General features: G+C 40.0%; 1 protein-coding gene and 1 pseudogene across 3 annotated transcripts; both read right to left on the bottom strand.

Annotated features, from left to right (window-relative positions):
• Positions 1-51314: 51314 nt before the first annotated feature.
• LOC136165813 (adhesion G protein-coupled receptor E2-like) lies at positions 51315-106515 on the bottom strand. Of its 3 annotated transcripts, XM_065932043.1 has the most exons (19): positions 106446-106515; positions 103224-103277; positions 102795-102914; positions 102099-102254; positions 98800-98931; positions 97078-97224; positions 96945-96991; positions 96754-96831; positions 96162-96339; positions 86525-86632; positions 86125-86342; positions 85392-85571; positions 83585-83782; positions 83075-83310; positions 65925-65991; positions 65569-65660; positions 64512-64680; positions 64312-64416; positions 51315-52696 (listed from the first exon to the last, which is right to left on the bottom strand). In XM_065932043.1, exons 1-19 carry the CDS (start codon positions 106474-106476, stop codon positions 52661-52663), a joined length of 2352 nt encoding a protein of 783 aa, XP_065788115.1. In that variant the 5' UTR covers positions 106477-106515; the 3' UTR covers positions 51315-52660. The 3 variants fall into 3 exon arrangements, 2 of the variants coding, with proteins under 2 accessions (XP_065788115.1, XP_065788116.1); XR_010662806.1 differs by lacking the exons at positions 51315-52696; positions 64312-64416; positions 65925-65991 and having other exon boundaries at positions 64660-64680; XM_065932044.1 differs by lacking the exons at positions 51315-52696; positions 64312-64416; positions 64512-64680; positions 65569-65660; positions 65925-65991 and adding an exon at positions 77778-77895.
• Positions 106516-107988: 1473 nt separating this feature from the next.
• On the bottom strand, positions 107989-108846 carry LOC136156156 (protein SET-like; annotated as a pseudogene).
• Between the last annotated feature and the right edge of the window lie 35333 nt (positions 108847-144179).

Genomic DNA, 144179 nt, shown 5'->3' with positions numbered 1-144179 from the left:
TTTCAAAAACCAGTTTTTAGCTTTGTTGATTTTTGCTATGGTCTCTTTTGTTTCTTTTGCATTTATTTCTGCCCTAATTCTTAAGATTTCTTTCCTTCTAACCCTGGGGTCTTCACTTCTTCCTTCTCTAGTTGCTTTAGGTGTAGAGTTAGGTTATTTATTTGACTTTTTTCTTGTTTCTTGAGGTAAGCCTGTCATGCTATGAAACTGTCATTACTTTAAGTATGTCCTGCCATTCCCTTCTGGCCTGAAGAGTTTCTATTGTTAGATCAGCTGTTATCCTTAAGGGAATCCCTTTGTATGTTTTTTGTTGTTTCTCCCTTGCGGCTTTTAATATATGTTGTTTGTGTTTGATCTTTGTTAATTTGATTAATATATGTCTTGGGGTGTTTGGCCTCGGGTTTATCCTGTTTCTTGGACCTCTTTGACTATTTCCTTCCCCATTTTAGGGAAGTTTTCAGCTATTATCTCTCGAGTATCTTCTCATGGCCTTTTTTTTTGGTCTTCTTCTGGGACTCCTATGGTTCGAATGTTGGGACATTTCACATTGTCCCAGAGGTCCCTGAGGTTATCCTAATTTCTTTTGATTCTTTTTTCTTTTTTCCTCTTTGCTTCATTTATTTCCACCATTTTATCTTCTAGCTCACTTATCCTATCTTCTGCCTGTGTTATTCTACTGTTGGTTCCCTCCAGACTGGTTTTGATCTCATTTGCTGCATTATTCATTTTAATTGACTCTTTTTTATTTCTTCTAGGTCCTTGTTAAACATTTCTTGCATCTTCTCAATCCTTGTCTCCAGGCTATTTATCTGTAACTCCATTTTGTTTTCAAGATTTTGGGTCATTGTTATTATCATTATTCTAAATTCTTTTTCAGGTAGATTCCCTATCTCTTCCTCTTTTGTTTGGCTTGGTGGGCATTTTTCATGTTACTTTACCTACTGGGTATTTCTCTACCTTTTCATCTTATTTAGATTGCTGTGTTTGGAGTGGCCTTCTGTATTCTGGTGGTCTGTGGTTCCTTTATATTGTGGAGGTTTCTCCCAGTGGATGGGTTTGGATGATTGGCTTGTCAAGGTTTCCTGGTTAGGGAAACTTGCATCGGTTCTCTATTGCATGGAACTGGATTTCTTCTCTCTCAAGTGCAATGGAGTGTCCAGTAGTGAGTTTTGAGATGGGTTTATGTGTTTGGTGTGACTTTGGGCAGCCTGTATATTGATGTTCAGGGCTATGTTCCTGTGTTGCTGGAGAATTTTTGTGGTATGTCTTGCTCTTGAACTTATTGGCTCTTGCGTGGTGGTTGGTTTCAGTGTAGGTATGGAGGCTTTTGGTGATCTCTTATTTCTTAATGTTCCCTGTAGTCAGGAGTTCTCTGGTGTTCTCAGGTTTTGGGCTTAAGTCTCCTGCCTCTGGATTCCAGTCTTATTCTTCCAGTAGCCTCAAGACTTCTCCAACTATACTGCACTGATAATAGAACTTCTAGTTTAATGGTGAAAAGATTCTCCACAGCGAGGGACACCCAGAGAGGTTCACAGAGTTACATGAAGAAGAGGAGAGGGAGGAAGGAGATAGTGATGAGCAGGAGGAGAGAAAAGGGGGACTCAAGAAGAGAGAGACAGATCTACCCAGTACTCTGTTCCTAAGTGTTCTCCATAACCCAGAGCACCCACAGAGAGTCACAGAATTGGATTTAGAAGAGAACGGGGAGGGAGTAAATAGAGGTGATCTGGGGGAGAAAAAGGAGAGTCAAAAGGAGGAGAGAATAATCATCATGCTCCTGAGTAAAAATGGGTACTGAATACTGGATTCTTAAATGTCCAAAATTGATATAAAAAACTGAAAAACAAAGGTTAAAAATCTAGAGTAGAGGTTAGACTCTTAAAAATATAACATTAAAAACAAAAGCACAAAAATTTTAAGAAATATATATGAAGTTCGCTTTTAAAATAGGGTCTTTTTTTTTTTTTTTTTTTTGGAAAGGTTATAGTGGAATGAAAATGAAAATTAAGGGGTAATAGAGGAGCAATCCAGTTGAGTTCAGTTCACTCACTCAGTCGTGTCCGACTCTTTGTGACCCCATCAATCAGCACGCCAGGCTGCCCTGTCCATCACCAACTCCGGGAGTTCACTCAAACTCATGCCCATCAAGTCGGTGATGCCATCCAGCCATCTCATCCTCTGTCATCCCCTTCTCCTCCTGCCCCCAATCCCTCCCATCATCAGGGTCTTTTCCAATGAGTCAGCCCATTGTAAAAGGTGGCCAAAGTATTGGAGTTTCAGCTTCAGCATCAGTCCACTCAATGAACAACCAGGACTGATTTCCTTCAGGATGGACTGGTTGGATCTCCTTGCAGTCCAAGGGACTCTCAAGAGTCTTCTCCAAAACCACAGTTCAAAAGCATCAATTTTTCGGCACTCAGCTTTCTTCACAGTCCAACTCTCACATTCATATATGACCTCTGGAAAAACCATACCCTTGACCAGACGGACCTTTGTTGGCAAAGTAATGTCTCTGCTTTTTAACATGCTATCTAGGTTGGTCATAACTTTCCTTCCAAGGAGTAAACGTCTTTTAATTTCATGGCTGCAGTCACCATCCGTAGTGATTTTGGAGCCCCCCCCAAAATAAAGTCTGACACTGTTTCCACTCTCACCATCTATTTCCCATGAGGTGATGGAACCAGATGCCATGATCTTAGTTTTCTGAATGCTAAGCTTTAAGCCAGCTTTTTCATTCTCTTCTTTCATTTTCATCAATAGAGGAGTAATAGCGGACTTTAAAAGAAAATAAAAAAAAGAGAAAAAAAATTTAATTAAAAGAAGAGTAAAAATATATGAAAATGAAAATGATAATTAAGGAGTATTAGAGGGATAATAGAGGACTTTAAAAGAAAATAAAAAAAGAAAAAAAGGAAAAAATTTTTAATAAAAAAAGTAAAAATATATGAAAATGAAAATTAAGGATTAATAGAGGAGGAATAGTGGACTTTAAAATAAAATAAAATGAAAATTAAGGAGTAATAGAGGAGTAATAGGGAATTTTTAAAGAAAATAGAAGAAAAAAATTAAAAAAAATAGTAAAAGTATATCTAGGAATTTCTCTGGAGCTTTTGTGGGCAGTGTGGTTTCGGTTCAGTTTCAGATAGCTCCTTGTTCCAGCTTACATTTCTCGATATCTATAGGCCTCTTCCAGTATCGTCGGTTTTAACTACAGGTATTTTAATCTGTTGCACCTATCAATTCTGAAGCAGTTTCCTTTGTTTATTTGGGTTCTGTTTGCAGGTCTCTTCAGTGTCTAATTTCTGCCCTGACACAGGAGGGCGGCGGTGGTCTCTTGTTTAGGTTCGCTTGTTCAGTCGTGCTGTGGGGAGGGAGGGCCACTGCAGACAAAAATCACTGGCCTGTGTAGGGAGCACTCGCAGAGTTCTGCCCATAATGGGTTTGCCCCCATTCCCGGTGTGTACTTTCCCCATCTACACTGCTCAGGCTCCAAGCTGCTCTATAGCGAGCGGGCCCTGAGTTGCGTGCGATTCCAGTTTTCGGGTACTCCACAAAAGCTCAGACTCGGTTGGGCCTGCGTTTTGTGCCTTCCCCAGACCCAGCAGCTCAGGCAGCCAGGAGTTTGCTGAGCACACTCTCTCGGGGTGCAGTGCGCCTTATCCCCTCCGCGGTCCCAGCCTCAGTTTCCACGTGCGCTGGTCTGGTGCGCCTTGTGTCTGTTCTGGGGAGCTGGTCTCTAGCTGCAACCCTCCCGGCGGATGTCAACCATCCAGAATCTCAGGAATCTTTGGTTCCAGACTGGAAACCTGTTTGCAGTCTGGTAGGGGATGCTGTCTCTGGGGCCGCGTTTGCCCCTTTCCCCTCCCCTCTGCCTCCTGCCTCCCGTGGGGGGTGGGCCTGTCCACAGCCGGCTAGCTCTTCTCTGGAATTGCTCAGTCTTTCCTTTGTTCCTAAGCAATGCCAACCGCTCCTCTCCATTCAGCCCCCACTTGCTGGTGGCGGATGCGAGTGTCTGGAGTACTTTTCTGCAGGGAATTGCTTTTGGGCAAGTAATCTATGGGTTTTATTTATTTTTCCTCCCAGTTAGGTTGCACTCTGAGATTTGAAAACTTCCCCCAGACCCACCAGTGAGAGGGTTTCCTGGTGTTTGGAAACTTCCTCTATTACAACTCCCTTCCCGGGATTGGTCTCTGTCCCTAACCCTTTTGTCTCTCTTTTTATCTTTTGTATTTTGCCCTACCTCCTTTCGAAGACAGAGGGCTGCTTTTCTGGGCACCTGATGTCCTCTGCTAGCGATCACAAGTTGTTTTGTGGGGCTTGCTCAGGGTTCAAATGTTCTTTCAATGAATTTGTAGGGGAGAAAGTTGTCTCCCTGTCCTATTCCTCTGCCATATTAGCTCCTTCACTTGTAGGGCATTTTAAATTTATTATATTATGATCATTTCCAGTCATTTTCCATTTGGCTTAAAGAGACACAAAGGGTTCAATGGGTGTTTGTAGGACATTTATTGTAGGTGAAATCTTTTGGTTTAGATCTTGCTTAGGTAACATTCTGAGAAAGAAGTAATTTGTTATATATGTAAGCAAAACAAAACTGTGCAGTAACAATATATAATTTTTTAATCCAGTTCAGTTTATAAAATGTAAGAATCATAGGTTCTGGTTTTACTCTGTTAAAGCATTTTATTTATCATGTAAACTCTGTGAAATTAGAATCTTAATCTCTCTTAATTTAGTGCAGTGCATGGTGAGTAGTAAAATATACTTTTCTAATGAAAATGTTAGTAATCTTTAAAAATAAAGAGTGAAGTTGAAGCATACATGTATAGAGACCAACTGCCCTCTGTTGCCTGTGACTCAAGTTTTTTTTAGGACGTAATCCAGAAAAATATCAGGAAATCATATCAGTTGTTTACCCTCCATGTAGGGTTTGACCTTATTTCCTATCTTACTGCATTTTAAGATAGACTTCTGAGGCTCAATTTCCTTGTCATATACCTTCAATTACAGGAACTTTGTAGGAAAAAAGATTGAAGCAAGTGATTTAATCCAAGGAAACTGGGGAATTGGGTCATGACTCCTTGACTATGCTGGGGGTGAAGTGAGCATACCATGTGGAGCAGAAAACTAAAATTCACCAGCAATCTGAATATCAGACATTCCCTTCATGCTTCCTTCCATAGTGGTTCCATGAAGAGTTACTTATAAAAGACATGGAAAAGTGTCTTTTTTTCCCCCACAAAGATGACAGTTCAGAATTTTCTCCATCATTCAGGACAGCAAATTATGTGGATTACTGGTTAATCCAATTCTGAGAAGTGTGAAAAATAATACATTGTTAGAAAGTAGTAGACTTTTTTTTTATTTATTTTTATTAGTTGGAGGCTAATTACTTTACAATATTGTAGTGGTTTTTGTCATACATTGACATGAATCAACACTATTGCTTTGCGTCTTCCCTGACTTCTTTTGATGATCTTTGGGAAGACGCAAAGCAATAGTGTTTATGGATCAGACGATAATACAATTGATATGGCAACATTCCACCAAATTGACCTATAGATTCAATACAGTCCTTATCAATATCTCAGTTAATTTTTCTCAGAAATTGACAGGCATATCTTTGAATTTACACAGGACTTCTTGAGATCCAAAATAGTTGAAAAATCTTGACAAGACCAAATTGGTAGAGTCTATTCTCCAAAGTCAAATTTACTAAAAAACAACATGAATCAAAATAGATGAGTGGAAGAGCCAAGAATTCAGGCATAAACACTTATTGATAGTAATTTATTTTAACAAGGATGTCAGTACAAGTCAGTGGGGAAAGAATAATCTTTTCAATAAGTGATGATGGGACAACTATATAAACATATGCCAAAGGTGGACTTCACAAAAAGTTATGAAACTCATACCATTAAAAAGTTAATTCCAGGGAGGTGGTCCTAAGATGGCAGAGGAATAGGATGGGGAGACCACTTTCTCCTCCACAAATTCATCCAAAGAACATTTGAATGCTGAGCACATTCCAAAAAACAACTTCTGAATGCTGGCAGAGGACATCAGGCACCCAGAAAGACAGCCCATTGTCTTTGAAAGGAGATAGAAATAAATATAAAAGATAAAAAGAGAGACAAAAGAAGTAGGGACAGAGATCTGTCTGGAAAGGGAGTCTTAAAAAAGAGAGAAGTTTCCAAACACCAGGAAACACTCTCACTGGCGAGTCTGTGGTGAGCCTTGAAACCTCAGGGGGCAACATAACCAGGAGGAAAAATAAATAAATAATTAAAAGTCATAGATTATGTACCTAATGGCAACTCCCAGAGGAGAAGCATTTCCGACGCTCGCATCGTATATCATTTGAATTTACAAATGATTGTAAGAGAACATTATAAGCAATTGTTCAACAACATGTTAGGAAACCAAGGTAAAATGGAGAAATTCCTAGAGACATGCTATACCAAAAAGTGACTTAATAAACTGGAAAATCAGAACAATCCAGCAGTAGGTAAGTACATTGGATCAGTATCCAAGCCTTTCCAAAATGAAAAGACCAGGACAGCTGGCTTCTATAGTGAATTTTCCTAGCCGCTCATGGAAGAATTAACACTAATTCTTTGTAAAGTCTTCCACAGAATAGAAGAGAAACAGCACTACCTAAATAATTCTATGAGATTATCATTACCAAAGAACAAAACAAGATAATATATCACAGAAATCTCAATAAGCCAATATCTATTGTGAACATAGATACACACATAGTCAACAAAATACAAGGAAAATTTTTTTTAACAAGGAAAATTTTTATTCAAGGAAATTCAAGATTTGTATGTTGAAAACTCCAAAAGACTTTTGAAAGAAATCAGAAACTCAAAATAAATCATAAGACACCCTATGTTTATGGATTGGAGCCATCATGTATCTCAAATATCCCCAAAATAATCTATAGATTTAATACAATCTGTATCAAAATTCTGACATCATTTAATTAATTTTTTGTTAGAAATGGAAAGTTCATCCTGTAATCTATAAAGGATTACAAGTGGCCTGGAAAAAATAAAGCAATCTCAAAAATGAAAAACAAATTTAGAGGAGTTACAATTTCTGATTCAAAATTTACTGCCAACCTACAGTATTCAAAACAGTGTGAAATTGCCATTTGAATACAGACCACTGAAACAGAATTGAGGATCCAGTAATAAATCCATTCATCTACGGTCAGCTGATTTTCAACAAGCAGTAACAAGACCCTTCAATGGCCAAAGAAAAATCTGTTCAACAATGATACTGAGACATTTGGCTTTTCATAAGCAAATGAAGGAATTCAGTGACCTACTTCACACAATAAATTTTTAAAAAATTAACTCAAAATATGTTGAAGACCTACATTTAAAAGTGAAAACTAGAACAAGTAGGATAAAAAAACACAGGGATAACTCTTCATGACTTTGGATTAAGAAATGGATTATTAGATATGAAAAAATATGCAGAATAGCAAAAGTGCCAATATATTATATGACCTTCATCAAAATGGAAACATCTATTCATTAAAGTGAAAAGATCACAATAAAATGAAAAGGCAATCTACAGAACATATTTGTTAAGACATATCTGATAGGATCTACTATTAGAATATATAAAGATCTCTTACAGCTTAAAAACCAAATGCCAAATAACTGAATTTGAAAAGAAAGAAAAAATACTTGAGTAGATGATCCTCCAATAAAAGATAGACAAATTCAACAACAACATGAAAAGGTGTTTGACAACTTTAGTTACAGGGACATGCAGATGAAGCCATGATGAGACAACACCTGACACACACTAGAATGGCTACAAGGAAATGAAAGCAAAATGGAAGTAACAAGTGTTGCTGAGGATGAGGAACTCGAAACCCTTGTGCATTTCTGTTGAATATATAAAATGGAGAAATAGCCACTTTGGGAAACTAGTTTGGTGTTTCCTCAAAAAGCTGAAAACAGAACTAGCACATCACTAAGCAATTTTAAACACTAGGATGTGCCCAAAAGAACTTTATTCAACAGTTATTCAAATCAAAACTTATACTACAGGGATTTTCTGAACTGGAATGAAGTGGTAAGACTCATCATCTGAGTGAGGCCAGCTTTGTGTGAGGGCTGGGTGGCCAAACAAGGGAGCAGGTGCTGATGGATGAGGAGAGGCTGGTGCTTCTGTCTTCTTGGCCCTGGGCATCCAACTAGGGAAGCAAACTTGTGGACTTTTTCTGCACAAGGCTCAAGTGGTCTGGGCCAATATGGGGCCTTTGTTGACCTAAATAGAGAGCTGGGCTAGGACAATGAAGCCCAATGACACTCTCTCTTTCCATCTGCTCCAGATGGGAGCCACTTTGAGTATGTGTGGTGTGGTTCATGTCATCTACCCATTCTGACATAACATCCTCCCAGGTCATTTGAGTTTCCCATAGGCCTGTGAATTGAAATTATTGGCCAGGGACATGGCGGATCCTTGAAAGGAGAAATAGACAAAGGCTGAGTGGCCAAGGAACTGGGTCAGGGCCAGATGTGGTTGCTGTCCAAGGACAGGGCTGGTGCGGAACGTGGGACCACCTTGAATATCCCCCTTCTGACATTTCTAGACAGAGTTCTTGGGTCCACCATCCCAGCAGAGTCTGAAAGGACCCCTGACTTACCCAAACCTGTATGGGATCCAGTGCAGGATGGTCTCATCTTGGCAATTAATGATGAAGAACACAGATAGTGCCCTGGGACTCATTGTACTGGAGGTCAACTCCTGAAATGTCTTCAATACCACCCCTCTGTTTGTTTTAAGAAAATGAGATGCCAAGTGTCAAGAGAACATTCCAAAATTGCAAAAATGACACTCTGTGAGAGGTTCTGACCCTTGGGGTTTGGAGAGAGAGGGGATACCAGTAGATGCTGAGAACAGACCTCTGTGTCTTGGAGTCAGTGGCCAAATCTTGTGAAAGAGGAAATGAAAGAATGGGTTCCTTCTTATCAGACCATGTCTCAGTACACTCATTCTCAAACACTTCTTGAGAAAGAGATCTGTCTCCTCTGCATTGACAGTAGCTCTTGTTCAAGTTTGGCAGTCTATATATATTCCACAGGACACTTTCCATGATGGTCCACACTTGTTGATGTCTGGAACACACCAGAATGAAAGGTCACCTCACAAAGGTGTGAATTCTGTTGTGAATTCACATGGCTCTGACCTCCATCCTTATCCTGACACAAGGACTGAACTGACTCAGCCTCTGAGTAGCTCTCTTAGAATTGGGCTGAGCTAGAACCAGCTGCTCCAGAAAGCTGGCTCATCTCTGCTCTCTGGCTGTATCTGAGTGTACCTCAATTCAGACACCCACATGGGGGCTGGAAGGAGGTCTGCATCCCCGCTGCAGGCCTTTTGGGCTAGACAGAGCCAATGACTCAGTTCCAGATCATCCTCTTGGTACTGTTCGCATCATCAGGGACCTGCATGTGACCTCAGGTCAGTCCTAAGTGTGAGTGACAGAGACATTGAAGGCTTTCTATGATGCCGAGGGAATGGAGGGAAGTCTTGGCTGGGGTATTATCCAGAGAGATAGTGATCATTTACAATTGAGGTTAGAGCTAGGTGGTCATGTTCCTACATATCACTCTCCTCAAAGTCTTGCTGTTGCCCCTCCTGGAGAAATTCCATTTTATCAGAGCCTGTTATGCATGGGAACTGAGGAAGCAGCAGGAAGCCACTCATAGCTGAGTCACTGCAAGTGTTTTCTGGCATCTTACCTCTTCCTGTTCCTAAACATAAGAAAAAAGATGTCCATGACACAGGTCTCCTTGAAGTAGGTCAGGAAACCATACAGAAAGTGTTAGATACCAATGCTGAGAACAACACCCCTTAGTTAAAATGCTGGAATAGGATGTTTGGGCCTTGTACATGTTTGAGCTCCTTCCAGTCAGGAGACTAAAGGCATTTAGAGCCTGGAAGGACTCACAGGGTCGTGACCAGTCAGAGAAAACAACTGGTCTTCCCCGGGTCAGAATTTCTTATCCAGACTCTTGACGTTCCCTTCTAAGGCCCCAAGTCCAGGTTGTGGGTAGTATTAACATAAGGATATGAATGAAAGGGATGGAAGAGGGAGGGATGCACAGCTAAGGAATTCCTGTTTGGCCCCCATCTGAGTACTGAGACTTCCTTCCTCAGTGGCGGAAGGAAAGAATGTAATTTAAGTGGAAGGAATATCTCCTTCCTCCACTTAAATGATGGCAATAGCTGGAGACCCGTATTAAAGGCTGAGGGATAGGAAGGAGTGAATGGGGTCATATGGGAATGAGTGCTGGAGGGGACGACATGAGGATGGGAGATTCCTCAACCTAACAAGTATGGTCCAAAGAAGGAGCAGCAGCCAGTTACAGAAGCAGTCAGATTTCCTCTCCATGTTCAAGAGTCTGCATATCTCTGTAAGACACAGACACATATTTTGTGTAAGTGCACAAAGGAATCTTTAGGATTCCTCCAGGGTCATGTAAGAGCTGTGCAGTAATCATGACATCTTTTTTTCTTCTTTGATAAAATTTACTTTCTTCCAAATTTTAAATAATACATGGATATTTAGAAAACAGAGAAAAAGTAAAAAAATGGAAAAAAAATCACTCAAAAGTCTAGTATCCTAGAATATTGTAGGATATTTTTTCTCATTGTCTCAAATATACTAGGAATAGTTTATTTTATTAACAATAATAAAGACTATTTTGAGTAGATGAAGAGTACTTCATGATGAAAAATCATATAATTTTCTTTTCCCCTCATTTTAAGAAAAATTGTGGTAAAATGCCCATAACAAAAGTTTTCATCTTAACATTTATGTTTAATAGTTTCCTTTTCTGATTCTATTTTGTTGAAGAATAAAAACTTCTTGGTTTTAAGCAGGGTCTGTTTCTACCACCTTATTAGTTATATAACTTTGTTTCAGTCACTCAATCTGTTTGAGCCTGAATTTGATAATGAGAAATCAAGACTATAATGAAATCATAAAATTCATTAAAAAAATCAAAATGTGTAAGGTCCTTGACACCAGTCTTGGCAATAGCTTTGTTTTTTCATTTGACAGCAAACGCAAAGACAACAGAAGCAAAAATAATGAGGTGGGACTCCATCAAACTACAAAGCTCTGTACAGCAAAGAAAAGTATCAAAAAATGGAAAGACAATCTACAATTTCAGAGAATAATTTACACATCATACATACACAAGCGGTTAGTATCCAAAATAGATAAAGAACTCATATTAATCAATGGCAAAACAAACAAACAAACAAAGTGATTGAGTAAAAAATGGGTAGATGACCTGAATAGACATTTTTCCAAAGAAGACTACCAAATGGCCCACAGGTACATGAAAAGGTGTTCAGCATCACCAATCATCAAAGAAAAGGAAATCAAAACCAGAATCAGATATCACCTCACTTTTTTTTAGAATAACTATTATCAAAAAAGACAAGAAAGAACAAGTGTTAGTGATGTTGTGGAGGAAAGGACTTTTTTGCATTGTTGATGTCAATTAAATTTGCAGCCCCTCTGGGACTGCCCACTTCTTTCATGCTTTCTTAAAGTGTCTCCTTTCTTATTCTCAACAAAGTGCTTCTGTGCTGCCTTCAGAGCTGAATGCTATAGCTGTACCACAGGGTCTCCCCAAATCTGTCTGAGCATTTCCACCACTCCAAGGCTCTGTACCATGGCAACTCTTCAAAGGGCTGGTGGAGCTGTCCTCAGATGCAGAACTGAATCCGGGAATTCAGCGGCAGGCATCGGTGTTGACGCATGGAGGATTTGGAGGGCGCCACCAAGCACAGGCTGTGAGGGAAGAAGCAGTGGGGATGGAAACTCAGCCAGAAGGTCAAGGAGGAACAAAGCCCGCTTCAAGCTGGTGGTCTAGTAGGAGAGGATATCAGCAGCACATCTTAGGAATTCCACCCTCTCCTAATGGGAGAGTGAAACTGTAGAGGAGAAAGTCCTTTAGATTGGTGCACCTAGCTTCTTTGTATTCTGGCAATGGCAGCAATCTGCTCTGAAGATTTCTCTTCAATCTCTCCTTAGGTTTAACATACATGACACAAGATGAGCATGGATAGTTGAAGTGAAACAGCCTTGAGTTTGAGCTCAAGCTCACAATTATGTCAGCAGGGCATGGAGCCCTGGAATCAGGAGACAGAGACTTGAGGACAAGTGAGAAGTAAGAACTAAGGCAATTTCTGAGGTAGAATAACTGAGGTATAGTCACTATCCCCTGGTTAAGTGGCTTCTCCACATATAGCACAAATGACTTCTGTGAAACTGAAGGAAAATGTTAGTCACTCAGTCATGTCTGACTCTTTGTGACCCCATGGACTGTAACCCACCAGGCTCCTCTGTCCATGGAATTCTCCAGGCAAGAATACTGGAGGGGGTAGCCATTCTTATTGATAGCTTATGGTAATGGTATCAGATTCATGATCTCCAAAGAAGAAGATTTAACTCTGGGACCAGGGACCAGCCTTGATCACTCAAGAACTTTTGTATAGCAGAGTTTTATTAAAGCATAAAAAGGGGCAGAGAAAGCTTCTGACATAGACATCAAAAGGGGGATGGAGAGTGCCCCCCCCCCCTGCTAGTTTTAGCAAGCTGTTTTATGTCTGTTAGAAAGCTATTAATCAGATAATAGAGACACCTCAAGGCTGAAGGAGTTTCACCAGGCCCCTCTCCCAGAGTATGCATTTTTGAGATAGGATGTCATGAAGTGTGTCATCTCCCAGCCATAAAACAATTGATATGAATACTGGTTTGTTGAGTTATTAATAGCCCAATATTTGAGAAAAGAAAAAAGTTAGTCTTAGGTGGAACCATTTTGAAGAAAGGCAAATTCCAAAACAAATGCATAGTTTCATTAACATAGCTTAAGAAAAACATTTCCATAGAGAAACATCCTTTTAATTTTGTATGGAGAAGGAAAAAAATCTGACACTTGTGGTTTGTTTCTTCCTGCCGCTTAAGGGAGACATGAAAAATGTCTGACACTTGCAACCTATTTCTTCCATTTGGACATCCCTGGCCTTCCTGCCTGTTACCCTCTCACTATCTCCAGGGGATCTTTCCAACCCAGGGATCAAACCCGGGTCTCCTACATTGCAAGTACATTCTTTACTATCCGAGCCACGAGAGATGTCCAATGACCTCCCTCGTTCTTTCCAAGTGAGCTCCTGGTCCTGTGCATCAGGGCACAGCCTTTTCCCTTGATCTCCCAGTTCAGTCTGAGAAAATGAGTTACTCATCAAGATTTCTGTTATGAAAACAACCCTTATATGTGGTATCTAAACAGAAATGATACAAATGAACTAACATATCAGAAAGTCTCATATAAATAGAGATGAACTTATGGTTTCCAGGGGGAAGGATGGAGGGAAGGGATTGTTAGGGAGTTGGGATGGGCATGTATGCATGGCCATATTTAATGTGTATAACCAGTGGACCTACTGCCGAGCACATGGAAATCTGCTCAATGTTATGTGGCATCCTGGATGGGAGGGAGTTTAGGGGAGAATGGATACATGTATATGTATGGCTGAGTCCCTTCACTGTTCACCTGAAACTATCACAACAATGTTAATTGGCTTTACTACAATACAAAATAAAAAGTTTAAAAAATAAATAAAAAGAAAACAACTATGGGTGCAAATATATAGAATTTATTCTTAGAGGCAATATGTGTACCACTTGGTAGAGTTTTTCGTCATATCCATATGAGCCAGTGAACCCTATGAAAATCTCTTATAATTTGTGAGTCTACACAGGATTTTCCCCAAATGTATCCAGCATTAGGGAATGTCATGTTCCACTTATCAGAAGATAAGAAATATGGCTACTCTCATAAAAACCAGGAAACAACTTACAGTCAAGGAGGACAATATGACTTACTAGGTAAAAGGAATTATTCTAAACAGTGAAGATGGTTGGATGGCATCACCGACACAACTGACATGGGTTTGGGTGGACTCCGGGAGTTGGTGATGGACAGGGAGGCCTGGCATGCTGCGGTTCATGGGATTGCAAAGAATCAGACACGACTGAGTGACTGAACTGAACTGAAGAAAATAAAGACATATCAGAATTAAGCTGACCTTACTGATACAGTTTTTTCACCAATTCACTGTTGAAAGTGTTAGTCTCTCAGTTGTGTCCGATTCTTTGCCTCCTCATGGGCTGTAGCCTGCTAGGCTCCTCTGTCCATGGAATTCTCCAGGCAAGAATACTGGACTGGTTTCCTTCAAATCATTCCATCCCACGTAAAGCCTATAGACGATGTAATCTTGCCCTTTCTTATTCCATTAGAATTTTCAAATAGTTTGGTTTCCTACTCTTGTGAAAAAAACAGATATTTTATCAGCTTGTCTCAGCCATAGTATCAGATGTTTGGTCAAACACTAGCCTAGATGTTGCTGTGAAGGTTTTTTTTTTTTTTTTTTTTTTTTTTTAATGAAATTAGCATTTAAATCAGGGCTTCCCAGGTCACTTAGCGGTAAAGAATCCACCTGCCAAGCAGGAGTTGTGGGTTCAATCCTTGGGCTTGAAAGATCCCCTCAAGAAGGAATTGACAACTTGCTGGAATATTCTTGCTTGGGAAATCTCATGGACAGAGAAGGCTGGAGGGCTACAGTCCACGGGGTCCCAAAGAGTCTGACAAAACTGAGGGACTGAGCATGCGTGCACACACACAATATTTAAATCAATAGACTTTGAGTAATGCAGATTACCCTCCATTATATAGTTGATCCTTTTTCCAAGCAGTTGAAAAACTTAGAGTGACGAGGCAGCAAAAGAGACACAGATATATAGAAACGTCTTTTGAACTCTGTGGGAGAGGGCAAGGGAGGGATGATATGGGAGAATGGCATTGAAACATGTAAATTATCTTATGTGAAACGAATCAGCAGTCCAGGTTCGATGCATGATACAGGGTGCTTGGGGCTGGTGCATTGGGTTGACCCAGGGGATGGGATGGGAAGGGAGGTGGGAGGGGGGTTCAAGTTGGGGAACACATATACACCCATGGTGGATTCATGTGAATGTTTGGCAAAACCAATACAGTATTGTAAAGTAAAAAATTAAATAAATAAAACTAAAAACAAAACAAAACAAAACAAAAAAACCTCAAAAACCCAAAAAACAAACCCCAAACCAAAACCAAAACCAAAAACTTAGAGTAAAAAGATTGACCTCACCGAGAACGATGGAATTCTTCCAGATTGCATTTGGACTTGAGAAGCAGCATCAGGTCATCCCTACCTCTCTGCTCATCCCAGCCTGCCTCTCTGCCCTGCAGATTTTCAACTTTCCAATCTCCACAATCCCACGAGCCAATCCCTTAAATAAGTCCCTTTCTGTCTTCCTCTCTATACACATTCTAGTGATATCTGTTTCTCAGGAGAACCTGGACTAATACTGGTGGTAAAATGAAGAATCTTTAAGTCCCCAATTTGCCTAGAATTAAGTTTCACCAGCTTTCTCCTTTGATACTTACTATACATGTGCTAATATTCTTTTTTAAAAATATATATACATGTGCTAATATTCTTAATATTTCTACTGTCTATTCCCTTATAGAGATAGTGGGAAAGCAAGTCAAATATCAAGAAAGAAAGGAAGAAGAGATAATATTCGCAGACTGGATAGGGAGTTCTCAGACAATTTTACTTGTCTATTCCCCGTGTGATAATTCTGCATACCTGGCAGCACCCTTATGCATCCATCTTTCGTGATGTAGAGACCAGCAAGTCCGGCCACGGAAGACTTTTAAGTCTAACTTGCACCCTGCAGGTGCTGACTTGGAAAAATGCTGATCTGGATTCTTTCTTCTCCCTGATCTCTCCTATGATTAGCTTCTTAGAAACCACAGTTCTATTTTTAAACTATTTGCATGGTGAAAGTGAAAGTCGCTCAGTCGTGTCCGACTCTTTGCGACCCTGTGGACTATACAGTCCATGGAATCCTCCAGGCCAGAATATTGGAGTGGGGAGATGCTCCCTTCTCCAGGGGATCTTCCTAGCCCAGGGATTTAACCCAGGTCTCCTGCATTGCAGGCGGATTCTTTACCAGTTGAGCACAAGGGAAGCCCAATCGCATGTATTTGTACTGAAATACTCATTGAAGGTGGTATAAGATACAAGAAAGTGTGATACCAAGTATAAGGAAATCTCCAACATGAATAATCAATACTGGTCTTTTTATCCCTATGAGGCCCTTAGGTCAGAGTGAGCAGTGAACACAGTGAAGTTTCTCAGTCTTGTCTGACTCTTTGCAATTCCATGGACTGTAGACTACCAGGTTCCTCCATCCATGGGATTTTCCAGGCAAGAGTATTGGAGTGGGTTGCCAGTGAGCAGAATGATGTATTTATTATTTATTAGTGGACATTTAAAAAACTGTGGTATAATGAACACACAACATGATACTAGTTTTGAGAGGGTAACAGGCAGGAAGGCCATGTGTCTCCAAACGGAGGAAATAGGCTGCAAGTGTCAGACATTTTTGTCTCTCTTAAGCGGCAGGAGGAAACAAACTGGCGATATATTATTTTTTTCTTCTCTGTACAAATTTAAAAGGAGGTTTCTCTTAAAATGCTGTGTTGCCATGACACCTGGTTTCACCTGAAGCTAACTATTCACAAAACCTTGAGTTAACCAATGTATTTTTCTTATGGAAATGTTTGTCTTAAGCTGTGTTAATGTGCTATGCACTTACTCCAGTCTCAGTAAGTTCCGCCAAATGGCTCAGAAGCTACTTGACTGACCAGTATGCTATACTCAGATATTGTTCCCCTAATCTAAGCAAATGAAACTATTTGTTTGGTAATCTGCCCTTCTACAAGATTCAAGTCAATCGTTTTATGGCCTGGGATGAATTATCTGGTCCCAAGACTACCACAAAATGCAACTTATGGATGCGGGGCCTGGTGCCATTCTGAGTTTTAAGACATTCCTTTCTTTTCACTAACAGACTGCTAGTGACTATATAACATCCAGCTGAAGACTAGCAGGGGGGGTAATTCTTTCTGCCCCCTTCTGATGCCTGTGTCAGAAGCTTTCTCTATCTCCTTTATACTTTAATAAAACTTTATTACACAAAAGCTCTGAGCGATCCAGCCTCATCTCTGGCCCCGAATTGAATTCATCTCCTCTGGAGATCAAGAATCCCGGCGTCTTATTGTTCAGCAACAACCTTTCAGTTTCAAATGTGGAACATGATTATTTTGTATTTATATGTTTTGCCAAGTAAGTCCAGTTAACATCCATCACCACGTATAGTTACAAATGTTTTTGCTTGTGATGGGAACATTTAAGATTTACTTTTTGGTAACCCAGTAACAAAACAGAGCTTATCTAAATTAGGCAGGTTAACTCACAGGCAGGTGTTCTTTGATGTCCCTCACATTTATTTTCTTAGTCCTCAGGGTCCAAGATCTCTAGTTACACACAACCACCACCATCACCTACACCATTTCTAAGGTACATTCTGTTTGACCATAAACAATTACGGTGTCTCATCCCCAGTCAGAGATTGGCTTCAGAATGGACTGGTGACTCATTCTTGCAATGAGGACAAAAATCCATGGGGCTTCTAATAAGATTCTGCCTTTCTAAAAAAACTTTGAGCCCCTCCCTTTCTAGACATGTCTACTTCTGGGTGCAATGCTGGAAAGACTTCATCCAGCAGCCTGAAGGTGGCGCCAGTTCAGTCAGAAAGGCAGAGCAGAAAAATGGACCTTAATGACACTGTTGACCAGCTAAATCACCCAGTGCTGAAGCTTGTTTGACCTCAGAACTTCCCCATATGTAAGATAATAAATTTCCCTTTTGCTTAAGCTGGAGAGTAGGGAGAGAGAGAGAGAGCCCATCACTGTGATTACTGTCCATAAACAAGAGTGATTTAGAAGAATCATTAAATCATTCCATTCTGAATGGAACATTAAAAAAATAAAGAGGTTTACTTTGTTAGAAATTTGCAATACAGTATTACTAACTATTGTCATTTCACTGCACATTATATGTGCATGACTTCTTGATCCCTAATTGTCCTTCTCTCCAACTTTTTAAGTCTTATTTACGTCTGATATATGAAATGTTTGTACATATTTTAGCTGTTTCTGTGTTTTAAAATAAAGTTTTTTAAGCTATGAACTTTGCCTTGAAGTTCCTTTGGTCAGCGATAGTTCTTGGGGAGTTATTCAATGTCATGGCATGTAAATCCAAATTTTTCTTTTTGGCTGCTGTTGCATATAACCAGATTATTAAATGTGAAGAAATTATATTTTTCTGTTCTTTATTTTTTGTGCCCATACAATAATACTGCAGTGAAGGTCTCAAAAGTACTATAAGGAGAACATTTGTTATTTTCCATAGAATAGACATTATGTAGTTGTAATTTTGGGTGGTTGAGTTCAGTTCAGTTGCTCAGTCATGTCCGACTCTTTGCGACCCCATGAACCGCAGCATGCCAGGCCTCCCTGCCCATCACCAACTCCCGGAGTCCACCCAAATCCATGTCCATTGTGTCGGTGATGCCATCCAACCATCTCATCCTCTGTCGTCCCCTTCTCCTCCTGCCCTCAATCTTTTCCAGCATCAGGGTCTTTTCAAATGAGTCAGCTCTTCACATCATGTGGCCAAAGTATTGGAGTTTCAACTTCAACATCAGTCCCTCCAATGAACACCCAGGACTGATCTCCTTTAGGATCGACTGGTTGGATCTCCTTGCAGTCCAAGGGACTCTCAAGAGCCTTCTCCAACACCAGAGTTCAAAAGAAGATTTTTTAAATGAAAAGATATGTATAAGTCGCAGTTGTATTTCCTCTGATTTCAGTTGTTCTCCTACTCATAGTAGGAGGCTGAAGAACAAAGGTATTAGTTTTCTCTTAATTTTGTTTTTTCCCGCCAATTTAGTTTTTAATTGAAAGATATTTGCTTTACAGAATTTTGTGTTTTTTTTGCCATACATCAACAAGAATCTGCCATAGGTACCATGTTCCCACCCTCCAAAGCCTCCCTTCCTTCTCCCTCCCCATCCCACCTTTCTAGATTGTCACAGAGCCCCTGTTTGAGTTCCCTGAGTCATATAGCAAATTTCCATTGGTTGTCTATTTTGCATATGGTATTATAAATTTCCACGTTACTGTCTCCATGGGTCTCAACCTCTTTCTTCTCCTCTCCCTCCGTGTCCTTAGGTCTGTTTTCTATGTCTGTTTCTCCTTTGCTTCCCTGAAAATAAATTCATCAGTACCATCTTTCTAGATCCCATGTATGTGTACCAGTATACGATATTTATGTTTCTATTTCTGACTTAATTCACTCTGTATAATAGGCTCTAGGTTTGTCCACCTCATTAGAACTGACTCATATGCTTTCTTTTTTATGGTTGAGTAGTATTTCATTGTACATATATACCACAGCCTCTTTATCCATTCATCTGTCTATGGACATCTAGGTTGCTTTCATGTTCTGGTTATTATAAATAGTGCTTCAATGAACATTGGGGTACATGTGTCTTTTTTCAGTTTTGGTTTCCTCAGGATATATGCCTAGTAGTGAAATTGCTGAGTCATATGCTAGTTTTATTCCTAGTTTTTTAAGGAATCTCCGTACCATTCATCATTCATAATGGCTGCATCAATTTACACCCCCACCAGCAATGCAAGAGGCTTTCCTTTTCTCCACACCTTTCCCAGTATTTACTGTTTGTAGACTTTTTGATAATGACCATTCTGACTGGTGTGAGGTGGTATCTCATTGTGGTTTTGATTTGCTTTTCTCTAATGATAAGCGATACTGAAATTGAGAGCTGTATTCCACATCCTGTGATAAACCATAATGGAAAAGAATAAGAAAAAGAATGTATATCTATGTATAACTGATCACTTTACTGTACAGTAAAAATCAGCACAACATTGTAAATCAACTATACATATACCAATAAAATAAATTTTAAAATAAATGGGATCCTACCAAAAAAAAAAAAAAAAAGAAAAAGTGATACCGAACATCTTTTCAAGAATTTGTTAACCATCTGTATGTCTTCTTTGTAGGAATATCTGTTTAGGTCTTGTCCCCACTTTTTGATTGGATTATTTGTTTTTCTGATATTAAGTTGTATGAGCTGCTTGTATATTTTGGAAATTAATTCTTTGTCAGTTGTTTCATTTGCTATTATTTTTCTCCCATTTTAAGGGTTGTCTTTTCACCTTGTTTGTAGTTTCCTTTGCTGTGCAAAAGCTTTTAAGTTTAATTAGGTCCCAGGTTTTTATTTTTGTTTTTATTTCCATTACACTAGGAGGCGTGTCATAGAAGATCTTGCTCTGATTTATGTCATTGAGTGTTCTGCCTATGAGTTTTATAGTTTCTGGTCTTACATCTAGGTGTTTAATCCATTTTGAGTTAATCTTTGTGTCTGGTGTTAGGAAGTGTTCTAATTTCATTCTTTTGCACACAGCTGTCCAGTTTTCCCAGCACCACTTATTGAAGAGGCTGTCTTTGCCCCATTGTATATTCTTGCCTCCTCTGTCAAAAATAAGGTACCTGTAGTTGCATGGGTTTATCTGTTGGCTCTCCATCTTATTCCATTGGTCTATATTTCTGTTTTTGTGCTAGTACCATACAGTCTTGATGGCTGTAGCTTTGGAGTACAGTCTGAAGTCAGGAGGGTTGATTCCTTCAGCTTCATTCTTCTTTCTCAAGACTGCTTTGGCTATTTGGGATCTTTTCTGTTTCCATATGAAATGTGAAATTTTTGAACAAAAGCATTATTAACCAGATACAATCAAGTCAACCCTTCTAAACTGGGATATGACTACTAATGTCCTGTCTAGCTGTCTCCAGGGATGGGAATCAGTTAGTACATTGTCAGGAAAGACAGATACTGAGGATGAACCAGTCAAAATTTGAATGCTGTCAATGGTTCCAAGATGATTTTCACACTCTGTTCATTGCACATTTTCTGACCTCTATGGACAGGAGTATCTGGGAATACCAGGCTCACTTGATGATGATGCATGCTCATGTTGATAGCAAACAGGGTAAATATCATTTCCATTACAATTGTAATAAGATGAAATTGGCAGTTATGTCATTGCAAACTTTTATTTTGGTCTAGTTTTTCAATTATTTACTATATGGATTTTGCTTTAGTCTTGCCAAGAACATTGTCCTTCATCTTCCAATGTTTATTTGGTAGGTTTTTAGTATCCCTGGAATTTGTTCAGTCAATAAGTTTTCCTGAATAAATAACCTGTTGCCTTGATGTGATTTATTAAAGAAATTATTGTGACTTTCCTGACTTCACATATAATTTTTCATAACATAGATTTAAAATACCATATCTACTGAACATTAAATTTCTATACATGATGTATTTGTGATTCTGTTTCATGAATCCATTTTTCCATTTCCAGACCAATATCATGCTTAAAATGCTTTAGTTTTGTTTTTATAGATGTTTTGAGGCAAATTTGTGAAATTACTGTATATCTGGTTGGATAAGAAGAGACTTTCATCAAGAAGTCTATTGCAATAGGGAGAATGCTCTGATCTCAGAAATCTGTGAGCATCTCAAAATCATACAGAAAAAAATTTTTTTCTTTTATAGGGTAAAGGAGGAAGTAGGCAAAAGTAAACTTAATTTTAGGGGGCTGGTGTACAAATAAGGGGAAATTATCCCTGGTTTGTGCCAGGAAATGTATCTTACTGTGGTCAGCCATTTTGCAGGAGAAGTTATAAATGAAGGCATGTTCCACTTTATTTTGGTGTTTACACAGGCTTGTGGATCAACTTAGTTCAGGGACCTTTAGGAAAGAGAAACACCTGTTTCAAGTTTGATCACTGGTAAAGCAGAGGGTAAGAAATACAGTTATGAACAATTAATCAATGTCATTCTTTATAACTGTGCTATTTACCCTTTCATGGTTTTCTTCTATAAACTTTAGTAAGTTTGATAAGTTCTGTAAAATGTTTTTTGGACTTTGATTTTGATTGAACTCGTTGTGTAGATTAATTTGAAGGCAACTGACTCCTTATAAAACTAAGATTTCCCAACACCACCAGTATAGCTCTCTATGTAGTTTATGATTTCTTTTAATTACACTTTATAGTTTTCTCCTAGAGAAATTACTGCATTTCAACAATGGAAGATTGTTCCTAGTTTTATTCTTAAATTTCTAACAATTTTCATATATTAAAATTGGATTTTCCCTTGATAGAAAAACCAGCAGACTTTCCATGTTTATCTTGGTATAGATGTAGAACTCTCTATAATTTTCAGGAAACTCTCTGAAGTTTCTTTGATAGACAAATATGCCTTCTGCAAATAGTGTCTATTTTGTGTCTTTCTTTCAAGTACTTGAACTTCTCTTTTTTTCATCGCACTTGTGTGCATTTTACAGTGGAATAAAGATTTGTAAGACAATTAGATTATTAGAGTTCAAAATATTTTGAGATGAGAATTTAACATATGGTCCATGAGGTTTCACCACAATAAATCCTGTTTCCTAACGATGGTAAAAGCTCAATTGCTACTGAGTTTGAAATTGTAATTTAAGAATATATATCAGATGTTTTGTATTCATAAGGAATTTCAAGAAGTTTTGCTGGTAGAGCACAAACAGAATATGTTTGTGCCTTAGAATATGTCATGACTTAGATGGTGCTTTTCAGTAACTATATTCTTGCCTTATCAATATTGAAAAAGTCATTTTTGATATCAACAACATGAATAAATATTATTGGTTGAAAAAAATATACCCAAAACACAAAATACATATGGTTGATTATTATCTTGACTTAGGCTTCCTTAAATAGTTATCACCTATTATCACAAAATTATAATTTGTTCTGGTAAACATAGAATCTTTATTTTACTCTTGAAAGTTATATAAGATTTCCTATAAATATTCAAGTATTAATAATATATACTTTTAGAATTATGAAGTATTTTACTGAAAAATCACCCAACAATCTGACCTCTCTTTATAGTGTGCATGAAAATTGTTCTGTGTCAACACAGGTAGAAATTATTGTCTTTGGGTCCATGGGCCAGTATTCCTTAAAACTGCGATGACTTTTCATTTTGCTATAATTTATTAATGGTTCATTTGAGTAGTTTGTGTTTTCTTCCTAAAGCTGCAATGAACCAATCTTCTCCATGAGCTCCCTAGTTTAGAAGTGTTGAGAGCAGAGATTTCCTATTGTCTGATAGACAAAAACGATCTTTTCTAAGATTTCACACCTGTTCTGCTGATTGCCAGAAACTGGTATTCTCAGGGATCTGGAAACCAGAAGTTTGTGAGTAGAGGACACTGGGAACCACATACTGCAACTTCCTGTAAAAGGAAATCTGAGACTAAGAGGAATTGAAATTGCAGCCTTGGGGCTCCAGGAATTCTGAAGCATAACTCAGGAATCTAAGGCTTGATCCTTGGGGATGTTGAAAACCCAAGAAATAGTTCTGCTCCTGGTGGATATGAAACACATATGTTCTTACATGTGAACACATTAAACTGAGAAGTGGAAGTCAGTCAGTCAGTTCAGTCGCTCAGTCATGTCCAACTCTTTGCGATCCCATGAACTGCAGCACGCCAGGCCTCCCTGTCCATCACCAACTGCCAGAGTTCACCCAAACCCATGTCCATTGAGTCGGTGATGCCATCCAACCATCTCATCCTCTGTCGTCCCCTTCTCCTCTTGCCCTCAATCTTTCCCAGCATCAGGGTCTTTTCAAATGAGTCAGCTCTCCGCATCAGGTAGCCAAAGTATTGGCGTTTCAGCTTCAACATCAGTCCTTCCAATAAACACCCAGGACTGATCTCTTTCAGGATGGACTGGTTGGATCTCCTTGCAGTCCAAGGGACTCTCAAGAGTCTTCTCCAACACCACAGTTCAAAAGCCACAGTTCACAATTCTTCAGCACTCACCTTCCTTTATAGTTCAACTCTCACATCCATACATGACCACTGGGAAGACCATGGCCTTGACTAGATGGGCCTTTGTTGGTAAAGTAATATCTCTGCTTTTTAATATGCTGTCTAGGTTGGTCATAACTTTTCTTCTAAGGAGTAAGCATCTTTTAATTTCATAGCTGTAGTCACCATCTGCAGTGATTTTGGAGCCCAGAAAAATAAAGTCAGCCACTCCAGTATTCTTACCTGAAAAATCCCATGGACAGAGGAAGCTGGTGGCTTACTGTCCATGGTGTCATCAAGAGTCACACATGACTATGCAACTAAGCACATTATAATTGAACTCTAATTTAACTCTGACTTGTTAGCAAATGTTTAGTTTTAAAGGAGATTTACAGATTTGAGGTAGATGCAGATTTGATATGTACATGGACATGATATCAGAGTGGAGGAGGGCGAAGACCCCATATCTGTCTGTGAAATCCTTGAGCTATTACCCAGATATGCAAAAACAAACAAACAAAAGAAAAAACAAAACCAAAAAACAACCAACCAACCAAACAAAAGAAACCATGAAAGTGTAGAATACAGGGCTTCGGTATTCAGTATCAGTATCAGTTCAGTCCTCAGTAGTGTCTGACTCTTTGTGACCCCTGAACCGCAGCGCTCCAGGCCTCCCTGCCCATCACCAACTCCCAGAGTTCACTCAAACCCATGTCCATCGAGTCGGTGATGCCATCCAACCATCTCATCCTCTGTCATCCACTTCTCCCCCTACCCCCAATCCATCCCAGCATCAGGGTCTTTTCAAATGAGTCAGCTCTTCGCATCAGGTGGCCAAAATATTGGAGTTTCAGCTTCAACATCAATTCTTCCAATGAACACCCAGGACTGATCTCCTTCAGGATGGACTTGTTGGATCTCCTTGTAGTCCAAGGGACTCTCAAGAGTCTTCTGCAACCACAGTTCAAAAGCATCAATTCTTCAGCACTCAGCTTTCTTTATAGTCCAGCACTCACATCCATACATGGCCACTGGAAAAACCATAGCCTTGACTAGATGGACCTTTGTTGACAAAGTAATGTCTCTGCTTTTTAATGTTGTCTAGGTTGGTCATAACTTTCTTTCCAAGGAGTAAGAGTCTTTTAATTTCATGGCTGCGGTCACCATCTGCAGTGATTTTGGAGCTCCCCAAAATAAAATCAGCCACTGCTTCCACTGTTTCCCCATCTATTTGCCATGAAGTGATGGGACCAGATGCCATGATCTTAGTTTTCTGAATGTATTGGGAGGTAGGAAAATTTGAATGGCTCAGGAGAGTATTCTCCTTAGGGAGCAGAGAGAGGGTGATCCTGTGGATACTCTTATTGAAACGTAGCAGGACCATATGGCCCTTGCCCCGTTCTTCCCCTCACCATGTCTTCTGACTTCCTTTGCCTGTGGAAGACTTCAGTCAAAGAATATGTTTAATCAGAGAAGTGAGAGATTCTGAAACAAAGCAAAACAGACAAATGACACTAAATTATAATAATGTAGTCATTAAGCATTATCAAGACAATTAGTTCCTTCTGAAGTGCTGTAGATAATATTCTGAGCCATATCTTGTGAGCTGTCTAAGAGATATTAAAACCTCAGGTGGAAAAGTTAACTACATGATGACAGATTCTATCCAGGACATGAGCTACCACAATTCCAGGAACTTACCACAAGAAGTGGGAACAAATGGACCCTGGAACTGAAGATGAACTGTACATAAAACATTCAAAAGGATGCTGGTAAGCAAGCAAACAAGCAAACAAACACAAACAAACAAAAAACTTATGCTGGTAAGACCACTGATGACCAAATTGAAGGTGACTGTTAGATATGATTGTGCTCTTTCTGTATGTACCCCACCCCCACAATCTGTCTATAAAAGCTCTCACTCCATGCTCTTCGGGGGGTGGGGAGGAGTCAGGCTTTGAACAGATGTTTGCCACCCTCCCCCCACCCATTTGCTGCATCTGAAAGAAAGCAAACTTTCCTTTCCACCCGTCTGGCCTGTTTATTGGCTTTCGAGTGGCGAACAGCCAGGGCTGCCCCACACACTCCTTTCAGCAACATTATCTTAAAGCTCCCCCTGCCCAGAGCATCACGACTCCCACACTTCAGTGAGTACTGTGTCTGTCTACAACCACAGAGATAAAACCTGGTACACCAGAGATGTCTGTGTTCCCAGTCTACTGCTCTTCCTTGTATATTTTAGCATTCTCATGTATATACATCTTTTGCTTTTCTCTTTGATCTTTGTGTCAAAACATCAGTAGTCATAGAGAATACTTGAATTATATATGCAAACACTCAGAAAATATTCCTTGTTCTTTATACTCTGTTTATTGTAAAGTACAACAGCACTAGGGCTTCCCTGGTGGCTCAGATTGTAAAGAATCTTCCTGCAATTCAGGAAACCCAGGTTCAGTTCCTGGTTTGGGAAGTTCCCCTACCTACTCCAGTATTCTTGTCCGGAGAATCCCTTGGATGGAGGAGCCTGTCAGGCTACATTCATGAAGTCATGAAGAGTTGGACATGACTGAGTGACTAACAGTTTCACTTCACACAGGCACTAACTGCTTATGTTGTAATTTTAAATAACTTACTAGAACTGAGAAATTTTTCCAGAATGATTCTTGAACACTGTCCCAGTCCCAGTACCTACAGAAGAATTTTTATCTTTTACAACTAGGATGTGTATTCTATCTTAGAAGCTCAAGACAAAATTTGTTGCTCTGTTGTTCAGTTGCTAACTTGTGTCTGACTCTGTGACCCCATGGACACCAGGATTCCCTGTCCTTCACTGTCTCCTGGAGTTTGCTCAGATTCATGTCCATAGAGTCAGTGATGCTATCTAACTAAGCCTCCTCTACAGCCCTCTTCTTTTGCCTTCAATCGTTCCCGGTGTCAGGGTCTTTTCCAAGGAGTCCGTTCTTTGCATCAGGCGGCAAAAATATTGGAGCTTTAGTTTCAGCATCAGATCATTCAATGAATATTAAGGGTTGATTTCTTTTAGGAGTGACTGGTTTGATCTCCTTGCTGTCCAAGGGATTCTCAAGAGTCTTGTCCAGCCCAACAATTCGAAGGCATCAGCTCTTCAGCACTCAGACCTCTTTATAGAGGACTTTCACATCTGTATGTAATTACTGGAAAAACCATAGCTTTGACTATTGGGACCTTTGTCAGCAAAGGGATGTCTCTACTTTTTAATACATAACCTGTTAATTACATTAGTAAAATTTATTCTTGCTGAAACATATCAGACATTACAAAAGTTAATGTGCCTCTAATCACTGTCCCAAACTTAGGCTCTTTACTTTGCACCTGTAAAAATAGAATATTTTACACTTTATAAAGAATTAACCCAGTAATACTGTGCACATTGTATTTCAAATTGCTCTATTTTAAACTCTCCTGGGTATATTGAAGATACTTTCTTGTCTTTATAGAAGCTTGTGGCAGATATATGCATTTTATTCAGTTTTGTTCATAGAGACATATCCCAATGTATTTTGGCATTTTTTAATGAATGGATGCTTGAATATATGAAACAAATTGAAAATTATTTTAGTTAAAAAAGTAAGAATCTAAGTAATTGGAAAGTACAATGAACTGTAAACAATTTTGATTTTTTACATTTGATAGAACATCCTTTTCTCCAAGCTATAGGAACTTCAATTATTAGTAAACATGTTACTGTGCAAGAACTCTCCAATCATATCAAGCATTGAGGTCGGATTTTTTTTTTTTTGAGACTACTAAATTTAGAGCCCTTAGAGAACTCCAGAAGACATTGTTTTCAATTTGGATGTATACCTAGATATTTACTTAAATATATAGATTATTTGCAATGCAGGTCAGGAAGCAACAGTTAGAACTGGACATGGAAAAACAGACTGTTTCCAAACAGGAAAAGGAGTACATGAAGGCTGTATATTGTCACCCTGCTTATTTAACTTATATGCAGAGTACATCATGAGAAACTCTGGGCTGGAGGAAGCACAAGCTGGCATCAAGATAGCTGGGAGAAATATCAATAACCTCAGATATGCGGATGACACCACCCTTATGGCAGAAAGCAAAGAAAAACTAAGAAGCCCCTTGATGAAAGTGAGGGAGGAGAGTGAAACAGTTGGCTTAAAGCTCAACATTCAGAAATCAAAGATCATGGCATCTGGTCCCATCACTTCATGGCAAATAGACGGGGAAACAGTGGAAACCTTGGGTGACTTTGTTTTTTTGGGTTCCAAAATCAGTGCAGATGGTGATTGCAGCCATGAAATTAAAAGACACTTACTCCTTGAAAGGAATGTTATATCAAACTAGACAGCATATTAAAAAGCAGAGACATTACTTTGTTAACAAAGGTCCGTCTAAAAAAAAAAGGTCCGTCTAGTCAAAGCTATGGTTTTCCCAGTGGTCATGTATGGACCTGAGAGTTGAACTATAGAGAAAGTTGAGTGCTGAAGAATTGATGCTTTTGAACTGTGGTTGCAGAAGACTCTTGAGAGTCCCTTGGACTGCAAGGAGATCCAACCAGTCCATCCTGAAGGAGATCAGTACTGGGTGTTCATTGGAAAGACTGATGTTGAAGCTGAAACTCCAATAATTTGGCCACCTCATTTGAAAAGACCCTGATGTTGGGAAGGATTGAAGGCAGGAGGAGAAGGGGATGACAGAGGATGAGATGGTTGGATGGCATCACCAACTCAATGGACATGAGTCTGGGTGAGCTCCGGGAGTTGAGGATGAACAGGGAGGCCTGGCATGCTGCGGTTCATGGGGTCGCAAAGAGTCGGAAAGGATTGAGCAACTGAACTGAACTGAACAGAAGTAAACTTAATTGCACTGATATAGACATTTAAAATCCAAGAAAAAGGCTTATTTTTTGGATTGGATTACAATCAGAAAGATTCACCCAGCCAACCAGTGATCTCAGAACAAAGAGTTGATAATGACCATATTGTGTTATAGTTTCAAGGACCCCTGAGAAGGACAATTGGAAAACTGCAAGAGGAAATTTGGGTGTCAGCCAAATTGCTCATTTTTGGACATCATTATTTAGATAATTTTTCATTCACAGAAAAATAGAGGAACATACAGAGATTTTCTCATATACCCCTTGCCTCCAGACATGTATAGCTTCTATTATCATATTATCAGTATCCCTCACCAGAGTGGCACATTTGTTACAAGTTATGAATCTATATTGATGCCATGATCAACTAAAGTCCATAGTTTACAATAGGATCAGTTGGTCCTTTAATGGACCGGAACCTGGTGATCCGGAGTCGACAATGAGAGAGTGAAAGAAGGAAAGAGGCTAATATTCCCTGGGATACGCCCCAGGCTTCTGCGCTCCAGGGAATCAGCCAGAAATAGAGAAATAGAGAAAGACAGAAAGAATAGAAAGAAAGAAAGACACGGGGACCAAAGTTCTGATGGAGCAAAGGTGTTTTAATCAACATGGTGTAGGCATATATATGTAGTTATTCTCAGCAAAGATGAGGATTAAAATTCCAGACTTACAAAATATAAGATGATCCCTATTAAAGAGAGAGCTGCAAACAATCACCTTTTACCGTATGGCTCATAAATAGGAAGAGGGTACTTATCACTGTAATGAAAAATGCCTGGATTCTTCAGCCCTGGGAAAGGCGTGCCTCTCATCTTAATTCCTGAATATTCAGGAATCAATAAGGGCCAGAGGGCTCCTGACAGATCCAAAACAGCACACAGGAAGCCTCTTGTTAAATGCTTCCTGACAAGGATTCACTCTTGGTGTACATTCTTTTGCTTGCCTACTTTCAATATTTCTTTCTTGTGAGTGTAATGCAAAAAACCTTCCTGTAAATATCTTTTATGATCATGGGAATGTTTCTTTATGTAGATTTTAAAAGTCGGATTGCTGAAGCATCACCCTCAATGGTGAAAAATTGAAAGCATTTCCTCTGAAATCAGGAACAAGACAAGGATGCCCACTCTCACCACTACTATTCAACATAGTGTTGGAAGTTTTGGCCACAGCAATCAGAGCAGAAAAAGACATAAAAGGAATCCAGATAGGAAAAGAAGAAGTGAAACTCTCGCTCTTTGCAGATGACATGATCCTCTACATAGAAAACCCTAAAGACTCTTCCAGAAAATTACTAGAGCTAATCAATGAATATAGTAAAGTTGCAGGATATAAAATTAACACACAGAAATCCCTTGCATTCCTATACACTAACAATGAAAAAACAGAAAGAGAAATTAAGGAAACAATACCATTCACCATTGCAACAAAAAGAATAAAATACTTAGGAGTATATCTACCTAAAGAAACAAAAGACCTATACATAGAAAACTATAAAACACTGATGAAAGAAATCAAAGAGGACACAAACAGATGGAGAAACATACCGTGTTCATGGATTGGAAGAATCAATATTGTCAAAATGGCTATTCTACCCAAAGCAATCTATAGATTCAATGCAATCCCTATCAAGCTACCAACGGTATTTTTCACAGAACTAGAACAAATAATTTCACAATTTGTATGGAAATACAAAAAACCTCGAATAGCCAAAGTAATCTTGAGAAAGAAGAAAGGAACTGGAGGAATCAACCTGCCTGACTTCAGACTCTACTACAAAGCCACAGTCATCAAGACAGTATGGTACTGGCACAAAGACAGAAATATAGATCAATGGAACAGAATAGAAAGCCCAGAGATAAATCCACGAACCTATGGACACCTCATCTTTGACAAAGGAGGCAAGGATATACAATGGAAAAAAGACAATCTCTTTAACAAGTGGTGCTGGGAAAACTGGTCAACCACTTGTAAAAGAATGAAACTAGAATACTTTCTAACACCATACACAAAAATAAACTCAAAATGGATTAAAGATCTAAATGTAAGACCAGAAACTATAAAACTCCTAGAGGAGAACATAGGCAAAACACTCTCCGACATAAATCACAGCAAGATCTTCTATGACCCACCTCCCAGAATATTGGAAATAAAAGCAAAAATAAACAAATGGGACCTAATGAAAATTAAAAGCTTTTGCACAACAAAGGAAACTATAAGTAAGGTGAAAAGACAGCCCTCAGATTGGGAGAAAATAATAACAAATGAGGAAACAGACAAAGGATTAATCTCAAAAATATACAAGCAACTCCTGAAGCTCAATTCCAGAAAAATAAACGACCCAATCAAAAAATGGGCCAAAGAACTAAACAGACATTTCTCCAAAGAAGACAGACAGATGGCTAACAAACACATGAAAAGATGCTCAACATCACTCATCATCAGAGAAATGCAAATCAAAACCACAATGAGGTACCATTACACGCCAGTCAGGATGGCTGCTATCCAAAAGTCTACAAGCAATAAATGCTGGAGAGGGTGTGGAGAAAAGGGAACCCTCTTACACTGTTGGTGGGAATGCAAACTAGTACAGCCACTATGGAAAACAGTGTGGAGATTTCTTAAAAAACTGGAAATAGAACTGCCATATGACCCAGCAATACCACTTCTAGGCATACACACTGAGGAATCCAGATCTGAAAGAGACACGTGCACCCCAATGTTCATCGCAGCACTGTTTATAATAGCCAGGACATGGAAGCAACCCAGATGCCCATCAACAGATGAATGGATAAGGAAGCTGTGGTACATATACACCATGGAATATTACTCAGCAGTTAAAAAGAATTCATTTGAATCAGTTCTAATGAGATGGATGAAACTGGATCCCATTATACAGAGTGAAGTAAGCCAGAAAGATAAAGAACATTACAGTATACTAACACATATATACGGAATTTAGATAGATGGTGGCGATAACCCTATGTGCAAAACAGAAAAAGAGACACAGAAGTACAGAACAGACTTTTGAACTCTGGGGGAGAACGTGAGGGTGGGATGTTTTGAAAGAACAGCATGTATACTATCTATGGTGAAACGGACCACCAGCCCAGGTGGGATGCATGAGTCAGGTGCTCGGGCCTGGTGCACTGGGAGGACCCTGAGGAGTCGGGTGGGGAGGGAGGTGGGAGGGGGGATCGGGATGGGGAATACGTGTAACTATATGGCTGATTCATGTCAATGTATGACAAAACCCACTGAAATGTTATAAAGTGATTGGCCTCCAACTAATAAAATAATATTAAAAAAAAAAAAAAAAAGTCGGATTGCTGAACCCTAGGATCTGTGCATCTTAAATTTTCATGGCTACTACCAAATTACTGAGTAAAGTGTCTATATAAACTTACCTTAGTACCATATAGAAATATCCATTTTACTCTGGTGTAACTGATATTGAATGTTACTCAGATCTATAGATTTTTCTAATCTAATGCATAACAACATTAACTCCTTGTATTAATTCCAATTTCCTTGATTACTAGGTATTTTTAAGCAATTTATTTTAATTTTTTGTTAATTGTTTATAAATCTCTCTTCTCCTTTATGTCTTTTTATTATTGAATTTTGTACTTATTAACACATTACACATATTGATATCTTACTAACATTGCAAATATTTTAACACCTCTTCATGCTTTATCAATAATGTCTTTAATTATTAGAAACATATTTGAATAGTAAAATTAGTCAATTTTTTTCTGACTGGATTTTTGTTAAAAGGATCGTGTTATAAAATTTAAACTGCTGGCTCTCAAAGTCTTTTGAAATGTCTCATGTGTTCATACATGATATACACTTTTGCCAGGAGAACGGGGTTTGTCAATCTTGGGGAAACAAAGAGAACAATGAATTTCCTATTAAAAGTTACTTTCTCTTTACCACTCATATGATTCTGTAGAAAACTTCCTACATCTAATGGCAAAAGGAAGACAGCTGAGTTTAGTATTTATAGAAACTAAGGGCAGAGTTTCTCAAGCTTGGCATTACTGACATTTGGGGGTAGCTGTATAATTCTTTGTGACTGGGACTGTCTCCTTTGCCTTGTAGAATGCTAAAGAGAATTTCTTATTTTGTTCACTAATGCCAATGTTGTCTGTGATGCCAAAGTTGTCTCCAGAAGTTGCCAAACGTTTCCTGAGGCCAAGTTGTTCCTTAGGTGAGCGCTACTGCTCTACAGCCTTTAATATATTATTCAGTTACTTTTAAAATTTCCTGTTAGTTTATCTTTAATTCTGGTTCTATTGATCTCATCATGGGTTGTTTTCTTTTTCTTGTTTTTGCTTGTGTTTCACAAGTTTTGATTGAATGTTTAACAATGTGTATAGACCAGTAGACACTGTAGACATAGTAGACACAATAGAGGAATAAATTATTTAGTACTAGAAATGCCTATTTATTGTAGTTATAGTCAATTTTGTTTATTTTTCCTGTTATTTTTCTGCCATGGGAGACTGATCCAAGAAAATATTGCTACAATTTATGTAAAAAACTGTTTTGCCTATGTCCTCTTCTTGAAGCTTTATGGTTTCCTGTCTTACATGTAGGTCTTTAAACTGTTTTGAGTTTATATTTGTATATGGTGTGAGTGAATGTTCTAATCTCATCATTTTACATGTGACTGCTTAGTTTTCCCAGCACCACTTGTTGAAGAGACTGCTTTCTCCACTGTGTATTCTTCCCCACTTTGTCATAGATTATTGGCCATAGGTGTGTGAGTTTATTTCTGGGGCTTCCATTCTGTTCCACTGATCTATGTGTCTGTTTTTGTGTCAGGACTATGCTCTTTTGATTAGTACAGCATTGTAGCATAGAGAAGTCTGGGAAAGTTATTATTTTTTCAGGACTGCTTTGAAAATTCAAAATCTTTTGTGGTTTCTTCCTTCTGCTAAATTCAGGCTTTGAGGTTTCTTCTTTTTCTAATTCTTTTGTGTGTACATCAGGTTATTTGAAATTTTGTTTCTTGAGATAGACCTGTATTATTTTGAATTTCCCTCTTAGAAATGCCTTTACTGCATCCGATAGATTTTGGAAAGTTGTGTATTCCTTTTTTGTTTGTTTGTTTCAAGGTTTTTCCTATTTATTCTCTTTAGTCTCCACAATGTTTATTCTTTTCTCATTAATTTTTTATGTACTTGACTTCTAATTTTATATCGCTGTGATAGGAAAAGATGTTTTATATACTTCCTATCCTCTTAAACTTATTCAGGCTTGTTCCGTGACACACTTTGTGGCCTGATCAAACTAACAAAGGTTAAACACAAAGAAAGAATATTAAAAGCAGCAAGGGAAAATCTTACAACCAAGATTACTCTACCTGGCAAGGATCTCATTCAAAATTGATGGAGAAATAAAAAACTTTATAAACATGTACAAGTTAAGAGAATTTAGTGCCGCCAAATCAGCTTTACAGGAAATGTTAAAGGGACTTACATATGCAGGAAACACAAGGGAAGAAAAAGAGCTACAAAACCAAACCAAACCTCAAACAGTTAAGAAAATGACAATAAGAACACATATATCAATAATAACTTTAAATGTAAATGGATTAAATGCTCCAACCAAAAGATGCACACTGGCTGAATGGAAACAAAATACAAAAACAAGTAAAACCCATATATATGCTGTCTATGAGAGACCCACTTCAGACCTAGAGACACATACAGGCTGAGAGTGAGAGGGTGAGAAAAGCTGTTCCATGCAAATGGAGATCAAAACAAAGCCAGAGTAACAGTCCTCATATCAGACAAAATAGACCTTAAAATAAGGAATATTGAAAGAGATAAGAAAGGATTCTACTTAATGATCAAGGGATCAATCCAAGAGGCAGACATAGCAATTGTAAATATTTATACACCCAACATAGGAGCACTTTCACACAAAAGACAAACACTAACAGACATAAAAGGAGAAATTGAAAGTAACACAATAATAGTAGGTCACTTTATCACCCCACTTACACCAATGGACAAATCATCAAAACAGAAAATTAATAAGAAAACAAGCCTTAAATAACACATTAGACCATATGGATATCACTGATATCTTCAGGACATTCCTTGCAAGTACAGAAGAATATACATTCTTTTCAAGTACACATGGAATATCTTCCAGGATATATCACATCTTGGGTCACATCAAACGTCAGTAAGTTTAAGAATATTGAAGTCGTATCAAGAATCTTTTCTGACCACAGTGCTATGAGACTAGATATCAATTACAGGAAACATCCTAGAAAACAAAAACACATGGAGGTTAAACAATATTTTTCTAAATAATCAACAGGTTACAGAAGAAATCCAAAGGGAAATAAAAAAAAATTCCTAGTAACAAATGACAATGAAAACGTGACAACTCAAAACCTATGGAATGCAGCAAAAATGGTTCTAAGAGGTAAGTTTATAGCAATACAATCCTACCTCAAGAAATAAGAAAAATATCAAATAGATAACCTAACTTTACACCCAAAACAACTGGAAAAAGAACAAAAAGCTCCCAAAGTTAGCAGAAAGAAAGAAATCATTATGATCAGACAGAACAGAAATAAATGGAAAAGAAATGAAAAAAGTAATAATAAAGATTAATAAAACTAAAATCTTGTTCTTTTTGAAGATAAAATTGACAAATCTCTAGCCAGACACATCAAAAAATAGAAGAGCATAAATAAACAAAATTAGAAATGAAAAAGGAAAAGTTACAGCAGATAATGCAGAAATACAAAGGATCATGAGACTGTTATGAGCAACTATATGTCAGTATATTAAATTATATAAATTTGAAGATGCTTGCTCCTTGGAAGAAGAACTGACACTTTTGAACTGTCGTATTGGAGAGGACTCTTGAGAGTTCCTTGGACTGCAAAGAGATCAAACCAGTCAATCCTAAAGGAAATCACTCCTGAATATTTGTTGGAAGGACTGCTATTGAAGCTGAAACTCCAATACTTTGGCCACCTGATGCAAAGAACTGACTCATTGAAAAAGACCCTAATGATGGGAAAGATTGAAGACAGGAGCAGAAGGGGACAACAGAGGATGAGATGCTTGGATGGCAAACCTGACTCGATGGCTATGAATTTGAGCAAGCTTTAGGAGTTGGTGATGGACAAGGAAGCTTGGCATGCTGCAGTCCATGGGGTCAGAAAGAGTCAGACAGAACTGAGCGACTGAGTTGAACTGATAAACCAATAAAATGGACAACCTGGAAGAAATAGACAGAGTCTTAGAAAAGTTTACTTTCTCAAGACTGAACCAGGGAGAAATAGAAATTATGAACAACCCAATTACAAGCACAGAAACAAAAACTGAGATCAAAAATCCCTCCCAAAACAAAAGCCCAATGTCAGATGGCTTCACAGGTGAATTCTATCTCACATTTAGGGAAAAGTTAATGCCTATATTTCTAAAATTCTTCTAAAAGTTTCAGAGGAAGGAACACTTCTAAACTCATTCTACAAGGCCACCATCACTCTGATACCAAAACCAATCAAAGACAACACACAGAAAAGAAAATTACAAGCCAATATCACCGATGAATATAGATGGAAAAATCCAGAACAAAATTTTAGCAAATGGAATTGAATACCACATTAAAAAGATCATATATCATGATCCAGCCTGATATATCCCAGGGATGCAAGGATTCATGAATATATGCAGATCAGTCCTTACGTTAAACCATATTAACAAATTGAAAAATAAAAATAATATGACACATGTGTGCCTGTGGCTGATTCATGTTGATGTATGGCAACCCACATCAGCATATTGTAAGGTAATCATCCTCCAGTTAAAATAAACTAATCAATTAAAGAATGATAATCTCAATAGGTGCAGAAAAAGTCTTTGATAAACCAGCACACAGTTATGATAAAAACTCTTCAAAATTGGATGTAGTAGGAGCCTAACTCAACATCGGTTCACTTCAGTTCAGTCTCTCGGTTGTGTCTGACTCTCTGTGACCTCATGGACTGCAGCACACCAGGTTTCCCTGTCCTTTACCATCTCCCAGAGCTTGCTCGAAATAGCAGAAAGCAGAGTCCTAGAACAGAGAAACATAAGGGAGACACATGAAGCAGTTGAGGAAATATTACAGGATATTCCTCAAAGATTGGGTATCAGTTATTGATTGCTGAATGATGAGCCATCACAAAATGTAATTGCTTTATTTATTTCATTTATTTATAATATTTATTTATTTAATTAATTTATTTTTCATTTATTTTTATTAATTGGAGGCTAATTACTTTACAAAAAATGTACTTGCTTTAAAAAACAATGTTCCCATCATCAAAAAGCTGCAAACAACAAATGCTGGAGAGGATGTGGAGAAAGGGAACTCTTTTACACTGTTGGTGGGAATTTAGATGGATGTAGCCACTATGGAGAACAGTATGGGGATTACTTTATTTATTTATTTTTTTTTTAAATATTATTTTATTAGTTGGAGGCCAATCACTTTACAACATTTCAGTGGGTTTTGTCATACATTGACATGAATCAGCCATATAGTTACACGTATTCCCCATCCCGATCCCCCCTCCCACCTCCCTCTCCACCCGACTCCTCTGGGTCCTCCCAGTGCACCAGGCCCGAGCACCTGACTCATGCATCCCACCTGGGCTGGTGGTCCGTTTCACCATAGATAGTATACATGCTGTTCTTTCAAAACATCCCACCCTCACGTTCTCCCCCAGAGTTCAAAAGTCTGTTCTGTACTTCTGTGTCTCTTTTTCTGTTTTGCATATAGGGTTATCGCCACCATCTATCTAAATTCCGTATATATGTGTTAGTATACTGTAATGTTCTTTATCTTTCTGGCTTACTTCACTCTGTATAATGGGATCCAGTTTCATCCATCTCATTAGAACTGATTCAAATGAATTCTTTTTAACTGCTGAGTAATATTCCATGGTGTATATGTACCACACTAGTAATAAATCTACCTTATGACCCAGCAATTCCACCCTGAGAAAAACCATAATTCAAAAAGTCACATATATACCATGTGTACACACACATACAATGCTCATTGTACCACTATTTACAAAAGCCAGGACATGGATTGGAATGAAAACTGACTTTTTCCAGTCCTGTGGCCACTGCTGAGTTTTCCAAATTTGCTGGCATATTGAGTGCAGCACTTTCACAGCATCATCTTTTAGGATTTGACATAGCTCAGCTGGAATTCCATCACCTCCACTAAGTTTGTTCATAATGATGCTTCCTAATACTCACTTGAATTCACACTCAGGATGTCTGGCTCTAGGTAAGTCTAGGTAAGGCTCTAGGTGAGATTACACCATCGTGGTTATCTGGGTCATTAAGATCTTTCTTGTATAACTCTTTTGTATATTCTTGCCACCTCTTCTTAATATCTTCTGCTTCTGTTAGGTCCATACTGTTTCTGTCCTTTATTGTGCCCATCTTTGCTTGAAGTATTCCCTTGGTATCTCTAATTTTCTTGAAGAGATCTCTAGTCTTTCCCATTCTATTGCTTTCCTCTATTTCTTTGCACTGATCACTGAGGAAGATTTTCTTATCTCCTATTGCTATTCTCTGGAACCCATAGTAAAGGCCATATGTTATAAACCCACAGCAAACATTATTCTCAATGGTGAAAAACTGAAAGCATTATCTCTAAGATCAGGATCAAGACAAGGGTGCCCACTCTCACCACTATTATTCAACATACTTTTGGAAGTCTGACCTATGGCTACCAGAGAACAAAATGAAATAAAAGTAATTCAAGTTGGAAAAGAAGAAGTAAAACTCTATTTTCAGATGACATGACATTATACATAGAAAATCTAAAGATACTATCAGAAAATTATTAGAGCTAATCAGTGAATTTCACAAAGCCACAGGATAGAAAATCAATACACAGAAATCATTTACATTACTATACACTAACAATGAAAAATCAGAAAGAGAAATTAAGGTATCAATCCCATTCACCACTGCAACAAAAAGAACAAAATGCCAAGGATAAACCTACCTAAGGAGACAAAATAGCTGTATACAGATAATTATAAGACACTGATGAAATAAATCAAAGATGACATAAACAGATGGAGATATATTCCATGTTTCTGGGTTGGAAGAATCAATACTGTGAAAACAACTATACTACCAAATGCGGTCTACAGATTCATTGTGATCCCTATGGCATTTTTCACAGAACTAGAACCAAAAGTTTCACAATTCATATGGAATCACAAAAGACCCTGAATAGTCAAAGAAATCTTGGGAAAGAAGAATGGAGCTGAAGGAATGAACCTTCCTGACTTTAGAGAATACTACAAAGTTACAGCCATCAAAAACAGAAATATAGATCAATGGGACAAGATGGAAAGTCCAGAGGAAACCCACACACTTATGTCTTCCTTATTTTTGAGAAAGGAGGCAAGAGTATACAAGGGGGCAAAGATAACCTCTTTAATATGTGGTGCTGTGAAAACTAGACAACTTCATGTAAAAGAATGAAATTAGAACACTTCCATCATTGGAGAAGAACGGAAAAGCAGTGAAATAAGAGGGAATATTGTTGAGGGAGAATGACCTTGTAATTGAAAACCAAGAGCAGAGAAGACAAAGTGAAGGTAAAAGATATTTAAGAATAACCATTATTTTCCTTTAGAATCACAGAAGGTAAGTTCTCAAGTAAGTTGATCTGATAGAGTGCCTGACGAACTATGGACGGAAGTTCGTGACATTGTACAGGAGACAGGGATTAAGACCATCCCCAAGAAAAAGAAATGCAAAAAAGCAAAATGGCTTTCTGAGGAGACCTTACAAATAGCTGTGAAAAGAAGAGAAACAAAAAGCAAAAAAGAAAAGGAAAGATATACCCATTTCAATGCAGAGTTCCAAAGAATAGCAAGGAGAGATAAGAAAGCCTTCCTCAGTGATCATTGCAAAGAAATAGAGGAAAACAATAGAATGGGAAAGACTAGAGATCTCTTCAAGAAAATTAGAGATACCAAGGGAGCATTTCATGCAAAGATGGGCTCAATAAAGGACAGAAATGGTAGAGACCTAACAGAAGCAGAAGATATTAAGAAGAGGTGGCAAGAATACACAGAAGAACTGTACAAAAATCTTCACGACCCAGATAATCACGATGGCATGATCACTAACCTAGAGCCAGACATCCTTGGATGGGAAGTCAAGTGGGCCTTAGGAAGCATCACTACGAACGAAGCTAGTGGACGTTGGAATTCCAGCTGAGCTATTTCAAATTCTGAAAGATGATGCTGTGAAAGTGCTGCACTCAATATACCAGCAAATTTGGAAAATTCAGCGGTGGCCACGGGACTGGAAAAGGTCAGTTTTCATTCCAATCCCAAAGAAAGGCAGTGCCAAAGAATGCTCAAATTACCGCACAATTGCACTCATCTCACACGCTAGTAAAGTAATGCTCAAAAGAGTTGGATATGACTTTCAGCACTAAACTACAACAAAAGTAAAAGGAGATCATTCGGGTGGGACACCTAATAGGACTTGTGTCCGTATGAGAAGAGAAAGAGATACCAGGAGTGTTCGTGTGTGTGCCTGGAGAAAGGGACGAATGAAAGCACGACAAGAAGGTGGCCATTTGCAAGCCAAAGTGAGAGCACTCAATCAGAAACCATCCTTGCTTTCACCTTAATCCTGAACTTCCAGACTATGAGAAAATAAATTTCTGTTTGGGCAACACTCTTGTCTCTGCTGTTTTGTGATAGCAGTCTTATCTGACTAACACACTATTCAGCTCACTTCACAGGTGATCTTCAGTTAGGGGGACTCACAGACTGAGTTAGTCACATGGTCACTCCACTCATTCTCTTCTTGTCACTGTATCCCACCGGGAACTCACCCCAACAGGGCAACCTCAGGGCCTTTGCACAGGCAGCTGAATCTGAGGAGGACTTTTATATCTGGTGAGATCTTTCCTTACCCAAGAGCTACATTTAGGCTTTGGTTAGAAAGGAAACTTTCTTGTTGTTATTGTTCAATGCAAAGTATATTTTTATCATGGATGTGCAGACAGATACCTCACTGCAGCTGGGGTCCTGGGCACCACTATGGTCATCAGTTAAAAAAATAAAAAAAGTCAGATTCACTTTGCTGTATACTGAAACTAACATAACACTGTAAGTCAACTATTGCTATTTTTTATTCACTTAGTCATGTCTGACTATTTCATGATCCCTTGCACTGTAGCCCCCCTGGCTCTTTCTAGCCACGGGGTTTCCTAGATAAGAATACTGGCTGCTGCTAAGTCACTTCAGTCGTGTCCGATTCTATGCGACCCCATAGATGGCAGCCCACCAGGCTCCTCTGTCCCTAGGATTCTCCAGGCAAGAATACTGGAGTGGGTTGCCATTTCCTTCTCCAATGCATGCATGCATGCATGCTAAGTTGCCTCAGTCATGTCTGACTCTGTGTGACCCTATGGACAGCAACCCACCAGGCTCCTCTGTCCAAGGGATTCTCTAGGCAAGAATACTGGAGTGAGTTGCTATTTCCTTCTCAAGAGTATCTTCCTGACACAAGAATCAAACCCACATCTCCTAAACTGGCAAGTGGGTTTTTTTTTTTTTTTTTTAACCTCTGAGCCACCAGGGAAACACGATCAAATATACCCCAATAAAAGTGATAAAAGATAAAAACCAAACTTGCCAAATGTACCCAAGGGGAAACGTGGGGAGAAGTAATAAATTAAGAGATTTAGACTGACATACACACTACTATATTTAAAATAGATAGCTAATAAGGGCATATAGAAGATAGCACAGGAATTCCACTCAATATTCTGTAATAACATATATGGGAAAAGAATCTGAAAAAGAAGAGATATATATCTTTATCTATATATGCACACAACTGAATAACTGATTCACTTTGCTTTACACCTGAAACTAACACAGCATCATAAATCTATTCAATCTATAAGTCTATATAATTTTTACTTCATAAAAATATAAAACATTTAATACACTTTTAAAGGTTACAGTCCATTTACAGTTATTACAAAATATTAGCTATATTACCCATTTGTACAATACATGGAAAGGATCATTTCTTAGATGGAGTTGGAGGCTCCTTGAGGCAGGAGCAGTGTAAGATAAGCCCTGGCCTTCCAACATTCAGGTATCAGAGGAGCACTGTCTGGTGTGGAGGGGAAGATAAGGCTGAGAAGATAATGTCAAGCCTCATCAAGGAGAATTCTCTCATGGGGTGTATTAGTTTTTAATGGCTTTATCACAAATTATCCCCCAAATTTACCAGCTTAAGAAAACACAAATTTATTATATGACTTTCTCTGTGTCAGGGATCTGGTAAGCTGGCTTAGCTGGGTTGGAAAAAAAGGTGAAAACAGCGACAGATTTTATTTTCTTTGGCTCCAAAGTCACTGTAGATGGTAATTGCAACCATGAAATTAAAAGACGTTTGTTCCTTGGAGTAAAAGCTATGACACAACTAGACATGTCAATGTATGACAAAAACCACTACAATATTGTAAAGTAATTAGCCTGCAACTAGTAAAAATAAATGGAAAAGAAGTACCTAAAAAAGAAAAAAAATTGATAGTGAATTAAAAGGCAGAGACATCACTTTGCCAACAAAAGTTTGTAGAGTTAAAGCTATAGTTTTTCCACGAGTCATGTCCAGATGTAAGAGTTCGACCATAAAGAAGGTTGAGTGCCAAAGAACTGATGTTTTTGAATTGTGGTGCTGGAGAGACTCTTGGGAGTCCCTTGGACTGCAAGGAGAGCAAGCCAGCCAATCCTAAAGGAGATCAGTCCTGAATAATCATTGGAAGGACTGGAGCTGAAGCTGAAGCTCCAGTACTTTGCCCACCTGATGCGAAGAGCTGACTCACTGGATAAGACCCTGATGCTGGGAAAGACTGAAGGCAGGAGAAGAAGGGGGCGAGAGAGAATAAGATGGTTAGATAATACCACCGACTCAATGGACATGAGTTTGAGCAGACTCTGGAGATAGTGAGGGAAGGGAAGCCAGGCGTGCTGCAGTCCATGGGGTCGTAAAGAGCAGAATGTGACTTAGTGACTGAACAACAAATATATGTGTGTGTATATATATATATAAACATCTATATTTTATATATATATATATATATATAATATATATTTTAGAAAACCTATAAATTTTTGCTTAGTTAAAAATATGACATTTTGGCTTCATACTTTGACTAAATATGAATAGAATGCTAGTTTTCTAACTTATATTCACCCAAACCTTTGCATAGTTCCATTTGTTCTGGCACCTAGTATTACTGCTAAAAATCTAGAAAGCTTATTATTTTAGTGGTTTTTTTTTTTTTTAAAGAAATTTGATGAAGCTTGCAATTTCTGATCTACTTTTGTGTATATAAAGAGATGCTATGCTGTAAAAAAAACCCAGGAAATTAACACGTGAAACAGTATTATTGACTAAAGTACAGATTTTGATCAAATTTCACTGTATTTTTTGCTAGTGTTGCATTCATTATTTTTTTTCATACCTCATTCAAGATTTTCATATTGTGTTGTGTTGCACCGAGTAACCTCAGCTAACTGCAACAAATTCTGATATATTCTCTTTTCATTTTTATTCTGTTATAAATATTTTCTAATTTTCCTTGTTATGGCTTCTTAGGTACACCTATCATTTAAAAGTGGACATTTAATATCCAAATGCATGTGGTTTTTAAAGTACCTGTGATATTAATTTTCTCATTTAAATACTTTCTCCTCTGCAATCATCCTCTGTGGTTTTTCAGTCTTTTAAGTTTATTGAGGGTTTCAATGGCTAAATCAAATCTCTTGGTTAATGTCAAATAGCACTTAAAAATATGTGCATCATTTTCAAATATCTTTTGATATTGATTTCTAACATTATTGCAGTGATAAAAGAAGAGACTCTGTATGATTTTAATACCTTTGGACCATGAAACTTTTACACCTTGTTTTATGTTCCTGGAAATGTTTCATTGTCTACTGGCTTATAGTCTATGGGAACTTGAATAGAGTTTGTATCTTGCTGTTGTGTGAAAATTGTATAAATCTTAATTATGTTGAACTGGCTCATAGTGCTAAAAATTTCAATTTATCTATTTAAATATAATTGCAATATATAGTGGAATTATATGTAAGTTTGTTCCGTATTTTCCAAATCTCCTGTAAATGTGTTATCATCATTTCATAATTTAAAAAATTGAAGAAATGAAAAAGAGTGGCAAAAAGGGCATTTTCTCTTTTTAGGTCTCTTAATACTTGCTTAATATATTTTGGTGTTCATATATTAAGTTTGTAAATATTAATATTAATAACTATCATGTCTTCTTGATGAATTGCCCTCTTTATCATTATATACTGTCTGCATTTATCTCTTGTTACTTTTTTTTCTTGAAGCATATTTTGTGCGATATAAGTATGGCTACATACACATTTTTTGACTATCATTTGCTTGAAGTGTCATCTCTTATCCCTTGACTTTGAGCCTATGTTTTCCTTTAGAACTGAGGTGAGTCTCCTGCAGGCAGCATATAGTTGGGTCTTGTTTTTAATCCATCTAGCTACTCTCTGTTTTTTGGATGGATTCAATCCATTTACATTTAGGATGATTATTGGTAGAGAAAAGAATTAGTAGTGCCATTTTATCTTTTGCTTTCTGGTTGTTCTATATATTCAGTGTTCCTTTTCCCAAGTATTTCTGTCTGCCAATTTTGGTTTGATGACTTTCTTAGATGTTTTTCTCAGTCTCCTCTTTTTTAATGGTTTGCTTCTCTGACTTAGATGTATGTTTTGTGATTGCCATGAGGTTTGTATACAGTGTCTCAGGTTAAATAGTCCTTTTTTCTGTTGATAACATCTTATCTACACCTACCTACATGGATTCCGTCTTTTGTATTTTGTGTTCTTGTTGTCTCATATCACCTGATTTTATATTGTGAATTTGTTACCAAGTTGAGGAAACTATAGTTATTTTCTGCTTTATTTCCCCCTTTAGCCTTTTTGCTCTATTAAATTGTTATAAACCTATTCTGATAAAGAGTTGCAATTTCCTGATTCTGTGCTTATCACCTTGCTCAATTTCCAGTGCTATCTAGTGCATACTTCACCTTGTTTATTGAGTTCCTAGGCTCCAAAATTTCTGTCTGGTTCTTTTTCAGAAGTTCAATCTTTTTTGAAGTATTCCTTTTGTTCATTAATTTTATTTCTGAGCTCATTAAACTACCTTTCTGAATTTTCTCATAGCTGGTTGAGTTTCTTCATGGCAGCTGTTTGAATTCTGTCAGTTCAGTCTCTATACTCTGTGACGTTAAGCTTGGTATCTAGAGGATTATCATTTTCTTTCTGTGATAGCATTATTCTGATTCTTCATAGTGTTTGATGAGTTGTACTTCTGCACATTTGAAGGATGGAACACCTTTCTGCTTGTTTCAATGCATCAGACATTAAAAACCTCTCTTTTGCTTCCAGGAGGTGGCGATATAGGATATTGTTTGTTTATTTCTTCAACCTGAGCAGCTGCTGCTGCTGTTGCTAAGTCGCTTCAGTCGTGTCCGACTGCGTGCGACCCCATAGACGGCAGCCCACCAGGGTCCCCCGTCCCTGGGGTTCTCCAGGCAAGAACAATGGAGTGGGTTGCCATTTCCTTCTCCAGTGCATGAGAGTGAGAAATGAAAGTGAAGTCGCGGGGTATTCTTCTGCCCCCTTCTGATGCCTATGTCAGAAGCTTTCTCTATCTCCTTTATACTTTAATAAAAGTTTATTACACAAAAGCTCTGAGTGATCCAGCCTCGTCTCTGGCCCCGGATTGAATTCATCTCCTCCGGAGGCCAAGAATCCTGCGTCTCATCGTTCAGCAGCAACCTTTCATCTTGGGGGCTCGTCCAGGATCCTTCAGGACAAGATGGGCCTGATAATCTATGTGAGCCTACTTCTGCTGACTCCAGAAATCCTGAGTCTGCCGTTTGATCCTCAAGACAATGCCTTCCTGTCCTGGGCTCACTCCTATGCTGCATTCCACCATCGGTCTAACTGCTGGGTCTGCGGAGCACTCCCCTCTTCATCGGTGGAAGGCTTCACGTGGTGGACATCTCCACTTCAAGGAAAAGACTTTCTCCAAGTCTGCAAATACCTTCAACAATCCCATGTGATGCCTCTTCTTAAACTGATGACATCTAACAACCTTAAGATGGACTGGTGTAGCTATGGACATAATGAGACTTTTCATTTTGATTTTAACTTGGTTTAATGACTATTTGCCTTACATCTGTAACTGTATAATGGGATTTTCTAACCGTCTAAAAGCTTTTAATTTACAAATAGTTGTCCGAGCTCCTATGAGCGCCACAGGCTCCTTCAACTATTACTTGGAGCCCCTGGATCAGACATCCTCACTATGAGGATTAGGAGAATATGTTGCCTCACCAATTCAGGGACAACGCCCCTTGTCAGCTCAGAAGCAGTTATGGAATGAGAACGACGCCCCCTTTCCCTAGGCAACATAATTCTCCTAAAAGAAAAGGGGGGAATGAGAGAGCCATTTCCTAGGCAGATTGATAAGAAGGCTAGGGGTCCCCAAGGAAAGAGAGGTCTGGGATATTCAAGGAGGAAGAAAGGACAAACTTTTTTACTTTTTTTCCTCTACATCCCTTAGGATTACATAACAATAATGTATCCTGCCTGAGGACAATCTTTGGATTAAACCTTCTAGCCAACTCTGTTATCTTAAAATGTAAAAAAAAAAAAAAAAAAAAAAGAAAGTGAAGTCGCTCAGTCGTGTCTGACTCTTCATGACTCATGGACTGCAGCTTACCAGGCTCCTCCGTCCATGGGATTTTCCAGGCAAAAGTACTGGAGTGGGGTGCCATTGCCTTCTCTGAGTTGCTTCTACTAGTCTGTTTTTAATTTTATTTTTTAATTGGAGGATAATTGCTTTAAAATATTGTGTTAGTTTCTGCCATACATCAACATGCATTAGCCATAGGTATACACACAGCTCCTCCGTCTTGAACTTTCTCCCACCTCGCACGCCATGCAGTATCTCTAGGTTGTCACAGAGCACTGGGTTTGAGCTTCCAGCATCATAGAGCAGGTTCCCACTGGCCATCCATTTTACATATGGTAAAGTATATGTTTTGGGGCTTCCCAGGTGGCACTAGTGGTAAAGAACCTGCCTGCCAACGTAGGAGACACAAGAGACGTGGTTTTGATTCCTGGATTGGGAAAGTCCCCTGGAGGAGGGCATCATAACCCACTCCACTATTTGTGCCAGGAGAATCCCCATAAACAGAGGATCCTGGGGAGTCTACAGTGCATAGGGTCACACAGAGTCAAACATAAGTGAATCGACATAGTACGAGCACATTCAAAGTCTATGTTTCAATGCTACCCTCCCAATATGTCCCACCCTCTCCTTCTCCAACTGTGTCTACACAGTTGGGTGTTTTTCTTTTTTATATTGAGTTCTATGAGCTGTTTGTTATTTTGCAAATTAACTTCTTGTTTGTTGCATCATTTGCAAGTATGTTCTCCCACTCTGTAGGTTGTCCTTTCGTTTCATTTATAGTTTCCTTTTGGAGAAGGCAATGGCAACCCGCTCCAGTACTCTTGCCTGGAAAATCCCACTGACGGAGGAGCCTGGTTGGCTGCAGTCCCTGGGGTCGCTAAGAGTCGGACACGACTGAAGCGACTTAGCAGCAGCAGCATAGTTTCCTTTGCTGTGCAAAGGATTTGCTGTGCAAAGAATTTTGATTTTAATTAGGTCTCATTTGTTTGTTTTTATTTCCATGACTCTAGGAGATGAACCCCAAAAGATACCGCTGTGATTTCTGTGGAAGGGTGTTGTGCCTTTGTTTTCCTCTAAGAGTTTTATAGTACCCAATCTTACACTTAGGTCTTTAATCTATTTTGATTTTCTTTTTTTGTATGATGTTTAAAAGTGTTCTAATGTCAATCTTTTATATGTAGCTGTCTAGTTCTCCTAGCACCACTATTGAAGACACTGTCTTTTCCCCATTGTACATTTTCCCTTCCGTTGTTATAGATTAGGTGGCCATAGGTGCATGAATTTATCTCTGGGATTTCTATCCTATTCCATTGATCTGTGTTTCTGTTTTTTTTTGTGTCAGTACAATGCAGTTTTGATAGTTATAGTTAGTAGTGTAGTGTGAAATTAGAGAGCTTGATTCCTTTGGCTCTGTTTTTCTTTCTCAAGGTTGCTTTTGCAATTCCATACACATTAAAAATTTTTTGTTCTAGTTTTGTGGAAAAGGCCATACAAGAAAAACTCACAATTAACATCATACTGAACAGTGAAAAGCTGAAAGCATTTTCTCTGATGAAAAATTTAAATGAATTCCTCCTGATCATCTGTGACAGCTAGATCATTGCTTTCTGTGCTTTGCGTATGTGTATCAGTGTTCCTTCCTGATGGTCTCTCTGTGGATGATACTGTCTTTTCTTAGAGTTTAGGTTACTTTGTTGTATATTAGCTCTCTCTGAGTCCAAGAAAATGAATGACTTTGTAGTTTATTAGGATATTTCTTATGAGTTTTCTGTTACTGGTTGCCATTTTCTATTTCCTAAGCAGAACGGACACAACTGAGTGGCTAAACTGAACTGAACTGAAGCAGAAGTGGAAATGCCCTCTATTCCTTGTATTATAAAAATGTTATTTTTAATTTTTAGATTTTACAGAATCACCATGTAGAAATCAAATTCCATATATTTATAAGATATCTATATACAAAGTTAGCTTTGTAAACCGAAAAGTTCATTAGTATATATATTTTAGGAATTAATAATTAATTATGCATTTATTTTTATGATGGATTTTATTTATAAGTCTAAGCAGAGAGAATTTTGTGTAATAACACACTAAAATCTTTTTTTTATTAAAAAAATTTTTTTTTATTAGTTGGAAGCTAATTACTTCACAACATTTCAGTGGGTTTTGTCATACATTGACATGAATCAGCCACAGAGTTACACGTAATCCCCATCCCGATCCCCCCTCCCACCTCCCTCTCCACCCGATTCCTCTGGGTCCTCCCAGTGCACCAGGCCAGAGTATTTGTCTCATGCATCCCACCTGGGCCCGTGATCTGTTTCACCATAGATAATATACATGCTGTTCTTTCGAAACATCCCACCCTCACCTTCTCCCACAGAATTCAAAAGTCTGTTCTGTACTTCTGTGTCTCTTTTTCTGTTTTGCATATAGGGTTATCGTTACCATCTTTCTAAATTCCATATATATGTGTTAGTATGCTGTAATGTTCTTTATCTTTCTGGCTTACTTCACTCTGTATAATAGGCTCCAGTTTCATCGATCTCATTAGAACTGATTCAAATGAATTCTTTCTAACAGCTGAGTAATATTCCATGGTGTATATGTACCACAGCTTCCTTATCCATTCATCTGCTGATGGGCATCTAGGTTGCTTCCATGTCCTGGCTATTATAAACAGGGCTGCAATGAATATTGGGGTGCACGTGTCTCTTTCAGATCTAGTTTCCTCAGTGTGTATGCCCAGAAGTGGGATTGCTGGGTCATACGGCAGTTCTATTTCCAGTTTTTTAAGAAATCTCCACACTGTTTTCCATAGTGGCTGTATTAGTTTGCATTCCCACCAACAGATAACACACTAAAATCTTATATATACTCTACCTTGAGACCGCAGTTATTCACATAATGCCATATGAAAAATCTTTCACAATGTATTTACACAGACGTATATTTTCCTGCTAATACATGATTTTCAGGGAACATACTGTAACACTTTTTTCTTTACTATATCTCCATCAAATATTGCAGAATTTATAGAATATGCTCTACATAATTATAATACTATTATATACAAAAAATAATTTCATAATAACTGTAAATATCTCATGCATATACAATTTATCCCAATTGTTTCCAAAATATTTTTATAGCATATATCCAAATCGGAGTCCTACAGAAAGGCTGTTGCTGAGCCGTGAAAGACACCAGGATTCTTGGCCTCCGGAGGAGAGGAATTCAATCCGAGACCAGTGACGAGGCTTGATCGCTCAGAGTTTTTGTGTAGTAAAGTTTTATTAAAATATAAAAGAGATAGAGAAAGCCTCTGACATAGACATCAGAGGGGTGCAGAAAGAGTGCCCCCTGCTAGCCTTTAGCAGCATGCTATATACCTATCAGCAATCTGTTAATTAGAGAAAGGAGATGTCTCAAAACTCAGAGTGGCACCAAGCCCCTCACCCACAACATGCATTTTGGGATAACATTAGCACCAGGTGAGTCATCCTGGGCCATAAAATGATTGACATGAATCATGAAGAAAAGCAGGTTTTCAAGTAAATATATAGATTCATTAATATAGATTAGGAGAACAATGTATGAGTAAAACATACAGGTTTGTTGAGCCCTTATTTGTTCTGAGTCTTAAGTGAACAGACTTGAAGAAAGACAGAGTCTAGGGTAAATACATAGTTCAGTAACATAGCTTAAGACAAACATTTCCATGAGAAAAACACTTTGGTTAGCTCAAGGTTTGAGAAAAGTTAAGCTCAGGTGGAGACAGGTGTCATTATGGAAACATAGAATTTTAAGAAAAAACTCTTTAAATTTGTATAGAGAAGGGGAAAAAAATCTAGCCCTTGTTTGTTTCCTCCTGCCACTTAAGAAAGAGATAAACAATGTCTGACACTTGCAGTCTATTTCCTCTCTTTGGAGACCCCTGGCCTTCTTGCCTGTTACCCTCTCACTACTAAAGTTGACAGTGAATTTGATGACCATGTCACTTTTGTCACTTATCTAGATGACCTTATGCATCTTTTACAATGACACTGACATTAGAAAACTTTCCTATATTCTGTATTTGCCTGTACGGTTATTTAATGTGTGTGCTTTTCTCCTGTGTTTCATGTGTACTGAAGGTCTGGTCGAAAGAACAGGTACCAGAAAGAGCTTTCTAGAAAGGGCCAGATGGTAAAAATGTTTGGCTTTGTGGTCTTGCAGGCTGTTTCACGAGCACTCGACTTCACACTGTAGCCTGAAAGCAACTTTGGACAATAAACCAGTGAATAGTGTGGTTATGAACCATTAAGAGTTTATTTGCAAAAACAGGCAGCTTCCTGGATTTGCCTGCAGGTTATACTTTGCTAAGCCTTGGTCTAAAGTTTAGATTAGATATAGGTTAAATTGATTGGGCTTCCCTGATGGCTTAGTGGGTAAAGAATCTGCCAGCAATGCAGGAGACACAGGTAGATGAGGGTTCGATCTCTCAATCAGAAAGATCCCCTGGAAGAGATCAATACTAGAGGCAACCCACTCTTGTATTCTTGCCTGGAGAATGCCATGGACAGAGGAGCCTGGAGGGCTGGACACGACTGAAGCGACAGCACACACACGCACACACTTAAGATATGGACACAAACCTTTATTTAGCACGAATGGGATGTTTTCAGTTCATGTCTTATCAGGAAATATACAACATCAGACTGATATTATTGATGCTAAAATTGCTCATTAAGTTCATTTGATGCCTATCTGATCTAACATTATAAAAATACACTTTTGTCCTTGTAATAAATCAATAATCACTTAAGAGAATTCTTTAGCATTGTGAGATTGGCCATTCTTTCAACAAGATTTCCCCCAGTGCTTTTAGTGGCGATTTACTGGATACTGAAATATTGTCATAATCTACTTCTGTCATATCTTCTACACTTACTTTCAAATAGGTTAAGTATCACTATGTGCTCATGAATATTTTAAATTTAACACCTTATGATCGTTTAAAGTCATTTTTCATTTGGTTTAAACTGATGCAAATCTGGTCAGTGGATGTCCATGGGACATTTCTATGTCCCTCTGGACTTGGATCTTTCCAAGATCACATTCTGAGAATGAGATAGTTTGTTATACATGTAAGAAAAACTTAAAAAATGTGCAGTAGCAATATACTCTTTCTAATCCAGCACATCTTACAATTGTAAGGATGTAGAGATTTTATTTATTCACGGGGTTCTGATTTTACTCTTAACAAAGCCTTTTCTTTAACATGTAAGCTCTGTGAAATTAGAAACGAGATCTCTTAATTTAGTGCAGTACATGGTGTGTACCAAGCTTCCATGGTGGCTCAGATGGTAAAGAATCTGCCTGCAATGCAGGAGGCGAGACTTCAGTCCATGGGTCAGGGAGATCCCCTGAAGAAAGGAATGGCTATCCACTCCAGTATTCTTGCCTGGAGAATTCCATGGACAGAAGAGCCTGGTGGGCTATGGACTATGGGGTTACAAAGAGTCGGACACTACTGAGTGGCTGACAAACACTCACACATATGGTGAGTAGTAAAATATATTTTTCTAATGCCTAAGTTAGTAATCTTTACATGGAGGGTGAAGAAGTTGAAGCATGTATGTATTGAAACCAACTGTCCCGTTGCTTGTAATTCAAGTGTTTTTAGGACAAAATCCAGGAAAAATTTGGAACATCATAGCAATTGTTTACCCTCCATGTAGGTGTTTGAACCTTACTTTCCTGGCTTACGGTATTTTAAGACAGTTTTCTGAAGCTCGTTTTCCTTATCATATACCTTCAAATATCTTCATATACCTACAAACTTGAGGAACTTTGTAGAAAAAGGTTGAAGCAGGTGATTTAATCTAAGGCAACTGAGGAATTGCATCAGAGCCCTTTGACTATGCAGAGAATGAGTTGAGCATCACATGGAGTAGAAAAGCAAAATTCTCCAGCAATCTAAATATCACGGATTCCCATCATACTTCCTTACACAATGGTTCTGTGAAGAGTTCCTGCAACAAACATGAAAACATATTTTAAAAGCTTTCCCAAAGATGATGGTTCAGAATTTTCCTTGCCGACCAGGATACAAGATCATCTGATTTAGTTGTGAATTTAAGTCTCCTGAGAAGGAATACGTAAAAATGATACTTTGTTAGAAAGTGCAAAACTTTTACATTGAAAACTAAAGAAGATTCTCAAAAGAAGTCAAAGAAGACCCAAAGAAATGGATAAACATGCCACATTCATAGATCAGAAGACAATATTGTTAATATGGTAGCATTCCACCAAATTGACCTATAGACTCAATTCAATCCTTATCAACATCTCAGTAACCTTATGATGTTGAATAAATATCCCCAGTTTCAATCAACTGATATTACTTTGAATGTTTTTTGCACATGGCTTTGTGCTGACCCTGTGCATTAAAAATAACACGGGCAAGATTTCTGATTTCACAAACCTTACCATCTAGTGGGGAGATAAATACAAATGGTCAATTATATTTGTGAAATGGGAGGTCCCTCTGCCCTGGTCCCTCCAATGATGTCCCTATCTTTTTCCTGTCCATGTAATGACCTAGAGCATTCTCTGTCCAGATGATTCTCTCTGTGTAAATGAAAAGAAAGCAATGGACCTCCCTGGCCTCTTAGAAGATGTGATAAGTAGATAATGAACCTGATTTCCCCAGGTACAGTAGTGTGGATGAGGGTAGTGGGAAGAGCATGAATAAAGATACGGACATGAATTGGCATCCTGGGTCCTGGGTCAGGTATGACATTTATCAGTAAAATGTCGAATAAATAACAAGCCCTCCAGATGATTTTTATGCACTGTAAAACTTGAGAGTCTTAGTTCCACCAGGAGAATAAAGAGTGTGCCCCAATCCATAAGAAAAGTACTACAAGCTAATAGAAAAATATGCCAAGGATGTGAACAAGTTGTTTCCAGAGATTGAAATATTACTGACTCATAAAGAAAGATGTTCACTTCCACTAATAATAAAACGGATACAAAGATACAAATCTTTCCCTAGATATGCTATTTATCTCTCAGATGGGTAAAAGTACAAAACTTGATAAGAACCTTGTGGTGAGGCTGTAGGGGAACATGTGGCTCAGGATAAAAAATCTGCCTGCCAGTGCAAGAAATGCAAGAGTTGTGAGTTTGACCCCTAGGTTAGCAAGATCCTGGAAGAGGAAATGGCAACACACTGCAGTATTCTTGCCTGGAAAATCTCATGAATAGAGGAGCTTGCAGGCCACAGTACATGGAATCGCAACAGAGTTCAACAAAATTGAGCACACACACACACACACACACACACACACACACATATACTATTGGTGGCAAGGTCCATGGAATGACCTCAAGATGTTGAAATATGGAAGTATCTACAAATATGCAGTTGTGAATTTGACGCAGTATCCAACCTAACTGCACAATAAAAAATGAGAACAATGAAGTAAGTGTAAACAGTTGCAACATTATTTGTATTAGCAAATGACCTAACAAAAACACTCATTATAAGAGACTGGATATGTAATTTATCCAACAGAAGGCCACATGGTCAAAAAATAATGGAGGATCTTTTTGTAGTCTCAAGAGAATAATCTATCAGACGTGTGGAAAAAGAGGAACAAATAAGAAATACATAGATTGTATTTACTATGTAAAATATCTATTGACACGTGCAGGAGAAACCAACTTTGGATTTCGGACCAAGAGGAACTCAGTGTCTAGGGTTCAAAATGAGATGGAGATGGTTCCTTTCTTATTCTCTTGGCATTCAAATCCCAAATATTTTAACTCTTCACTAAATGTAAAATGGTGTATAAAGTATGGATATTTTGACATCTAGTCACATGGCTGTAGGAAACCTGGCCTTAGATTGTTGTTCAGACTTCTGAGGGCTCCTGTGATTCTTAGGCATTTTGTGCTACAGTCATTTCATGCTTAGTTTTATGTGAGTGCCACTTTTATTTCAGTAAATTCCCCAATACTTCAGGTTGCCAGAGAGTCTTGGTTTTGATGAGCCAGAGAAAGTAAACAGCTCACCTGGTCAGGTGAAGAAGCAAAGATTTCTCCTGACTCACCTGTACTCACTGGTTCTTCTGGTCCCCTCTGACCTCTGCCATCATCAAATCTTTCTTTCTCTAAGCCCTTGCGCACTCCATTCCAGAAAACTCTCATGGTATTGAGAATTCTATTGACAACCATATCACTGTCGCCTGTGGTATACATAACCACTTCCAGGTTTGAAGTCAAATGTGAATCTGGGTGGGCTTCCCACGTGGTGATAAAGAATGCAGTAAACAACGCAAGAGACATAAGAGGTACAGGTTTCATCCCTGGGTTTGAAAGATCCTATGGAGAAGAGAATGGCTACCCACTCCAGTATTCTTGCCTGGGAAAGTCCATAGAAAAAGAGTCGGGGGTGGGGGGCTACAGCCTATTGGATTGCAAAAGTTGGAGATGACTTAGAGACTAAACCACTGTGGCTAATTCACATTGCTTTATCACTTAAACCAACACAACATTGTAAAGCAATTATCCTCCAGTTTGAGGAAAAAACAAACAAAAAAAGGAACTTCCTCTACAAAATAAGCAAAAACACAAACTGAGTTGCTTTCTTTTTTTTTTTTGGAGAAAAGATTCAAAGTTTAGAGATTTTTTCATGTAAGGAAGCTTCTCCTGGTGGCCTCCAGATAGAGACACTGTGAGAGGGTCCAGGAGAGGCCACCTGAGAAGGAACACATATAGGCCCTGAGAGCTATACCTGCTCCCTTGCTGATAGATAGGAAGACAATGAGACCTTAGTCCGACAACCACAAGGAACTGAACTTTGCCAGAAGTCAGGGGGTTGGATGAGGACTCCAAGCCTCAATAAGAATATAGTCCAGGCGGACAGAAAGATTTCAGCATTATAAAATCTGAGCAGCCATCCCAGCTACAGCATGTAAGATTTAATTCTTTCTGGTTTTACATGTGTGGGAATTTGTTACCCAGCAGCACACATTGAATGTAGCCACTCTGAGGGTTCCTCTCTGCACTTCATAGTGGGCTATGAGGACAGCAAAGCTGCTGAGGTGGGGCTGATGTCTGTGGTTCTCACCATCTTGCAGCCTCTGGTGGCCCTGTGACCACTTACATTCTGGCCACGCTCCCAGAAGATGCAGTACGCCTTCTCCTTTGGCCCAAGCATCAGTGACTATAGGGACAGGAAGTAGGTGTGAGCTGGTGGGTCTGTTGCTTGGAAATGCTGACCCAAAGCTAGCTTATGCTGGGCTTTCCTGGGGATGTGATGCACTCGTGGGGGAGCTCCCTGAAACCCAAGGCTCTCTGCCCAGGACCCAGGAGGACTCTTCCACATCCACAGCTCCATCCCAGCAGGACTCACGTGCTGGAAGACCAAGGTGATGGGGGAGCTGAGGTTCTGGGTGTTATTGTTGCTGATAAAGGTGGATATGCCGTCTGACATCAGGGTGGGGGAGATTTCCCACAGCAAACCCCTGTGTGTCTCTTGTGGACTTGCCTGTTCCTCAGTATCCAGGACCAGGGGACTTTATCCAGCAATTTTCCCATCCCAGGTGTGGAGATAAGCCCTACCACTATAGGACCTGCAGGACAAGAACAAGGTTGACATCTGGGCGTGCCCAACATGACCCCTCTTTTAGATGGACTCTTTCTTTGTAGCCCCATCATAATATGCAATTCCTTTTAAACTTAATTTTGTTTCTTGGTTAGTGGCCACAAGAGGCTGCTGTAAGTGGGGCGAGGTTTCTCTAATAATTTGATACAGCAAAGTGACTCAGTTATGCACATATATACATTCTTTTTATATTATTTTCCATTATGATTTATCATAGGTGTTTAAAGTTTTTTGAAAGCCCTGTCAGACACACTAAAATTCCAGATTTGCAGGAATTGAGTAACCAAGAAGTCCACCACCATGACTTCTTTCACACTGATGACATGATGAATTTCTTGAAACACACAGAACTAAGTATCTTTTGTCCTCACCTAATGGCTCAAAGAATAACACTTCAGGTTTCCCAAGGGATAAGAAGATACAGTTCAAATGATCTTTCTTCTGCCACTCTGTGCAGCTTGAGGGATCTTAGTTTCCTGAGCAGGGACTGAAGCTGGGTGCAGAGCAGTGAAAGTGCCAAGTCTTAACCACTGGACTGCCAGGGAATCCCTCCAAAGATCTTTTTAAAGTTAATTAATTTATTTTAATTGGAGGCTAATTACTTTACAGTATTGGGGTGGCTTTTGCCATACACGTATCAACACGAATCAGCCATAGGTGTACATGGGTCCCCCAATCCTGAGCCCCCCTCCCATCTCCCTCCCTTCTGCATCCCTCCAGGTTGGCCCAGAGCACTGGTTCTGAGTGCCCTGTTTCATGCATCAAACTTGCCCTGGTCATCTATTTTACATTTGGTAATGTACATGTTTCAATGCTATTCTCTCAAATTGTCCCACCTTCACCTTCTCCCACACAGTCCAAAAGTCTGTTCTTTACATCTGCCTCTCTTTAGCTGTCTTGCATATAGGGTCATCATTGCCATCTTTCTACATTCTATATGTATGCATTAATATACTGTATTAGTATTTCTCTTTCTGACTTACTTCATCCTGTATAATAGGCTCCAGCTTCATCCACTTCATTAGAATGGACACAAATGCATTCTTTTTGTTTTTATAGCTGAGTAATATTCCATTCTGAATATGTACCACACCTTCCTTATCCATTTGTCTGCTGATGGACATCTAGGTTGCTTCCATGTCCTAGCTATTGTAAACAGTGTAGCAATGAACACTGGGGTACACGTGTCTCTTTCAATTCTGGTTTCTTTGGTGTGTATGTCCAGCAGTGGGATTGCTGGGTCATATGGCAATTCTATTTCCAGGTTTTTAAGGAATCTCCACACTGTTCTCCATAGTGGCTGTACTAGTTTGCATTCCCACCAACAGCATTAGAGGGTTCCCTTTTCTCCACACCCTCTCCAGCATTTATTGTTGGTAGACTTTTTGATGGCAGCCATGTTGAAAGGTGTGAGATGGTACTTCATTGTGGTTTTGATTAGCATTTTCTGATAATGAGCGATGTTGAGCATCTTTTCATGTGTTTGTTAACCATCTATAGGTCTTCTTTGGAGAAATGTCTGTTTAGTTCTTTGGCACATTTTTTGATTGGGTTATTTGTTTTTCTGGTATTGAGCTGCATGAGCTGTTTGTATAATTTGGAGTTTAATTCTTTGTTATCAGTTGCTTCAGTTGCTATTATTTTCTCCCATTCTGAAGACTACCTTTTCACTTTGTTTCTGGTTTCCTTCATTGCGTGAAAGCTTTTAAGTTTAACTAGGCCCAATTTGTTTATTTTGCTTTCATTTCCTTTACTCTGGGAGATGGGTCATAGAGGATCCTGCTTTGATTTATGTCAGAGACTGTTCTACCTGTTTTCCTCTAAGAGTTTTATAGTTTCTGGTCTTATGTTTAGATTTTTAATCCATTTTGAGTTTATTTTTGTGTATGGTGTTAGAAAGTGCTCTAGTTTCATTCTTTTACAGGTGGCCAGCCAGTTTTCCCAGCACCACTTGTTAGAGAGATTGTCTTTTCTCTGTTGTTTATTCTTGCCTCCTTTGTCAAAGATAAGGTGTCCATAGGTGAATGGATTTATCTCTGGGCTTTCTACTTTGTTTCACTGATCTATATTTCTGTCTTTGTGCCAGTACCATTCTGTCTTGATGACTGTAGCTTTGTAGCATAGTCTGAAGTCAGGCAGGTTGATTCCTCAAGTTCCATTCTTCTTTCTCAAGATTACTTTGGCTACTCGAGGTTTTTTCTGTTTCCATGCAAATTGTGAAATTATTTGTCCTAGCTCTGTGAAAAATCAAGGATCTTTTAAAGTAACTTGGAAAGGTAATATTTTAGAAATGATACATGAGACCATAGAAAGATAATTATTTCCTTTGAAAAAAAGAAAAGAAATTTAAGAAGCCTTTAGTCAAAAAAATCTCCTTGTCAGATGGACTTCTCAGGATAAGATCAAAATGCCTATCAGACTGGATGAAATTTGGTTGAGCCTGGTCTTTCTCAGAAATTACATCTCCCTACATTTACTAACCTTGAAGTTATAGAATATAATAACAGTTAAATGTCCTACAAAAACAAACAAACAACAACTGTCTGTTTCTAAATGTATGTCTCTATTTCTCTGCTCAGAGTTTGGGAAATGTTTTCTTCATGGAGTCATAAAATAGGGCAGTTTGAAAATTGATAAAAGTCTAGAAATTTTATCTGCTATTAATCACCTGAGATGTAAAGGAAAAAACACTGAAATCCTTTTGGACAATCCTTACCACCTGCAATATGTGCTATTTATTCCTAGGTCTATAGAAAGCTCAGGGAAAATTCTGGTGTTTGGGATGGGCAACTTCACATGATTATCTCTACTCAAGAAGGTTTCAAATATTGTGCTCCAGGAAATTATACACAATGGAACACAGATAAATTATTTTGTTTTTCTTGAACAAGATGACAGGAAGTCATAGAAGAGATTCCAGGATGAAAGAAAGACATTCTTAACTTTTAAGCACAAGAGACACCAAATTTTAGGAGACAGTAGAAGATGAAATTACATGAAGCCATGGATTTATTTGGTCCTTTGCCCATAGATAGTAGAAATAGCTGATCAGATTACTTGAAGTTTAGAATCCTTCAATGGCTATCTGATGCCATTACTGTGTTTCTCTATAGGGAAATTATATTTCATTTCTTCACCATGTCTATGATCTCTGCAGGAAGTAGGGGACAGTGGCAAATATTTATTCAAATATATATAATATGAAGAAGATGTCAGTGTTTCTACTATAAATCATGAGATTAAAAGATGCTTACTCCTTGAAAGGAAAGTTATGACCAGCCTAGACAGCTGTTGAAGCTGGAACTCCAATACTTTGGCTACCTGATGCAGAGAGCTGACTCATTTGAAAAGACCCTGATGCTGGGAAAGATTGAAGGCAGGAGGAGAAGGGGATGACAAAGGATGAGATGCTTGGATGCCATCACTGACTCAATGGAGATGAGTTTGAGTAAACTCCAGGAGTTGGTGATGGATAGGGAGACCTGGCATGCTGCAGTCCATGGGGTTGCAAAGAGTTGGACACGACTGAGCGACTGAACTGAACTGGACTGTAAATGAAACCCATGTACAATAGATGTGCTAGCAGAAAAATGATCCCACAAAGATGTCAACATCTTAATTCTGGAGGCTGCAAATACATTAGCTTACATGGAAAAATGAATTTTTATGATCTTGAGATGGAACATTTATCCTGGATTACCCTGGTGAGCCAATGTAGTGATCAGGATCTACATAAAGGAGAGAGGGAAGTAAGAGAGTAAGAGGCGGGGAAAGATATAACGATGGAGGTGAGGAAGAGAGAGAGAGGGAGATGAAGGAGGAGGAGAAGAAGAAGAGGAAGAAGGAGGAGGATAGAGGTGAGCTGATTGATCTGAAAAGCTACACTAAACAGACTTTGAAGATTGAGTGAATCATGAGGCCACTAACCATGGAATGCAGGCGGCACCAAGAAGTTAAAAAAAGGCGAAGAAATGCATATTTTCCTAAAGTCTCCAGAAGGGATACAGACATTTTGATTATAGTCCCATAAGATTCATTTTGAACTTTTGACTTCTAGATCTGTAAGATAAATTTGTTTGTTTTTAGTAGCAAGTGTGTGGTAAACTTTTACAGCAAGGGTAGGAAGCTACACTATGGAAGTGCAAGTTTTCTTGGATTCTGAAATGAGGGAAGCTCAGATCCTCTTCTGGGTCTCCCAGGGACAGGATTATGCCCTTGGTGAGGGTGAGTTGACTCAAGAACATGGAGAGTTAGCATTCCCTGAAGCAGACACTCATGGGTTATTTGTTCTGTTCTGTCTGAATGAGTGTAATCCATGAGTGGGACAGGGCTGTGGTAGAGCAAGGCATTGAAGCTCTCAGGTCTGTGGGGTCCTCCCTATGTGGACAGCATCAGTTGTATGAGGGAAGCCACATTAACTCCTGCTAGGTTATACTCTGCAACCTTGGCTGAATCAGCATTTAGTGTGAGGAGGATGTTCAGCCCCTCCCACCAAGACTTTACCCACTTAGAGTCTGCCAAATTCCCTTTGCATGTGGTTAGTCCTGATTGAGAGTTAATCTAAGAAAATGGTCTTAATTTGGAGGGAGGAGACAAATGAGGCAACTGAAGGTTTAAAATGTTTCACAGCTTGAAAAGCAATTTGACCAAGCTCATACAGCAAACACTTGGTTGAGCTAGTATTTCATTCCAGATTTGTTTCAGCCTAGGAACTAAGATCTACACAATGCTCTGGGATTATAAGGAAATACTTGGGTGTTAATTGGTAGACAGGATGGTTAATGATTAAAAAAATATGGTAGCACAGAGAATTATCTTGATATTTCCAAAGGAAAGAGGCACCATAAAATAATTGATATTTTTTTTTTTGGATATTTTATTCCCTTAATGATCAGGGAGTTCATTCATTCATTCATCTTTGTTTAGTAAATAATTGCTGATCATTTGGAAAATATTAAACAGCGGAGAGAGAGATTGATTAATAAGACAGTTTCTGTCCCTTCTTGCAGTTGCAGATTAATCACTGATTAACTTAACCAATCATGTAGCAATTATGTATTGAGTATTTCTACATGTCTGGCACTGTGTGAAGTGTTGAAGATATAACAGAGAGGAAAAGCAAAATGGTGCCTGCAGACACTAAATCTAGAAGGAAATAGATATTAATCAAATAGAGAAAACCAAGAGTAAAATGACTCTGACAAAACTCTCTAGGGGATATTGGAGAGAAACATGGAAGAATCTGATCTAATCTGAGCAGGTACAGGCTTCATGGAGGAATCGACATATAGAGATATGTCTGAAGGCATATATAGTTTTGAGTCAAGGAATAAAAAAGAGTGTTTTAAAGAGAAGGACTATGTGCAAAGCCTTTGTCCCAAAGAGGCACATTGAATTTTCAAAATTGAAAGAAATTTGATGCGGCTGGAATAATGGAGAGTACATGGTATATGAAGCTGGAGAGGAAAGCAGGAGATGAATCAAACAAATTCTCACTGATGTATGGCTCTTGGTCTTCACCCTATATGTAATGGGTTTACCAAAGAATGCAATGATTTTATTTGTGTTTTGAAAAGATCATTCTGATTTATGGGCAAAGGATGTTTGGGGAGGTGACAAGGATGGAGAGAATAGCAGGTGTTTAGGCAAGCTGGCAGCCTGGCTAAGGAGGAGGTGATGGAAGTTGAGATAGCAGGAGAGATTGTGGACATATTGAAAAGATAAGAATAAAAAGTTCAAGGGTGGTAGATTGTGATAATAATAAGATAACTGCTGAGTGTAGCTTTCAGGATCCAAACTTGTGCCACAGGATGAATGTGGTATCATGAAGATTGAGAAGGACACCATGGGAAAGAACTGGATTAGGGTAAAGATTGTAAATATTAAATTGGAAAGCTGAGTTGAAGATGACTTTGAGATACCAAAAATGTCAAATACTCTATACTCCTTTAGATTTCAGAGGAGAAGTCAGAGATAAAGGAACTAATGGTCATCATTTGCAGCTATTGTGACTGAATCTAAGGAATAAATGTTTTCTAGGAGAAAAGAATAAAACAGGATTTAAAGTTGTTCTGGAACCAATCCCTTGTAGGGAACTACAAAGGAGACAAAGAGAGAATAGCAAGAGAGAACAGAATAAAGACAAAGAGGAATGTATAAGTAGAATCTAGTGAGGATAAGGATGGAGTGTTTTATAAGAAAACAGTGGAGAATGACCAGAAATTCTGAGACTTTTTGGGAGATGGAGATCATTGTAAATCTAAGAGTTTTTTGTTTTGGTGAAATACAGGGGAAAGAAACTATAATTTGCATGGGCTGAAGGCATGAGTTTAAGACAGGGAAATAAAGACAGAAATGTCAATTCTTGGCTGGTATCTAGAAGATGGTCAAGTAGTACATGTTTGTAAGACAGAAGAGAACCAAACATGTATCCATGGCTATGGGGAAAATACTGTTGAAAATGAGAGGAAAGAGTGAGGGAAGAATGGTAAGTGGAAGAGAGAATGAGAGAATATGTGTGAAAAAGAATGTAAGGAAAATTGATAAGCATTGATAATGGGATTCAAAGCATAGGTGGAATAATTATCTTCAGAGAGGAGAAGGATCATTGTCTTAATGATACAAGAGGATGCACACTGCTATTTGTTATGGTGTAAAGTTCATAAAGTATCATCATGACAATGATGATTTTCTTTGTGAAATAAGTGCTGCGAACATTTGTTGAGAAAGGGAGAAGTGGTTGAAGATTCAGTGGTGGAATCAGTCCTTATGGAGGTTGGGGGGACAGGTAATGTGAGAAATGCAGAAGGGTTTCCAGGTATATAGTAGTTTCCTTTCAGTGAGATGGAAGATTGAAGGCATTAAATAGAAGATGGAAGAGGTCAGAAAATATAAGGAAAATAAGTTTGTAAGTCTAAATCAGTAAGTGTTGTTTCTCAGTCATCTCTGCCATGAATTATCCTGTGTCACTACTGCTTATCTTTTTCAGTTTTGTGGTAGGTAGAGGGTACCAAGGGACTTCCCCAGAGTCTCAGGGGTAAAGAATCTGCCTACAGTGCAGGAGACCTGCATTCAATCCCTGAGTCGGGAAGATCCCTTGGAGGAGTGCATGGCAACCCACTCCAGTATTCTTGCTGGAGAATCCCATGGACAGAGGGTCCCCTGGCGTGCTACAGTGCAAGGATAGCACGGAGTCAGACACGACTGAAGCAGCTGAGCGCAGCACAGCACAGGGCAGAGAGTGCCCAAAATATCAGGCGGTCCGGTTAAGACAGTCTAAAACTCCAGCTAACACCTTTCACCCTGGTGCACAGATAAGTACACACTATCCCCTCATTTCCTGCATTTTTGAGGGTGCTGCTGAGTGTTATGTCGAGACAGGTGTACAGCAAAATGGTAGGATCATGTGACTCTGAATAGAATGAGCCTCACCATTTCAGATCATTGATAATTGCTTATTTAGTTAACCATGCATGCCACATAGTAAGTGTTCAATAAGAATACTGATATGAGTCAAGATGGACTCAGTTGCCTAAAGAATACACGTGAAATACATTTTGCAAACAAACTGAGACCACTGCTAATGGTTAGTGTGTGTGTGTGTGTGTGTGTGTGTGTGTGTGTGTGTGTGTATGCACACATGCTCAGTGGTGTCTGATTGTGTGCAACCCAATGGTCTGTACCTGCCAGGCTCCTTTGTCCATGGAATTTTCCAGGCAAGAATATTGGAGTTCATTGCCATTTTCTACCTAGGGGATCTTCCTGACCCAGGGTTCGAATCCAGGTATCTGGCATCTCCTGCATTGACAGGCGGATTCTTCACCACCAATGCCACTTGAGAATGAGTCACACAGTAAACAAAGGGTAAGCCATCCTAAGACATCAACAGCTCATACGTAGTTGTCCAGTGTGCTAGGCATGTGCTGATCAATGAATTGGTTAGTGAAGTGCTCTGGGGACAGTTCATGATCTTACCTCACTGTGTTTGCAATCAGACATGGTCCTGCTGGAGAGCGTGTACTTCTCAGATTCGGCTTTGGTTTTCTTGATCCTCAACCACTTCGTGTATTGCTCACGGACCTGCAAAGCATGCTCTGAGTCAGCCCACCTGAGAAGAGTGAGGATGGGACGAGTCCTGAGAGGGAGTCAAGACAGTGGCGGCTGAGGAGGCAGACCTGCTGGCTGAGGAGGCAGTGCACCAGGAAGATGAAGACACCCTGCAGGCTGTTGATGATGGTGAAGAGATAGGACATGACGTGGGCAGCCGGTCCCACCTGCAGGACTCCCAGACACCACGTGCATCCCAAGATGAAGAGCTGAGCTGTGGCTTTAAATGTCAGCATCCTAGGTAGGAGGAGAAAGTAAGTTCCTGATACAACCAGAGCCATTCTCATCTTCACCCATGGATGTTCCTTCCTTTCCCTGTTGCTAATGACTTCTCAGACTGGGTTGTGATTGGTTTTATTCTTTGCTGTCAATGATGCTCCACAATAGAAATGCCACTGAGTTCTAGAATGACATATTTATTTGGATGGAAAGGGAAGCGACACTTCATAAGTTGCAAAAGCTTTATGATCCTCCGTGGAGATATCTAAATTTATTCAACCAATGTTCCTGAGGAAGTACCATGCATCATGCTCTGTGTTGTGTCCTGGTCATTAAATATCACAAAGGTGAGTTTTCTATTTTCATAAAGCTCATGTTCTACTCAAATGACTAATACTACAAAACAGTAAGATGGGTAATTTGGAAAAGATAATGGTAGAAATGCAAAAGAAAGAGCATTAGATATGCCCAAGATTTTCTGGAACAAAGGACTGCCTAAACCTCCGAGAAGATTTAATGTTCACTGGGATTTTTACCAGGAAGAGGAGTGGGAGAGAGGTGAGAATGAGCTTGAAATGTGGGTTGTGAAAGTGTAGTAGACTGTGGAAGTGGTCACAGATTCCTCTAAGTGCTTCATGGGAACATAATTGTTCCCTGCACATTTGTCATAAGACTGCTGACAAAGTCCAGAGAATGTTGCTGAGGGAGTCACAAGTTCACAAACTGGAATTAGAGATGAACAGAAAACACCACTGGGTCTGAACTTGCTGCCTTAGGACACCTCCATCCATTTTACTCTGGGTTTCCTTAGAAAACCTGAGGATGGACACAAGGAACTGTTCAGGCACATGCCTTCACTCTTGTGACCACACATCTGCAGGGTTGTCAGTCTCTTCTCCATCTTACCTCGTGTTCTGGAGGGTGGACACCTCACTGTTGAGGGAACAGAGTTTGCTTTTCAAAATCCAAAGGGTCATCAGAAAGAAAGCTAAATTGACCTTCAGGAAATCAGAAAAGAGTTATTGCATAAAATTTCAGTCCATTGTCCAGCCTATCCAACATCATTTCCGCACTTAGGTAGTTTCTATTTTTAACCATATTAGTGTGTTAAGTTTTAAGAATGGTCTTAGAAAATGCAGCAAAACCCATGATAACCCAGGAACACCCTGTTCTTGTCACCTCTGTCACCATGCCCCCCACTTTTAGTTCTCTTTAAATGATGCTTAGCTTAGTATTAATGATGCTTTAATGTCATCACTCACAGAGAAGATGGCACAGACTGGTCCAAGGAAACCCCATTTAAATCCCTTTTCTGAGTGGAGCCAGCAGCTGAGAAGGAAGAGAATAAAAAATGCATTTGTGGTCAAGAAAATGTGTACATATTTACAATGGAATATTAGTCAGAAGGAACAAAATAATGCCATCGGCAGTGACATGGATGGACCTAGAGATTGTCATACTGAGTGAAGTAAGTCAGATGGAGAAAGACAAATATCACATGATACTGCTTATATGCAGTATCTAAAAAAAAAGTGTGTAAATGAACCAATTTACAAAACAGAAATAAAGTCACAGATATAGAAAACAAGTTTATAGTTACCAAGGGGGAAAGGGGGTGATAAATTCTGTGACTAGGATTGACATATACACCCTACTATATTTAAAACAGGTAACTAATAAGGACCTACTATAGAGCTCAGGGTACTGTACTCAATATTTTGAAATGACCTATATGCAAAAAGAATCTGAAATGGGACTGAATATGTGTATATGGATAATTGACTTTGCTGTAAAGCAAAAACTAACACAACATTGTAAATCAACTATATTCCAATTAGAATTAGTTTAAAAAGGAATTTTTATTGCATATTAGTGCAAATATATGGAATCTAGAAAAATGGTACTGGTGAATTTATTTGTAGATCGGGAATAGAGACACAGACATAGAGAACAGACTTGTGGACACAATGAGGGGAGAATGTGGGGTGCATCGAGAGAGCAGCATTGAGACATATACATTACCAAGTGTAAAATAGTTAATGGGAAGTTGTATAACACAGGGAGCTCAACCCTGTGTCAGACCTGTGACAACCTAGAGGCGTGGGATGGGTGTGAGTGGGAGGGAGTATCAAGAGGGGGAAATATATGCATATTTATGGATGATTCACATTGTTGTATGGCAGAAACAAACAGGACACTGCAAGGCAGTGTCCAATTAAGAACAGATATTTAAAAAGTGACTCCCTTAAAAAAATTAAAAAGTACGTTTATAATTCTGTCATTACTCAAAAAGTATTGAGTGTCTCTATTTTGACAGGTTCTGTGGTTGTCTCTGACAATACAGTGGTGAAGAAACTATACATGTTCTTAAATCCCATATTGGCAGGAAATACACAATTTAGTGATAAAGAAGGGAGGTTATGACAATGTATCTTTGAATGTAATGCTCAGTTTTGGGTCTAAGGAAGTAGAAATGTTAAGGAAGATTTCCAAAGAAACCATGATTTAGTAGAAACAAGACCAATGAGTAGATGTTCCTGAGATAAACAGGGTTGAAGCAGGGATGTTTGTAAATATGTTAATTTTTGAGAGTCCTCTGAACCTAAAATAGTTTTAAGAGCCTTTCTTGCATTATTCAATTTAATTTTTTATCTGCTGTAAAACTCACCCACTGCTTTTTTAAAAAAAATATGGTTTTATTGAGATATGATTTCACATCCAATGAAATGTATCCATTAAAACTGTACAGTTCAGTGATCTCTGGATAGTCACAGAGTTGTACAGCCATCAACACAGTCTGACTTCAGAACACTTTCAACTCCTCAAAAAGAAACTGCATTCACATTAGATTGAGGAAATCCTCATTCTCGCTTCCATGAGTCCCAACCCTGATCCTAGCCCCAGGGTACCATTAACCAACTTTCTGTCACTATGGATCTGCCTGTTCAGGATACTCACATAAATGGAATCATACAGTATGTGGTCTTCTGTGGCTAGATTCTTTCACTTAATGTTTTCAAGGTTCATTCATGTTGCAATGTGGTTTTATGGCTGAAAATTTATTTTTAGTCTTTCTTCATAGCTGAATAATATTCTACTATGTGACTATGCTACATTTTGGTATACCTTCATCAGCTGATGGACATTTATGTCATTCTCAGGTTTTATGACTGAAAATTCACTTTTAGTCTTTCTTCATAGCTGAATAATATTCTATTATGTGGCTATGCTACATTTTGGTATGCCTTCATCAGTTGATGGACATTTATGTCATTCTCAGGCTTTGGGTATTCTGAATAATGCTGCAATGAACATTGATGTAATTTTTTGTGTGGATATGTCTCTTTATATGTTTGGGTATATACCTAAGAGCAGAATTGCTGGGTCACGTGGTACCTACATATCAAAACTTTTGAGGAACTGTTTTCTACAAGTGGTTGCACTAATTTCATTTCAACAAGCAATGTACGAGGGTTTTAATTTTTCCATAACGTTTCATTTTTTTTATTGTCAGTCTTTATTTCCTTTAATCATTTAAGTGAATGAGTATGAAGTGACATGTCCTTTTGTGGGTTTTGATTTGTATTTTCCTAATGACTAATGATGTTGAACATCTTTTAATGCACTTATTGTCATTTACTTATCTTTGGAGACATCTTTATTCAAAACTAGTGTCCGTTTTTGGGGAATGGTGGTGAGTGGTAAAGAACCTGGTTTCCAATGCAGGAGATGCAAGCAAGTCAGGTTTGACCCAGGGTCAGGAAGATTCCCTGGGTATGGCAACCCATTCCAGTATTTTTGCCTGGGCAATCCATGGACAGAGGAGCCTGGCAGGCTACAGTCCATGGGGTTGCAAAGAGTTGGATACATCTTAGTGACTAAGCAAGCAGGCAAGGAATCACTATTGAACCTGGTATTAGAGACAGAAATTCCGTTTTCAGAAGAACAATACTTGACATGAATACTAAACCAGATTGAGGAGAGGGTCATAACTAGCAAACAGGCATAAAAATTGAAGAGGCAGACCTGGAATCAAACCCAAAGTGGACTTGGCCTCTGTGAGTCACAACCAAAAAGAGACCTACAAGTGAAAGGGAGCATGTCCAAGGCTTCTGGTTCAAGATGGAGGAGTATAAGATTCTGCTCATCTCCTCCTGCAAAAGCACCAAAATCACAACTAGCTGTTGAACAACCACAGACAGGAGGACTCTGGAACCTACCAAAGAAAGATACTCCACACCCAAAGACAAAGAAGAAGTTGCAGGAGATGGTAGGAGGGGCACAATCATGATAAAATAAAATCCCATACCCACTGGGTGGATAACCCACAAACTGGAGAACGATAATACAAAAGAAGTTCTCCCACTGTTGTGAAGGCTTGGAACTGCATGTCAGGCTTCTAGCCTGGGGGCCAACAAATGAACCAGGACTCCTCAGGGACTCTGACTGGGGAGGGCTAGTGGGATTTGATTATAAGACTTCCACAGAACTGGGGGAAATAGAGACTCTACTCTTGGAGGGCACAAACAAAACCTTGCATACACCAAGACTCAAAGGAAAAGAGCTGTGACTCCACAGGAAACTGAACCAAAACTACCTGCTAGTGTTGGAGGATATCCTTTGGAGGTGTGGGTCAGCAGGGGCTCATCACAGGGACAGAGGGGACTGGCATCAACTGTCTGGAAATATCTCCTTTGGTGTAAACCCTCTTGGAGATTAACCTGACCATAGAGCCCATAGACCTGAGGGTTGGGTCACCTTGCCAAAAACTACTAGAGAGGAAGTGCAACCCCATCCATCAGGAGATAATTGGATTAAGGCTTTATTGAGTAAGGCCCTGCCCACCAGAGCATGACCCAGGTTTTCCCACCACCAGTCCTTCCCTTCAGGAAGATTACACAAGCCTTTTAGCCTCCTCCATCAGAGGACAGACAGAAGAAGCAAGAAGAAACAAAATCCCATAGCAACTAAACAAAACCACACTACAGAAATTTAATCAGCATGAAAAAGCAGAAGTTACATCCCAGATGAAGGGACAGGATAAAGTCCCAGTAAAACAGCTAAATGATGTGGATGTAGGCAAAATTACACAAAAAGTGTTCAGAATAATGATAGTGAATATGATTCAGGATTTCAGGAAAAGAATGAAGGTAAAGATTGAGAAGATACAAGAAATGTTTACCAAAGACTTACAAGAACTAAAGAACAAGCAGAGATGAATAATACCCTAGAAGGAATCCATAACAGAATAACTGAGGCAGAAGCACGGATAAATGACCTGGAGGACAGAATGGTAGAAATCACCGCCACAGAACAGAATATAGAAGAAAGAATGAAAAGAAATGCAGGCAGCCTGAGAGACCTCTGGGACATTAAATGCATGAACATTCACATTCTACGGGTCCCAGAAGGAGAAGAGAGAGATAAACGACCTGCGAAAATTTTTGAAAAGATAATAGCTGAAAACTTTCCTAACACGGGAAAGGAAACAGTCAACCAAGCCCAAGAAGCACATTGAGTCCCAGGCAGGATAAACCCAAGGAGGAACACACTGAGACACATGGGAATCAAACTGGCAAAAATTAAAGACCGAGATAAAATGTGAAACGCAATGAGGGGAAAAACAGCAAATAATATACAAGGGAACTCCCATCAGGTTATCAGCTGATTTCTCAACAGAAACTCCTAGCCAGAAGGAAATGGCATGACATATTTAGAGTGATGAAAGAGAAGAACCTATAACCAGGAATACTCTATCCAGCAAGACTCTCCTTCAGATATGATGAAGTCAAATGCTTTCCAGACAACCAAAGTTAAGAGAATTCAGCACCACCAAACCAGCTATACAACAAATGGTTGTATAGAGAGAGAATGGAAGTTCTCTAGGCAGGAAACAGAAGGAAAAGCCCTACCTAGAAAAAATGCACCCAAAACAATTATGATAATGGTAATAGGATCATATATAATGATAATTATCTTAAATGTAAATGGATTAAATGCACCAACCAAAAGACATAGACTGGCTGAGCAGATGAAAACATGTTCAGGTATACACTTCCACTTATCACATCACTCTGCTTGACCCCCCAAATTGCATGTAATTATTTTATATTGTTAGATTAATCATGTTTCCATTATGGTTTGCAATTATAATCATCTTTTATATTTTGTCTGGCTATCGATTGTGAAAACTGATGATCATCTATTACTTCTGTGATTCTGTAACTATTAAATTGCCAACACCTGTTGGATCATAGAAAAAGCAAAAGAATTCCAGAAAAACATCTACTTCTGTTTCATTAAGTATGATAAAGCCTTTGACTGTGTGGATCAACACAAACTGTGGAAAATTCTTAAAGAGAGGGGAATATCAGACCACCTTACCTGCTTCCTGAGAAATCTGTATACAAGTCAAGAAGCAACAGTTAGAACCAGACATGGTACAACTGACTGGTTCTAAATTGGGAAAGGAGTATTTCAAGGCTGTATATTGTCACCTTGCTTATTTAACTTATATGCAGAGTTCATCTAGTGAAATGCGAGACTGGATGAAGCACAAGCTGGATTCAAGACTTCAGGGAAAATTATCAATAACCTCAGATGTGCAGGTGACACCGCCCTTTTGACAGAAAGCAAAGGGGAACTAAAGAGCCTCTTGATGACAGGGAAAGAGGAGAGAGAAAAGCTGACTTAAAACTCAACATTCAAGAACTAAGATCATGGCATCTGGTCCCAGCACTTCACCGCAAATAGGTGGGAAAACAATGGATACAGTGACAGATTTTATTTTCTAGGGTTCCAAATCATGGCAGAATGTGACTGCACCCATGAAATTAAAAGACACTTGCTCCTTGGAAGAAAAGCTATGACCAACCTAGACTGCATATTAAAAAGCAGAGGCATTACGAGTCCAACAAAGGTCCTTCTAGACAAAGCTATGCTTTTTCCAGTAGTCATGTATAGATGTGAGAGTTGGGCCATAAAGAAAGTTGAGTGCCAAAGAACTGATGCTTTTGTACTGTGGTGTTGGAGAAGACTCTTGAGAGTCCCTTGAACTGCAAGGAGATCTAACCAGTCCATCCTAAAGGAAATCAGTCCTGAATACTCATTGGAAGGACTGATGCTGAAGCTGAAACTCCAATACTTTGGCCACATGATGCGAAGAACAGACTCATTGGAAAAGACCCTGATGCTGGGAAAGATTGAAGGCAGGAAGAGAAGGGGAAGACAGAGGATGAGACAGTTGAATGGCATCACTGATTCAATGGACATGAATTTGAGGAAGCTCCAGGAGTTGATGATGGACAGGAAGCCTGGCATGGTGCAGTCCATGGGGTCACAGTGTCAGCCATGACTGAGCGACTGAACTGAACTGAACTATTACTCACTTAATATTATTGTATCATGATTGGTCAACAGAAAAATTATAGAATTCTATATCACCAAAACTAGCATTTATTAGAAAAATCTGTAATTACTTTCCCCCCCATTTATTTTTATTTGTTGGAGGCTAATTACTTTACAATGCTGTAGTGGTTTTTGCCATACAATGACCCATTATTCAGAGTGATGTAATCACTTTTTAAAGTCCAAATGTATATCAGAATTATCTTGGAATATTTGGAAAATACAAATGCCCAGGTATTGCATTTTTTTTTTTTTTTTTTGCCAGAGCTCCAGATATGTTTCTAATAAGCAGCTATATTTAAAAACAACTGGACTATATCAGGATCTTTTACTTTTATCTAGTTTGTTTCACTTTTTCTATTTCATATTCACAGCTCCTATTTCATTTAGTTTATGTTTTCCAATTTGTTCAACTCTTCTTTTTTTTTTTGACATTCTTTCTCAAGCCCTTATCAAGTGTAGTACAAAAGCTTTTGTATACATATATATAAATGATATGTATAACATATATTTTCAAAAACATTAATTTTTGTCCAACTAAAAGATTTATGACATTTTGATTCCACTTGCTTGACTTAGTATGAAGAGAAAGCTAGATCTCTAATTAAAAAAAAATGGATAGGCAACAAGCAACAAAGGTTTACTGTATAGCACAGGGAACTGTAGTCAATATCTTGTATAATGACCTATAATTGAAAATAATTTCAAAAGTATTATATGTGTACATGTATAACTGAATCACACACACAAAAAAGAATTTTACTTTTTGAAATTTAGTAATGTTTATCTTTTTGCCAGTTTTTCTATGTCTTATGGACATCTAAGAACAATGTGTAAGATTCAAACTTTTAAATATATGTGTGTAGCATATGATTAATATAAATGAATTAAAAATGAATCTATTTTATTTAAATTATTAAGATATCATTCAAGATGCTTCTATATTATTTTTCTGCAATTGATAAAATATTCTCAGAGAAATATTAGTATGTCTCACTATAGTAATATATTTTTTCTTTCCCCTTATATTTCTTCTGGTTTTTGCTTTATGTGTCTTTGTTTCTTTGTTGGTAAGGTGTGTAATGGTTTATGATGTCTACTGTCTTTGTGAATTGTACCTTTTGTCATTAAAAATATTAATCTCTGCTTCATTTAAAATAAATAAATTTTTAAAAATGAGCGTGTCCATAGAGACTGCTGGGTTGGTTTATCTCAGGTTTCAGCAATGTCAAGTCCGGAGAGAGAGGCTGTTCCCACTATGAGCCTGGAGAGTGAATCCATCCTGGGATAGTTTGTGTGGCAAATGTGGGTGGAGTGTCACGACGTGGCAGGGGAGGTTCTTATGAGGTCCTAGGACTTTCTCCTCTCCCAACTCCCAAAGGTTGTGTCCATTGTTAAATTGGGTTATTTGTCTTTTCTTATCAAGTTAGTCAATTTAATTTTAACAACAGTGAAAAGCCGAAGTTCTGTTATCGAGTAGCTGATTAGAAACTGACACATAGAGAATTTAAGTCTATTGCTCAAGGTTTTAGAGACAGACAGTGATAGAAATCGCTCTTGGTCTTACATTATATGCGTGCACGCTTTCTCTTTCTCTCCCCCTCCCCCGCGTGCATGCGCTCTTTCTCTTTCTCCCCCCCCCTACCCCGTGTGTGTACACTCTTTCTCTATCTCTCTCTCGCTCTCTCCTGCGCGCTGGCGCACTCCTCCACTCTCTTCTCTTCACATCTTTGTTAGCATGCCCTCATGCTTTGAGGATGGATTCTCCTGCTATCTTCTAAATAAAATAGAGCTGTAACACTAATTTGTCTAAGAGCTATAACATGGTCTGTTCAAGACCCAACAACTGTGACGCACCGAGGGCTTTAATGTCCGTCACTCCAAATCTTTGCTTTGATGAGACAGAACTGAGGAGACGCTTCCTCCTTGGGAGGAAAGTTATGACCAACCTAGATAGCATATTAAAAAGCAGAGACATTACTTTGCCAAGAAAGGTCTGTCTGGTCAAGGCTATGGTTTTTCCAGTGGTCGTGTATGGATGTGAGAGTTGGACTGTGAAGAAAGCTGAGCACCGAAAAATTTATGCTTTTGAACTGTGGTGTTGGAGAAGACTCTTGAGAGTCCCTTGGACTGCAAGGAGATCCAACCAGCCCATCCTGAAGGAGATCAGTCCTGGGTGTTCATTGGAAGGACTGATGCTGAAGCTGAAACTCCAGTACTTTGGCCACCTGATGTGAAGGGTTGACTCATTGGAAAAGACCCTAATCCTGGGAGGGATTGGGGGCAGGAGGAGAAGGGGACGACAGAGGATGAGATGGCTGGATGGCATCACCGATTCGATGGGCATGAGTTTGAGTAAACTCCGGGAGTTTGTGATGGACAGGGAGGCCTGGAATGCTGAGATTCATGGGGTTGCAAAGAGTCGGACATGACTGAGCGACTGAACTGAACTGAACTGAACTGGGAAGCCCCAGGAGAAAAACACCAACAGATGACTTGGACAGTATTACCTCAGGGGTTCAGAGATAGCCCCCACTTGCTTGGACAGACCCTTAGCTGGGATCTCCTAGATCTGGACCTGGGACCTAATGGGAAAATATTACAATACATAGATGACCTACTAATCTGCTCTCCAGATGAGGAAAATGCCCCAAAACATGTAATTCAGATTCTAAAGTTTTTGGCAGAAAGGGGATATAAAGTCTCCCATGCTAAGGCACAAACAGTTGAGACAAAAGTCACTTATCTGGGAGTTCAGATTACACATCGATCCAGGAGGCTGTCCTCTGATCAGGTACAAGGAATCCTCCAGTTGCCCTTCCCCATGACTCGAAAACAATTGTGAGTTTTCCTGGGGCTAACTGGGTATTGAAGAATCTGGATACCCAACTATGGTCTAATTGCCCAGTCCTAATATGAAAGCTTAAAGGGATGGGATGGTTCAATCTCACTGATGTGGGGAACTCCTCAAAAGAAGGCAGAGGCTACACTAAAACAGGCCTTAACTCAGGCACCTGCCTTGAGGTTGCCAGACCCAGAAAAAACATTCCAACTTTATGTCCATGAAAGAGAGGCAATAGCCCTGGGAGTGTTAACTCAAAGGTTAGGATCTGAGCCCCAGCCTGTAGCTTACTTATCCAAGAGACTCGATCCAACTGCCCAAGGCTAGCCCCTCTGCCTTCGAAATCTTGCAGCTATTGCAATCATAATAGAAGATGCTTTAAAACTCTCCTTTGGGGGCAAACTAACTATTTTTACCAGCCACCGAGTAAAACAACTCCTAAATGGGAAAGGCCATTTATGGATGTCTGATTAAAGAATCAAGTAATACCAAGTAACGCTGATGGAAAATCCAGGCCTCACTATATCCCCTTGTGAGGTTCTTAACCCAGCCACCATCCTGCCTACCCCTGAGGGCTCTCTCCCCTTTCACTGTTGTCTAGAAACCTTGTACCACTGGACAAAACCCCGAGAGGGATTGTCGGAAGATCCTCTGACCAATCCTGAGGAAATCTGGTACACTGATGGAAGCAGCTTTGTCTTAGATGGGAAAAGAAGAGCTGGCAGTCAAGGTACCAGGACATGACTCCTGGATTCAGTACTCACGAGTCAAGCCATGGAAGAAAACAGAAGAGGACACTGAATACACCTGTGAGCCCCTGGGAGATCTCAGATACCTATTCAGAACTACAAATGAGTGCCAGTCTAATGAACACCCCCAAAATCTGGTTTCTGGGTACAAGATTTCTCAGGATATCTCTAAAGAGCCAACACAGCTGGGTAGAGATTGTAGTCCAAAACAGGCAAGAGATAAATCTTCTGATCCCTGAAGAAGGAGGGACTTGAGCCATCCTGGCGATGGGAATTTAGAATTGGCTAATGCCCCTACTAGTCCCTGTTACACCATACTGATGCTGCTTATGTTTGTTCCATGCATTATCAATTGTCTAACCTGTTTTGTCTCTGCTCAGGTCAACAAGGTACAACATGCGGTGCCAGTTTAACAAAGATATAAAACTACAGCCGACCATCGAAAATATCACTCACCCTTAGATGGACACTGGTATGAGGACTCCGAGGCCTGAGAATAGCAAGAGGGGGAGGCCCAATACCCCTGGCCGTCCCAGTTCAGCAGGAAGTAACCAGAAAAACCTCGATGCCCCTATTCCCAAAGAATTGGGCCTCTAATCTCTTGAGGAGGGAATGTTAGGTAGTTAGAATAGAGAAAAGGTCCAAAAATGGCAGTGGTAAAGGACAAGGAAGGGAAAAGCCCATGAGAATAGAATAAAGGAAGGTGAAAGGAAGGTCTGAGGAATGGAGTGAGGACCTCAGGTAGAACAAACAGCACTCCTGACTAAGCCCAATTTGCATAGGGCAGGCCCAGGGGGAGGAAAAAACGTATAAAAGAAGGGGCGAAAGCACTTTCTCTCCCTCTCCCTCCCCCTCATGCGTGCGCTCTTTCTCTTGCTCTCTCTCTCCCCTGCGTCCTCTCTCTCTCTCTCTACCCCACGTGCGTGCGCTCTTTCTCTCTCTCTCCCACTCACCTGTATGTGCTCTTTCTCTCTCTCTCCCTGCTCTGAGTGTGTGCGCTCTTTCTCTTCCTCTTGCATGCTCTCTCTCTCTCTCTCTCTCTCCCGCACGTGCACGTGCTCTTTTTTCTCTCTCTCTCTCTTTCTCTTCCCAGCGCACTGGTGCACTCCTCCACTCTCTTCTCTTAGCCTCTTTGGGTTGGCATGCCCTCAGGCTTTGAGGAGGGATTCTCCTGCTATCTTCTAAATAAAATAGAGCTGTAACACTGATTTGTCTGAGAGCTACAACATGGTCCATCCAAGACCCAACAGCTGTGATGCACGGAGGGCTTTAATGTCCATCACTTCAAATCTTTGTTGTGACGAGACAGAACCGAGTAGCATACACTCGCCTGGCATGGTGATGTATAGGTTTCCATGTTGCACTCTCCATACATTCCACCCTTGTCTCCATCCCCCCAACACCATCCATAAATCTGTTCTCTATCTGTGTCTCCACTGCTGTTTAGTCACTCAGTCATGCCTGACTGTTTGTGATCCCCTGAACTGTAGCCCACCAGGCTCCTCTGTCCATGGGATTTAGAAGGCAAGAATACTGGAGGGGGTTGCAGTTTCCTTCTCCAGGGGATCTTTCTGACTCAGGGATAGAACCCGTGTCTCCTTCACTGGTAGGCGGACTCTGGGAAGCCATTGCTGCCCTGGAAATAGGTTCATCAGTACCATCTTTCTAGATTCCATGTATATGTGTTAATATATGGTTTTTGTTTTCTCTTTCTGACTTACTTCAGTCTGTATACTAAGTTCTAGGTTCATCCACCTCACTAGCACTGACTCAAATACATTCCTTATCATGACTGGGTAATATTCCACTGTGCATATGTACCACAGCTTCTTTATCCATTCATCTGTCGATGGACATCTAGATTGCTTCCATGTTCTAGCTATTGTAAATAGTGCTGCAATGAACACTGGAATAAATCTATTTTTTTTTTTTTTCTTTTCAATTTTGGCTCCCTGGGAACTCTTTAGTCTCCAAATTTGGTGGCTTTTTGATTTGGGTGACAGCTCATCTTAGTGAGGGACATAACAAAAGTCCACCTTTAGGACATTACCAAAACAATACAAATTACTGTCACATCTCCAGTTTCTCAAAGATATGATCTCAGGTGGAGTCAACTAGTTGTGAATTTAGAAGGAAGTACTGGAGAAGATCAGGGACATAGGGAATTTTGAAAAGCTCTGAAATATTCTCATAAATCCGTGGATTCACAAGGATATTCCCATTCTCAGTGAAGACCTGAGAAAGAAAACAACAGTCTCTCATCTGGCTGACCTTGAGGCTTGTGCAGTCAGGTAGTGAAAGCCCAGACTGTTAAGGAATCTTCTTGAAGTCTGAAGGTGTGACTTTTCACTCAGATGCCTTTGTGAAAGTGTGCAAAACATATAGGCAAGGCATTTAAGGAAATCTCATGATCAAACACTGGGTGGCCACTAGATTATACTGAACAAGATATGAGCTCATAGGCACCTAGAACTAAAAATAAAAACAAGAACCTAAACTAGAACTAAAAGGCCACACACTGCAGGGAATTATCAATACCTAGAATTAGTCTAGGAATGTCATTAAACTATCAAACAAACAGCAGCAAACTAAAAACAGGAAACCTTGGAAGGCAGAGGGATCTGATAACTGGAATGTTACAATGTATTATTAAAATACTAGTTTTAAACAATAATTATATTATCTCTGGTGGCTCAGCTGGTAAAGAGTCTGCCTGCAATGCGGGGGACCTGGGTTCAATACCTGGGTTGGGGAGACCCCCTGGAGAAGTGAACTGCTACCCACCCCAGTATTCTGCCTGGAGAATTCTATGGGTTCTATAGTCCATGGGGTTGCAAAGAGATGGACACGACTGAGACTTTCACTACTTCTAAGCAACATACAAAGAAACAGGAAAGAATGCTACGTACAGAGGAAAAAAAAAGAGGAAGTGTCTCTGAGAGGCACAGATGAAGAGGATGTGGTACATATACACAATGGAATACTATTCTGCCACAAATATAATGAAACTGTGCCATTGGCAGCAACATGGTTGCAACTAGCAATTATTACACTAGAGAAGTCAGTCAGACAGAGAAAGATAAATGCCTTGTGATATCACTTATCTATGGAATCTAAAATATGACACAAATGAACCTATCTATGAAACGGATACAGACTTGTGGAAGTAATGGCCAGACTTGTGGTTGCCAAGGGGGAAGGGGTTGGGGGAGGGATGCAGTGGGAGGTCCAGGTTAGCAGATGTAAGTGATTACATGTGGAATGGATAAACAACAAGGCCCTGATGAGTAAGTAGCACAGAGAACTCTATTCAATATCCTGTGATAAAGCAAGTGACTGATAAACACATGAAAAGATGCTGAACATCACTCATTATTAGAGAAATGCAAATCAATAGTACAATGAGGTATCAACTCACACTGGTCAGAGTAGCCATCATCAAAAATCTACAAACAATAAATGCTGCAGAGGGTGTAGGGAAAAGGGAACCTTCTTGCACTGTTGGTGGGAACGTAAATTGATACAGACACTGTGGAGAATAGTATGGAGATTCCTTAAAAATCTAGGAAATAAACATATAACCCAGCAATCTCACTACTGTGCAATTACCCTGAGAAAGTCATAATTTAAAAAGACAGGAGGGGGGGATCAGGATGGAGAATACATGTGACTCCATGGCTGATTCATGTCAATGTATGACAAAACCCACTGCAATGTTGTGAAGTAATTAGCCTCCAACTAATAAAAATAAATGAAAAAAAAAATAAATTAAAAAACAAAAAAGACACATGTACCCCAGTGTTCACTGCAGTGCTATTTACAATAGCCAGGACATGGAAGCAACCTAGATATTCACTGACAGATGAATAGATAAAGAAGTTGGGATATATATGTACAATGGAATCTTACTCAGCTGTGAAAAGAATGAATTTGAATTAGTTATAGTGAGGTAGATGAACCTAGAGGCTGTTACCCAGAGTGAAGCAAGTCAAAAAGAGAAAACCAATATCATATAGTAATGTGGTTATATGGAATCTAGAAAAATAGTACTGATGGAATTATTTGCAGGGAAGGAAGGGAGATGCAGACGTGGAGAATGGAATTGTGGATACAGTGAGGGAAGAATAAGGTGGGATACTGAGAAAATAGCGTTGACATATATACACCACCATGTGTACAATAAATAGCTGATAAGAAGTTGTTGTAATAACACAGGGAGCCCAGCCTGGTGCTCTGTGATGGCCTGGAAGGGTGGGATGGGGGAAGGGAGGGAAATTCAAGGAGAGGTGGCGGCATATATGTATGTAATTATGGTTTATTCACACTGTTGTACGGCATAACCAACACAACACTGTAAAGCTATTATCCTCCAATTTAAAAAAATGCATAATTGAAAAGAATATTAAAAAGAATATATATGCATTTGTTCATATATAACTGAATCAGTCTGTTATACAGAAGAAATTAATACAACATCGTAAACCAACTATATTTAAGTTTAAAAATAAACCAAAGAAATGATGAAATACTTGATATAGGCCAGTAATTAATATGATGCCCTTTGGGAGGATGTGACATTTTATTCTGAGAAGAGTGAAAATCATTTTCACTTAAGATGGATGACTGCATCCCATAAGGTAGATACAAAAAGTATATTGCTGTTGATGATGGATATATGGATATCTTCTTCAAATATGTGTAGAAATATGTACATAGTTCTCAGGAGCCCAAGGAGTGGATTATAGAAGTTACTAAGTTTTTGCCTGTTGACTGCAATAATATCCTGCTTTGTTCTGCTTTGTAGTATCATCTTGACCCTATAGACATTTCTTCCTTGAAAGTTGGCTTCTTGTAATGACTTTATGATAATCCAATGCTATTTTTTCTGAGAAGGCATTACCTGGTATTTTCAATGCCAATATTAATAAAATAAAAAGTTTCAAAAAAAGGTAAAATATTTGAATATGTGTTTCTCTAAAGAAAATATGCAAATAGTCAATAAGCAGGTGAAAAGATGCTCAACATCAATAGTCATTGGAGAAACTGCAAATTGAAACCACAGTGAAATTTGACTCCATTCTCATTAGGATAGCTAAATTTTTAAACATAGGGTATAACTATTGATAATAACATGGAGAAACTGAAACCTTCATATATTGCCAGTTGGGATATAAAATTGTCCAGAAACTTTGGAAAACAAGTGGTGGTTTGTCAGAAGGCTAACCAGATCTTCCACTTGACCCCAGAATTCTACTTGTAGAGTAGATATATAACCAGGAAAAATGAAACTTGTACATATATGTTTGTAGTGATCTCATTCATAATAGCTTTACAAAAAGATAAATAATCTATCAGTCTATCAGCTGATGGATGGATAAACAAAATGTGACATATCCATATAATGGAATATTATTTGCAAAATGATAGCAACAAAAACAGGGCTGGGGAATACATGTAACTCTATGGCTGATTCATATCAATGTATGAAAAAACCCACTGAAAAAAGTAAAAATTAAATATGTTGAAACAAAAACAAAAACAAAACAAACAAACAAAACAACAAAAACTGAGGTCGTGATACACACTATGGTATGAATGAACCTTGAAATCTTCAGGCTAAGTAAAGGCATCCACAAAAGACCACATGCATAATTGCATTTACGTGAAACATCCAATAGAGACAGAAAGTAGATAAGCATTTGTCAGGGATTGGGGCAGAGGAGTGGGTAGAAGGAATGAGAAGTGAATTTTATTGTGTATGAGGTTTCTTTGGGGAGTTGAAAATGTAATATTAAACTGTGATGATAGCTGCACTACTCTGTGACTATTCTAAAAACCACTGATTTGTACACTTTCAAAGAGTGAATTTTGCAGTGAGTGAGTGAGAGTTGCTCAGTCATGTCTGACTCTTTGTGACCCCCTGGACTATTCAATCCATGGAATTCTCCTGGCCAGAATACTGGAGTGGTAGCCTTTCCCTTCTCCAGGGTTTCTTCCCAACCCAGGGATTGAACCCAGGTCTCCCACTTCTCAGGCAGATTCTTTACCAGCTGAACCACAACGGAAGCCCTACAGTATATGTCGTATATGTCAATAAAAATGCAAAAACATTGTCTAGTATTAAAAGCTGAAAATAAAAGTGTAAACTAAGAAACTTGACTCTGAATTTGAATTAAGCTCAGCTACCTACTAAACTAAATTAAACTGTGCACATTTCTGCATTTAAATGTACCTCAGGTTTCTTATCTGTAAAGTGGGGTGAATTACAGTGTCTACCTCATAGTATTGGTTGAGGATTAATTGAATTATCATACATTTAAAAATGGTTAGAAAAATGCACTGGCACAAAGTAAGCACCTTGTAAATGCTAAATTATGATACAGTCTATTATTTTAATTATTTATATCAATTCTACTATTACAAATGAAAGATTGAAACATCCTATAGAGTTAGGACAAAAAAACAGGTTATATTTTTCTAAATGATACCCTAAGCACTTCCTTTGATTTCCTCTTTTTTAGTTCATGGACAGAGGTTGAAGGCATTCTCCTTAATTATTATCCTCCACCAAAGATGACCTAGGGGTTATTACTTAGTGTCTGTACATTATGATCTGTCATAATCAAATACTACATTTGTTCTACAACACATGATTGTGCTGGAGAGATAAGAACAGATGAAATTTGTCAGGAAGCATTTAACAAAAGGCTTCCTGTGTGCTGTTTTGGATCTGTCGGGAACCATCTGGCACTTATTGATTCCTGAATATTCAGGAATTAAGAGGAGAGGCACGCCTTTCCCGGGGCTGAGGAATCCAGGCATTTCTCATTACAGTGATAAGTACCCTCTTCCTTTTTATGAGCCATACGGTAAAAGGTGATTGTTTGCAACTTTCTCTTTGATAGGGATCATCTTATGTTTTGTAAGTCTGGAATTTTAATCTTTATCTTTGCTGAGAATAACTACAGTATATATGTCCACACCATGTTGATTAAAACATCTTTGCTTCATCAGAACTTTGGTCCCCGTGTCTTTCTTTCTTTCTTTCTATTCCTTCTCTCTCTCTCTCTCTCTTTCTGGCTAATTCCTTGGAGCGCGGAGGCCCGCTGAGCTCACATTCTTGCCCAGGCTTCTAAGACCCTCTCGAGAAGGTGCACTGGGTCTTCACCCACTCGAGAGGGCGCCTGGTGCCTACGTGCAGCAGCGCGAGCCCCAAGAACAGGACTCTATTGGCTTTCCGCATAAACCAGGGGATATCAGCCTCTTTCTGTCTCTTACTCTCCGGAACACCAGGTTCCAGTCCATTAAAGGACCAACAAGTGCCATCAGCCTCTTTCTCTCTCTTACTTTCTTATCATTGACTCCGGACCACCAGGCTCCGGTTCATTAAAGGACCAACAGGAATTTAATTTACCTGGTGGGTGTCCCATAAAGATGAGGCCTGGATGCTGCAGAAATGGCCACAATCACAGCCGGGACTCCGTAGCCCACAGGGAACATGGCCTTCTTCATGAACCTGTTGACACCGGAGTAGTTGACCACAGTGAGGTTGCGTGCAGAGAGGAAGAGGTGCAGGCCCACCAGCAGCATCCAGGTGAAGGAGGCCAGGTAGAGATAGTGTAAGGCACCTGCGATGAGGGCGCACAGCACCTGGGGGAGGAGGAGGGTGTCAACAGGAGGGACTGTCAGGGTGGAGTGTGACCTCGGCACTTCTATAACTTGCCACTAGAGAGAATTTTGATGTATATGAAGGGGTTGTCAACAGAGTGTTTGTCTTCTAGTTGTGGCAGTCAATGTGAAACTTGTTACTTACCAACTTAACCTTACTTGGAAACCAAGTCCTTTTATTAAAGTGTCCAAAGCAGTGTGGCTCCATGAACTCAGAATCCCCTGGGGCAGGAGTATTTTGGAAACATATACGAACCTTGTTCTCAGTCCTGTCGATGGCTGTCAGGAAGAGCAGGTGGGCCAGGAAGAGGCAGAGCGAGAGCTGCAGGTGGAGCGAGGTGCTGGTGTTCTGGATGGCTTTGCACAGCAGGAAGGTGAGGGCCACCAGGAGGAGGCACAGCAGAGAGAGGCTCAGCCCCACGTAGGTGATCACAGTCAGTGCGGGATCCTCCTCCTGGGACCCAGCAGAAAGGAGACCACAGTCACGCTTTCCTGCTCTGAGTAATGACCCTTCCACCATTTTTGCTTTTAGACATAGAAAAATCAGGAAGAGAAGACCCAGATAGACTTGGTATGTTTGTGGATAGCTTTCTCCAGGTTCTGAATGTTAGAATTTTATGGGATCTGAATGGTTAATTCAGTCCCTGGAAGGACAGAGGGGCAGGAGACTCTTTAGTCAAGAACAAACTCTGGAACTCACAAGGGTTTATTTTCCTGTAAGCTTCTGAGCATAACTCAGCCTTCCAGTTACCACAATAGGTACACAGAGGCATGAAACTTCATGCTGAGCACCAGCCTCCATCCCCAGCATGTGGTGGTGTGTGACAGAGTCTGTACCTGAGGCTCTCTGTCCAGGTATTAATCACCAGCCTTGGATGCCACTCACCCATCCCTGAAATATCCTTTCTTGGAAGGGAACTAATGATTATATATTAGAACTGAATCCTCCATGGAGGAAATCTATTGTATTTTGGCAATGGTGGTAGCATAAAATTCATATTTTCTGCAGTCCTTGAGCACCCTGTTGTGAAGACCCCTGGGGTACACAGAATTTTAATTTAGCAACCACACCCTCATCCCCATCTTCTGCCTGATGTTCAGTCAAAAGCCAACCCAGGTGATGCTGTGAAGACAGTGTTGCAGGTGAAATTCAAGTCCTCCATCAACTGACTTAGAGAGTTTACCCTGGTTGCATCTGTTGTAACCAGAAGAGCCCTCAGAAGAGGTAGGCTCTTCTTGGAGAAAATGATTCAGAGTTTGAGAGAGTTCTGTCATGAGGGAATTTCTCCTGCTGATCTCCAGACAGATTCACTGGAGCACTGTGAGAGATCCAAGAAGAGAATTAGGACCAGAAAGAAGGCTGAGCACTGAGGAATTGATGCTTTTGAATTGTGGTGCTATAGAAGACCTCTGAGAGTCCCTTGGACAGCAGAGATCAAACCAGTCATTCCTAAAGGAAATCAACCCTGAATATTCATTGGATGGACTGATGCTGAGATGCCAATACTTTGGCCCCTGATGTGCAGAGTCCACTCATTGGGGAAGACCCTGTTGATGGGAAAGAATGAAGGCAAAAGGAGAACAGGAGAGCAGAGGATGAGATGGTTGGGTGGAATCACTGCCTCAGTGGATATGAATCTGAGCAAAATCTGGGAGATAGTGAAGGACAGGGGAGCCTGTTGTGCTATAGTATATGGATCCCAAGGTGTGGGAACATGACTTAGCAGCTGAACAACAGCAACAGATGAGACGGCATGCAGGCAACCGCGGAACTGAGCCTGGTTCTCTGCTGCCAGAGATAAAGAAAACACTATTTCAGTCCTACTAACACCAGGAACTGAAATCTGCCAGAAATTAGGGAGTTAGGGGACAACTCCAATTTTCTGAGGAAAGGTTTATAAGACTTGTAGAAAACTGAGCAGAAAGCTCATCTGAACCATGACTATTTGTTAGCTTGAAGAAACAGTGAGATGATAATAAACTTATGTTTCTAAAGCTGCTGTGTGTGTGGGAATTTGGTACAGAGCAGTAGCCCTTGAATGTTGCCACTCTGAGGTTCTCACCTGGACACTGTAGTGGGCCATGAGGACGGCAAAGGTGCTGAGGTGGGTGCACTGGCAGGTGGTGCTCTTGTCTCTGGTTCTGGTCACCCAGCAGCCTCTGGTGTCCCAGTAACCACTTCCATTCTGGCCACGCTCCCAATAAACACAATGCACCTTCTCTCTTGGCCCAGGGGTCACTGACTGTGTTAACAGGAAGAGGAAGAAGGTGTGAGTTCGGGGTTCCGTTGCTCAGAAATGCTGAGCCAAAGCTGGCTTGTGAAGGGCTTTCCTTTTTTTTTTTTTTCTCATTTATTTTTATTAGTTGGAGGCTAATTACTCTACAATATTGTAGTGGTTTTTGCCATGCATTGGCATGAATCAGCCATGGATTTATATGTGTTCCCCATCCTGATCCCCCCTCCCGCCTCCCAAAGTCTGTTCTGTACATCTGTGTCTCTTTTTCTGTTTTGCATATAGGGTTATCATTACCATCTTTTGAAATTCCATATATATGCATTAGTATACTGTATTGGTCTTTATTTTTCTGGCTTACTTCACTCTGTATAATGGGCTGCAGTTTCATCCATCTCATTAGAACTGATTCAAATGAATTCCTTTTAATGGCTGAGTAATATTCCACTGAAAGGCTTTCCTAAACAGTTTATGCTCCCATGGTGGAGCCTGCTAAAGCCCAAGGCTGGGCCCAGGACTCAGGCCTGTTCCACACCCACCACTCCATCCCACCTGGACTCACATGTTGGAAGACAAAGGTGACTGGGGATCTGAGGTTCTCAGTGTCCTTGGTGATAAAGGCAGATATGACATCTGACAGCAGGATGTGGGAGGTTTCCTGCAGCAAACCCCTGTGTGTCTCATGTAGAGTTGTCTGTTCCTCAGCATCCAGGACCAGAGGGGTTTCAGCCAGGAATCTGTGCATCCCAGGACTGGACAGGAGGCCCACCACAGCAAGACCTGCAGGACAAGGCTGAGGGTGACATCTTGCAGTACCCAAGAGGACCTCTTCTTCTACAGATGAACTGTTTCCTTTTGACCCATGATAGCCCACACTTCCCTTTAAACTTCAATATTCCATTTGTCATATCCTTGGGCATCTTGACACACAGTGAAGACTTACCTGTTGTCTCAGCCATTACCTGAGTCACCAGAATCATGCACTTTACCCCAGGTCAGCATCATCTCTGTCCGATTCTGAATCAAAGTGATATTCCTGTAGCTTGGTGCCTGCACCTCCAGTGACACTTCTATGAATTGTGGGAGTTAGATTAGTAATTGTGATTGTTTTGATGGCTATAACACCATGTTGTTCAGTTGCTAAGTCATGTTCAACTCTTTGCAACCCCATGGACTGTTTCATGTCAGGCTTCCCAGTGCTTCACTAACCCGTGGAGTTTGATCAAATTCATGACCATTGAGTCAGTGATTTCTATCTAACCATCTCATAATCTCTTGCCTCTTTATCCATTTGCTTTCAATCTGTCCAAGCATCCAGGTCTTTTTCAAGGACACACATATATCCTATATATTTTTATATAGTATATATGTTTAATTATTATGGATGAAAAATGTTGTCCACCATATCAGCAAACAAAGGATGCTAGGGTAATCAATCCATCAACCACTACCAACACCCCTGACTGTGAGACTGAGGGAACTCAGGAGGGAGCTAATAAGCCATTCACAGCCAAGCCCTCACCTGGCAGCCACACACAAAAGTGCACCTGAGGGGACTCAGGATGGGAAAGAGAAGGATACTGGCCCTGGAGAGCTAAGGTGCATGTAAAAGGAGTGATTTCAATATATCCCAACTCTTGCACCTTGCCATCTGTAGAAAAAGTGTTAAATTAACCAAATTGAGACATTTGCTTTTCTTTGATTAATAGTAATTCTTTGATGGTCCAACTATCTGGTTTTTGTTGTGAAACTTCTATAGATCCTGGCCCATCCTCTATCTCAGAGGCTTTGGGTTTTCAGAAACCCCACTGAATAAAGCATAATACTCAACTTTCAGGCTGTGCATTTTTTCAGACATTATATTGTGACTGTTATTGGACATGAGTTTGGGCAGACTCCCAGAGATAGTGGAGGACAAGTTAGCCTGGCGTACTGCAGTCCATGGGGTCGCAAAGAGTTGGACATGACCAAGTGGCTGAACAACAGTTATTGCGATAGCTACCTCAATAATTTCATTCAGTTAATTTCAAATGATGGCATAGCAACAGCTAAAGATGGTACAATCTCAATTTTACAAACTTATTTAGTAAGAGTGAAAATAGAAGACTATGAAAAGTGGCTATAAAGACAGGTGGTTCATCATGTTTAATGTTTCTGTAACTGTTGGTAAGGCTTACATAAGAAAGCTATATTATGTTTTATTTATGCACTGTATACCATATTATATATATTGTATATCAGATATACATTATGAGAAATCTTATCATGTGTACCAAATAATGGTATAATTATGATATAATTTTATACCATAATGGTATAATTTTATATAACATAACATTACATAACATAACATACACAACATATATAACATAACATTACATAACATAACAGACAAGAAATTAAAAGATGCTTGGTCCTTGGAAGAAAAGCTATGACAAACCTAGACAGCATATTATAAAACAGAGCCATTACTTTGCCTACAAAGGTCCCTCTAGTCAAAACTATGGTTTTTCCAGTAGTCATGTATAAATGCGAGATTTGAACTATAAAGAAAGCTGAACACTGAAGAATCGATGCTCTTGGAGAGGATTCTTGAGTACCTTGGACAACAAGAAGATCAACCCAGTCAATCCTAAAGGAAGTCAGTCCTTTATATTCATTGGAAGGACTGATGCTGAAGCTGAAACTCCAATACTTTGGTCACCTGATGCGAAGAACTTATTCATTGGAAAAGAACCTGATGCTGGGAAAGATTGAAGACAGGAGGAGAAGGAGATGACAAGGGATAAGATGATTGGATGACATCACCAACTCAATGGACATGAGTTTGAGCAAGCTCCGGAAGTTGGTGATGGATGGGGAAGCCTGGTGTGCTGCAGTCCACGGGGTTGCAAAGAGTCAGACACAACTGAGCAACTGGACTGAAGTATAACATGACACATAATATTTGCTATACATTATAATGGAGCTTCCCTGGCGGCTCAGTGGTAAAAAATTGGCCTGCAATGTAGGAGGTGCAGGAGATGTGAGTTCGATCCTTGGGTCAGGAAGATCACCTGGAGGAAGCCATGGAAACCCACTCCAATATTTTTGCCTGGAGAGTCCCATGGACAGAGGAGTCTGGAGGGCTACAGTCCATGGGGTTGCAAAGAGTTGGACAGGACTAAAATGACTTTCCACGCACACACATGCATGATAATGGTACTATAGGTATGAAAGCAAGCAGAACCCCAAACTCTGCCCCTCAAGAACAGTGATTCTTCCATGTTCCCTGCCTCTTGTAGGAAAGCTGAAGTTTCCCAAGCCTCCCTGAGATACAGATGATCAGGCTGAAGCAGTTAGTGATTAGAACAATAGAGTCACACATCCTGTCTGTGTCTGACGCACATTCCTGAGCTGTTTTGCTAATACTATAACTGCCACCAGAGGGAAAATGCTAACTGCATGATGACCAGACTGTAGCTATGACATAAACTGTTCCATTGATGGCTAGTAAAATTTCAAGAACTGACCTCAACAGAGTAAGATTAACAGTATTGCTCTTCATAGTCTACATTTTTGTGGGCCTCAAAATAATTGTAACTTTCTCTGCCCATGTATGTAAGTGAGCAATTAGAATTATCTGCAAAGTGATGCTGCAGACCCCCGCTGATATATTCTAGTCAAACATGTCCCTATGTCAGCATGAAACAATTGCAGAAGATGAACCTTCACCTCTTATCCCATAGAACTGGAATGATGTTTACTGATAGAAATTAGTTAGCAGCTCTTTAGCCCTTTCCTGACTGCCAGTTTCTGTTCCCTTTAAAACTTACCTTATGAGATTACATAAAGTAATCCTTAAGAAATTACAAAATGAGATTCATTATGTAACATTGAACTAACTCCTGACTTGTGCTTTAGTGAATACACATAATACCTTGCCTAACCTGTTTTGATTCTTTCCTCAGATTAAAAGAAGTAGGAATGAAGAATTAAGTTAAAGTATGATTATCTCTCTATCCCCAGGAATGCCCTAAGCAATTCTCCAAGCAGACCACATGGATGAGATATTTAATATCATCTGATGAAAGATCACAAGGAGTCAGCCAGCCTGCAGGAAATGGAAAATGATGCAGAGCTTAACTTCCTGCCTTGATGATTCACTGAGTTTCTTTTCCTTTTTGCCCTTTAAAAATTACCATTGGATTAAGTTGCTAAGCTGTGTCCGACTCTTGTGACCCCATGGACTGTAGCGTGCTAGGCGCCTCTGTCCATAGGATTTTCCAGGCAAGAATACTGGAGTGGGTTGCCATTTCCTTCTCCAGGGGATCTTCCTGACCCAGGGATTGAACCTGGGTCTCCTGCATTGCAGATAGATTCTTTACCAACTGAGCAACAGACCCCCATAAAGAACTACCATGGCTGAATTTAAAAAAGAATGATACAATGCCATTTGTAGCACCAAGGATGGATCTGAAGATTGTCATACTGAGTGAAGTAAGTCTGAAAGAGAAGGAGAAATATGACATCTCTTATATGTGGAATCTAAAAAGAAATGATACAAATGATCTTATTTACAAATCAGATACAGACTCATAGCCTTAGAGAATGAATTTATGATTGCCAGAGGGGAAGGATGAGGGGAAAGTATAGTCAGGGAATTTAGGAAGTACATGAGCACACTGCTATATTTTAAATGGGTAACCAAGGACCCACTGTATAGCACAGTGATCTCTTCCCAATGTTATGTGGCAGCCTGGATGGGAGGGGAGTCAGGGAGAATGGACATGTATATATATGGCTGTATATATGGCTGTATATATATGTATATATATTTCTTTGTTGTTCACTGAAACTTTTACACGATTGTTAACTGGCTATGTCTGTGTGTGTTAGTCACTCAGTCATGTCCGATTCTTTGCGACTCTATGGACTGTAGCCTGCCATCCTCCTCTTTCCATGAAATTCTGTATACAAGAATACTAGAGTGGATTGCCATTTCCTTCTCCAGGATATCTTCCTGATCCCGGGATTGAACCAAGGTCTCCTACATTACAGGCATATTCTTTAGCATCTGAGCCATCAGGGAAGTCTGTTAAGTGGCTATAGTCCAATATAAAATAAAAAGTTAATTTAAATAATCCGGGGAGGGAGGTGGGAGGGGGGTTCAGAATGGGGAACACATGTAAATTCATGGCTGATTCATGTCAATGTATGGCAAAAACCACTACAATATTGTAAAGCAATTAGTCTCCAACTAATAAAAATAAAAAACAAAAAAAAAAAAAACAAAAAACAAAACAAAAAACAAACAAACCAAAAAAAAAAAAAAAAAGAAAAAGGATAAAATATAAAACACCTTTAAATATTGATATAGTAACTGATTTGAGAATCTGAATTTATGGGAAAATGTATATCTGAGAAAATAAAAGAGTATAACCATCAAAAAAAAAATGAAAACAAAAGTTAATATATATATTAAAAAAAACACCAAACTGTCATGGATGAACAGAATCTTGGAAGCAGGTTGTGGGGATGCCAGGAAACACTTTCTCCCAAGATTGCCAATCTTCTGATTAAAGCACCGTTTCCTTTCTTTACGCAGCTGCCTCTGGAGTATTAGTTTTTGAGCAGTGAACACAGAACTTGAGTTTCGTAACATGTACACCATCTGCATTTAGAGGATTATTGGAAACTATGAGGAAATTATTTAACTATAGTATAATCCCTGACAGTTTATATATATATATATATATATATATATATATATATATATATATATATATATATATATATATATATAATGTTAGTGCCTGATTTGGGCTTCCCTTGTGACTCAGCTGGTAAAGAATCGGCCTCCAATGTGGGAGACCTGGGTTCGATCCCTGGGTTGGGAAGATCCCCTGGAGAAGGGAAAGGCTACCCACTCCAGTATTCTTGCCTAGAGAATTCCATGGACTGAATAGTCCAGGGGAAGCAAAGAGTCTGACATGACTGAACCACTTTCACTTTCAGTGCCTGACTTAAGCTTTAGTTGTCCAAGCATTCATTTCAAAAAGGCACCCACTTCAAATACAGTTAACACATTGCTGGTCAGGGGAGGAGGGGACTAGATAAAGAGGCCACCTCCCGCTCCCGAGGCTCCGTTATTTTAGCAATCTTCAATGATTTCAATAACTGACCACTTATGCTGCTTGTTCTTATCTCTTCCCATCTTCTAAATTCTGGCTCTTATGTTTTCAATTCACCAAAAAGGAGTGATCATGCCCAAATCCTAGGCCCCCACCGTCCACCCTCCATGGCAATAAAAGCAGAACTCCAGGCCCCCCTCTGTCTCCCCTTTGTAATTTCACTGTGTGGCTTCAAGGGTGCTGTGTCACTTAGGTGCTTTGAGGATTAGCTGTCCTGGACTCCTTGTATGGTACCTTAAAATAAACACTGCATAGAAACCAATGAAAATGAAAACACAACAACCCCAAACCTATGGGGCACTGTAAAAGCAGTGCTAAGGGGAAGGTTCATAGCAATACAGGCTTATGTCAAGAAACAAGAAAAAACTCAAATAAACATCCTAACTCTATACCTAAAACAACTAGAAAAGAAGAAATGAAGAACCACAGGGTTAGTAGAAGGAAAGAAACCTTAAAAATTAGGGCAGAAATAAATGCAAAAGAAACAAAAGATACCATACAGAAATCAACAAAACTAAAAGCTGGTTCTTTGAAAAGATAAATAAAATTGACAAGCCATTAGTCAGACTCATCAAGAAACAAAGGGATAAGAATCATATCAATAAAATTAGGAATGAAAATGGAGAAATCACAGCAGACAGCACAGAAATACAGAGGATCATAAGACACTATTATCAGCAACAATGCCAATAAAATGAACAACCTGAAAGAAATGGACAAATTCTTAGAAAAGTATAACTTTCCAAAACTGAACCAGGAAGAAATAGAAGATGTTAACAGACCCATCACAAGCATGGAAACTGAAACTGCAATCAGAAATCTTCCAGTAAACAAAAATCCAGGACCAGACAGCTTCACAGCTGAATTCTAACAAAAATTTAGAGAAGAGCTAACACCTATCCTACTCAAACTCTTCCATAAAATTGCAGCGGAAGGTCAACTTCCAAACTCATTCTATGAGGCCACCATCACCCTAATACCAAAGCCAGGCAAAGATGCCACAAAAAAAAAAAAAAAAAAAAAAAAAGAAAGAAGGAAAAGAAAACTACAGGCCAATATCACTGATGAACATTGATGCAAAAATCCTTAAAAAAATTCTAGCAAACAGAATCCAACAACATATGAGAAAGATCATACATCATGAATAAGTCTGCTTTTCCCCAGGGATTCAAGGATTCTTCAATATCAACAAATCAATCAATGTGATACACCACATTAACAAGTTGAAAGATAAAAACCATATGATTATCTCAATAGATGCAGAGAAAGCCTTTGACAAAATTTAACATTCAGTTATGATAAAAACTCTCCAGAAAGCAGGAACAGAAGGAACATAACCTCAACATAATAAAAGCTATATATGACAAACCCATAGCAAACATTACCCTCAATGGTGAAAAAATGAAAGGATTTCCCCCAAAGTCAGGAACAAGGCAAGGGTGCCCCTCTCACCAATACACTTCAACATAGTTTTGGAAATTTTGGCCAGAGCAATCAGAGCAGAAAAAGAAATAAAAGGAATCAAGATTGGGAAAGAAGAAGCAAAACTCACTGTTTGCAGATGACATGATCCTCTACATAGAAAACCTTAAAGGCTCTACCAGAAAATTACTAGAGCTAATCAATGAATATAGTAAAGTTGCAGGATATAAAATTAACACACAGAAATCCCTTGCATTCCTATACACTAACAATGAGAAAACAGAAAGAGAAATTAAGGAAATAATACCATTCACCATTGCAGTGAAAGGAATAAAATACTTAGGAGTACAACTACCTAAAGAAACAAAAGACCTATACATAGAAAACTATAAAACACTGATGAAAGAATTCAAAGAGGACACAAATAGATGGAGAAATAGACCGTGCTCAGGAATGGGAAGAATCAATATAGTGAAAGTGAGTATACTACCCAAAGCAATCTATAGAATGCAATCCCTATCAAGCTACCGATGGTATTCTTCACAGAACTAGAACAAATAATTTCACAATTTGTATGGAAATACAAAAAACCTCAAATAGCCAAAGCAATCTTCAGAAAGAAGAATGGAACTGGAATCAACCGGCCTGAGTTCAGGCCCTACTACAAAGCCACAGTCATCAAGACAGCATGGTACTGGCACAAAGACAGAAATATAGATCAATGGAACAGAATAGAAAGCCCAGAGATAAATCCATGAACCTAGGACACCTTATCTTTGACAAAGGAGGCAAGGATATACAATGGAAAAAAGACAATCTCTTTAACAAGTGGTGCTGGGAAAACTGGTCAACCACTTGTAAAAGAATGAAACTAGAACACTTTCTAACATCATACAGAAAAATAAACTCAAAATGGATTAAAGATCTAAATGTAAGACCAGAAACTATAAAACTCCTAGAGGAGAACATAGGCAAAACACTCTCCAACATAAATCACAGCAAGATCCTCTATGACCCACCTCCCAGAGTAATGGAAATAAAAGCAAAAATACACAAATGATAACTAATGAAACTTAAAAGTTTTTGCACAACAATGGAAACTATAAGCAAGGTGAAAAGACAATCTTCAGAATGGGAGAAAATAATAGCAAATGAAGCAACTGGCAAAGAATTAATTTCAAAAATATACAAGCAACTCCTGCAGCTCAATTCCAGAAAAACAAATGACTGAGTCAAAAAATGGGCCAAAGATCTAAACAGACAGTTCACCAAAGAAGACACACAGATAGCTAAGAAACACATGAAAAGATACTCAACATTACTCATTATCAGAGAAATGCAAATCAAAACCTCAATGAGGTAGCATGTTTCGCTGGTCAGAATGGCTGCTTTCCAAAAATCTACAAAAATAAATTCTGGAGAAGGTGTGGAGAAACGGGAACCCTCTTACACTGTTGGTGGGAATGCAAACTAGTAAAATCACTTTGGACAACAGTGTGGAGATTCCTTGAAAAACTGGAAATAGAACTGCCATGTGCCCCAGCAATCCGACTGCTGGGCATACACACTGAGGAAACCAGAATTGAAAGATGCATGTGTACTCCAATGTTCATTGCAGCACTGTTTATAATAGTCAGGACATGGAAGCAACGTAGATGCCCATCAGCAGACGAATGGATAAGAAAGCTGTGTTACACAATGGCATGTTACTCAGCCATTAAAAAGAATACATTTGAATCAGTTCTAATGAGGTGGATGACACTGGAGCCTATTACAGAGAGTGAAGTAAGCCAGAAAGAAAAATACCAATACAGCATACTAACACATATATATGGAATTTAGAAAGATGGTAATGATAACCCTATATGCAAGACAGCAAAAGAGACACAGATGTATAGAACAGTCTTTTGGTCTCTGTGGGAGAAGGCAAGGGTGGGATGATATAAGAGAATAGCATTGAAACATGTATATCATCATATATGAAACAGATCGCCAGTCCAGGTTCGATGCATGAGACAGGGTGCTCAGGGCTGGTGCACTGGGATGACCCAGAGAGATGGGATGGGGAGGGAGGTAGGAGGGGGTTTCAGGATGGGGAACACATGTACACCCATGGCATATTCATATCAATGTATGGCAAAACTAGTACAATATTGTAAAGTAATTAGCCTCCAACTTAAAAAAAAAAAAAACCCCAAAAACTAAAGTAATATTCTTCCCAGGGGGCTCCATGGGTAAAGAACCCGCCTGCCAATGCAGAGGACACAGTTTAAATCCCTGGGTGGGGAAGATCTCCTGGAGCAGGAAGTGGCAACCCACTCAAGTATTCTTGCCTGGGACATCCCATGGACAGAGGAACCAGGTGAAGCCATTTATATTTTATTGTAAATTCTTCAGTATAATTATTTCTTTTGCTGATACTTCATTTTACAATGAAAGTTTAGTTTTTCATCTCTTTTTAACCTTTTTTTTCTCTCTGTTGTTCACTGAAGTAAAATTGAACTAGAATATTATAATAGTTTCAGGTGTACAATACAATGATTTGATATTATCATACATTACAAAATGATGTTACAAAATGACATTACAAAACCACACTAACTCTAGTTACCATTCATTTCCATATATTATTGACTACATTCCCTATGCTGAACATTGTTGGTGGTGGTTTAGTCACTACCTCGTGTATGGCTTTTGCGACCCCCTGGACTGTAGCCCTCCAGGCTACTCTGTCCATGGAATTTTCCATGCAAGAATACTGGGGTGGGTTGCCATTTCCTTCTGCAGATTCTGTACCTTACATCCCTTTATTTATTTTACAACTACCAGTTTGTCCCTATTAATCCGTCTGAACTATTTTGCACTTAACCTTTTATTTTAATTTGTTTATGAGATTAACTGGGATATATAAGCATGGTCACTTTGCTCTAGTGAGACTGGAAGAGGAAGGAGGCAGGGATAAAGCAAAGCAGGACCTTGTGGTCAGACTCAGGTACTGGCTTACCTATGCCTGCAGATGAACTGAAGGTCCATGACCCTTTAGGCAATGCCTTGCTCACCCCTCTCAGGACATTTTCCAGGCCAAAGATCAGGTTAGTGACCACAAAGTGCTGCTCTGATAAGGGCAGGGTTTTCAGGTCCCCGGGCGTCTCCAGCAGATCACTCATCTCCTGAACAAGGACCTGGGGGGATGGGGACACAAAGCCAGTAGCCCATGCATCTGAGAGGCTGTATAAAGGTATGACCCAGTCACAGAAAACAGACTAAAGAGACTGTCTGGGTGATACAGGTGGTACTGGATGGGAGTCGCTGGGTGATTTTTGCCCCTGCAATCCAGCCACTCAGAGGCCAAGCTTTTTCATTAGTGTCAAGGAATATGTAAATCCAATATCCAGAAATAGGGAAAGGAAAGGGCATTAGTAGGTGTGCCGTGGTGTTCAATAGTCACTACACATGTCCACTCTTCCCACACACCCTGTGGGAGAGGCGGAGCCTCGGAGAGAGCGCCTTTGTTTTTGCGGTGTCCCCTTCAGACCAAAGTTTCCCAAGGCTTCTATGGGATGCTTCCACCTGCCTCCCTTGGGTCCTGCCCTTACCCGAACTGTGTTCAGGACAGAGGCTGAACTGAAGTGTCTGCCCAGATCCTGGATTCTTTTAAAGAAGTGAGAGAGCGCCTGGGGGAGAAGACAAGGTGGTCAGAGAGCCTCATGTGAGTGTGGGAGCTTGGGGGAAATGAACGGGCTTTGTGGAGAGATTTCCTGCTGCCTGTCCCTTTGGGGCCACTCACCTGGCTCTTGATTCCAGGGGGAGCAGTCCAGGTGGGGAAGGAGATCTCTGCAGGGGACAGGGGAGCAGTTCATTAGGTGTGGCAGCGTCTGTGTTTGCTGTGGGCGGGTCTTAGATCAGGGCAGGACAAATACCTTCGCAGATGGTGGTCATTTGCTTATCCCGGAATCCAGGTTTGGGCACCCAGCCTTGGCGGCAGTGGCACGTGTATGAACCCACAGTGTTGACGCAGACGGTGGAGTTGTCACACTGATGCTTCCCGGAGCTGCACTCGTCCACATCTGGGGACACGAAGAAGGGAGTCAGGCTCTGCCCCAGTCTGATGAGGTTCCTCGCCTCGCTGTGCCCCCTTACTTTCCAATTAGCGCTTCCTTCCTCCCAGGAGGTGATGCCACCCCCTGGAATCAAGGACAGCACATCCTTGAGTAGTGGACGCTGTGAATATATATAGGAAGTGTGTAGAGTTCTGACAGACAGCAGATGAGACAAGTACAGCTTGTGAAAATACTGAAATATCCTCTTTACAGCTGGTAATTAGCTGTTGCCTGGGATCCCTGGGAGCCTTCTGCTTGGTACCCCAGGACCCCCCCAACCCTCCAAGATTTTTTCACATTTAACCTCAAAATGCTTAACACCTTACACAGCAGGGGACCCCCAGTGATCTTTCTGTTTGGTTTGTGTGGGTACCAATGAGTATGTGATTAGATCTTTTGAGTGTGGGTCTCCGAGAGTGTAGCATCTGAGCTCCAGACCTTTATGGACTGTGTTGTTTGGGTCATTGGGGGACCCAGGGATAGGCTTCCAGCAGGGGCAGCAGCAGCCCTCAAAGCTGCCCATGAAGCTGAGGCAGTGGGCGGAGCTGTGGCATGGGTTTCTTCCAGAGGTGCATTCAATCACATCTGAGGAAAAAGCCAGATCAGAGCTACCCACTTCACTCACTGCACCCATTATTCATATCCCTTCTCAGATTTCTTAGCACTGCTCTCTGAGGACATCCTCTCTCTGCAAGTTACCTAACCTGCTGGGATACAAATGTGTGATGGCATTTTCTAATGTAAAAGTTCCATAAGCTCAGATCTTCCCCGCAGGGTGGACAGGGTACAACTTTTTGGGTGCAGGTGTGATCCCAGACCAAGCTGAGTCCCTTCACGTCTGGTGCAGGAGGCTCTGTGGGGACACCTGTATGGGTTTCTAACCAGGGAGGCTGTAGCACTGATCACGACCCATGTGTGATGCGGTGGGTGAGGGGGAGGCACCATTGCCATCCAGAGCTGTATCCCTGCCTTCATTAGAACAGAACTCAGAGGACCAGTCCTGTCCAGCCCAGGTCCCCCAGCTCCTCGCTGTCTGCACTGAGGACACACCTCTCCTCATACTGCTGCTGCCTCTTCATTGCCAAAGCTTGTCATGGCAGCTTCCCTTAGGATGACTACAGTTAGGATATTGTCCCTATTTTTAAGAAGAAAAATGAGGCAAAGTTAGAAACTGAGTCACGGCTGCTCGTCTCCTCCATCAAGGCTCTTACTAACATTCTCTTTAGCCCTGGACCGAGGTTCCGCCTCTGAAAGCCAGAGGTGACACCTCCCTCTGATCCTATGTGACAGATGAGGAAGAGATGAGGTCTAGGATGTTCATGGGGATGGGGAGCTCCACAAAGAAACCCCAGGTCCGGAAGGCTCTGCTGTCTCCCTGGTCTGTGGTGGGACCATTCGAGGAGGCAATCCTTGGGTGGGGCCCCGGCAGACCCTTGTGTCACAGGAACCTGAGTCTTGTCTCCCTCCTTCTTGGGGTCCCTGAACCACTTCAGCTCCTTCCCCAGCTCCAGGCCCGCCTCACACTGTCTTCCGAGGGTCTACCTGTGCAATCCCTCAGGTCCTCTGGGTTGAACTCCATATCGGGTGGGCACTGGCAGATGTAGCTGCCCTGGGTGTTGATGCAGATGCTGCGGCCTTTACAGACTCTGGGTCTGTGCTGACATTCGTCCACGTCTACAAGAGGAAGTAGAACATTATGGATGCCTGTGGCTGTGGACAACCTTCCGGCCTGGGTGTCATCCACGTTTCTTGGTATAGAAGCATCCAGAAGGGCCTGCCCTCTCTTCCTTGGTGAGTGGAGGCCTTTCCTCATTCATATGGAGATATCCTATGGATGAGCATAGTGACCCGGAATTTCTGTTGTCTAGAAGTGGCCAGAAGTGGCCCAAGTTACCCAGTCTGCCATCTCTGACTCCGTGAGCCTCCCTGGGAAGCTCCCAGCTAGGATGGTGGCATTACAACTGCCCACATCCCAGGCTAAAGATTTGGACAAAGGCCTGGGTGGGTCTTCTTGGGAACCGAGTATAACTGTGTTCCCTGAGCAGGGCCCATCTTGGCTCCCAGTGATGCACTTTGTCCTGACTTCCCCAGGGTGAATGCTGCCAGCTGAGTTCTCCTTGAGTCCTGCTGACCCCGGCAGGACAGTGCTCTTCCATCCATGCTAACTCTGAGACTCCAGCTCCGTGGACATGGACAAAGACCCACCCCTGAGTCATGCAGCTCAAGGATGAGGCTTGTGGGCAGTTCCACAGAAAATGCAGATGATGATAAAAAGGCCAAGGCCACCCGAGCATTGGGCACCAGGCTGTGCTGGACAGTGGGTTTGATGTCTGGCTAGTCAGCTTTAGGGCTGTGAAGTTGCCTTTATCTGATTCCCATGAAGGCATCCCCCAGACTGGCAGGAAGTGATGAGAATCTGCAGCTGATCAAGGCTCGTGATGGGCGAGGGCTGGGTGGCTGGAGCAGGGAGCAGGTGCTCATGGGCAAAGGGTGGCAGGTGTTTCCGTCATCTTGGCACTTGGCCTCCCACTAAAGATGTGGACATGTGCACACTGCTGGGTGGGGCTCAGCCCCCACCTTCTGTCCTCACATGGTCTGGGTCATTGTGCAGTCTGGGTTGACCTCCTTAGTAGAGGGTCAGACCAGAGGAAATGGCCCCCGGTGACAACTTATCATTGAGACCAGATGGAAACCTCTTCATTTACCTGATTCCTCCAGTGGGTTGGGGATTGATGTCACCCTGCCACACCCCCGACACAACATCCTCCCAGTCCCCAGTCATCAGAGCTACCTTAGGTCCATGAACTGAAATTATGGGAGAGGGTCAGGTGGAGCCTTGGGTGGGGAAATAAATGGAAGCTGAGCAGTTGAGATGTTGCAGGGTGCCAGGAGGCATCTTGTCCAGGCAGTTTCCTGCAGGGTCATTGATGGCTGGGGACAGTGGAACATTCCTTGAGTCTTCTTCCTCTCACATTTGTGGATGGGACCCCAGACACCATGACCCAGGGTCTCAGAGGCCCCAGTTGGGGCAGGTCTTCTCCCAGATGGCACTAACAGTAGCAATGAGGACAGATAGTGTTCTGGGCCACACGGTGCTATCACCACACTGAGTATGGTGTGAATGTCACTTCCTCTTTTGTTTTAAGAAGATAAGATGCCATGTGATAGTGGGATGTTCTGAACATCCAGAAGAGACCCTCTGCAGAGGTCCTGAGTCTTGGGGTTCAGAGAGGGTTGGGAGAGTAGATAGGCACACAGGACAGCCGTCTGATGCCTGGAAAAGTTGAACAAGGAGCCCAGGGACCCAGCCTAGGTCTTCTTCTCATAGCAGACCTCACAGTCTGGACATGGATAGACATGTATTTGGGTGCAGCGAGGGCTGGAATGCTGAGGTGGGGAGTGCAAGACAATTCAGCTGAGCCTGTCTCAGATCTAAGTCTTCAGGCAGAAGATTTTGATGCAAACCAGCAGGCGGCTCTCTCCCTGTCATCCACTTTGAGGTCTGTTGAGGTCCCCTTCCACTTCAGTCTTCTACATCTATGTCTCTGGAGGGTCTCACAACAATGGGTGAGCAGCCTGCTTAGTGCAGACCCACTGAGTGGGATCAATGATCACCACGTGCAGTTGTGCAGGTTGCTCATTGCAGAAGAGTATCTGGCCAATGAGGCAAATTGGGGGAAGAATGTCAACTCAATCTCCATTCCCCAAACACACAGTCGGCCTGGAGATGAGGGACCTTTACGGATTTACTGAAAGCTCTGTCTTCTGACCAGGTCACGAGTTCAAGCACAACAGCCACCCACTGAGGCTGTTATGGGTTAGCAGAGACTCCACACAGATGCAGGTCCCCTTTTCTCTCCCCCCAGGGAGGCTCTGCTGCCCTCTGTCTGCAGGGCAGGAGGGAAGGGACTGAGCCCAAGGTTGCTGACTCTTCTCTCTGCAGCGGGGGTGGGTCAAAGAACCCTCTTCAGAGTCCTCTGAACCCTGAGCTCAGCATCCTTCTCACCTCCCACCTTCACTCTCCTCCCCTCTCCATCCGCAGTATTCAGGTCTATCCCTGTTCATGGACTCCTCTCTGGAGTCCTGTCTGACCCACTTCTGACCCCCTGCCCCTTTCTCTACCTACCTGCTCCCCCTGGAAGTGGGGCAAAGCCTGGTGATGTGTGGAGGCCATGCTCCTCCCGGTCCTGGTGAAGGAGGGGATGGACCAGGACAGCTGCTCCTGAGCACCCACCCTGGGCACAGCCCCCAGTGATGCCCATCCTGGAGAGGGTGTGTTAGATCATAAAGACCATAATTTAAAAGCCCAACAGCCATCAGTGTTTTGTGCTTTGTGACCTCATATACCTTTCCAACAGTTCTATGAGGTGAACACCATAATCCACCCCCCAGCTTTTTATAGTTAGGTAAACTGGGGCACAGAGATTATAGTTAGGTAAGCTGTGGCACAGAGAGAGGTGAAGTAACTTGTCCAAGATCACATAGTGATCTTGGCAAAGCTACTTTTGTTTTTATTTGTGCAAGATAGGGGTACTTAAAAAAGAAAACAGAAAATCACAATACTGTTATCACATCTCCCATGCTAACAGTGATTTCTGAGTAAGTATCCTGGCCAGTGTCATACATGCAGCTCTCAGGTGGCAAAGCCAGGACCTGGGTCCCTGGCTCATATCATCTGTCTCTCTGTGCAGGTGGGACAGGTACCTGTAGACTGTCCCAACTCAGACCTGGGTGCTACACCTGTAACCAAGGTCCTGTCTCCTGGATGCTTCAGAAATGACTCAGCATTTCGACCCTGAAACCTCAAGAATGAGAGGCAGAAAATGCAGCATCATTCTTACCTTGACATGTGTTCTCACTCTCATTCCGGAATATTGTTACCCCAGAAGTAGGCTCATATCCTGGGCTACATGTGCAGTGGTAGCCCCCTTCTGTGTTCTGGCAGTCTGCTGAACTTCCACAGTACACTGGTGAGGGTGGCCCACAGTCATTGATGTCTGGAACACAACAGGACAAAGGGTCACCTCCCAAAGATGTGTGTCTCCACAGGACAGACGTCCCCATCCCCATACCTGACTCTGCAGCACTGGGCCTGACATGTAATCCATGTCTTTTTGGAACAATTTAGACTCTTGGTCAATACTGCTGAGTCTAGGATGTACCTGGAACAAGCCATCCCTGAAGCCTGTGCAGTCAGCTCTGATCTTCCTAGCCCTCTGACTGGCACCCCAGACTGGGACACAATGGGCAGTACTGAAGTGGGGAGTGGGTAGAAGCTCTGCATCTCCGTCCTCAGTCCTGAAAGGACAAACCCAGGCTCAAACTTCAGACTCCTGGAGATCTAGCTCCTCTCTAGTAAGCCAGGATTATTCATGTCTCATCTCTCCACCTTTGTATCTTTTTGTTTTTATTTTTTCTGTGCTTGACAGTTCTGAGGACAAAGCCTGAGGCACCCATTGAATACCCATGTCTCCCATGGGTACTGGGCTGTACCACACATTCTCTGCATGTCCTGCCACCACCCCAAGTCTCCGTACCATCACAGCTCTCCAAGGGGTCTGTGAAGATCTCCCCAGAAGAAGAAATGAATCCTGGATCACAGCGGCAGGCGTTGCCATTGACACATGAGGATTTCGGAGGGCACCGCAGAGCACAGGCTGCGGGGGGCAGAGATGGGGATGGAGACCATCATCAGAAGTTCCATAGAATGAAAGAAAGCTATCATCTGGGGGTCCATGGGCAGAAGAAGGAAGCATGAATGGTGGCAAGGGAGGGAGGAAGGGGGAGAGATGATGCTATCCACAGGGGAAGATCTCAGAGCACTCTGGGCACTTGGGTAGAAGAAACAACTCTTGTTCCCAGAGAACCATTTCTGAACCTCACTTGAAAAATAAGTCTCCTTCTCTCCTTTGTTGGTGAGAGAACCCAGACCCTGGCATGCATTCTCCACCTTCCCCCAGACTCACCTTTACTGTTCTGGGCTGTAGGTCCCATTGGAAACAGCAGCAGTACCAAGAGTCCTGGGGCAGAAAGACAGAGATGACAAAGATAGGAAAATGGAGATTCAAATTCACCCCTTTCCATATGGTCATTGCCTCCTGGGGAAATGGTGGTGTCCCTGCTGCCCACCACTTTCCAGCAGCCTCCCCAAGATTCCTGTGCTTTGCACAGAACCGAGGACTGTTCCTTTCCCTTGCATCTCCTGGGACTCCCCAAGGAATCAGTTACTGACAGGCACAGCCCTCATGGAACCGCAGGTGGTAGATGTAAAGGGACAGAGTATACACAGAGAGCTGATGACAAGGACACATCTTAGAAACTCCAACCTCTCCCAAATAAGGGGGCACATTTGAAGGGGGAAGAAAGTCCTCAGCATGGGGTGCCTTTGCCCATACTCAGGTTCTTTGTCCTCTGGCAGTGGCCGAAATGTCTCTGGATTTCTCTCCAGGATGGTTTCTCCTGTTGAAGTTACATGTTTCCGGACACATAGGAAGAACATGGATATTGCAGTTAGACAGTCCAAGTTTGGAGTTAGACAGTCCAAGCCCTCCCTCATGATGATGTCAGCAGGACATGGAACCTTGGAATCAGGAGAGGGTGAAGACAGGTAGATATGAGAACTAAGGTATCTGCAGGTAGATCCAGTCTCCCCTGGATAAGCAGCCTCTCTGGGTTCAGCAGTCGTGGCTGCTGTGGTTCCCTGCAGATGAGCTCCTGACCTTTCCATAGTGCACTGAGGTTACAGCTCCTCCCCTTGATCTCAGTCCAGCCCTGAAATGAATGTCTGACAGCAGTAGGCTTTGTGATATGAAACCAGTGTGGCTGTAAAGTGTGAAGTCTACCTTACAGTCAGTACCCAGTCTGTCATCCCATCCAAGTGAGCAGATGAACCCTAAGAAAATCTTTTCAGAGCTGTGTGCCTTACAGGATCTTTGTTCTTGGGTAAGGATAAAAAAGAATTCCTCTTTCATGCGGTACTGCCATTTCAACACTGTTATGTGACAGAGGATCCTGGTGGAGAATGGATTTGAAGACCCAAGTCTGCATACAAACTTTCACTTGGTGGCCATGTGTCTTTGGAAATGCCACCTGTCTTTTGAAGCACAATTTCCCCAATGAAAAATGAGGTGTTGTTCTTCAGTTGCTTACTCATGTCCAACTATTTGTGACCCCGTAGACTGCAGCACATCAGGCTCCTCTGTCTTCCACTACCTCCCAGAGTTTGCTCAAACTCACATCCATTGAGTCGATGATGCTATCTAACCATTTCCTCTTCTATTGCCCTCTTTTCCTCATGCCCTCAATTTTCCCCAGCATCAGGATTGTTTTTCCAGAGTGTCAGCTCTTTGCATCAGGTAGCCTAAGTATTGGAGCTTCAGCTTCAGCATCAGTCCTTTCAATGAATATTCAGTGTTGATTTCCTTTAGAATTGACTGGTTTGATGAAATGAGTGCAATGGCAGTAATAGCATAATAGAATGAGCTTTACTACAGTTTTAGATGTTGAAGACTAATAAGGTTTAGTTGATATTATGGTTAACTTTATGTAGCAAGGTGGCTGGGCTGCTGTACCCACATATTTGGTCCCACACTATTCTAGACATTGCTGTGAAGGCGTTACATGAACTAACATCGTTTGGTAGGAAAAATCATTTCTTTCATCTTTATCTTATACTGGACCATAGTTGATTAACAATGTTGTGTTAGTTTCAGGTGTATAGCAAAGTGAGTCAGTTATACATATACATGTATCTGTTCTTCTACAAATTCTTTTCCCATTTAGGCTATTACAGAATATTGAGCAGAGTTCCCTGTGCTATGCAGTAGGTTCTTGTTGATTATCTATTTTAAATATAGCAGTGGGTACATATGAATCCCCATCTCCCAATCTATCTCTCATCCCCCACTTCCCCCCATAATCATAAGCTTATTTTCTAAGTCAGTGAGTCTGTTTCTGAGTTAACATTTAAATCAATAGACTCTGAATAAAGCACATTACCCTCAATAATCTGGGTGAACTTCATCCAATCAGTTGAAGGCCTAAGAGGAAAAAAAAATTGACCTCTGAAGAAAATAAAAAATCACTTCTGGAGGCCCTCGAACATGAGATGCAACATCAGGTCATCCTGGGTTTCCAGTGTGCTGCTGGTCCTTGGGATTTTTGGACTTTCCAACCTCCACAATCTCATGAATCAGTTTCTTAAATAAAATCCTTTCTCACCACTATAGATTCATCCTATTGGTTCTGCTCCTCTTGAGAACCTGGGCTAATACAGGTGGTAAAATTAGAAATCTTTGTTAAGTATCACTAGGAATACATTTCACCAGTTGGGACTTTCCTGGTATTCCAAGAGGCAAGAATCTGCCTCCCAATCCAGGGGATACAGGTTTGACTCCTGGTCCAGAAGGTCCCACATGCTGTGGAACAACTTTACCCCATGGGCCACAGCTACTGAACCCCACACACCTAGAGGCCCATGCTCTGCAACCACAGGAGCCACCAGAGTTTGGAGGAGAGTGGGTTCATATAGATGTATGGCTGAGTCCCTTTGCTGTCCACCTGAAACTTTCATAACATTGTTAATCGGCTATGAAAAGAAAAAGTAAAAGTTGCTCAGTTGTGTCCGACTCTTTGGACCCCATGGACTATACAGTCCCTGACATTCTCCAGGCCAGAATAGTGGAGTGGGTAGCCTTTCCCTTCTCCCGGGAGTCTTCCCAACCCAGGTCTCAAACCTAGGTCTCCCACATTGCTTGCGATTCTTTACCAGTTGAGCCACAATGGAAGCCCAAGAATACTGGAGTGGCTAGCCTATCCCTTAATCAACTATATGCCAATGGGAAATAAGAAGGTTTTAAAAAAGAGAGAGTTGCCACAAAACTGAGAAGCCCATGCACTGCAACCAAGAGGAGCCCCCATGCACGGCAAATAGAGAAAGCCCACGTACAACAGCGAAGTCCCAGCACAACCAAAAATATAAATTAATTAACTAATTAAAAGTTTCATCAATTTTCTCCTTTGAAAACTTAACATAATTGAGTTAATACCCTTCTTAAATTCCTTCCCTGCTTTCCTTTGTAAAGATAGTGGGAAAACCAGAAACAAAACAAAAGCTTCTAAAAGTAAAGAACAGAGAAAATTCTCAGACAGCTTTAGTTGTCTAACTCCATCGTTATAATTCTACTTACCTGAAAGCAGACTTAGATACCTGTTTCTCATGGTGCAGAGACCAGCAAGCCCAGGCACAGAAGATGTCTTATCTTCCTCTGTGTGTTGGGGAGGGACTTCTGGCTTTCAGTATGACTTCTGCTTTTCACGGGGCTCTTCCGGGTGGCGCTAGTGGTAAAGAACCTATCTACCCATGCAGGAGACTGAGGAGACATGGGTTCGATAGCTGTGATGGGAAGACTCCCTGGAGGAAGGCATGGCCTGCTGGGAAAATCCTGTGGACCGAGGAGCCTGGCAGGCTACAGCCCATAGGGTCACAGAGTCGGATATGACTGAAGCGACTTGGCACACACGCATGCTGCTTTTCATAATCTAACAGGAAATCACTGGTCTGGATGTTTCTTTCCCCTGTTTTGCCTGATGATTACTTCTCTGAATTTTCTAAGCAATTTTTTTTTTTTTTGAAATTTCTAAGCATTTGCATAGCATTACTGGTATTTGTACTGCAAGACTGTTCAAAAGTGGTTTTTATATTGTTTTGATATGTGAAGACCTCCAATATCAAACATGAAGACTCATTTTATTGGTCTTTTTGCATGTATGAAGACCTTGGTTCAGAGTGAGTATAGAATTGCTTATTTGCTATATATTAACAGATTAAAAAATTTCTTTTGTGTACACATTTGGTTTTATTGTAACCAAGCAACATGTACACTTTTAACGTTTAAAACAGCATCATCTTTCCTTTCCAGTGAAACAAAAAGAAAAGTTTAAAAATAAACAGGAGCAAAATTACAATAGAGAATTTCAATTACAAATAAGATGCTACAGGTTCTGCTGATTCTCCCATCAAGTGGCAGGGCTCAAGTCATCATTAGGAGATAATTTTATTTTGAAAGTGTCATCTTAAACTGCACGGATTTCCATTAAACATCACAATTAAACATGCCAAAGGAGAAGCCATGTTATGCCCACTTAACCCACCCAAACATCTGAAACCCACCCTTTGCTAACCTTCTATAAACCCCATTTTGAAAGTATTTTTTCTTTTTTTAAACAAGAGAAAGTAGACAGATACATGTTGGTAAATGCTAACTGTCCATATTCATATAGAGACACAGTGTAATCTCTGAGCCCATTATACAGAGAAGGGAGGAAAAAAGCTAGAATTCTATGCATTACTACACAGGGGCCTAGATCCCTCCAGTTTCCAGCAGAGCTAAGGGAGCAGAAGGTTTTTCTTTTTTCCCCACAGAGCATGGTGGTATTGATTTCATAAAGATTTTGTTGAGGCAACAAGGGATAAAAATGAATTTGGAACCGAAGTGGGTAGAAATTCTTTACCCATTGAATTCTGCTCAAGGTATTCCCCCCCCACCCCAAATAAGTTGTGAACCATTGTATAAAGGAGAAAAGAGACTTTAAAAACAGGGTGACATAGAACAAGAGGAGAAAAAGGAAAAAAAAAAAAAAAAAAAAAAAAAGACTGGAACTTCCTCCCAAGGACTGGAGAAAATCAAAAAAGTTGGAATCCATTAGTGTTCCTTTCATTAGTCATCTATCTTATTCTTCATCTTCCTCTCCTTCCTCCCCCTCATCTTCTTCACCTTCATCCTCATCCCCTTCTTCATCAATATCTTCCAATCCTTCTTCCTCTTCATCATCGTTATCTTCTTCTCCTTCCTTTTCCTCATCATCCATGTCAGGAACCAAGTAGTACTGTAACGGATTTGGCAAATATCGTCTGTGGACGACCTCTCCTAACTCATCTGCACCTGCATCAGAATGATCAGTAAACCAGGTGAAGAAGCTTTCTGGTTCCTGATGCTGTCTCTCCCTGCTGGCTTTATTCTGTGTTTGACCTGATCGTTTCATCAAATCTTTTCCAGATTGCCATTTGATTTCAGTGGACTTTGAAGATGGATCACCACTCTCATTCAGATAAAATTCCTTGGAGAAAATTTTATTTTCAAAGTAAGGGTTTTCATCAAAGTAAAAATCTATTCTGTAACCTGATTTAATGTTTTCAAATTCTGTCACTTTGACTCTTGTCAAATAATGTAGTGCCTCTTCATTCTCCTCCCCAAGCTGTGCATGGGATGGTTATCCCATGTGGATGGTTATCAAATGTTGTTACCCCAAATTTTGGGATTTTTGCCATCAATTCTGACCTCTTTTGAAAAAATGGTTGGTGGAGTTTGTTATATTGCTATTCTACTTTCAAAATCTCCTCACTGGCTTGTTCATTAAGTCTATCTCACTTTGGACTTCAACATATTCACTTGCTTCTTGCATTTTTTTTTCTTCCTTCAGCACATTTGAAGAAGCAGATGCTTCGTCTGGCCTGGAGGCAGGATTCCGCCTTGCTTTCTTTGGTTTCTTAGCTTGTGGTGGAAGTGAAGACTGGTGTTTGGGGGCCATGCTGGGAAAAAAAGCCAAGAATCCTCCCAGGGGAGGAGAGAGGTACTGCAAGCTCAGAGAACTCAGACTTTTTTATTTTTAAGTTTTATTTTGAAATATAGATTGAGGAAGTTGCAAAATAGTGCCAAGCGGTCCTGTGTAATCTTCACTCATTTCCCCACAAAGATTACATTTTTATATAATGACTGTCCAATATTTAAATGAAGAAATGACATGTAATTCCATGTCATTTTCATATTTGTAGATTCCTGCAACTGTCAATGCAACCAAGATCCATCAGTATTCCAACACCACAAAGATTTCCCTCATGTCACTCCAGCATCCCTAAACCGTGGCAGGTCTAAAACTAAGGATTTTATTATTCTACAAAGCTCAACATATTCTGAGATCCATATTTGATGATGAAAGAAAATATTCCTAATATGTTTTTAAAGATAAGAAAAATATATCCCTGAAATTTTCTGGAAGTCTGTGTGATGAAATTATGATAATATTCTTTGCTTGCACTTTTTAACTTTTACTGTTTTCTATATGGCCATGATTATCAGTTCTGCTATAGCTGCCACAACAAAATATAGACCGAGTGTCTCAAAGATCTGAAACTTATTTTGTCGCAGTTCTGGGGATGGATGTCCAAGATCAAGTGCTGGTATGGGTGGTTTCTGGTGAAAGCTCTCTCTGGGCTTGTACCTGGCCCCATTCTCACTGTGTCCTCATGTGACCCTTCCCCTCTATGTGGAAAGGCAGTGATCACTGGTGTCCTCTAGTTCTAAAGCTTGAGCTCTTCATGCTCCATCTCTTAGACATGACAACACCGGTGTCCTATTCCCTTCACTCTCCCCTTGGCCTCCATTCCCCTGATGAAGTGCATCTGTGCTGCTCCTTAGTGCCACTGACACCCCAAAGTGTCCATACTGTTGTCCATAGTGGCTGTACCAGTTTACATTGCCACCAACATGTAGGACGGGTCCCTTTTCTACACATCCTCTCCAGCACTTGCTGTTTGTAGAATTTTTGGTGATGGCCATCCTGACCAGTGTGAGGTGATACCTCTTTATAGTTTTGATTTGCATGTCTCTAATAATTAGTGATGTTGAGCATCATTCATGTCCTTTTTGGCCATCTCTATGTGGGGTATGTGGGGTAGGCTTCCCAGGTGGCTCAATGGTTAAAGAATGCACCTGCAATGCAGGAGACCCAGGTTTACTCCCTGATTTGGGAAGATCCCCTGGAGGAGGGCATTCCATTCCAGTATTCTTGCCTGGAGAATTCCATGGATAAAGGAGCCTGGTGGGCTGCAGTTAATGGGGGTGCAAAGAGCCCCATGTGACTGAAGTGCCTGAGCATATCTTCTTTGGAAAAATAACTATGTAGATCTTCGGCCCATTTTTGTTTTTCTTTTATTTTAGTATTGACCTGCATGAGCTGTTTGAATATTTTGGAAATTAATGCCTTGTGGATTGCTTCTTTGGAAAATATTTTCTCCTGTTCTGAAATGGTCGTTTTTTTGAAAAATGTTTTTTCGTCTGTTTATTTGGCTATGTCAGATCTTACAAACTGTGGTGGGATGTGGGATCTTTATTGCATCATGTGGGATATTTCGCTGCAACATGGGTTCAGTAGTTGCACGTGGGCTCAGTTGCCCCCAGCATGTGAAATCATAGTTCCCCGACCAGGGATTGAACCCACTTCTCCAGCATTAACCACTGAACCACCAGGGGTCAAAAAAGATATTGCTACAATTTACATCAAGAAGTATTCTGCCTATGTTTTCCTCTAAGAGTCTTGTACTATTTGGCCTTACATTTAGGTGTTTAAACCACTTGAGTTTATTTTTCTGAATGGTGTTTTTTTCATGTGGTTGTCCAGTTTCTCAGCACCACTTACTGAAGAGGCTGTCTCTTCTCCATTGTATATTGTTGCCTCCTTTTTCATAGAGTACACAACCACAGGTGTGTGAGTTTATCTCTGGACTTTCTACCCTGTTCCATTGGTGTATATTTCTGTTTTTGTGCTAGTAGCATATTGCTTTTAGTAACTGTAGATTTTTAGTATAGTCTGATTTCAGGGACCCTCATCCCTCTAGTTCTGTTTTCTTTCTCAAGATTGCTCTTGCTATTTCATACAAGTTAACTTTTTTCTGTTTTAGTTTTGTGAAAAAGGCCATATAAGACAAACCTACAGTTAGCAACGTACTCAACAGTGAAAAGCTGAGAGCACTTTCTTTAATTAAGAAAATTAAGATGAATCCTCTTAATCATTTCTGTAAGAGTCATATCATTTTTGTGTGTGTGTGTGCACTGTATATGTGAACCAGTGTTCCTGATAGTATCTTTGTGCATGATCTTTTCTTAGAGTTTAGGTTTCTTTGTTGTCTATCAGCTCTCTCTGTGTTCAAGGAAATGCATGACTTTGTAGTTTCTATGATTATTTCTCATTACTAGTGTGGTGCTACCCATTTCCATTTTCTATTTTCTAGCCAGAACTGTAAGTATTCTCTATTTTCTTCTGTATTTTGATAATTTTGTTTTATTTTTAAGTTTTAAACTTTAAACCATCAGCATATAGCCATGCAAATTCATATATTTATAAGGTATCTATTTACTAAGTTAGTTTTCTATTAAAAAAGACATTTTTTTTGGTCTACCTAAAAATTCATGAGTATATATGTTTTTAAGGAGTTAATAACTGATTATAAATTTGTTTACTTTTATGATAGATCTAATTGTAATTTTAAATGGAGAGAATTTGGTGCAATGACAGACTAAAATCTTGTATAAGCTGTACCTTGAAATCACAGTTTTCAACATAGTGCCACATTATGAAATATTTCACAATACATATACACATGCATATTTTCCTGCTAATACTTGATTTTCAGTACATCTTCATGAAATATTGAAGATTTTATAGAATATGCTTTATATATTTGTAATACTATCATTTCACCCAAGAAAATCATTAGTTTCATAAGTAACTTTAAATATCTGATGTATACTCAAACTATCCCAACTGTCGTCAGAATATTTTATAGCATATATCCAAACCAGAGTCCTACTAAAATTGACATTGAATTTGATTGTCAAGTCACTTTTGGCACTTTGATCTAGCCTTATGAATCTTTTACAAGGATACTGATATTAGAAGAGTTTCCTATGATCTGTAATTGCCAGATTGTTTCCTCATGATGTCATTTAGCTTGTGTGCCTTTCCCCTGTATTTCATGTGTACTGAAAACCTGGTCTCAAAGAACAGGTTCCTGTAAACTTTTTCTAGAATGGGCCAGAAGGTAAATATTTTTGGCTTTGTGGTCTTGCTCAACTTTATACTGTAACCTGAAAGCAGCTATGGGCAATGAACCAGTGAATGGTGTGGTTAGGATCCAATAAGAGTTTATTTACAGAGACAGGCAGCTTTCCAGATTTTTCCTGAAAGTTGTAGTTTGCCAAACCTTGGGGTAAAGGCTGGATTAGCTTTTGGATAGATGTATTTGTCACAATCCTTTATTTATCACAAATGAGATGCCTTAAATGCATGTCTTATCAGGAAATATTCAATGTCACACTGATACTTTTAATGTTGAGGTTGATCATTAGTTCATTTGTTGGCTGTCTAATCTAACATTATAAAAAAAAACCACTTTGCTCCTTGTAATTAATCAGTAATCGCTTGCAAAATTTTGTGGGATTGACCTATCAGCAAAATTTCTCCTAGTGCATTTAGTGGCGATTTACTAAATACTGAAAAGTTATCATGATCTATTTCTCTTATATCTTCTATATTTATTAACTGGTATTTTCCTAATATCTATCCTCCAAGCTAGGCATTGGAGGATACGTGAACTGAGAATTTCCAGATGTTTGAGTTGGGTTTAGAAAAGGCAGAGTGACTAGAGATCAAATAACCAACATTTGCTGGATCATAGATAAAGAAAGGAAATTCCTGAAAAACATCTACCTCTATTTCATTGACTATGCCTCTGACTGTGTGGATTGTAACAAACTGGAAAACTCTTCAAGAGATGGGAATAATGAATCATCTTACTTGGTTCCTGAGAAGCCTGAATGCGGGTCAAGAAGCAAATGTTAGAACCCTGTATGGAACAATTGACTGGTTCAGGATTGAGAAATGATTGTGACAGTTTATAAGGCTGCTTATTGTCACTCTTTTTACTTAACTTATACACAGAACACATCATGCTATATGCCAGGCTGGATGAGTTACAAGCTGGAATTAAGTTTTGGGGGAGAAATAGTAAAAACCTCAGATATGTGGATGATACCCACTCTAATGACAGAAAGTGAAGAGGAACTAACCAGTCTCTTGATGAAGGTGAAGGAGGAGAGTGAAAAAGCTGGCTTAAAATTCAATATTAAAAAACTAAGATCATGGTATCTGGTCCCATCACTTCATGGCAAATATAAGGGGAAAAGGTGGAAGCAGTGACATACTTCCTCTTTTCAGGCTCTAAAATCACTGTGAATAGTGGCTGCAGCCTTGAAATTAGAAGACGACTGCTACTTGTCAGGAAAGCTATGACAAACCAATTCAATGGAGATGAACTTGGGCAAACTCCAGGATATGGTGAGGAACGGGATGGTGAGGGACATCTTCTGACTCTAGGAGATGGTGAGGTAGGCTGCAGTCAATGGGATCACAAACAGTCAGACATGACATATCAATTGAACAACATATATCCATTGATGAGGCTTCCAGGTAGCACAGTGATAAAGAATCTGCCTACCAGTGCAGGAGATATGGGTTTGATCCCTGGATGGGAATATCCCCCAGAGAAAAAAATGGCAATCCACTCCAGTATTCTTGCCTGGGAAATCCTATGGACAGAGGAACCTGGTGGGCTGCAGTCCACAGAGCTGAACATGACTTAGTGACAAACAACAACACCTGAAGGGCATTTTAAATTTATTATATTATGATCATTTCCAGTCATTTTCCATTTGGTTTAAAGAGCTACAAAGGAGTCAGTGGGTGTTTGTAGGACATTTATTGTAGGTGAAATCTTTTGGTTTAGATCTTGCTTAGGTAACATTCTGAGAAAGAACTAATTTGTTATATATGTAAACAAAACAAGACTGTACAGTAACAATATATAATTTTTTTTAATCCAGTTCAGCTTATAAGATATAAGAATCACAGGGTTCTGATTTTACTCTGATAAAGCATTTTATTTATCATGTAAACTCTGTGAAATTAGAATCTTAATCTCTCTTAATTTAGTACAGTGCATGGTGAGTAGTAAAATATACTTTTCTAATGAAAATGTTAGTAATCTTTAAAAATAGAGAGTGAAGTTGAAGCATACATGTATGGAGACCAACTGCCCTAGGTTGCCTGTGACTCAAGTTTTTTTTAGGACGTAATCCAGAAAAATCTCAGGAAACCATATCAGTTGTTTACCCTCCATGTAGGGCTTGACCTTATTTCCTATCTTACTACATTTTAAGATAGACTTCTGAAGCTTGATTTCCTTGTCATATACCTTCAATTACAGGAACTTTGTAGGCAAAAAGTTTGAAGCAAGTGATTTAATCCAAGGAAACTGGGGAATTGGGTCATGACACTTTGACTATGCTGGGAGTGAAGTGAGCATACCATGTGGAGCAGAAAACTAAAATTCTCCAGCAATCTGAACATCAGACGTTCCCTTCATGCTTTCTTCCACAATGGTTCCATGAAGAGTTACTTGTAAAAAACATGAAAAAGTGTCTTTTTTTCCCCCACAAAGATGACAGTTCAGAATTTTCTCCATCGTTCAGGACAGCAAATTATGTGGATTACTGGTTAATTCAGTTCTGAGAAGTGTGAAAAATAATACCTTGTTAGAAAGTAGTAAACTTTTACACTAAAAACTATAAAAGATCATCAAAAGAAGTCAGAGAAGACTCAAAGCAATAGTGTTCATGGATCAGAAGATAATACAATTAATATGGCAGCATTCCACCAAATTGACCTGTAGATTCAATACAGTCCTTATCAAAATCTCAGTTAATTTTTCTCAGAAATTGACAGGCATATCTATGAATTTACACAGGACTTCATGGGATCCAAAATGGTTGAAAAATCTTGATAAGTACAAATTGGTAGAGTCAAGTCTCCAAAGTCAAATTTACTAAAATACAACATAAATCAAGATAGATGACTGGAAGAGCCAAGAAGTCAGACATAAACACTTATTGATGGTAGCTCATTTTAACAAGGATGTCAGTACAAGTCACTGGGGAAAGAATAATCTTTTCAATAAGTGATGATGGGACAACTATATAAACATATGCCAAAGGTGGACCTCACAGAAAGTTATGAAACTCATACCATTAAAAAGTTAATTCCAGGGGGGCGGTCCTAAGATGGTGGAGGAATAGGACAGGGAGACCACTTTCTCTCCCACAAATTCATGGAAAGAGCATTTGAACGCTGAGCAAATTCCACAAAACAACTTCTGAACGCTGTCAGAGAACATCAGGCACCTCTTTGAAAGGAGGTAAGAAAAAATATAAAAGATAAAAAGAGAGGCAAAAGAGGTAGGGATGGAGATCCATCTGAGAAGGGAGTCTTAAAAAAGAGAGAAGTTTCCAAACACCAGGAAACACTCTTACTGGTGAGTCTGTGGTGAGCCTTGAAACCTCAGAGGGCAAAATAACCAGGAAGAAAAATAAATAAATAATTAAAACCCACAGATTACGTACCTAATGGCAACTCCCAGAGGAGAAGCAGTCCCACGCTCGCATCCACCACTAGCAAGAGGGCACTGGACAGGGAGGTGGGGCTGCATTGCTTAGGGTAAGGACCCAGGCCTGAATGCCCCAAGGGCAACCTGAGGGAACTAACCTGAGATAGCAACCCAGACTGTGGGATAGCTATCCCGTGATTCCACAAAAAACCCTAACCTAAGACACCACCAGGCCCGCTCACAGAACAAAGGACTGAACAGAGCTAGTCGGCTGCGGACCGGCCCATCCCCCACCAGAGACAGGCAGGCGAGGGCAGCCAGAGCTGGAAGGGGGCAATCGCGGCCCCGGAGAGGCATCCTCTACCAAACTGCAAGCAGGCTTCGTTGCTAACCAAGACTTCTTGGGATTCTGGATGATCGACATCTGCTGGGAGGGTCCCAGCCAGAGATCAGCTTCCCAGAAGGGACACACGGCACACCTGAGAAGGCGTGCCAGTTGTACACCCAGAAAACTGAGCGGCTGGGATGGGGGAGGTGATAAGACGCAGCCCCAAACTGGGGGCGACTGCATTCGCCAAGCACCTGGTCACCTGAGCTGCTCGGACCTGGGAAGGGCACAAAACGCAGGCCCAACCGAGTCTGCGCCTTTGTGTAGTACTCAAAAACCTGAACCTGAGTGCCTTAGACCTGGGAAGTGCACTCAATCCAGGGTCCACCTCAAGACAGTTCCTGGCAGACCAACCTAGAGCCTGAGCAGTGTAGACAATGAAAGCACACACGCCGTGAGCAGGGGCAAACCCAGTGTGGCCCAGACACTGCGAGTGCTCCCCACACACGCCAGGGATATTTGTTTGCAGTGCTCCTCCCTCCCAACAGCACGACTGAACAAGTGAGTCTAAACAAGAGACCACCTTCGCCCCCTTGTGTCAAGGTGGAAATTAGACACTGAGGAGACCAGCAAACGGAAGAAGCTAAAATGAACAGAGGGAACTGTTTTGGAAGTGACAGGTGCAATAGATTAAAACCTTGCAGTTAGCACCGACTACATAGAAAGGGGCCTATAGGTCTTCAGAAGTATAAGCCAGATCAAGGAACTGTCTGAAAGTGAACTGACCCCACACTGTCCACAACAACACAAGAGAAAGTCCTAGATATATTTTTACTATTATCATTTTTTTAACTTTTTAAAAAATGTGATTTATTTATTTATTTATTTATTTATTTTCTTTATTAGTTGGAGGCTAATTACTTCACAACATTTCAGTGGGTTTTGTCATACATTGACATGAATCAGCCATGGAGTTGCATGTATTCCCCATCCCGATCCCCCCTTCCACCTCCCTCTCCACCCGATTCCTCTGGGTCTTCCCAGTGCACCAGGCCCGAGTACTTGTCTCATGCATCCCACCTGGGCCCGTGATCTGTTTCACTATAGATAATATACATGCTGTTCTTTCGAAACATCCCACCCTCACCTTCTCCCACAGAGTTCAAAAGTCTGTTCTGCACTTCTGTGTCTCTTTTTCTGTTTTGTACTATTATCATTTTTTAAATTAATTTTTTATTTTTAAGTCCTCTATTACTCCTTTAATATTAATTTTTATAACTTACTATTACTTTGCAAAAAAAAGGACCCTATTCTTAAAGTAAACATCATATATACATATATTTTATAATTATTGTGACTTTGTTTTTTTCATTAATATTGTATTTTTGGGAATATAACCTCTACCCTAGATTTTTAATCTTTGTTTTTTGGTATTTATTATCAATTTTGTACCTTTAAGAACCTAGTCTTCAGTACCCATTTTTACTTGGGAGCGTGATTACTGGCTGGATTGCTCTCTCCCCCTTTGTACTCTCATTTTTCTCCACAAGTCGCCACTATCTCCTCCCTCCCCCGTGTCTTCTCTACCCAACTCGGTGAATCTCTTTGTGTGTTCCAGGCTGTGGGGAACCCTGAGGATTACTGACTAGATTGTCTCTCACCTTTTGATTCCCTCTTTTATCCTCCTGGCGACCTCTATCTCCTTATTCCCTCTTCTCTTCTCTGTGTAACTCCGTGAACATCTCTGAGGGATCCAGACTGTGGAGAGTACATAGGGAAGTGATTACTGGCTAGTTTGTGCTCTCCCCTTTAGATTCCCCTTCTTCTCCTCCTGGTCACCTTTATCTCCCTCCTCCCTCTTCTCTTCTCCATTTAAGTCTGTGTACCTCTCTGGGTGTCCCTCACTGAGGAGAAACTTTTCATCATTAACCTAGATGTTTGATCATTGGTGCTGTATAGATGGAGAAGTCTTGAGGCTACTGTAAAAATAAGACTGAAAAGCAGAGGCAGGAGGCTTAAGTTCAAATCCTGAGAACACCAGAGAACTCCTGATTCTAGGGAACATTAATCAATAGGAGCTCATCAAATGCCTACATACCTACACTGACACCTAGCACCACCCAAGGGCCAACAAGCTCCAAAGCAAGACATACCATGCAAATTCTCCAGCAACACATGAACATAGCTCTGAGCTTCAATATACAGGATGCCCAAAGTCACACCAAACCCACAGACATCTCAAAACTCATTACTGGACACTTCATTGCACTCCAGAGAGAAGAAATCCAGCTCCACCCACGAGAACACCGACGCAAGCTTCCCTAACCAGGAAACCTTGACAAGCCACATGTCCAACCCCACCCACAGTGAAGAACCTCCACAATAAAGAGGAACCACAAACTGCCAGAATATGAAAAGACCACCCCAAACACAGCAACATAAACAAGATGAAAACGCAGAGAGACACCCAGCAGGTAAAGGAACAGATTTAATGTCCACCAAACCAAGCAAAAGAGGAAGGGACAGGGAATCTACCTGATAAGAATTCCGAATGATAGTGAAAATGATCCAAAATCTTGAAAACAAAATGGAGTTACAGATAAATAGCCTGGAGACAAGGATCGAGAAGATGCAAGAAAGGTTTAACAAAGACCTAGAAGAAATAAAAAAGAGCCAATATATGATGAATACTGCAATCAATGAGATCAATAACACTCTGGAGGGAACCAACAGAAGAATAACAGAGGCAGAAGATAGGATAAGCGAGGTAGAAGATAGAATGGTAGAAATAAATGAAACAGAGAGGAAAAAAGAAAAAAGAATTAAAAGAAATGAGGACAACCTTAGAGACCTCTGGGACAGTGTTAAATGCTCCAACATTCAAATCATAGGAGTCTCAGAAGACGAAGACAAAAGGAAGACCATGAGAAAATACTTGAAGAGATAATAGTTGAAAACTTCCCTAAAATGGGGAAGGAAATAGTGACACAAGTCCAAGAAACCCAGAGAGTACAGGATAGACCCAAGGCGAAACACACCAAGACACATATTAATCAAATTAACAAAGATCAAGGACAAAGAACAAAAATTAAAATCAGCAAGGGGAAAACAACAAGTAACACGCAAGGGGATTCCCATAAGATTAACAGTTGATCTTTCAATAGAAACTCTTCAGGCCAGAAGGGAATGGCAAGACATACTTGAAGTGATGAAAGAAAAAATCCTACAGCTCAGATTACTGTACCCAGCAAGGATCTCGTTCAAATATAAAGGAGAAACCAAAAGCTTTACAGACAAGCAAAAGCTGAGAGAATTCAGCACCACCAAACCAGCTCTTCAACAAATGCTAAAGGATTTTCTCTAGAGAGGAAACACAGAAAGGGTGTATAAACTTGAACCCAAAACAACAAAGTAAATGGCAACAGGATCATACTTATCAATAATTACATTAAATGTAAATGGGTTGAATGCCCCAACCAAAAGACAAAGACTGGCTAAATGGCTACAAGAACAAGACCCATATATACGTTGTCTACAAGAGACCCAGCTCAAAACAAAGGACTCATAGAGACTAAAAGTGAAGGGCTGGAAAAAAAAAATTCCACACGAACAGAGACCAAAAGAAAGCAGGAGTTGCAATACTCATATCAAGTAAAATAGACTTTGAAACAAAGACTGAAATGAGACAAAGAAGGACACTACATAATGATCAAAGGATCAATCCAAGAAGAAGATATAACAATTATAAATATATAAGCACCCAACATAGGAGCACCACAATAGGTAAGGCAAATGCTAACAAGTATGAAAGGGGAAATTAACAATAACACAATAATAGTGGGAGACTTTAATACCTCACTCACATCTGTGGATAGATTAACTAAACAGAAAATTAACAAGGGAACACAAACTTTAAATGATACAATAGACCAGTTAGACCTAATTGGTATCTATAGGACATTTCACCCCAAAACAATCAATTTCACCTTTTTCTCAAGTGCACATGGGATCTTCTCCAGGATAGATGACATCCTGAGCCATAAATCTAGCCTTGGTAAATTCAAAAAAACTGAAATCATTCCACGCATCTTTTCTGACCACAATGCAGTAAGATTAGATGCCAATTACAGGAGAAAAACTATTAAAAATTCCAACATATGGAGGCTGAACAACATGCTGCTGAATAACCAGCAAATCACAGAAGAAACAAAAAAAGAAATCAAAATATGCATAGAAATGAGTGAAAATGAAAACACAACAACCCAAAACCTATGGGACACTGTAAAAGCAGTGCTAAGGGAAGGTTCATAGCAATACAGGCTTACCTCAAGAAACAAGAGAAAAATCAAACAAATAACCTAACTCTACACTTAAAACAACTAGAAAAGGAAGAAATGAAGAACTCCAGGGTTAGTAGAAGTAAGAATCAGGGCAGAAATAAATGCAAAAGAAACAAAAGAGACCATAGCAAAAATCAACAAAGCTAAAAGCTGGTTTTTTTGGAAGATAAATAAAAAAGAAAAACCATTAGTTAGACTCATCAAGAAACAAAGAGAGAAGAATCAAATCAACAAAATTAGAAACAAAAATGGAGAAATCACAACAGACAACACAGAAATACAAAGATCATGAGAGACTACTATCAGCAACTATATATCAATAAAATGGACAACCTGGAAGAAATGGACAACTTCTTAGAAAAGTGTAACTTTCCAAAACTGAACCAGGAAGAAATAGAAAATCTAAACAGATCCCTCACAAGCACAGAAACCGAAACTGTAATCAGAACTCTTTCAGCAAACAAAAGCCCAGGACCAGACAGCTTCACAGCTGAATTCTAACAAAAATTTAGAGAAGAGCTAATACCTATCCTACTCAAATTCTTCCAGAAAATTGCAGAGGAAGATAAACTTCCAAACTCATTCTATGAGGCTTCCATCACCCTAATACCAAAACCAGACAAAGATGCCACAAATAAAGAAAACTAGAGGCCAATATCACTGATGAACATAGATACAAAAATCCTTAACAAAATTCTAGCAAACAGAATCCAACAACATATGAAAAAGATCATACATCATGATCAAGTGGGCTTTATCCCAGGGATTCAAGGATTCTTCAATATCCACAAATCAATAAATGTAATACACCACATTTACAAATTGAGAGATAAAATCCATATGATTATCTCAATAGGTGCAGAAAAAACCTTTGTCAAAATTCAACATCCATTTATGATAAAAACTGTATTATTATATATAGTGTATTGAAAACTACAAAAGCCTGTTGAAAGAAATTAGAAACTCGAAGTAAATAATAAGACATCTTATGTTTATGGATTGAAACCATCATATATCTCAAAAGTCCCCAAAATAATCTATAGATTCAATGCAATCTGTATCAAAACTCTAACATCATTTAACTAATTTTTTGTTAGAAATGGAAAGTTCATCCTATAATCTATAAAGGATCGCAACTGGCCTGGAAAAACAAAGCAATCTCAAAAAATTTAGAGGAGTTATAATTTCTGATTTCAAAACTTACTGCCAACCCACAATATTCAAAATAGTGTGAAATTGGCATTTGAAGACAGATCAGTAAAACAGAATTTAGGATTCAGTAATAAATTCATTCATCTATGGTCAGTTGATTTTTAACAAGCAGTAGTAAGACCCATCAATGGCCAAAGAAAAATCTGTTCAACAATGATGCTGAGACATTTGGCTTTTCATAAGCAAATGAAGGAATTCAGTGTCCTACTTCACACAATAAATTTTTAAAAAATTAACTCAAAATAGGTTGAAGATCTACATTTAAAAGTTAAAGCTAGAACAAGTAGGATAAAAACACAGGGGTAGCTCTTCATGACCTTGGATTTGGAAATGGATTATTAGATATGAAAAAATATACAGGACAGCAAAAGTTGCAATAGATTATATGACCTTCATCAAAATGGAAACATCTATTCATTAAAGTGAAAAGATCATAAAAAAGAGAAAAGGCAATCTACAGAACATATTTGTTAAGACATATTTGATAGGATCTACTATTAGAATATATAAAGATCTCTTACAGCTTAAAAACCAAATGCCAAATAACTGAATTTGAAAAGAAAGAAAAAATAGTTGAGTAGATAATCCTCCAATAAAAGAGAGACAAATTCAACAATGACATGAAAAAGTGTTCGACATCTTTAGTTACCGGGAAATGCAGATGAAGCCATGATGAGACATCACCTGACACACACTAGAATGGCTACAAGGAAAAGAAAGCAAAATGGAAGTAACAAGTGTTGCTGAGGATGAGGAACTCGAAACCCTTGTGCATTTCTGTTGAAAATATAAAATGGAGAAATAGCCACTTTGGGAAACTAGTTTGGTGTTTTCTCAAAAAGCTGAAAACAGAACTAGCACGTCACTAAGCAATTTTAAACAATAGGATGTGCCCAAAAGAACTTTACTCAACAGTTTTTCAAACCAAAACTTATACTACAGGAATTTTCTGAACTGAAATGAAGTGGTAAGACTCATCATCTGAGTGAGGTCAGCTTTGTGTGAGGGCTGGGTGGCCAAACAAGGGAGCAGATGCTGATGGATGAGGAGAGGCTGGTGCTTCTGTCTTCTTGGCCCTGGGCATCCAACTAGGGAAGCAAACTTGTGGGCTCCTTCTGCACAAGGCTCAAGTGGTCTGGGTCAATATGGGGCCTTTGTTGACCCAAATAGAGAGTTGGGCTAGGACAATGAAGCCCAGTGACACTCTCTCTTTCCATCTGCTCCAGATGGGAGCCACTTTGAGTATGTGTGGTGTGGTTCATGTCACCTACCCATTCTGACATAACATCCTCCCAGGTCATTTGAGTTTCCCATAGGCCTGTGAATTGAAATTATTGGTCAGGGACATGGTGGATCCTTGATGACACTCTGTGAGAGGTTCTGACCCTTGGGGTTTGGAGAGAGAGGGGATACCAGTAGATGCTGAGAACAGACCTCTGTGACTTGGAGTCAGTGGCCAAATCTTGTGAAAGAGGAAATGAAAGAATGGGTTCCTTCCTATCAGAATGTGTGTTAGTACATTCATTCTCAAACACTTCTTGAGAAAGAGATCTGTCTCCTCTGCATTGACGGTAGCTCTTGCTTAAGTTCTGGCAGTCTATATATATTCCACAGGACACTTTCCATGATGGTCCACACTTGTTGATGTCTGGAACACACCAGAACGAAAGGTCGCCTCACAAAGGTGTGAAGTCCATTGTGAATTCACATGGCTCTGGCCTCCATCCTTATCCTGACACAAGGACTGAACTGACTCAGCTCCCAAGTAGCTGTCCTAGAATTGGGCTGAGCTAGAACCAGCTGCTCCAGAAAACTGGCTCATCTCTGCTCTCTGGCTGTATCTGAGTGTACCTCAATTCAGACAGCCATATCGGGGCTGGAAGGAGGTCTGCATCCCCGCTGCAGGCCTTTTGGGCTAGACAGAGGCAATGACTCAGTTCCAGACCATCCTCTTGGTACTGTTCACATCATCAGGGACCTGCATGTGAGCTCCAGTCAGTCCTAAGTGTGAGTGACAGAGACATTGAAGGCTTTCTATGATGCTGAGGGAATGGAGGGAAGTCATGGCTGGGGTATTATCCAGAGAGATAGTGATCATTTACAATTGAGGTTAGAGCTAGGTGGTCAGGTTCCTACATATCACTCTCCTCAATCTCCCCTTTAGCTATAGAATCCCTAGCTGCTGCTGCTGCTGCTAAGTCGCTTCAGTCGTGTCCGACTCTGTGTGACCTCATAGACGGCAGCCCACCAGGCTCCGCCATCCCTGGGATTCTCCAGGCAAGAGTACTGGAGTGGGGTTCCATTTTCTTCTCCAATGTATGAAAGTGAAAAGTGAAAGTGAAGTCGCTCAGTCGTGTCCAACTCTTCGCGACCCCATGGACTGTAGCCTACTTCCCTCCTCCGTCCTTGGGATTTTCCAGGCAAGAGTACTGGAGTGGGGTGTCATTGCCTTCTCTGATGGAATCACTAGAATACCCTGCAATCCTCATCAAGCACTTCCCCAGCTCTGAATGTTAAGACTTCTCAAGATGCTCAAGGAAGTCTCTGGGGGAGTCTTGCTGTCTCCACTCCCGGAGAAATTCCATTTTATCAGAGTCTGTTATGCATGGGAAACGAGGAAGCAGCAGGAAGCTGCTCATAGCTGAGTCACTGCAAGTGTTTTCTGGCATCTTACCTCTTCCTGTTCCTAAACATAAGAAAAAAGATGCCCATGACACAGGTCTCCTTGAAGTAGGCCAGGAAACCATACAGCAAGTGTTAGATACCAATGCTAAGAGCAACAACAACTTAGTAAAAATGCCAGAATAGGATGTTTGGGCCTTGTACATATTTGAGCTCCTTGCAGTCAGGAGACTAAAGACATTTAGATCCTGGAAAGACTCACAGGGTCATGATCAGTCAGGGAAGACAACTGGTCTTCCCCAGGTCAGAATTTCTTATCTAGACTCTTGATGTTCCCTTCTAAGGCCCTAGGTCCAGGTTGTGGGTAGTATTAACATAAGGATATGAATGGTAGGGATGGATGCACAGCTGAGGAATTCCTGTTCAGCCCCATCTGAGCACTGAGACTTCCTCCTCTCAGATGATGGCAATAGCTGAAGACCCATATTAAAGGCTGAGGGATAGGAAGGAGTGAGTGGGGGCATATGGGAATGAGTGCTGGAGGGGAAGACATGAGGATGGGAGATTCCTCAACCTGACAAGTATGGTCCAAAGAAGGAGCTGGAATCCAGTTATAGCAGCAGCCAGATTTCCTCTCCGTGTTCAAGAGTCTGCATATCTCTGCAAGACATAGGCACACACTTTGTGTAAGTGCACAAAGGAATCTTTAGGATTCCTCCAGGGTCATGTAAGGGCTGTGCAGTAATCATAACATCTTTTTTTCCTTTGGTAAAAATTACTTTCTTCCAAATTTTAAATAATACATGGATACTTAGAAAACAGAGAAAGAGTAAAAAAATGGAAAAAAATCACTCAGAAGTCCAGAATCCTAGAATAGTGTAGGATATTTTTTTTAACTCATTGTTTCAAATATACTAGGAATAATTTATTTTATTACCAATAATAAAGACTATTTTGAGTAGATGAAGAGTGCTTCATGATGAAAAATCATAAAATGTTTTCCCCCTCATTTTAAAAAAATTATGGTAAAATGCCCATAACAAAAGTTTTCATCTTAACATTTATGTTTAATAATTTCCTTTTCTGATTCTATTTTGTTGAAGAATAAAAACTCCTTGGCTTTAAGCATGGTGTGTTTCTACCACCTTATTAGTTATGTAACCCTGGACCAGACACTCAATCTCTTTGAGCCTGAATTTGATAATTAGAAATTAAGACTATCATGAAATCATAAAATTCATTAAAAAAATCAAAATGTGTAAGCTCCTTGACACTGGTCTTGGCAATAATTTTTTTTTAATTTGACAGGAAATGCAAAGACAACAGAAGCAAAAATAAGGAGGTGGGACTCCATCAAACTACAAAGCTCTGTACAGCAAAGAAAACTATCAAAAAATGAAAAGACAATCTACAATTTCAGAGAATAATTTACAAATCACACAAGGGGTTAAATCCAAAATATATAAAGAAGGCATACAAATCAATGAAAAAACAAACAAATAAGCAAAGTGATTGAGTAAAAAATGGGTAGATGACCTGAATAGGCATTTTTCCAAAGAAGACTACCAAGTGGCCAACAGATACATGAAAAGGTGTTCAACATCACCAATCATCAATGAAAAGGAAATCAAAACCAGAATCAGATATCACCTCACACTTGTTAGAATAACTTTATCAAAAAGACAAGAAAGAACAAGTGTTAGTGATGAAGTGGAGGAAAGAACTTTTTTCCATTGTTGGTATCAATTAAATTTGCAGCCCCTCTGGGACTGCCCACTTCCTTCATGCTTTCTTAAAGTGTCTCCTTTCTTATTCTCAACAAAGTGCTTCTGAGCTGCCTCCAGAACTGAATGCTATAGATGTACCACAGCCTCTCCCCAAATCTGTCTGAGCATTTCCACCACCCCAAGGCTCTGTACCATGGCAACTCTCCAAGGGACTGGTGGAGCTGTCCTCAGATGCAGAACTGAATCTGGGAATGCAGTGGCAGGCATCGGTGTTGACATATGGAGGGTTTGGAGGGCACCACCAAGCACAGGCTGTGAGGGAAGAAGCAGTGGAGATGGAGACTCAGCCAGAAGGTCAAGGAGGAACAAAGCCCGCTTCAAGCTGGTGGTCTAGGAGTAGAGGAAGGGAAGGAACGGATGGGATGGCTTCCATTAGAAGTTTATGTTCTTTAGTCACTAAGTCGTGTCTGACGATTTGTGACCCCATGGACTTTAGCCTGCCAGACTCCACGGAATTCTCCTGGCAAGAGCACTGGAGTGGGTTGCCATTTCCTTTACCAGGGAGTTTTCATCATCCAGGGATTAAACCTGTGCCTCTTACATTGACAGGCACATTCTCTATCACTGAGTCATCTGGGAAGCCCTCCGGTGGAACAAGAAGAGACAAGAACTTCTGAGCATGTTGGGGTGGAGAGGAATAGCTTCTCTTACATTCATAAAACTGTGTCTGAGCCTTATATTCTGGATAACCCTACCTTCCTCTTCCTTTGTTGGTAAGAGGATGTAGACCCCAGCATGTGCTCCACAGCTTATGTCTCTGATGGGCCTGGCTGAGCAGACTTGTGTTTCTTGTTTGAGGATGTGGATTCCAATGGCAAAAACAGCAGCATCAAGAATCCTGGGACAGATAAACAGAAGGATGACAAAAATAGTAGAGTCACACACAATTTCACCTTCTGTCCACCTGGGCATTGCCTCCTGGGGAGGTGGCTCCGGGCCCTGTATCCTTCTTCTTCAGTGGCATCCCATATCCTCCTGTACTGTACTCAGAATTGAGAACTCAGCCTTTCACCTCCAACTCTTGGGTCTCCCTGAGGAGTCAGTCAGCAATGGACACAGTCCTCATAAAACCTCAGATGCTATAGGTAAAGGGCAGAGCATACAAAGACCAACAGCTGATATCAGCAGCACATCTTAGAAATTAAGCCTCTTCTAATGGGAGAGTTAAACTGTAGAGGAGAAAGTTCTTTAGATTGGTGCACCTAGCTTCTTTGTTCTCTGGCAATGGCAGCAATATGCTCTGAAGATTTCTCTTCCAGGATCTCTCCTCAGGTTAAGCATACATGACACAAGATGAGCATGGATAGTAGAAGTGAAACAGCCTTGAGTTTGAGCTCCAGCTCACAATTATGTCAGCAGGGCATAGAGCTCTGTAATCAGGAGACAGGGAACTGAGAACAGGTGATAAGTAAGAACTAAGGCAACTTCTAAGGTAGAATAACTAAGGTATAGTCATTATCCCCTGGTTAAGTGGCTTCTCCACATATAGCACAAATGACTTCTATGAAACTGAAGGAAAATGTTAGTCATTCAGTCATGTCTGACTCTTTGCAACCCCATGAACTGTAACCCACCAGGCTCTTCTGTCCATGTAATTCTCCAGGCAAGAACATTGGAGTGGGTAGCCATTCCTACTTATAGTTTATGGTAACAGTGTCAGATTCATGATCTCCAAAGAAGAAGATTTAACTTTGGGACCAGGGACCAGCCTTGATCACTCAAGAACTTTTGTATAGCAGAGTTTTATTAAAGCATAAAAAGGGGCAGAGAAAGCTTCTGACATAGACATCAGAAGGGGGATGGAGAGTGCTCCCCCTGCCCCCACTAGTTTTAGCAAGCTGTTTTATGTCTGTTAGAAAGCTATTAATCAGATAATAGAGACACCTCAAGGCTGAAGGAGTTTCACCAGGCCCCTCTTCCACAGTATGCATTTTTGAGATAGGATGGCATGAGGTGTGTTATCTCCAAGCCATAAAACAATTGATATGAATATTGATTTGTTGAGCTATTATTAGCCCAAGGTTTGAGAAAAGAAAAAAAGTTAGTCTTAGGTGGAACCATTTTGAAGAAAAGCAAATTCCAAAGCAAATGCACAGTTTCATTTTCATAGCTTAAGAAAATCATTTCCATAGATGTTGGGGTCCTTTAATGGACCAGAATCTGGTGGTACAGAGTCGACGATAAGAAAGTAAAAGAGAGAGAGAGAGAGAGAAAAGACCCGGGGCCCTAAGGTCTAATGGAGCAGAGGTGCTTTAATGATTTTCCTTTGAGTATATATAGGCTGTGGTACAAGAAACTTCTTTCGGGAATGACAGAGATCAGAAAACCGAACGTAGTCACAAGGTCAGGACACAATCCATATCTCAAGAAAGGGGAAGGAGACTAAGCAGTTTTGTCCTAAAGAGAATGTTTACTAAAGGAGACTCATGCTTGCCTCACACAATGACCTCAGTCCCTGGGAGCAGCGTGCTATTCTGCTTGAAGAGGGACAAAGGGCTCATGAGAGACAGCACGTAGGAATCCTCCCGTTAAACATTCCTTGACATATAGAGACACCGCCTTTTAATTTTGTATGGAGAAGGAAAAAAATCTGACAGTTGTAGTTTGTTTCTTCCTGCCGCTTAAGGGAGAGATAAAAAATGTCTGACACTTGCAGCCTATTTCCTCCATTTGGAGACCCCTGGCCTTCCTGCCTGTTACCCTCTCACTATCTCCAGGGGATCTTTCCAACCCAGGGATCAAACCTGGGTTTCCTACATTGCAGGTACATTCTTTACCATCTGAGCCACGAGAGAAGCCCAATGATCTCCCTGGTTCTTTCCAAGTGAGCTCCTGGTCCTGTGCATCAAGGCACAGCCTTTTTCCTTGATCTCCCAGTTCAGTCTGAGAAAATGAGTTGCTGATTAAGGTTTCTGTTATGAAAACAACCCTTATATGTGGTATCTAAACAGAAATGATACAAATGAACTAACATATCAGAAAGTCTCATATAAACAGAGATGAACTTATGGTTTCCAGGGGGAAGGATGGAGGGAAGGGATTGTTAGGGAGTTGGGATGGGTATGTATGCATGGCCATATTTAAAGTGCATAACCAACAAGGACCTACTGCAGAGCACATGGAAATCTGCTCAATGTTATGTGGCATCCTGGATGGGAGGGAGTTTAGGGGAGAATGGATACATGTATATGTATGGCTGAGTCCCTTCACTGTTCACCTGAAACTATCACAACAATGTTAATTGGTTTTATTACAATACAAAATAAAAAGTTTAAAAAATAAATAGAAAACAACTATGGGTGCAAATAAATAGAATTTATTCTTAGAGGCAATATGTGTACCACTTGGTAGAGTCTTTCATCATATCCATATGAGCCAGTGAACCCTATGAAAATCTCTTATAATTTGTGAGTTTGCATAGGATTTTCCCCAAATATATCCAGCATTAAGAAATGTCATGTTCCACTTATCAGAAGATACAAAATATGGCTGTTCTCATAAAAACCAGGAAACAGCTTACAGTCAAGGAGGATAATATGATTTACTAGGTAAAAAGAATTATTCTAAACAGTGAAGATGGTTGGATGGCATCACCGACACAACTGACATGGGTTTGGGTGGACTCCGGGAGTTGGTGATGGACAGGGAGGCCTGGCATGCTGCGGTTCATGGGGTTGCAGAGTTGGACACGACTGAGCGACTAAACTGAACTGAAGCAAATAAAGACACATCAGAATTAAGCTGACCTTACTGATACATTTTTTTCCACCAATTCACTGTTGAAAGTGTCAGTATTTCAGTTGTGTCTGATTCTTTGCCTCTCGACGGGCTGTAGCCTGCTAGGCTCCTCTGTCCATGGAATTCTCCAGGTAAGAATACTGGACTGGTTTCCTTCAAATCATTCCACCCCACATAAAGCCTATGGACTATGTAATCTTGTTTATTCTTATCCCATTATAATTTTCAAATAGTTTGATTTCTTACTCTTGTGAAAAAAATAGATATTTTATCAGCTTTTCTCAGCCATAGTATCAGATGTTTGATCAAACACTAGCCTAGATGTTGCTGTGAGGTTTTTTTTAAATGAGATTAACATTTCTATCAGGGCTTCCCAGGTCACTTAGTGATAAAGAATCCACCTGCCAAGCAGGAGTTGTGGGTTCAACCCCTGGTCTGGAAAGATCCCCTCAAGAAGGAATTGACAGCTTGCTGGAATATTCTTGCATGTGAAATCTCATGGACTGAGAAGCCTGGAGGGCTACAGACCACAGGGTCCCAAAGAGTCTGACACAACTGAGGGACTGAGCATGCATGCACACACACAATATTTAAATCAATAGACTTTGAGTAATGCAGATTACCCTCCATTATATAGGTGATCCTTTTTTCAAGCAGTTGAAAAACTTAGAGTGACGAGGCAGCAAAAGAGACACAGATGTATAGAACAGTCTTTTGGACTCTGTGGGAGAGGGCAAGGGCAGGATGATATGGGAGAATGGCATTGAAACATGTAAATTATCATATGTGAAACGAATCACCAGTCCAGGTTCGATGCATGATACAGGGTGCTTGGGGCTGGTGCACTGGGATGACCCAGGGATGGGATGGGAAGGTAGGTGGGAGGGGGCTTCAGGATGGGGAACACATGTACACCTGTGGCAGATTCATGTCAATGTATGGCAAAACCAATACAATATTGTAAAGTAAAAAAATTAAATAAATAAAACTGAAAAAAAAAAAAAACAACCAAAACCAAAACCAAAATCTTAGAGTAAATAGATTGACCTCACCGAGGAAGAGGGAATTCTTCCAGATGGCATTCTCAAGTCCAGATGGTATTTGGACTTGAGAAGCAGCATCAGGTCATCCCTGCCTCTCTGCTTATCCCAGCCTGCCTCTCTGCCTTGCAGATTTTCAACTTTCCAGTCTCCACAATCCCATGAGCCAATCCCTTAAATAAATCCCTTTCTCTCTTCCTCTCTATACACATTCTAGTGATATCTGTTTCTCAGGAGAACCTGGACTAATACTGGTGGTAAAATGAGGAATCTTTAAGTCCCCAATTTGCCTAGAATTAAGTTTCACCAGCTTTCTCCTTTGAAACTTACTATACATGTGCTAATATTTTAAAAATTTCTACTGTCTATTCCCTTATAAAGCTAGTGGGAAAGCAAGTCAAACATCAAGGAAGAAAGGAAGAAGAGATAATATTCGCAGACTGGATAGGGAGTTCTCAGACAGTTTTACTTGTCTATTCCCGTGTTATAATTCTGCATACCTGGCAGCAACCTTATGCATTCATTTTTCATGATGTAGAGACCAGCAAGCCCGGCCACAGCAGACATCTGACCCTGGTCTGTGTGTATTGACAAGGCTTCTTGTTTTAAGTCTAACTTGCACCCTGCAGGCACTGACTTGGAAAAGCGCTGATCTGGATTGTTTCTTCTCCCTGATCTCTCCTATGATTAGCTTCTTAGAAACCACAGTCCTATTTTTATTTTTATTTATTTTTAAAATTTATATATATTTTCCCATTTATTTTTATTAGTTGGAGGCTAATTACTTTACAATATTGTAGTGGTTTTTGCCATACATTGACATGAACCAGCCATAGATTTACATGTGTTCCCCATCCTGAACTCCCCCTCCCACCTCCCTCCCCACCCCATCCCTCTGGGTCATCCCAGTGCAACAGCCCTGAGCACTTGTCTCATGCATCCAACCTGGACTGGCGATCTGTTTCACGCTTGATAATATACATGTTTCGATGCTGTTCTCTCAGATCACCCCACCCTCGGCTTCTGCCATAGAGTCCAAAAGTCTGTTCTATACTTCTGTGTTTCTTTTTCTGTCTTGCATATAGGGTTATTGTTACCATCTTTCTAAATTCCATATATATGCCTTAGTATACTGTGTTGGTGTTTATCTTTCTGGCTTACTTCACTCTGTATAATGGGCTCCAGTTTTATCCATCTCATTAGAACTGATTCAAATGTTTTCTTTTTAATGGCTGAGTAATATTCCATTGTGTATATGTATCACAGCTTTCTTATCCATTCTTCTGCTGATGGGCATCTAGGTTGCTTCCGTGTCCAGGCTATTCTAAACAGTGTTGTGATGAACACTGGGGTACACGTGTCTCTTTCAGATCTGGTTTCCTCAGTGTGTATGTCCAGGAGTGGGATTGCTGGGTCAGAGTTCTATTTTTAAACTATTTGCATGGTGAAAGTGAAAGTTGCTCAGTTGTGTCCGACTCTTTGCGACCCTGTGGACTATACAGTCCATGGAATCCTCCAGGCCAGAATACTGGAGTGGGTAGCTGTCCCCTTCTCCAGGGGATCTTCCCAACCCAGGGATTTAACCCAGGTCTCCTGCATTGCAGGCGGATTCTTTACCAGCTGAGTACAAGAGAAGCCCAATTGCATGTATTTGTACTGAAATACTCATTGAAGGTGGTATAAGATATAAGAAAGTGTGATACCACGTATAAGAAAATCTCCCCAACATGAATAATCAATACTGATCTTATCCCTATGATTCCCTTAGGTCAGAGTGAGCAGTGAACACAGTGAAGTTGCTCAGTCATGTCCAACTCTTTGCAATCCCATGAACTGTAGTCTACCAGGCTCCTCCATCAATGGAATTTTCCAGGCAAGAGTATTGGAGTGGGTTGCCAGTGAGCAGAATGATGTATTTATTATTTATTCGTGGACATATAAAAAATTGTGTTATAATGAACACACAACATGATACTAGTTTCAAATGTGGAAAATGATTATTTTATATTTGTATGTATTGCCAAATAAGTCTAGTTAACATCCATCAACACATAGTTACAAATCTTTTTGCTTGTAATGGGAACATTTAAGATTTACTTTTTGGTAACCCAGTAACAAAACAGAGCTTAACTAAATTAGGCAAGTTAACTCACAAGCAGGTGTTCTTTGATGTCCCTTACATTTATTTTCTTAGTCCTCAAGGTCCAAGATCTCTAGTTACACACAACCACCACTATCACCTACACCATTTCTAAGGTGCATATTGTTTGACCATAAATAGTTATGGTGCCTCATCCCCAGTCAGAGATTGGTTTCAGAATGGACTGGTGACTCATTCTTGCAGTGAGGACAAAAATGCATGGGGCTTCTAGTAAGATTCCACCTTTCTAAAAAAGAACGTTGAGTCCCTCCCGTTCTAGACATTTCTATGTCTGGATGCAATTCTGGAAAGACTCCATCCAGCAGCCTGAAGGTGGCGCCAGTCCAGTCAGAAAGGCAGAGCAGAAAAATGGACCTTGATGACACTGTTCACCAGCTAAATCACCCAGTGCTGAAGCTTGTTTGGCCTCATAACTTCCCAATATGTAAGATAATAAATTTCCCTTTTGCTTAAGCTGGGGAGTATGGAGAGAGAGAGAGGGAGAGAGAGAGAGAGAGCCCATCATTGTGATTACTGTCCATAGAAAAGAGTGATTTAGAAGAATCATTAAATCATTCCATTATGAATGGAACATTAAAAAAATAAAGAGGTTTACTATGTTAGAAAATTTGCAGTATGGTGTTATTAACTATTCTCATGTCACTGCACGTTATATCTGCATGACTTCTTGATCCCCTTCACCCAGTGCACCCACTTTCCCTTCCTGGCCTTTGTCCTCTCTATTTAAAAACTTTTTTTTTTTTTTTTTATTCTAATCTTCCTTCTCTCCAACATTTTAAGTCTTATTTTTGTCTCATATATGAAATGTTTATACATATATTAGCTGTTTCTGAGTTTTAAAATAAAGTTTTTTAAGCTATGAACTTTGTCCTTAAATTTCCTTTGGTCTGCAATAGTTCTTGGGGAGTTATTTAATGTCATGGCATGTAAATTCAAATTTTTCTTTTTGGCTGCTGTTGCATATAACCAGATTATTAAATATGAAGAAATTATCTTTTTCTGTTCTTTATTTTTTGTGTCCATACAATAATACTGCAGTGAAGTTCTCAAAAGTACTATTAGGAGAACACTTGTTATTTTTCATAGAATAGACATTATAGAGTTGTAGTTTTGGGTTGTTGAGTTCAGTTCAGTCACTCAGTCATGTCCGACTCTGCAACCCCATGAACCGCAGCACACCAGGCCTCCCTGTCCATCACCAACTCCTGGAGTCCACCCAAACCCATGTCCATTGTGTCGGTGATGCCATCCAACCATCTCATCCTCTGTCGTCCCCTTCTCCTCCTGCCCTCAATCTTTCCCAGCATCAGGGTCTTTTCAAATGAGTCAGTTCTTCGCATCAGGTGGCCAAAGTATTGGTGTTTCAACTTCAACATCAGTCCTTCCAATTAACACCCAGGACTGATCTCCTTCAGGATGGACTGGTTGGATCTCCTTGAAGTCCAAGGGACTCTCAAGAGTTTTCTCCAACAGCAATTTCAAAAGCAAAATGCTTTTCAAAAGCATTAATTCTTTGGCACTCAGCTTTCTTTATAGTCCAAATCTGACATCCATACATGACTACTGGAAAAACCACAGCCTTGAGTAGACGGACCTTTTTTGACAAAGTAATGTCTCTGCTTTTTAATATGCTGTCTAGGTTGGTCATAACTTTCCTTCCAAGGAGTAAGCATCTTTTAATTTCATGGCTGCGATCATCATCTGGTGATTTTGGAGCCCAGAAAAATAAAGTCCCCCACTGTTGCCCCATCTGTTTGCCATGAAGTGATGGGCCCAGATGCCATGATCTTAGTTTTCTGAATGTTGAGCTTTAAGCCTACTCTTTCACTCTCCTCTTTCAGTTTCATCAAGAGGCTCTTTAGTTCTTCTTCACTTTCTGCCATAAGGGTGTTGTCATCTGCATATCTGAGGTTATTGATATTTCTCCTGGCAATCTTGATTCCAGCTCGTGTTTCTTCCAGCCCAGTGTTTCTCAAGGTGTACTCTGCATATAAGTTAAATAAGTAAATATATATACTCTCTCTCTCTCTCTCTCTCTCTCTCTCTCTCTCTATATATATATATATATATATATATATACACACACACATATATATATATACACATATAAATATATATTACATTGTGATAGATTCTACAACTCTTCTATTTAATGGTACTACATTACCCAGGTGCTACAGGATAGAATCAACTTCCTATATTCAGTTAAAACTTTTGCTAACATACTTCGTTTGCTTTTCATTTTTAATATATATAAGTTTTTGTTGTCAGTTGGGTTAAGTGACATACATACTACTTCACCATTTATCTCCTTTAGAAGGAAATTAATAGAAGACTAAGATAGCAGAACTTAAAAATGTTAGGAAGTTGTATTCATTTAAAATTAGATAGAATAGAAAAAAGAGTCCAAGATGGCGGCTAGAAGACTCACACAAACAGCAAACAAGAGAAAAAACCTATAAAAGAGGAGGCTGAGGACACGGGTGAGAGCCTGTGGTAGGAACTCACGCCCAGAGCACATCCCATTCCTTGGTTGGCCTTGAGCATACGTCCATTTGCATTCCCTTCCCTGATTGGTGGTGGGTACAAGCACTGTTTTGAGTAAGGCTGAACCAATCACACTCGGGCAGGAAGAGACAGAAAGTATAAAGGCAGAAGGCAAGAGGGATCAAGGCTCTCCTATGGTGTCTGTTTGTTCTCACAATCCAAGAGTGTACTGTCTGATGCCTGCTGCCTACTTCTTGCTTGAGCTACAACTAGCCTACTAGAACTTTAAATACTGTGTCAATGAAACAAGAGCCTTGAGAGTGCACTGCCTGCAGCCTCCTTAATTAAGCCTGCCTACTTGAGTTATAACTAGCCTACTTGAGCTGTAACTAGTCTATTAATGAGAGGAGAACCCTGAGGCTGCACTATCTGTTGTCTCCTTAACAAATCCTGCCTAGTTCAGCTGTAACTAGGCTATTGTCTCAAATCCTTGCTGTGACCAGACAAGAGTCAAGAAACCCTGCCTGCTTAAACTGTAATTAGTCTGTCATTACAAATTTTTGTTATGAGGAGACAAGAACCAACGTGAGAGAAATAAACTGACCTGACATAACTGTGGATACAAAAAGGTCAAAACTTCAAGCTTATGAGCCACTGTCTCTGAAGGATCACAGGTTTTTTCCCCCTCAACAGAATGACAGTATATAATTTGTAAAGAACCAGTCTAGATAATTTGTAGAGAAACTTTCAACTTTACATTTATAAGCCCCTTTATCCATTCATCTGCCTATGGACGTCTAAGTTTCTTTCATGTCTGGCTATTGTAAATAGTGCTTCAATGAACACTGGGGTACATGTGTCTTTTTTCAGTTTTGGTTTCCTCAGGGTATATGCCTAGTAGTGAAATTACTGAGTCATATGCTAGTTTTATTCCTAGTTTTTTAAGGAATCTCCATACCATCCATCATCCATAATGGCTACATCAATTTACACCCCCACCAACAATGCAAGAAGCTTTCCTTTTCTCCACACCTTTTCCAGCATTTATGTTTTTGTAGACTTTTTGATAATGACCATTCTGACTGGTGTGAGGTGATATCTCATTGTGATTTGATTTGCCTTTCTCTAATAATAAGTAATGCTGAGCATCTTTCAAGAGTTTGTTAACCATCTGTAAGTCTTCTTTGGAGAAATATCTGTTTAGGTCTTTTTCCCACTTTGTGATTGGGTTGTTCGTTTTTCTGATATTAAGTTGTATGAGCTGCTTGTATATTTTGGAAATTAATTCTTTGTCAGGTGTTTCATTGGCTATTATTTTTCTCCCAATTTAAGGGTTGTCTTTTCACCTTGTTTGTAGTTTCCTTTCTGTGCAAAAGCTTTTAAGTTTAATTAGGTCCCAGTTTTATATTTTTGTTTTTATTTCCATTACACTAGGAGGCGTGTCATAGAAGATCTTGCTCTGATTTATGTCATTGAGTGTTATGCCTATGAGTTTTATAGTTTCTGGTCTTACATCTAGGTGTTTAATCCATTTTGAGTTAATCTTTGTGTCTGGTGTTAGGAAGTGTTCTAATTTCATTCTTTTGCACACAGCTGTCCAGTTTTCCCAGTACCACTTATTGAAAAGGCTGTCTTTGCCCCATTGTATATTCTTGCTTCCTGTGTCAAAAATAAGGTACCCATAGTTGCATGGGTTTATCTCTTGGCTCTCCATCTTATTCCATTCGTCTATATTTTTGTTTTTGTGCTAGTACCACACAGTCTTGATGGCTTTAGCTTTGGAGTATCGTCTGAAGTCAGGAGGGTTGATTCCTCCAGCTTCATTCTTCTTTTTCAAGACTGCTTTGGCTATTCGGGATCTTTTCTGTTTCCATATGAATTGTGAAATTTTTGAACAAAAGCATTATTAACCAGATACAATCAAGTCAACCCTTCTAAACTGCGATATGACTACTAATGGCCTGTCTAGCTCACAGCTGCCTCCAGGGATGGTAATCAGTAAGTATGTTGTCAGGAGAGACAGATACTGAGGATGAACCAGTCAAAACTTGAATGCTGTGCAATGGTTCCAAGATGATTTTCACACTCTGTTCACTGCACATTTTCTGACCTCTATGGACAGGAGTATCTGGGAACATCAGGGTCACTTGATAATGATGCATGCTCATGTTGATAGCAAACAGGGTAAATATTATCCCCATTACAATTGTAATAAGATGAAATTGGCAGTTATGTCATTACAAAGTTTTATTTTGTTCTAGTTTTTCAATTATTTACTATATGGATTTTGCTTTAGTCTTGCCTAGAACATTGTCCTTCATCTTCCAATGTTTATTTGGTAGGTTTTTAGTATCCCTGGAATTTGTTCAGTCAATAAGTTTTCCTGAATAAATAACCTGCTATCTTGATGTGATTTATTAAAAAAGGTATTGTGACTTTCCTGACTTCACATGTAACTTTTCATAGCATAGATTTAAAATACAATATCTACCGAACATTAAATTTCTATACATGATGCATTTGTGATTCTGTTTCATGAATCCACTTTTACATTTCCAGACCAATATCATGCTATAAATGCTTTAGTTTTGTTTTTATAGATGTTATAAAGCAAATTTGTGTATTTTCTTTTAAATTACTGTAAATCTGGTTGGATAAGAAGAGACTTTCATCAAGAAGTCTATTTCAATAGGGAGAATGCCCTGATCTCAGAAATCTGTGAGCATCTCAAAATCATACAGAAAACAAGTTTTTCTTTTATAGGGTAAAGGAGGAAGTAAGCAAAAATAAACTAAATTTTAGGGGGCTGGTGGATAAATAAGGGGAAATTATCCCTGGTTTGTGCCAGGAAATGTATCTTACTGTGGTCAGCCATTTTGCAGGAGAAGTTATAAATAAAGGCATGTTCCACTTTATTTTGGTGCTTACACAGGCTTGTGGATAAACCTAGTTCAGGGACCTTTAGGAAAGAGAAACACCTGTTTCAAGTTTGATCACTGACAAAGCAGAGGGTAAGAAATATCAGTTATGAACAATTAATCAATGTCATTCTTTACAACTGTGCTACTTCCCCTTTCACATTTTGCTTCTATAAACTTTAGTTAAATTTAATAAGTTCTTTAAAATGTCTTTTGGACTTTGATTTTGATTGAACTGGTTGTGTAGATTAATTTGAAGGTAATTGACTCCTTATAAAACTAAGATTGCCCAACACCACCAGTATAACTCTCTATGTAGTTTATGATTTCTTTAATTACACTTTATTGTTTTCCCCTTGAGAAATTACTGCATTTCAACAATGGAAGATTGTTCCTAGTTTTATTCTTAAACTTCAAACAATTTTCATATATTAAAATCAGATTTTCCCTTGATAGGAAAACCAGTAGACTTTCCATGTTTATCTTGGTATAGATGTAGAACTCTCTATATTTTCCAGGAAACTCTCTGAAGTTTCTTTGGTAGACAACTATGCCTTCTGCAAATAGTGTCTATTTTGTGTCTTTCTTTCAAGCACTTGTACTTCTCTTTTTTCATCGTACTTGTGTGCATTTTGCAGTGAAATAAAGATTTCTGAGACAATTCGATTATCAGTGTTCAAAATATTTTGAGATGAACATTTAACATATGTCCATGAGGTTTCACCACAATAAATCCTGTTTCCTAACAATGGTAAAAGCTCAATTGCTACTGAGTTTGAAATTGTAATTTAAGAAAATATATCAGATGTTTTGTATGCATAAGGAATTTCAAGAAGTTTTGTTGGTAGAGCACAAACAGAATATGTTTGTGCCTCAGAATATGTCATGACTTAGATGGTGCTTTTCAGCAACTATATTCTTGCCTTATCAATATTGAAAAAATAATTTTTGATACCGACAACATGAATAAATATTGGTTGAAAAAAATATACCCCAAACACAAAAGAGATATGGTTGATTACTACCTTGATCTAGGCTTCCTTAAATAGTTATCACCTATAATCACAAAATTATAATTTGTTCTGGTAAACATAGAATCTATATTTTAATCTTGAAAGTTATATAAGATTTCCTGTAAATATTCAAGTATTAATAATATATACTTTTAGAATTATGAAGTATTTAACCGAAAAATCACCCAACAATCTGATCTCTTTTTATAGTGTACAAGAAAATTGTTCTGTGTCAACATAGGTAGAAATTATTGTCTTTGGGTCCGTGGGCCAGTATTCCTTAAAACTGAGATGACTTTTCATTTTGCTAAAATTTATTAATGGTTCATTTGAGTAGTTTGTGTTTTCTTCTTAAAATGCTGCAATGAACAAATCTCTCCATGAGCTCCCTAGTTTAGAAATGTTGAGAGCAGAGTCTTCCTATTGTTTGATAGACAAAAATGATCTTTTCTAAGATTTCACATCTGTTCTGCTGATTGCCAGAAGCTAGTATTCTCAGGGATCTGGAAACCAGAAGTTTGTGAGTAGAGGACACTGGGAACCACATACTGCAACTTCCTGTAAATGGAAACCTGAGGCTAAGAGGAATTGAACTTCCAGCCTTGGGCCTCAAGGAATCCAAAAGCATAACTCAGGAATCTAAGACTTGATCCTTGGGGATGTTGAGAACCCAAGAAATAGTTCTGCTCCTGGTGGATATGAAACACATATGTTCTTAGATGTGAACACATTAAACTGAGAAGTGGAAGTCAGTCAGTCAGTTCAGTCGCTCAGTCATGTCCAACTCTTTGCGACCCCATGAACCGCAGCATGCCAGGCCTCCCTGAAAATCACCAACTCCGAGAGTTCACCCAAATCCATGTCCATCGAGTCGGTGATGCCATCCAACCATCTCATCCTCTGTTGTCCCCTTCTCCTCCTGCCCTCAATCTTTCCCAGCATCAGGGTCTTTTCAAATGAGTCAGCTGTCCACATCAGGTACCAAAGTATCGGAATTTCAGCCTCAACATCAGTCCTTCCAATGAACACCCAGGACTTATCTCCTTTAGGATGGACTGATTGGATCTCCTTGCAGTCCAAGGGACTCTCAAGAGTCTTCTCCAACACCACAGTTCAGAAGCATCAATTCTTCGGCGCTCAGCTTTCTTTACAGTCCAACTCTCGCATCCAAACATGACCACTTGAAAAACCATAGCCTTGAGTAGACAGACTTTTGTTGACAAAGTAATGTCTCTGTTTTGTAATATGCTTGTCTAGTTTGTCATAACTTTCCTTCCAAAGAGTAAGTATCTTTTAATTTCATGGCTGCAATCACCATACACAGTGGTTTAGGAGCCTAAAAAAAATAAAGTCAGCCACTGTTTCCACAGTTTCCCCATCTATTTGCCAAGAAGTGATGGACCCGGATACCATGATCTTAGTTTTTTGAATGTTGAGCTTTAAACAAACTTTTCCACTCTCCTCTTTCAGTTTCATCAAGAGGCTCTTTAGTTCTTCTTCACTTTCTTCCTTAAGGGTGGTGTCATCTGCATTTCTGAGGTTATTGATATTTCTCCTGGCAATCTTGATTCCAGCTTGTGCTTACTCCAGCCCAGCGTTTCTCATGATGTACTCTGCATAATAGTTAAATAAGCAGGGTGACAATATGCAGCCTTGATGTACTCATTTTCCTATGTCTAGTTTTAACTCTTGCTTCCTGACCTGCATCAGGTTTCTCAAGAGGCAGGTCAGGTGGTCTGGTATTCCCTTCTCTTTCAGAATTTTCTACAGTTTATTGTGATCCACACAGTCAAAGGCTTTGGCATAGTCAATAAAGCAGAAATAGTTGTTTTTCTGGGACTCTCTTGCTTTTTTGATGATCCAGCAGATGTTGACAATTTGATCTCTGGTTCCTCTGCCTTTTCTACAACCAGCTTGAGCATCTGGAAGTTCACAGTTCACGTATTGCTGAAGTCTAGCTTGGAGAATATTGAGCGTTACTAGTGTGTGATATGAGTGCAATTGTGCGGTGGTTTGAGCATTCTTTGGCATTGCCATTCTTTGGGATTGGAATGAAAACTGACCTTTTCCAGTGAAGTGGAAAGTTATTGATAAATGTGCTTCTTTTTTTTTTTCCAATGAAACAAATTCCTGTTTAATACTAAGTCATAAAAAATTTTCATGTATATATTTCCATCAGTTTCATCATATAGGCTATCCATTGGGTATACAATTTGATTTTACTATACTTATCTAGTTAGTAAGCTGATTTGAACAGTTTAATGTATTCTGGTAAAAGACATGAAACTTCTAGCTAGCCAAGAGGCAAAGATTTGTACTCATGGTGCAGAAATCAGCAAAACATCAGCATCTTTCGATTTACCTCTCTTTTCCTCCAGTCTCTAATGTGTGACATGATTTGGCCCAAGTAAATGCTATATGCACAATCATTATCTGTCACAGGTTCAGGGACACTGAACTTGGGGAATCTATGTCTTGCTATTATGTAGTAAATAAGGCTGCTCCTGATTGGGGGATGGGAGGTAAAGGGTGATTTCAACGTATTTCCTTTATTTTTTTTACAGTCAAGTATTTGCCCCCCACCTTTTTTTTCCATTTATTTTTATTAGTTGGACGCTAATTACTTTACAATATTGTAGTAGTTTTTGCCATACATTGACATGAATCAGCCATGGATTTACCTGTATTCCCCATCCCGATCTCCCCTCCCACCTCCCTCCCCACCCAATTTCTCTGGGTCTTCCCAGTGCACCAGCCCTGAGCACTTGTCTCATGCATCCAACTTGGGCTGGTGATCTGTTTCACCCTTGATAATATACATGTTTTGATGCTGTTCTCTCAAAACATCCCACCCTCGGTTTCTCCCACAGAGTCCAAAAGTCTGTTCTGTACATCTGTGTATCATTTTCTGTTTTGCATATAGGGTTATTGTTACCATCTTTCTAAATTCCATATATATGCGTTAGTATACTGTATTGGTCTTTATCTTTCTGGCTTACTTCACTCTGTATAATGGGCTCCGGTTTTATCCATCTCATTAGAACTGAGTCAAATGAATTCTTTTTAATGGCTGAGTAATATTCCATGGTGTATATGTACCACAGCTTCCTTATCCATTCGTCTGCTGATGGACATCTAGGTTGCTTCCATGTCCTGGCTATTATAAACAGGGCTGCGATGAACATTGGGGTGCACGTGTCTCTTTCAGATCTGGTTTCCTCGGTGTGTATACCCAGAAGTGGGATTGCTGGGTCATATGGCAGATCTATTTCCAGTTTTTAAAAAAATCTCCACACTGTTCTCCATAGTGGCTATACTAGTTTGCATTCCCACCAAAAGTGTAAGAGGGTTCCCTTTTCTCCACACACTCTCCAGCATTTATTGCTTGTAGACTTTTGGATAGCAGCCATCCTGACTGGCATGTAGTGGTGCCTCATTGTGGTTTTGATTTGCATTTCTCTGACAATGAGTGATGTTGAGCATCTTTTCATGTGTTTGTTAGCCATCTGTCTGTCTTCTTTGGAGAAATGTATGTTTAGTTCTTAGGCCCATTTTTTGATTGGAAAAAAAACTGGAGTTGAGCTGCAGGAGTTGCTTGTATATTTTTGAGATTAATCCTTTGTCTGTTGATTCATTTGCTATCATTTTCTCGCATTCTGAGGGCTGTCTTTTCACCTTGCTTATAGTATCCTTTGTTGTGCAAAAACTTTTAAGTTTCATTAGGTCCCATTTGTTTATTTTTGCTTTTGTTTCCAATTTTCTTGGAGGTGGGTCATAGAGGATGCTGCTGTGATTTATGTCGGAGAGTGTTTTGCCTATGTTCTCCTCCAGGAGTTTTATAGTTTCTGGTCTTACATTTAGATCTTTAATCCATTTTGAGTTTATTTTTGTGTATGGTGTTAGAAAGTGTTCTAGTTTCACTGTTTTATGAGTGGTTGACCAGTTTTCCCAGCACCACTTGTTAAAGAGGTTGTCTTTTTTCTATTGTATATTCTTGCCTCCTTTGTCGAAGATAAGGTGTCTGTAGGTACGCGAATTTATCTCTGGGCTTTCTATTTTGTTCCACTGATCTATATTTCTGTCTTTGTGCCAGGATCATACTGTCTTGATGACTGTGGCTTTGTATAGAGTCTGAAGTCAGGCAGGTTGATTCCTCCAGTTCCATTCTTCTTTCTCAAGATTACTTTGGCTATTTGAGGTTTCTTGTATTTCCATACAAATTGTGAAATTATTTGTTCTAATTCTGTGAAAAATACCGTTGGTAGCTTGATAGGGATTGCATTGAATCTATAGATTGCTTTGGGTAGTATAGCCATTTTGACACTATTGACTCTTCGAACCCATGAACACGGTATATTTCTCCATCTATTTGTGTCCTCTTTGATTTTTTTCATCAGTGTTTTATAGTTTTCTATGTATAGGTCTTTTGTTTCTTTAGGTAGATATACTCCTAAGTATTTTATTCTTTGTGTTGCAGTGGTGAATAATATTGTTTCCTTAATTTCTCTTTCTGTTTTCTCATTTTTAGTGTATAGGAATGCAAGGGATTTCTGTGTGTTAATTTTATATCTGGCAAATTTACTATGTTGTTGATTAGCTCTAGTAATTTTCTGGTGGAGTCTTTAGGGTTTTCTATGTAGAGGATCATGTCATCTGCAAACAGTGAGAACTTCACTACTTCGTTTCCTATCTGGATTCCTTTTACTTCGTTTTCTGCTCTGATTGCTGTGGCCAACACTTCCAAATCTATGTTGAATAGTAGTGGTGAGAGTGGGCACCTTTGTCTTGTTCCTGATTTTAGGGGAAATGCTTTCAATTTTTTCACCATTGAGGGTAATGCTTGCTGTGGGTTTGCCATATACAGCTTTTATTAAGTTGAGGTATGTTCCTTCTATTCCTGCTTTCTGGAGAGTTTTAATCATAAATGAATGTTGAATTTTGTCAAAGGCTTTTTCTGCATCTATTGAGATAATCATATGGTTTTTATCTTTCAATTTGT

Source organism: Muntiacus reevesi, chromosome 1 (assembly GCF_963930625.1).
Source record: "Muntiacus reevesi chromosome 1, mMunRee1.1, whole genome shotgun sequence".
Taxonomy (NCBI): Eukaryota; Metazoa; Chordata; class Mammalia; order Artiodactyla; family Cervidae; genus Muntiacus; species Muntiacus reevesi.
This window is presented reverse-complemented; position numbering and strand designations above follow the sequence as displayed.

What these genes read in the sequence shown, in the direction of transcription:
- LOC136165813 (XM_065932043.1), bottom strand. Translation starts at nt 106,476, where the DNA reads ATGAGAAACAGGTATCTAAGTCTGCTTTCAG. An exon ending in CCCCTTGGAGAGCTGTGATG is followed by an intron (nt 102,255 to 102,794) that starts GTACGGAGACTT and finishes GTTGTGTTCCAG; the next exon opens with ACATCAATGACTGTGGGCCA. An exon ending in TCACCTTTGTCTTCCAACAT is followed by an intron (nt 85,572 to 86,124) that starts GTGAGTCCAGGT and finishes CTGTTAACACAG; the next exon opens with TCAGTGACCCCTGGGCCAAG.